The 144,179-nt window shown below is 46.7% G+C and overlaps 1 protein-coding gene across 1 annotated transcript; it reads right to left on the bottom strand.

Moving 5' to 3' along the window:
* Positions 1-27,265: 27,265 nt before the first annotated feature.
* On the bottom strand, positions 27,266-96,754 carry LOC147660774 (T-box transcription factor T-A-like). Its single transcript, XM_086951472.1, has 8 exons — positions 96,320-96,754; positions 51,996-52,260; positions 45,706-45,840; positions 45,250-45,311; positions 44,508-44,563; positions 39,966-40,148; positions 30,188-30,311; positions 27,266-28,146 (listed from the first exon to the last, which is right to left on the bottom strand). The coding sequence occupies exons 1-8, from the start codon at positions 96,502-96,504 to the stop codon at positions 27,894-27,896; spliced, it is 1,263 nt and encodes a 420-aa protein (XP_086807598.1). The 5' UTR covers positions 96,505-96,754; the 3' UTR covers positions 27,266-27,893.
* Between the last annotated feature and the right edge of the window lie 47,425 nt (positions 96,755-144,179).

Here is a 144,179-nt window from a genome sequence, read left to right as displayed (position 1 = left end):
CCGGGGTGAGCTCCCGACGTCGCGTCCTCCGTCCCCTCCAAGACTCACACTTCAGGGGTGAGCTTTGAATTCTTTTTTTTCTTTTGGCGCGCAATCACGCTAGCTGCGTTCTTCACGGCACTCACTCGCAACCACTCATTAGGCAGCAGGATGACTTCAGCAGCGTTTCTCAGGCTTCTGGTCACTACACCTTTCCCGGTGGGCTCAGGGCAAGCTCCCGATTTCACTTCGTAGTGCGCCTGCGATGTCTCACGCATCGGGGGTGAGCTCTTCCTCCTTTTCGGCGCAAACAGCACTCTTGCTTCTGGGCACGTCCACGGGGCTTCCGCAGGGCCCCAGGCACATTCTGGTCACCAGCGTATCAGGCAGAATCGGGGTGGGCTCCCGATTTCTCCTCTTTACCGACGGGCCAACTTGCACACATCGGGGTTGAGTGTCATTTTGGCGCTAGCGAGTGCTCCGCTTCAAATGCTCTCAGCGTTCACCAATGCTCCTCTGCTGGGCTCTACACGTCTGAAGGATCACAGGGCAGGTGCGATCACTACTGGCCTCTCGATCTGGGCGCTGGGCTCATTTCCGACACTCGAGTCGCAGCAGCGGTATCTTCTTGCACGCTGGGGGGGACGGGACGCTTTCCTTAACGTTCTGTGGGTGGCAGGCTCCACCATCCCATCCTCGTCGCCAGTTGTCGTGTCTGGCTTGCAAATAATGACAGACACGTGGGTAGCTATTCACAAGCTTTATTTCACACTTCTTATCAGGTCCCTGTCCCTACTCTAACTGCCCCTTATCCTGTCTATACTCCTCCTCTTCCCCTCATTCCCAGCTAGCTCCACCCACCCAACTACTAGACAGCTGACTACATAACACCTATGTTTGGAGCTCACATTTCCAAGAAACTTAGCAGCCTTACTATAGTGTCGATAAATGGAAGATGAAAAAATGAAAGAGAGTATATAACCGAAATGAGTGCTATTTGCTAAGTTTGTACAAAATGGAGTTTCTACATTTACTCTGGCACATTAAATATAAAAGGCGGCTAGGTACAACATATAGAATAATCCTTGTCTTGGAATGAACCTGGGGGCATCAACACAGCTTCCCAGGGGTCTCATAAAAATGCATTGGCCAATTCACTGACTGACTGACTGACTGAAACACTGAGTCTACATATGTTGAAGGACATCCCTTGCTGGTCTAGACACAGGTCTGTCAACCCAGGGGTTGAAGGCGCCCGACATCTGTCTATTGTGATTGTCCATGTGTTTTTTATTCAGGAAAAAAGAAAAATAAATCGGATTGTGACCGAGGGCAATTAACCTAATCATCATTTCATCTATGAGTGACTGACTTTGGGTTTTTCATACATACACATCCTTCCCTTGGGTCCAAGCTACTTCCGAGATGTAAGTGTCTTTATAGAGAGCAGATGTGACTTGCAGGTGACATGTTCAAAATCTGATAGTACTGGCGCTGGCTTTCATCCCTTTGAGATCCACAGTAGAAGTGCTGTTGAGTTGGTTAAAAAAAAAAACATATTTTTAAAAGGACTATTTGTGATCTATGCTTTACTGTTGCATTGACCACCACGACTAATTGGGCACACACCATAGAAGATCCGTGTTTTATTTTTCAGCATCGTTCTGGCAGCCTGCAGTTTATTTTGGCCCTATTGAACGTGCATTTGTGTGTGCGGAGGGCATGGTAGGAGGCAATTGCAATGGTGGCCAAGGATAACCCCCTTGTGACAGAACCACTGTGCATCTGTGTTGGCCCCTTTTGGCCATATGAGGGGCTTATTTATCAGCCCTTACGTCACTTTTGCGCCGTCGGTGCGTCACTTTTTGTGATGCACCAGCGGCGTAAAATATGCCTTGTGGCACCATATTTACAAAGTGACGCATTTAGGTAGATGCGTCACTTTGTAAACCCCTGCGCCACATTATACCAGCGCCAGATATAATGTATGCTGGGGGGGACGTTCCAACGCAAGAAAGGGTCATAGAAGTGACGCAGTGAAATCTATAAGATTTCACTGCGCCACTTCTAGGTCGCAAATGCGTCCATATCTTACGCCTGCCTCATGGCAGGCATAAGACTTACACAGGCACATTCAACATGGGACTTGCCCATGTGTAATGACCCATTGCTGGAGTTGCGTCCCTTTTGGGACACACTCCAGCAATGCGTCATTTTTGCGCCTACAGATAAGTCAGAAATACTCCTTGCGACATGATGCATCATACTGTAAATATGACGCATCATTGGTGTCGCAAGGAGGGCGCAATGAAAAGTGACGTATCGCTGTTTTCTCGCAGCAGTGCGTCACTTTTCATAAATGAGGGTCTGAGTCCTTAGATCTTGGGAGCCTCCCCCTTAAGAGGCCGCAGTAGGTTCTTTGAAGCCCCTGCTGCTGCATCAGAAAATACGTAAACAGCCCATGTAACAACACCGGACAATGAGATCTGACGGACATCTTGCATGCCATGTTTACGCCCCCAACCAGCGAATCAGCCTGATTCACAAGGTGGGGCAGTTCTAAATGCTCATGTACATATCAGGATACATGGTGGGCAGGCCTATGACTCAGCCCTCTTCCTGGAAGAGGCTGTTCCCATTGCTCACTTGTGGGGGCTGGCAGACCTCACTGTACAGGGTGGTCCTTTCCCTGTTTGATGATCACGCACTAAATCGTTTTTTCCTTCGCACTGGTCTGTGTTTGCCTAATGAACAAATTCTGTTACTCAAGTGAGAAATACCTCTCCTCTAAGAAGACCTTGCTTCCAGACTGACCATGAGTACTCAAGCTCAGCTCCCTGCGAGCAGGTCCTAAAGCCCACCCGTTTACCAAGCAGGGTCTGCTCTTCAATAGTCCAGAGAAGCTACCTGATCACTATCACAGCCACTCACCATGTGTTCTAACCACAACTATCATGAAAACCTACTAACCATGCGTTCTAAGTACAACCTTCACCAACAAAACCTGATCATTGTAGATTCTAAATACAGCTGTCACAGACAAAACCTACTGACCATGGGTTCTAACCAAAACCATCACCAACAAAACCTGCTCACCTTGAGTTCTAACCAAAATCATCACCAGCTGAACCAACCACATCTTCATTGAAATCTGCTCACTATGAGGTCTAACTACAACCATCACCAACAAAACCTACTCACCACAAGCACGAGCCACAACTGGCACCAACTAAACATACTCACCACAAGCAGGAGCAGCAACTGTCACAAAAAACCTACTCACCACAAGCACGAGCAACAACTGTCAGCAACAAAACCTATTCACCAAAAGCACGAGCCACAACTGGCACCAACAAAACATACTCACCACAAGCACGAGCCACAACTGGCACTAACAAAACATACTCACCACAAGCACAAGCCACAAATATCAGCAACAAAACCTACTCACCACAAGCACGAACCACAACCATCACCAACAAAACCTACTCACTACTTGCACGAGCCACAACTGCCAGCAACAAAACCTACTCACCACAAGCACGAGTCACAACTGTCAGCAACAAAACCAACTCACCACAAGCCAGAACCACAACCATCACCAACAAAGCCTACTCACCACAACTGTCAGCAAAAAACTTACTCACCACAAGCCATACCGGTCACTAACAAAACAAACTCAGCACAAGCACGAGCCACAACTGTCACCAACAAAACTTACCACAAGCACGAGCCACAATTGTCACCAACAAAGCCTACATACCACAAGTACGAGCCACAAGCCACAACTGTCAGCAACAAAACCTACTCATCACAAGCACGAGCCACAACAATCATCCACAAAACATACTCACCACAAGCACAAGCCACAACAGTCACCAACAAAACATACTCACCACAACCATCAGCAACAAAACATACTCCTCACAAGCACGAACCTCAACCATCACCAACAAAACCTACTAACCACAAGCACGAACCACAACCATCACCAATTAACATACTCACCACAAGCACGAGCCACAGCTGTCACAAAAAACCTACTCACCACAAGCACAAACCACAACCATCACCAATAAAACCGGCTAGCCACAAGCACGAACCACAACCATCACCAATAAAACCTACTCACCACAAGCACGAACCGCAAATGTCACCAACAAAACCTGCTCACCACAAGCTCCAAACAAGAATTGGCGTTTTCTTTCATCTTTTCATGTGTGAGCATTCTGCCGCACACATACAATCAGGAAATTGCCTAAATCATTGCTTTGGCGCAGTAATACTGTGCTGAGCACAGCACAGATACCCATGCACTAAATCCCGTGGCTGCTGAAACTGCGCCACAGAAGGGAAAGAGCAGATATGCGCCACTCTTTCGTAGATATAGTACAGTTCTGGTCTTTCCATTTCACGTAATGAGGCGCTGCAACTTTGCTTGCAGCCCTGCGCTGTGTGAACTCTTTGTAAATCTGGAAACAAGTTCATAAAAGTACCATCAACAACAATGTATGCCGTGATTGGCCAGTACAAGCATCACCATTCCACCTCGATCTACACCTGTCTGCTGGGCGACCCGAACCTCTGACTTCAGAACAACTAGGGGTCTTATTAATGAGGCTGTGCGTCACTTTTACGCTGCCGGTACGTCACTTTTTGTGGCACACGTAAAAAAAGCGCCTTGTTGAGCCATATTTACAAAGTGACGCATCTAGGTAGATGCGTCACTTTGTAAAACCCTGCGCCACATTATAGCGCCAGGTATAATGTATTCAAGGGGGGCGTTTTGACACACGAAAGGGTCATGGAAGTGACGCAGTGAAATCTATAAGATTTTACTGCGCCATTTCTTGGCCGCTAATGCGTCAAAATCTTACGCCTGCTTCATGGCAGGCGTAAGACTGACGCAGGCAGTAGCAACATGGGACTTGCCCATGTGAAAGTACACATTGCTGGAGTTGCGTTACTTTTGTGGCACACTCCAGCAATGCGTCACTTTTAAACCTACAGATACTTCAGCAATACTGACGTATCTGTAACTCCTTGCGACATGATGCGTCATATTATAAATATAACACATCAATCATGTCGCAAGGAGTGCGCACTGAGAAGTGACGCATTTGCTGCTTTCACGCAGCGATGCATCATTTCTCATAAATGAGGCCCTAGATGTTTTTGGAAGGGAGGTCGACGTGGGCGGGATCTGAGGGGCAACACGTGCTCTTACTTCTTTAATTTGATAAAAATAGTTCCTCTGCTTTGTGTTCAACAGCAACCGTCCAGGGATGGTTGCTTCCTACATTGAAGATGCCCCAGCTGAAGTGGACTGGAGAGAATCTCCTGTGCTGTGAATCTGAGAGAGGGGCAGACCGCTGAATGACCAAGAAGCAAGCCGTCTTGCCAGTATATCTGCTGACGGAAAGAAATGTAAATGTGTGCATTAAGTTAACCTGCTTGGAAGCTGGTATTGGCTTTAATTGATGCAGTCTATTGAATAGTATTCTTTTTGGGAGGTATTGCAAGGTTACCTGAAGAGCTGTGGAGAGGGTGCATTTAATAGACAATTATAAAACATGTTTTTACTAGGTACAGCTTGCATGTTACTCAGATCTATATTCTATCTTAAACCAGAATCTTTTTGAGCACTTTGCAGTAGCCTTTCTTATACTGTGTACAATGCAAATTTAAAATAATAAAGTACATATTCACACAGATTTCTGTCACAGGCTGGGATCTTGTAATATTCAAAACTCACCAGTCACTATTCCCCACTGCATCAACCAGAATTTAATTCTGTGGCTCTCTGGTTACACACACAGATATCTGGAGTGATCGCCTTAACTAATAGAGGTTTCACAACATAAAATAGTACATCCCTCCCTGATTAGCTTAACTTGTATTTACTTTTCATTTAATGTGTCGTTATTACACATGCAGTTATTTGAAAGACCAACAAAATAGTTACAGAATATTTAGGGGCATATTATCAAGAATGGCGTTAAAATTATCGCTGCTTTAGCGGCAGAACACTGCAGCTAAAGCGGCGATAATGGGCTTGATAATATGCCCTTGAGAATTCCCATAGAAGCCCAGGGTCACACCAGAACCTGGGCTTCTATGGGAATTCACAAGGGCATATTATCAAGCCCATTATCGCCGCTTTAGCTGCAGTTTCCTGCCGCTAAAGCAGCAATAATTTTAACGCCGTTCATGATAATATGCCCCTTTGTTCTTTTTAGAGATACATTTGATCCCGCCCCAAGCTCACTGACACTGCCCCCATTGGATGCAGGATCACAGTTCCCATACTTTAATGCACTTCGACCACTGCTTTGGGCAAAGAATGGTTACAAACGTGGACAACTTGGGCTACACTTAACGTGCTGACAAATCGACCTGCACAAATGCAATCCACTGAGGCGTATTCCTCTTTCTATGTGTGCTGCATGATGCAGAACACAGAAAAATACAGTAAGGGGAAGAAATAAAGATTTTTCTCCTTGTTACATCTCCCCTGGGAAGGTGTATCTTTTTGGCGCTTTCACAGGTTTGCCGATTCTGGCAAATCTGGGAATGCATCAAAATCTATGGGAGTTGCATTGGAACCCCCACGCAACGCACATGGAACAGGGCAGAGTAAGGCAGCGCAGCAATGTGCGCTGCATTGCTTTACTCTGTAGCGCCCAGAGTAAGTCAGCATTCAAGTGCTGAGCCTGTAACTACACTGAACACCCACCCACCACTGAAGTCACTGGTCAGGTGACACAGCTTCAATAAAAGAGGCAGAGCCCACGTGCTCTGGGCCAGTTGCACCATACCTCCAGTGTGTCCTGTGTCTGCGTGTCACTGAGTGTGAGCATGAGGGCCTAGGGCCCATCCAGACTTTACATACTCCATATTTTTGAAGCCACGCAAAGTGACCTTGTGTGGCTTTATGAATCTCACTTAAGGTTTGAGTTGCGCATGTACCACGTTTCCTGGTGCAAACACGACGCAATCCGCATCACAAATATGTCTCAAAGTATTTGAATAAAATTTAAAAATACTTGTATTGGAGGCTTGGTTCCTGCCCTTTTCTTTGCCCAGCACTCCTGCTCATGCAGTTACACACCCACCTTTCCAAATTGTAGCGTTTGTTTTTCCAGAGATGGATATTTATCGAGAGATGAGTCAGGTCAATGGATCTTGACACCAGGGCATGAAATGACCTGTGCCCCTACAATTGAGTGAATGGAACATTCCTGCTAGCCCGACGCACGTTCCTGACCCAGCGCGGTGCGTCATTCCTCTGCTGCCACCCACAACCTGCTTCTAGTTTTAGCCAGGGGCGTATCTACCAATAGTGCAGTAGGTTCAGCAGCACCGGAGGCATGGGATGTTAGGGACACTCCACTCCGCCGTTATTATAGCGGTGTGTTTTTTTGCTACCAAACGAGAGAATATTTTGTTTTGCGTACACTAGGGCGCTTGGCATCCGTGTTATGCAACTGCTTTAATAGCTACGTGAAGAATGAAGCAAAGAATAAAAGAATGGACAGGAGGTATAATGGACATAAAGAAAGATTGAAAGTGGAAAAAAGGACATAAAAATGGAAATAAGCCATGAAAGACAGAATTAAAGATGGAAGGAAAGACGAAAACAAATGAGAAGCAAAGAAGGAACCAATGATTGAAACCAGAAATAAAAGATGGAAGTAAAGAGGGAGGAAAAATAAAACAAAGTTGGAGAAAGACATGGACAGAAGGACGAAAGAAATATGAGAGAAAGATGGAAAAAAGGAAATATGGATTGGGGGATTGCCTCCCCTCCCTTTCCAATTGGGCCCGGCTCCAGGAATTTTTATTTGGGTGGGCCACTGCGGGCTGGATTTATCGCATATATGTCTAGGCAGGCCTACTTCAGGGCCCTCCTTTATCTCTTCTTAGTCTTACAAGGCCCAGTAAAACGCGCTCTTTTCCAAATCTCTTTCTAAATGTTATCACTCTCAAAAAGTGTTTTTTCCATGTAATGTTCCTTTGATGGGAAGAGGAGGTTTCTGAGGTGGGGCTATCAGGCAAGTGACACTTCTCGGGCTCCCTGTGTGTGAGCCTTCAGGGAGAATCCCTCTTCATTACTACCTTCACCTAACCCCGGACTCCGCAACACACTACTGTACAGGTTTGATTATCCACTACTCCTCTCCAGTGCACCTTATCTCACACCTGACCTTGGGCCCCAGCCCCATATCAGGCACCATTGGGCTTCACTCTCATTTTTCCCGGTAAAAACATTAGTAAATTCACCCTCAAACTTAAACAAGTGAATATAGCAGTAAATATAATTAGCACACACTTTAAAGTATGTTCCACAGTTGCCCGTATTACCTGATTGCTAATTAAATAAACAAAAACAGAAAGGCCATGACAGGGCTGGCTTTAGTGCTGATGCGAAAGTCTTTTTTGGCGCCGCACCAATAACCTCTTTCTCCGTAAATACCTTTACTACCACCTTCCAGCAGTGCCCCTCATCCCTCCATGGCCCCCCCTATTGACCTCCTTCTCGGATTCCCTTACTGCCACACGCCACAAGTTTCCCTCATCTCCCCATAGCCCCTCCCTCTCATGACCTCTTCCTCAGATTCCCTCACTGCCACCCTCCACCAGTGCCCCTCATCTCTCTTTAGCCCCTCCCCCTCATGACCTCCTCCTCAGATTTCCTCACTACCACCCTCCTCCAGTGCCCCTCATCTCTTCCTAGCTCCCCCCTCCACCCCATGACCTCTTCCTCGGATTCACTCACTGCCACCCAGGGCTTTAAGTGGGATGAAAAAACTGGGGGGGTCTCTCAAAGGGGCGTGGACAGTGTAATTAGGGGTGTGGCTTTAAAACACTTACGCAAGAAATCTGTGTTTAGCATAGTGTGCCACCCGGATTGTATTTTGCGGTTTCTGTCAGTCCATCCAGATATGTGATACAACAAGTCACATCATACTTGCAACAAGTCAGGACTATTGGCTTTGTCAATGGTTATTAGTTGCATAAGATAAATAAGCTGCAACTATGACTTACATATAATATTGAAAAAGCTTCAACTTACAGCCCTGGTGACCCTACCATAATGTTGCTGCTCCTTCAAAAAGAGAAGGGAAAACCATAAAGAAAATTACTCTTTAAAAGATTTCCCTTCCCTTCCCAACTCTCACCTGGCATGACGTCATGCCGTAACTTCTCCACTGGTGAGGAGTAAGCAGTGTGAGCAGTGCACATGACGTGCCTGCTGTCTCGAAACTGATCTATAACAGGCTCTGTTTTGCACCCTGGCACTTTTTTTTCCGGACTGCTGTCACTGCAGTCCAGGAAAAAACACGGACCACCTGTGACAGGGCTCAAAACAGAGCCAGTTAAAGACCCGTTTCGAAGCCCCCTTTAAAAAACTGCCGGTGCTCAGACCCCTTGAGACCCGGCCCACTTAAAGCCCTGCTGCCACCCTCCAACAGTGCCCCTCATCACTCCTTAGCCCCTCCCCCTATTGACCTCCTCAAGGGATTCCCTCACTGGCACCCTCCAACAGTGCCCTTCATCTTTACGTAGCCCCTCTCGCATATGCATTTCATTTGTTGTACAGCGCTACTCATATCCGTGTGGTATGCGTCAGTACTTCACCACGCACACATTATACAGAGACAATGAATCATACAAGTATGTAACTCAGTCTACAGGGAATGTTACAGAAGCCAATGAGGATTACAAGGTGTAGGAATCACATGTCATCTACTGGTGGGCAGTATACTTTAAGATGGTTTGGTCTGGGGAAACACAACTTTAGGATTTAAAGAGTATTCCATGGGGTTCCGCTTTACAGACAAAAATGTATATCTGCCCAAACCTACTCATTTGAACAACATTAGAATAATGAAAGACTGAGGAAGTTCTAACTAGATCACAAAACAAAAAACTGAAGTTCTAATTATACCATTCATGTTTGTATGCAACTCTTTGATGACAGTTCATTGGTCACTGTCCTGTGTTAGGATTGTATTCTGAACTGCAAATAACACAAGGATCTTTGTGACAAAGGCAGTACCCCACTGAGCTTCCACATAACATACAGTTCATCTGCATAAACTACTAACAGACAAATGATTGCTCTCCAGCAGGATCATTAATCACCAGCATTATCTGGGCAGTTTATATTGTCTTTTGTTGTCCTGCATCAGCCATGCCACTGTTTCAATGAAGTACACACGGAGTATGTGTCCTGCTGGGCCTGCGCAGATTTGAAAAAGAAAAACGAATAGTAACACATTCTCTTACCCACTCCATTAGTCAAACGTTGTGTCACAGCCTGATGTGATAAGCAGCTGCCGGGGTCAGGATAGGTGAATAGGAATAAACAAACTTCTTTTCTCCTGCTCTGCATAGAAAAAGAAATATCCATGCAGCAGAACAGTAGGCAAAGGTTACCGTTGTCAAAGAAAGGATTTGTGGCGTTGTCAAAGAAAGGATTTGTTGCCTTTTGCATGTGTAGATAAAGGGGTTGAAAAAGTAAACAAAGCCTCGTTAACATGTAAATGATCTTTTAAAGACCTGTGAGGTACTCAGGTGCAGCTGCGATAATCTCAAAAACTGTCTGTGGTGTGCCCGGGAAGCTGTCTCAGCCCGGGTGGATACACACGACGAGGGGGGGGGGGGGGGGGGGGGGAGGGGGTTTGAAGCCCTTTGAGCCGAATGGCATTGCGCGCCTGCCGTCAAGCCCTCACTGAGAGGGCCAAGCAGGCCCGGTTCCAGGAATTTTTATTTGGGTGGGCCAAGGGTGCATTTGGGTGGGCCACTGCGAGCTCGATTTTTTTGCATATATGTCTAGGCAGGCCTGCTTCAGGGTGCTCCTTTATCTCTTCTTAGTCTTACAAGGCCAAGTAAAACACACTCTTTCCCAAATCCCTTTCTAAATGTGATCACTCTCAAAAAGTGTTTTTTCCATGTAATGTCCCTTTGATGGGAAGAGGAGGTCTCTGAGGTGGGAGTATCAGGCAAGTGACACTTTTCGGGCTCCCTCTGTGCGAGCCTTCAGGGAGAATCCTTCTTCATTACTACCTCCACCTGACCACGGACTCTACAACGCACTCCCTTACAGGCTTGATTGTCCACTTCTCCTCTCCAGTGCACCTTATCTCACAAATGACCTTGAGTCCCAGCCCCATATCAGGCACCATCGGGCTACACTTTCATTTTCCCGGTAAAAACATTAGGAAAATCACCTTCAAACTTAAAACATTGAATATAGCAGTGAATATATTTAGCACGCACTTTAAAGTATTTTCCACAGTAGCCCTTATGACCTGACTGCTAATTAAATAAACAAAAACAGAAAGGCCGGCTTCAGCGCTGATGTGAGTCTTTTTTGGCGCTGCACCAATAACCTCTTTCTCCGTATATACCTTTACTCTCACCTTCCAACAGTGCCCCTCATTTCCCAATGCCCCCCTCTATTGACCTCCTACTTGGATTCCCTCAAAGCCATGCCACATGCCACAAGTGCCCCTCATCTCCCCATAGCCCCTCCCCCTATTGACATCTTCCTCGGATTCCCTCAGTGCCACCCTCCACCCGTGCCCCTCATCGCTCCATAGCCCCTCACACTACCTCCTCCTCAGATTCCCTCACTGCCACCCTCCAACAGTGCCCCCTATCTTTACGTAGACCCTCTCTCATATGCATTTCATTTGTCGCATAGCGCTACCCATATCAGTGTAGTGTGTGTCAGTACTTTACACAACGCACACATTATACAGAGACAATGAATCATACAAGTATGTAAATCAGTCTATAGGGAATGTCACATAAGCCAATGAGGATTACAAGGTGTATGAATCACATGTCATCCATACTGGTGGGTGGGATATTTTAAGAGGGTTTGGTCTGGGGAAACACAACCTTAGGATTTAAAGAGTATTTCATGGGGGTCAGCATTACTGATAAAAATGTATATCTGCCCAAACATACTCATTTTAACAACATTAGAATAATGAAAGACTGGGGGAGTTCTAACTATATCACGAAACCAAAAAAGCGAAGTTCTAACTATATCATTCATGTTTGTATGCAGCTCTTTGATGACAGTTCATTGGTTACTGTCCTATGTTAGGATTGTACCTTCTGAACTGCAAGTAACACAAGGATCTCTGTGACAAAGGCAGTAACCCACTGAGCTATCCAAGGCTTTAAGTGGGCCGGGTCTCACTAGGTCTGAGCACCGGCAGTTTTTTTAAGGGGCCTCGAAACGGGTCTCTTTCTGGCTCTGTTTTGTGTGCTGGTCACAGGTAGTCCGTTTTTTCCCGAACTGCAATGACAGCAGTCTGCTGTCACTGCAGTCCGGAAAAAAAGTGCCAGGGCACAAAACAGAGCCCGATAGAGACCCGTTTCGAGACAGCAGGCACATCGGTGTACCCTGCTGACACTACTCACAAGTGGAATGTTACGGCATGACGTCATGCCAGGTGAGCGTTGTAGGGGGAAGGGAAATCCTTTAAAGGGAGTCATTTTCTCTCCGGATTTCCCTTCTCTTTTTGAAACTCAGGAGCAGCAACATTGTTTTGATGTCACTGGTGCTTTAAGTGGAAGCTTTTGCAATTATATACAAGCCATAGTTGCTGTTATTTATCTTATGCAACTAACAACCATTGATAAAGCCAATAGTCCTGACTTATAGGTAGGATGTTACTTGTTGTATCAAATACCTGGATGCAATGACAGAAACAGCAAAATACAAGTCGGGCCGCACACTGTTAAACACAGATTTTTAACGTACTGTTTTTAAGCCACGTCCTCAATTACATTGGCCACGCCCCTTTGAAAGACCCCCCCCAGTTTTTTCATCCCACTCAAAGCCCTGGAGCTATCCACATAAAATACAGTTCATATGCATTTGAAAACTACTAAGAGACAAATTATTGCTCTCCAGCAGGATTATTAATCACCAGCGTTATCTGGGCATTTTGTATTCTTATTGTTGTCCTGCATCAGCCATGATAATAATAAAAACTGTTTAAATGAAGCACACACGTGTGTGTCCTGCTGGGTCTGTGCAGATTTTAAAAAGAAAAATATATAGTAACACATTCTCTTACCTACTCCATTAGTCAAAGTTTGTGTCACAGTCTTTTGTGATAAGCCACTGCAGGGGTCAGGAAAGGTGAATAGGAATAACGTATTTTCTCCTGCGCTGCATATAAAAATAAATATCAACGCAGCGGGACAGTAAGCAAAGGTTACCAAAGGTTACCCTTGTCAAAGAAAGGGTTTGTCGCCTTTCGCCATGCAGAGATGAAGGGGTGACAAAATAAACAAAGCCTCGTTAACATATACATGGTCTTGTAAAGACTTGTGAAGTACTCTGGCGTTGCTCAGATCATCTCTAAAACTGTCTGTGTGTGCGCGCCCCTCGGCCCGGGTTGACACACGCGACGGGAAGGGTTAAAGCACTTAGATCCCAAAGACGCCTGCCTTCAGGCCCTCAGTGCAAGGGCCAAGGATCCTGTTTGGGTGGGCCAGGCTCATGTTTGGGTGGGCCTGGCCCACCCGGCCCACCCGCTAGAACCGGGCCTGGGGCCAAGGCTCCTGTTTGGGTGGGCCAGGCTCATGTTTGGGTATGCCTGTCCCACCCACTAGAACCGGGCCTGTTTCCAACATTCCTCCGATGGATAAGCCTTTTCTTCGACAATATAATAGGCAATTGTTTTGAAAACTGTTATTTAAAATTCACATTGTGGCCCCTTTTATATTTTTTTGAAAGCAGTGGCTCTTTCAACATCTCAGAGGAAGGCCAGTCTCAACTTGAAGTCACTGGTGAGTTTGTTTTGTGAGTTTCCCTACTGAAAATCTGTTAAACCCTATACCTTTTTACCAAATTCTTTCAAAACTGAGGTGTAAAATGCACAGTTGGTCACACTGGAACATATTTATGAGACATTTGTGTCACTCTTGCACCACGCAACGTAGTGCAAGAGTGACTCAAATAAAAAATTCGATTTATGAATCCACGCAAGCCCACCTTGCGTGGCCCTGAGTGGCTTCATAAATCTAGAGTAATGCAACACAGCGCAAATCGCTGAGTTGCATTAGTCTGCACCAGGGAGGGGTCTCCATGGATGTTGCATGGGCGTTCCCACACAGCGTCCATAGAGTTTTTGACATATTTCCATATTCAGAAGAGGTAGACCTGAGAATGTGCCAAAACCCTACACCTCCCCAGGTGAGGCGTAACTAGGAGAAACAAGTTTATTTCTCCTAGTTTTTTCCTCTTTCGATGTGTGCTGCATTCTGCAGCCCACGTAGAAAGAGGAAAAAGCTATAGGGCATTGTTTGTGAGCAGGAGTCTGCCCCTTCCTGCACAAAAACAATCCTCCTTCCAACGCCGGTACTCTTGCACCATGGTACGAGGGTACCTGCGTTGGTGCTGGGCTGCCAAAAGGGTGCCAGCACTAAAGAAAAGCCAGGAACATTCCATATTCTTTTTACTACAGCACATTCCTGCCCTGCCCTGTAGCGCAGTCCAGCGTAGCATGGTGACTTGCTGGGCTGCGTGACTTGGCCATAAATACGGCCCACTGTTTTTCAGATTTCCCATAAGTAAACAATCCCCGAAAGAGTGCCAGGTTTACTCGCCTCACTTGCTCACTCAGTGGTTACTCCCCAGCTACTGTAAAATCTGATGATTCTCCTAACCCCACCCTTAAAGGAGTCATGAAGGAGTAGGTCTGACTTGTGTGCGCATGCCCTGTACCCATATGCACAGTGTATACCAACTAATGGGTTCAAGTGGGCAGTGTGCAGCACATCCATGTGGTACATTCACACTGGGCTGGGGACCAAGATTTACATACAATTCACTCAACGCAGAACAACTAGTAAAGATGCTGAGTTGCGTTGTGTGAACGAGAGACAGCAGTACAGCACCATGTATACAAGCTGACTCAAACAAGTCAATCAAGAGCTACCAGTAGCTCGCAGGCACCTTCAGAATAGCTTGCAGCCTTGAGTTCATTTTTAAATAAGCACAGCGTCATAATTTCCTTTAAAAGCTAAGGCAATTCTGTGTTTATTTTACATTATCATCATTATGCTGCAGAAAGCAAGGCCTGATAATGAGCAATTGTCAGAATTATGACCCAGGATGGGGCACAGAAGAGAACTGAAGCACTGAGGTATTTAACTTTTAAATAAAAGTTCTTGTCAACGCAATATTGGAGCATGCAAACAAAATGATGTTTCTGAATGCTTTTAGAGGGGAGAAATTTAAAATGAAAAGTTACCTTATGATTATATTACCTCTTCATTTTAATTTTCTTCCATTTCAAAGTGTGGCATTTAGAAACAGCAGATCTCTTGCTCTCAGAGGCCAGTAGACAATGTGCCATATTTATAACTGAAAATGCAGTATTTTGTTTTATGGGAAAACTTTAAAGTGAAGAAAAATATTTCTATGAAACATTTAAGTCTTGTTTTCTCCACTTTCAATTAGGCCAATGACGTCATATTTTTTTAAGAAGCATGTTTCTTCACTTTCATTTCTTGCCATTTAAACAAATGGCTGTATTTTTCTCTTGTAAATATGGCACTGTGTCTACAGGCCCCTAGGGGCAAGATGCCTACTGTTTGTAAACGTGACACTTGAAAATGGAGAAAAAATTAAATGATGAGTTTCATGGAATCCTTATAGTTAACTTTTCAGTTTAATACTCTCCCAATTCAAAGTGTCGCCTTTACATACAGCAGGCATCTTGCTCCCAGTGGCTGGTAGACACAGTGCCACGTTTATAAATTATTTTGAGTGAAAGGAATTGAAAATGCAGGAAAATGGTCCATATTAGCAGCATTTTAGCAGAAATGTGTTTGCACTTCCAATTCCTCCCATTTAAAAAAATGGTTGTACATCTGAATCCTACATTTAACAGTGCCACATATGGAAAAATGTATTTCTTGTGTCACAACAGTACACACGACACAGGATCTCAGTCACCCATACACATATATCCCATTCATATGCACACATGTTTATACATCCCAAAGACCATGCCCGCATTGACACACATGGCAGCCCTCTGTAAGTGCCCCTAGTCAATGTATTTTGTTCAAACCATAGCATCTGACTCTGTGGACATTAGGCTTAAAGTCAATAAAGCTGGGCTTGGAGGTGTCTTGTATCATTGTGTGAGATGCTTAACCTTCAGTATCTCACAATGACTGTCAATGGTCAGATGTTGCTCTCACTGCAGAATAGGTTTGAGAACCCTGGCATAAACTGAGGAGTGGCAATGTTCATCTCTCCCTGCAGTGGCGCACTTTTGGCTACCTGTGCCATAGTGCAAGGGTGTCTCTATTGTGTAAAGCATTCTTTTTGTACTGGAAGTGGCCCCTTCCACAAAATCTATGCTTAAAGGTGTTTCCCATTTTGTAAGTGTGCTTTAGAATGTAGCACTCACGCAAAGAGGGAAAAACTAAGAGAAATGAGAACATTTCTCCTTTCTGCCCCTCCCACAAGGAGATGCAGAATTTTGGCTCAAATCCCTGTCTACAGTTCTTTGTGGATATGGTTTTACATCAAAACCCATTGGTGATTGCACGGGAATATCCATTGACCACCCATACAATGCCACCTTGATGCAAAGTAATGTTAGGCAGCGCATTGCTTTGTGGTTGTCTGGCTTACAATCCAACGCAAATTGCTGTTTGTGTTGGATTGCAAGTCCTGCACAACACTTTGCATTGGGTTTGTGTTAAAAAAGTACGTCAAAGCTGACGCAGAGTGTTTGTAAATCAGGGCCAGGGTGCAATAAAAGTGCATCTCATTTTACAGGAGGAAGTGACAGAAGGAGAGATAGGTTTGCAAGGGTGTCCAAAAACACTCAACCCTGGCAGCAAAGATCTCAACCCAGCGAACGTGATCCTGCGATTGTGGGCTAGGTAATGCAGTCACAAGCTGTGACTGTGCAGAGGTCACAACAGATTAGAAGGCGCCTTTTGGGAATCCTTGGTGGAGAGTACGAGGAGCTAGCAAGGGACAAAACCTTTTGCCTTGCCCTTGATCGAGCCCTGCTGCCAAGAGATCTGAAGAAGCTCTTTACAGATCTACGCTCTGGGATGAATTGCACCCAACATGCGACTGTTGCCACCCACATAAAAGGAAATATTCTTGACCAAGTCTGGACATCTAATCTGACAATCTCCAATCTATCCATCTCTCTGTGTACTCGGTCAGACCATTATTTTATAACATTCACCCTCGCCAATGTTCACCTCACCATGCCCTGTTTGAAGGGGAGCCGTAGGACAAGAAACTGGTGATGAGTCAATTTAGGCGATTTCTCTAGGCTGCTGGCTACTACAGCCCCTTCAGATCAGCAGTCACTTAACAGCCAAGCAGAAAGCATTAAATCTTGGCTTGAATCTGCTAGTGACAGTGTTGCCCCCACTAAGATAACCAAAATTATGAGACCTCATGATGCTCAACGTTGGTTCTCTGATGAATTAAAACTATAGAAACTCGCCCTGCGTCAAGCGAACGCAAGTGGAGGTGAAATTACTCCCCAGACAAAAAATATATATTTCTAACTCAGCTGAAGGAATACAAAAATGCCATTTTGCAAACTAAGGCAGAATACTTCTCCAACACGATCTTAGCAGGTCCAAAGAAATCTTTGCTATCGTGGATGAATTATCCAAACCAGACAGGGTCACAGTAAAACCCGCCCCCACTCAAACTCTATGTGACTCCCTAAAAACCTATTTCATCGAAAAGATTGACACCATCAAGTCCAGTATTCCTACCATTACTCCCCCTACATCCTTATTGCTCATAGGTAGAAACTATCTTCTGTTAGATCAGATCCCTTTTATCTCTAAGGGAGTATTTTTTAGCCTTTTAAGGAGGGTTGGATCCGGCTCTCCTAATGATTGCTGCCCCCCATAGATTTGAGGGAAGCTTTTCTCACCTGTCCGTATCCTCCTCTCTAGCTCCTGAATAACTCCCTTAAACAGGGCATTTTTCCAAATGCATTCAACGATACGGAAATTGTTCCTATTCTGAAGAAACCATGGCCAGATCCCTCAACCTTAACCAACTGGTGCCCAATCTCACTGCTCCCCTATCTAGCTAAGGTTCTGGAAGCTCATGTTGCTAGTTGACTCAGCTCCTTTATTGAAAGCTCCTATTATCTTGACCCTCAACAAGCAGGCTTCCGACCGGCGCAGTCAACAGAGACGGTCATCCTTACAGTCATGGATGAACTTAGAAGGGGCGCTGATAGGGGGAGCACCCAGGCCTTGGTACTTCTTGACCTCTCAGCGACTTTTTTACACGGTTGACCACAATGTTTTCATCAACCGTGTCGATAACACCAGGATTCAGGGTTCGGCTCTTGAATGCCGCTCATCCTTTCTTAGTAACTGCTCTCAAGCAGTCCGTCTTGCCAAATTATCTTCTGCCAAAATGAAATTGACCTGCGGAGTACCGCAGGGCTACTCCATTCCACCTTTTCTTTTTAATCTGTATCTTATATCCTTGATTCAATCTCTTGTAGAAAGGAAGGTCACCACTTTCAACTATGCTGATGACCTTCAACTTATATTTGATATCGATCAATCACCATCTTCTGTCCTCAGCTTTCAATCCACCATGCGATTCATCAGTGATGGGATTAATAGTAATCATCTAAAATTAAACCCTGATAAAACAGAGCTGATCCTAACATCTGGGCTAGCCAACCCAACCCATGGAATTTCTACTTCTGGCCACCCCAATTAGGAAACCCCCACTCCCAGCAGGCTCCACCAAAAGTCTGGGTATTGTTATCAGCAGTGATCTGTCTATAAAAGCCCAGATTGGGATAGTGGTTTCCTCCAGCTTCTTCCAGCTGTGACAAATCTAGAAGATTAGTAGATTTCGGACTACAAAAGCCCTAATCCAGGTCATCTTGGCATTGGTAATCTCCCGCATTGACTAAGCCAACTCACTTTATGCAGGTATTCCAGTTTATCACCTAAATCGCCTGCAGGTGGTGTAAAATCAAGCGGGCAGATTAATTTACCATCTGCCCAAAGGCACCATGTTAAGCCATTATTGGAAAGTCTACACTGGCTCCCAGTTGCCAAACGCTGTGCATTCAAGCTAGGGTGTATCACATTTAAAGCTCTATACAGCAACAGCCCAGCATTTTTATCCACTCAGATTCAGCGCTAAGTTCCCTCCCGGGACTTTAGGTCTTCGGATTTGAATTTATTGTCATTCCATCCTCTAAACGTAAGAAACATGGAGGACTAAGGTTTGCGGTCCTGGCCTCTCTTTCATGGAATTCTCTCCCTATAGAGATCAGGTCACTGACCTCTTACGCACAGTTTAGAAAACAGCTAAAGACCTGGCTGTTCCACCGGGCGTATGTCTAATGCCCTCACAACAGCTTCACTCCCTGGACTCTGGCGCCATGAAACCGTTTGGTGTACGTGCGCTTTATAAGCTCTTTTAACATAACATTACATCCAATCCGTCAGGACAATTCAATTTGACTACAGTTCACAGTCAAGCTAACGTTTCCAGCAAGTTTGACATGGTCATTGGCCTCTTACACTATATCAATGAATTGAAGTTCAAAGGTCAAACCACATTCAATATGGTGCCTAGGGACTATGCAGAATTCCAGCCTCGGACACAGATAGGTTGACCAATAGGAGGGCTGCGGGCGTGAGATTACCAGGATTTGCTCCAACACACCCCTCCCTTATCTTCACCCCAGGGCCTGTTGCAATGTTGCTACTGGTGGGGGTCGCAATGGGCTGCAGGTGTAAGAAGTTATATCAAGTAGTTGGAAAGCTGTGTTGAATTCTCATTCCTGAATGTTGCGGCTGGAAATGTGCAGTTTTATTGGCAGCCTGCTGGGAGGCCAGGAGTTGTGGGAACCCAGGGTCCACTACTTCCAAGCATGGTACTGCTTCTGTTAAGTGAGTACAAACAGCACCTACGAAATCTGACAAAAGGAAGGGCACCAGGGGTGATTTTCAGAACATGCCAGTCTGTTACTAACAGTCCAGCTTTGAAAACCTGACCCTTTCACATTTAGTATCTGAAATATTCTTTAATGAAAATCCCTCCAGTGGAATAAATCAAGTTTATGGCAGTGGTTCTGAAGGCACCGCAGTGTCTAAATACCAGGCGTGCTTTAAAAACCATCTACATGCGTTTATTCCAAAAGACATAGTGCATATGTAAATGTCACATGCCTGTACTCTTGTGAAAAACACCCAACAAGCCCTAAAGGATAAAGACACGTAACCCTATGATTAACCAGCATCCTATCAGTGAAATGCTCTGTAATCCTATGATAGCTAAACTCCCCCTGAGGTAAAAGACCTCAAACAGCCACGTACTTGTAAGCTTGTGGTGATACTCGAGTGGTTCGACTGAAAAATACATCTTGTTTCTTTAAAACCAGTGTTGCACAGTTCCTCACTTTTTAACACCACCTTCAAAGTTAGTGTCTTAATTGTGTCACTCTAGATCGCCCCATAAATGTTGTGTGCAGTAGCTGCCTCCGTTTGCAGTGTGAATCTGTAATGGATTCACATGCTTCGCCTGGAGTGGTGCACATTTGTGTGTGCTGTATGGTAGCTTTTGTACAGCAATTCGTAGGTATGATGGGATTCCGAAGAGCTCCGATTTACATCGGGATCCTGGGCACCGTTTCAGACCACACGACTGAGACAGTGTGCCCGAGACAGCATACCCTCCGTGGGCCATGCTGAGTGAGATGCGTGAAGTCTGGAGATGTGCTGTTAACATGGCGTGGTGGCATCACTGTGTGTGTGCATGGAGAGCTCAGGAAAGGTGTGACAGAATGTGCCTTGGGACTTTGAGAAGCAGGGTACTGAATAAATAATTTAGCACTGCCAGTCCCTACCAATGGACCCTGTGTACAGTACTATCCATATCAACAGAGTAATGTTTAGCGGGTATATGCACCGAACAACAAGGCGTTGCCCTCGGGTTATCCTGGAGATCTATGAATGCAGTTGTTGCCACAGGAGCTCATGTGCAGTATGCTCTGCACCTCATATGAAAAGTATGCCTTATATTGTTAGAACAATTTTGTATGTAACCGATAAGTCGGCTTTTTTCGCTAGTATTCCCTTGGTTTTATGTCCATTCGAATTAAAACGTGGCTTTAGATTTGTATATTTTTTGGTGGTTCCTAGGTAGTTGATCACAGCCTGTGTTCTTTTAGTGCACCTAAATGACCATTGATTTTAGTCTGGGGATCTTTGCGGAGCATCAGTCCCTCAACAGTCTGGAAAGATGGCATTGACTCTGGGATGTATCTTATGTGAGGTAGAACAAAATGCTCATCTTTTACCAGCTCTTTTACATCTCCTAAGTGCAATGACTGCCACTAGTAAGACCCCATTGTGTGACATCTCTATAAAAGTGCATCTCTGCACTGTTTTGAACTATTGTCTAATTACGAAGGACAGTACTGTGTTTGTGCCCTGTGTTGTTATAGGGTTTCTGATAGGTTGTCTCAGTCTTTTTACACCTTTCAAAGATGAACATTTTAAACAAAGATCCATATCTTTTCTGATTCATGCTTTAACAGAGTCATGTGCACACCTCGTTTTGGTCAGATAAAGTAGATACATCAATATATCCTGCATTGTGTACTCTGCGAGCCAGACACCACTTCTTATTGTCCACGTTAAACAATAAATCCATTTCAGGAAGTAGCAGTGCCTTGTTGCAGTTTCTTGCTTCTTTAGCATGTCCTTATACCCATCTGATAGACTTAGGTGCACAAATTATGTGATCCTGAGAGTAACCACACTAAGGTATTGGATTCTGTCTTCACGTGTGTGATGGTCCATTAGCAGCCTAGCATGTGGCCTTAATTCCTGTGTGATTTGATTAACATCACGTCCAACTGTGAGGAACATTGAGGCTTATTTACAAGGCCATTGCGCCACGCGCGGTGTGTCACTTTTTTAGAAGCACAGGTGGAGCAGTTCGCCAGCCCATATTTACATGGTCACTCAAAGCCACCCTGCGTGACTTTTCATGGACTTGTAAATATGGTCCCTTTTCTCGCATTACTTTGTGTCAAAGGTGTGGGCAGTGGGTGTTTCTGAGGATGCCATGCAACACCCATGGATTCTGTCGTATTCCCAGATTTACATCCTGGGAATTTGTCAGAATCCTACGCCTCCTCAGGGGAGGCGTAGGAGTGGCGCAACGAGGACAAATACATTTTTATTTCTCCCTGTTATTTCCTCTTTTTCTTTGCATTCTGCAGCACACATATAAAGAGGAAGGAAAACGCCATCAATGATTGTTTTTGTGCAGGAAGGTGTCCCTTCTTGTACAACAACAATCATGCCTGCAACCCAGGCACCTTGTGCAAGGGTGCCTGCATTGGCTCACGGTTGATGTTTTAGCACTGGTGCAGGGAAGAGAACAGGGATGCACGTATTGCTGTAATATGGCGCATCTCTGTGTTTTTAAAATGATACAGGATGGCGCAGCACAATGGCTTGTGTCGTGGCATCATTTCCTCGTATATGGGGCCCATTGTTTTTTGTGTCCACATCAGTGCTTCAATATCTTGTAATCTTGGGTGTTGTCGCCCTTAGAAGGTACAGTTGTAGCAGTGGGATTGGTGGAAAACTAAAATGCACTCCACTATAACTCTATTTCCCAAGTGTTTGCGGCTTGAATCGTTTACTATTTCGGGGATGGTTGTCAGTGAATTTGATTACTATGGGCAATGCGTAGTGCCAAATCTTGGGCCTCCTGTGATAAATGGTGTGAACGTGCCCCTACCTATCACGATGTAGCCCTTCAGGGTGGTATCGTTTGTCCTTGTGGGTTGTTCTATGAAAGAACTCTAGCACTAGCTCTACACGCATTAGTTTCAATGTATCCATGGGTGGCTCTGCCTAAGCTGCCATCTATCTACCTTCCGTGCACCTACCTGCTTTGCAATTGTTCTTCCTATCCTATAAAGGATGCATGTGTTGAGATGGACACATGGGGATCTGGATTAGTGACCGACCTTCTTACCAGGAGATTGTGTATCTTACCCTCTAGATCACAGCATTTTGTCAGCAGTGACAATTCAGTTTACATAGCCACAACTCCAGCTAACAATAAAGTCAGTCAAGGTGTGTTATTCCCTTTAGTTCACTGTGCTCACCAAGTGGTGTGTGTTTTGTTTTTTACGGTCTAAGTATCATCAGCATTTTTGAAGAAAGTTCACCCTGAGCAGCCAGTCATCTAGGTAAGGATCCACATACATGTTATTTCTTCTCCGATGAACCACCACAGACAAATGCTGGGAGTTTGTGCTGAGCTGGAGTGTCTCTAACCTGCTGTGTATCATAGACATTTAGGGCCTCATTTATGACGTTTTGCGGCAGGGCAGCATCGCAAGGAATCTTGCTGCGCTGCCCTGCATCAAAAGAAAAGGGCAGGAATGCGCTGTATCTATGAGATATAGCGCATTCCTGCCCTTTTCCCCTTCCTGCACAAAACAATCACAAGAGGTGTTTTCCTCTTTCGGTGTGTGCTGCAGAAAACATTCAGAAGAGAAATAAGAATATTTCTCCTCGTTGGCCGCTCCCTAACACCACTCCTGGGGTGATGTTAGAATCTGACGCATTCCCAGGTTTACGGTTCCGAATAAACCTGGGAGTGCTTCAGATTCCATGGGTGTTGTGTAGGAACAACCACAGCAACACCCATGGATCACTCCTTTTAGCAGTGTTCTGCATGAAAGGCCATGAAAAGGCAAGTAAAGTGGTTGTGCGTGGGCGGGTAAATATGCTGCAGCACATTGCGCCACCAGAGCGTAAAAAAAAGTGATGCTACTGCAGCGCGAACGTGCTTTATAAATGAGGCTCCTATTGTGCCTGTGATGTGTCACTATGTTGATATGAACTTCCTCAAGGGCTTTCCTTGTCATAAAGTCATGTTTAGCAACTGACGGTCTGAGGGTTTGAAGGGGTGGCATCTGGAGTTTTTGAGTCTACATTGATGTGTTCAGCGGTCTGAGGTTAACTACAGGTCTTTCCACCCCCTTCTTGAAACTCTACTTCTTGTGCCATCTTTTTTTGCACTTCTACAAAGGTGGGATGTGTTCGGTTTTGCCCACTTGTATTTTACTAGTGCATTCTTTGGTTTCGCTCTAGATCTCTGCAGAATTCCTGTGTTACTATCCCTGCCACCCATCTGACAATAGTGAACACTTCAATTTAAAAAAAAATAAAAAAAACTTGAGACTTCCCCAACCATGGCCCTGCTGTTGGGAAGGCAGTAGTTTGTGGTTGGGAAAGTGGTACAATTGCGAGTCCTTGTGCTGTGATGTGCAACCTCTTTTGATTCGCCTCTCCCTCTGCCCTTTCTCTCTCTGCCTTTCTTGTTATGCCTCCGAGTACTCCTTTCTAGCAAGGTGGAGTTCTAGACCACTGATGTAAGGGCTGCTTACAGGAATTTGTCTTGGCTATGTCCCGCTTTGGAGTGTGTATGGTGGTCTTCTTATGGATGGACACATCTGTGATGGCTTTCTTAGTTTTAGTGTCAATGCCCTAAAGAGTGTGATGTGTCTGTTCCTTCTTGCATATTTTCTAGGGCATCATTCACTTGCGTTCAAAGAGAGTGTATACTTCAGTTAGACCACAGGCCTGCATTACATTTTATTAGTCCATGGATTACATCTTTCACAGACATTTCTACCTGGTGTAATCAAATTACAATGATGCTGTTCAAGACATTTTATTACTGTTGACTATTCTCTGTGTTTTTGAAAGCTGAAGCAGGGACTAGTGTTTGTCGTTCACATTTGCCCTGCTGTATATGGTTAGTGAAGCTGTGGGGTTTGCTCACATGTTGTACAAAGTTGTAGCCGCCATTTTCCAGCAGGAACTTTCATGTTCTTGTTTTCTGTATCTGGAGGTGAGCATGCAAATGTTGGCCATTCTAGTTCTCCCATGTAATGTTCATAATTTGAACCTTCTGCTTAGATTAATAGAGTAATCCACAAGTGTCTGCCAGATGAAAACTGTCTTTTGTTTGTACTGTGGGTGTAGTATAATCCATTAAAAGTCTCACTGTCCCTGGGCATTTAGTTGGTAGCATTTGATTTTATAAAGGCAATTACAGTTCCATTTTGCAAAGGGTTGGGTGCGTTTAATAGTGACTCTTCCTTTCATTTGCTATTTTTAGGTCGAACCTAGGTAACGCGCATGCGCTGTCTGCAAGACCTGTTGTTATCTCCTCTATCGTCTTTTGGCAAGCCCATGAATTGCCATTTGTTTTTTGTGCCATTTAGAAAAACTGGATTTTATTGGTGCATTGGGTCTGATTCTCCCACCTTTGGGTGCTTGGATCACGCCCAGGCGATTTCAACCATTGTTTGCTTGATTTGGTCATCCCAATATGTCCCCGGTTCCTCCTGGTCATCCTGACCTACCTTTTAATTTTGTAGGCTATCAACATAGTTTTAGGCTTTCAGGCCATTTCACGGAGCAATACTCTGTTCAGCACCTGCAAAGTGGCAATTTCTGTCCGGTAGCTGTTGAGCTAAAAATGCAAGCCCTATTACATTTCTAATGCTTGTTTACTTTAAATAGTTGATTTTCTTTCTTCTGCTGGACACATACACACATGTCAGTATCCAGAAACACATAGACCACAGTAAGATGTAAGGGAAACCATTAACAACTGGAACATTAAACTTTCCATGGAGGGCCAAGTTTGTGTATCCACACCAAACCGTACACAAACTTTGTCCATCAACATGCATGGGAAGGGTCTAAGTTGGGGATCAACTTCTGGGGAGATGGGATTTATAAAGAAAACTCATAAAAAGCATCAGCAAATTCCCCAATATCAGTGACAATAAGCCTAATCTACAGTCAAAATCAATGTAGCCTTATAAAAAAGAAAAAGAAAGTCTAAAAAATATATATATCATGGTAGCCTTATGAAATGAATAAGAAAGTATAAAAAATATATTTATCATGGTAGCCTTCGCCACCCAATCCGGAAGGAAAAACGCATGCTCCAACAGCACGCCACCTTCTTAAAATTGAGTGACAGTCAAATTATTTCTCAGCAACAACAAAAGTCTTTTTTTCTTAATTTAATGGACAGTGACAGAGATGACTCGTTCCGCGATGGCTACAGCTCATTGTATTCAAACTGCACTTAGGTGACTTTGAAAACATCCTTAAATATAAATAAGATTCAGACACAGTGCTGCTTGGTGTGAATGTGCATTAGTTACATTATATACCGGTTTCACTTTTCAAACATGTGGGGCACAGGATATATACAAATGAGGCAGATGCATGCTATACTCCGTGAGTCAAATGGAGAGCGAGCTAGGGGCCTCTAACAAAGGATTCTGGGTATTGTCCTCACTGCTTATTCAAGGACAGTGTACCAAAGTCTATACATTGAGGGAATTGTGAACCTACAACAGCAAACAGTGTTAAGTCATTATGTGCAAGGCGATTTATCAGTTTGTGGTCACACTATGTGTAACGTGATACATGAATTTATAAAGATATTGTACTAAACTCCAGGCACATAGTGACCCCAATTGCATTACTGGATGGGTAATAACAAGTTCATGGCAGTAAAGTATGTGGATTAAGCAATTAGTAAGTTCACAATAATATGTTTAAGGCACTTAGTGAGTTCATAAGGATAATGTACCACAACACTACATGTAAGGCATTTAGAAATCTCACAGTGGCAATGTACTAATGCTCTAAGGCTAAGACAACAAATTAGTTTCAAAGGACACTATGTCAAGGCACTATATGAAAAGCAACTAGTGAGTGAGTTTATGGAAACATTGGACCAAAGGACCATGGAAAGGTCCCTATGAGAGCTCATAGGCAGTCTATGTACAGTCATTAGTGAGCTCAAAAGAACACACTATCAGAGCACTAGGTGTTTAGCAAAATTTTTACAGGACACTGTAGCAGGTCTTCGTGTACAAGTTTTAAGTTCTGAAAGTAAGTGAGTTCACATACACCACACCAAGGCGCAATGAGTGAGGCCACTAGTGTGTTCACGAGGAAGAGTTGTGGCACACTGGTAAGGTGAATACAGAAAGACAACATTTCTCGACATTATAGTGAAGGCATTCATGGAGTTCAGTAGTGTAGCAACACGCTGTGGGTAGGTTCAGGGCTCACGAGGGCACTGCACCAAGTAGAAACAAGGCACTTTCACTGAGATCGTGGTTGAGTTCACTGCACAGTGGGTAATCCTTCCTGGGTGTGAGGATAATTACCCAAATGACCAACGTATGTTCCCTGTTTGAGAGCAAAATCTACACCCACATAGCAATGACTGTAAATTGGATTAACCGCTTGGGTCTGAACTGTTCTGCAGGTGAGAAAAGGCTCAAAATAGGTAGATGTCCATTATGGGGGATCATTTTGTGCTTCCAGTCGAGTTCAGCGTCTCTCAAAATGACCACTTCAGATTCATCTGGAACGTTTTAAAACAGAACCTAAGAAGAAATCTACATCCCTGCGGGAACCATGATTGTTGAACGTTTTTTGAAGGTTCCATGTTGAGGCGCAAGGAATCCGCAGGAGAACCATGCTGAAAGGGTCTTTGAAGAGGGGCTAACCAGGAGCTTTGGTCCAATTTGATTGCAGCAGAAGCTCTTTTCAACAACTCTTGAGGGGTCCGGGATGTCCGTTATTTTCAGAGCTCACAACTTTCAGGGAAATTGGTTTCGACATAGCATTTCAAGGTAGGCAAGGGATTCCTCAGAGTCGGTCTCTTGTTTTAGAGTTCGTTTTTCAAGTCAGGGAGTGTTACTCTTTCTTCTTCCTGGCATCTTGCTGTGAATGGTGTCTCTCCCTGCTGGGCACCATCAGTAAGTTTGAGTGACAGTCGCCCAACTTGATGCCAGCCTGGCAATGGTGGAGTCGTACTGGCTATCACCGGAGGGCACCTCTGTTAGACTACCATCATAGGTTGGAGAGGCTGAAGGTGTTTGGATGGTGGAGGCTAGGCTGCTGTAAGACGAGGTGGGTCCTCGAAGGAACTGGGAGCCAGGTGGACTCTGTGACGGTGCAGGGCTGGGTGAGTTATTGCCACCGAGTGACCACAGACCTGTGTACTGACTGAAAGAGACAAGAAATACTGTTGATACCACTAAAAAGCACAATCACATCTTTCAAGAGACTGAGTAGCTAGTGGATGCTAAAGCGCATATTTATGAGTGGGGTGTCTTTGCACTTGCATCATGCAACGTGGTGCATGCGTGGCACAAGCCCAAAACGCGATTTATGAGGCACACAAGGCCACCTTGCATGGCCCTGAGTAACGAAATTAACAAATGAAACTTGAGGGGGCCCCCTTGCAGGGTATGTGGAGTGGCCCCCTCCAAACTCAATCTGGAGCTCTCCAGCCAAAGTGCAATGCTGAGGGGGCCCCTGGAGGTTGGGCAGGGGCTGTGGGGGCCTGTGTTACGCCCCTAAGTGTTGCGTGGGTGTTCCCATGCAACACCCATGGATTTTGACACGATCCCAGATTGCACCAAAATGCTATGCCTTCCCAGGTGAGGCGTAATGAGGCCAAATATCTTAATTCCTACTCGTTACTTCCTATTTCTATGTGTGATGCATTCTGTAGCACACAGAGAAAGAGGAAAATTCCTCAGGGGACTGTTTTTGTGCAAGAAGGTGGCCCTTCCTGCACAAAAAATTGCTCCTTACAATGTAGGCACCCTTGCACCATGGTGCAAGAGTGCCTGTGCTGGTGCTAGGCAGCCAAAACAGCGCAGGCGCAGGGTCAAAGGCAGGAATGCACCACATTCTTTTAAATATTGCACTTTCCTTCCCTTTCCCTGTCACGCAGCTCAGCAAGGTGACTTTCTGTACTACGTAGTGTGACTTTGCCATGGATATGGCCTGATACTCTTCCTACGCAGACTGAGGCCCTTATTGACGGGGATTTGGTGCAGGGCAGCACAGCAAGTCATCTTGCTGCGCTACCCAATACAAAATTGAAAGGGCAGGAATGCACTGTATTTATGCAACACAGTGCATTCCTGTCCTTTCCCCCTGCATTAGCGCTGTTTCAGCCGCCCAGCACCAACGCAGGCCCCCTTGCACCATGGTGCAAGGATCACTGCATTGTTGGCAGGATTGTTTCCGTGCAGGAAAGGAAACCTACCTGTACAAAAGCAATCCTAAGAGGTGTTTTCCTCTTTCTATGTGTGCTTCAGAATGCAGCACACATAGAACGAGGAAAAAATTAGGAGAAATAAATACATTTTTCCTTGTCACACTTCACCTCAGGAGACGTGAGGATTTGGAGCTTCCCCAGGTTTACATGATCTTGGCAATCTGGGGCAGCATCAAAATCCATGGGTGTTGCATGGGAAAACCCACTTCAATGCCCATGGAACGTCGCCCGAGCGCAGAATAAGACAACGCAGCGCTTTGCACTGCCTTTCATTAATCCATATCTATGAGGCCACCCAAAAACACGCGTAGTGGCTTTGCGAGGCCCCATAAATACAATTTAGTAATCTACGCCACCGGAGCATCACAAAAATGGTGCTCCGGCAGCACAAGGAGGCTTGTAAACAAGCCCTTGAGTTCACACAGTATGGTCTAAAAATCACCACTAGAAATGAGGAAGCCTCTGCAGAAAATGGATCATTTCCAGGCAGGCCAGAGACGCTGAAAGTGCCAGAGTGGCTGGCTACAGTCTCCCTTCCAGGTCTAACCTTTAGAAGCTACAGACCTCTGGCAAATGTCCCTAGATGCCACCGACACAGGCACCATTACATACACTCACACGCTAAGAGCTAGGTATGTATTTCACACCTATCCATGTTCTCTAAATGTTTGCGGACAGTTTGAATAATTTGCTGAATCATTCAAACCAATGTCTGTGGGATTCTATGCAGAATGCAGTTAATTATAGGAATGTAGTGATTATTCAACAGAAACGTAAATTTGTGAATACATTTTCTATATACCTAGATTAAAGGGTACTAATTTTATGCTAAAGTCACTGGATTCCACACCATGATTGTGTTTCATGTCTGTGACATATGTTGCCAAAAGAATTTGAATAAGTCTCTTAAGTGTGAACACAGGGGCGTCATGCATGTTTTCTGGGGCATGAAGCAATTGTAAAGACAGCACCAACCTCGAGGAAGGGGCTGCGCCCGATGAAAGGGGCAACACGCCAGTCGATGCAGAGAGTCCCAGGCTGGACCAGCCGTCGGGTGCCGGCAGCATTGAGAAGGCAGCTGAGGTATCCATGTAAGGATCTGTGGGAACACGACAAGTCAGCAAGCATTAGAAACACTAAACAGAGATGGGTTTGTGTTCAGGGCTGTGGGGAAACGTGTGCATGGCAGCGCAGGCATAAAGTATACATGGAGCCACAAAATTGCCAAAAACAGCCCTAGCACATTGAGAAATACTTAATACAATACACAAATAAAAACAATTGTGATTAGGGCTCCCAGTTTTATGGTATTTCTTTTTTGACATTTCCGTCTGTATTTATCCATATTTCTTTTTTGCTAATTTTATCTGTATTTATACATATTTGTTTTGGGTTTTGGAAAATTGAAGCTGACAATTAGTATATTCCACATTTATTTAACCGGTACACATGCACTCATGCTTGAATGTCTACTAGGTTTCAATGCTTTTAAGAAAATATGCGAATTTCAGTTTCAACCTTGTAAATATATCTCGGGCTGATAAAATCTCTTTACCAAACTTCCTTTCGTTTTTAGCCCCTTACCTATCAATCCACAAAGCTATTGGCCTGGCAGTCATAGCAGACCGAATTCTGAATTACTCAAAAAGTTAATCAATTTCAGTTTTTATCCACATTTAAAAATAAACACAGACAAGAAAATAAATGTTTTCTGTCTGTATTTATCTAGAAAAATCTGTAAAAACGGAAGACAGGGAGCCTTAATTTTGATTAACATTTTAGATATGGGGTTGGCAGAGATTAGTACTCGTGTGAGGTGCCCCCCTCCCCCTTTCATTCTCAATCCTTTCTAAATTTATAAAAAGCCTGGTCAGTTTTGGGAGGGACACTGTGAGCAGACTGAATGTTGCTTAGGGCAATGCAGTGCAGTAATCAGAGTTGCTGTGCAGCATTCCGCAAGGGAAAGAAAGCAGAGCAGTGCTGTATTTATTAAAATGGTCTGCTGCTGCAGTCACCCCCTGCGCTGGTGCATTATAAAGGATGCCTAGCCCCACACACAACCTTTACACCATGATGCAGGGCTGTAGGCGTGCCTTCGAGCATAGGATTTGCACTGGAAGCATACCCGTTCCGTACAAACTCAGATGCCTAGGAAAACTCGGTAACATTCCCCATATTGGGACATATTTATGAAGCTTTCGTGCAGCGCTGCAAGCCGCCTTTCTGCGCTACGTGAAAGGGAAAGGGTGAGAATGAGCCGTATTTTATATAATAAAACAGATTCCTGTCCTTTCCTTGAGCTGGGGCCCTTTTGGCTGCTTAGGGCCAACGAAGGCACCCTAGCGCAGTGGTGCAACGGTACCTGCGTTACAGACAGCATTGTTTTTGTGCAGGAAGGGACACCTTCCTGCACAAAAATAATCCTCTGAGGCTTTTTACTTTTTCTATGGGTGCTGCATAATACACCACACAAAGAAAGAAGAAAAACAAGGAGAAATAAAATATATTTCCCCTCGTTACCCCTCAGCTGGGAAGACGTAGCAATTTGATGTATTCCCAGGTTTGCAAACAAGAAAGAGTTTGACGAGTGCGCTGCAGTTTTTTCTTTTCACAAAGTCGTATTCCTCCTTTGAATCGGATTGTGTGCAAGCCCGGAAGTGTCGCCCCATCTCAACAGGTTGTATTCCTAGGGTTACCAGTAATGGTCAGTCTGGGGAGGCACCAAAATCCATGAGTGAATGAGTGGGAACACCCACGCTCCACTCATGGAATGCCTCCCTGGGGCAAGGTTCCGCAATGCAGGGATTTGGGCTGCCTTGTGTTACTTTTGATTTATCAAGCCATTTATGGGCACGGAAGGTGGCTTTGCGTGGCTTGACTGATCTGACTTAGGTTTGGCATCACCCATGAGCCCCCTTGTATGGACAAGGGCGACCAAAACCTCCATAAATATGCTCCATTGTATGTATACTCTGCAGTGCAGCACACATGCAATGTGTAGAATGTTTGGAGAAATGTTACCTGTTATCCATGTTAACATCTGCTTCAACAAGGATTTCGTTTTAGACGCACAGCCAAGTCAGGCGATCTTTGTAGATCAAGTTTTATATCAGACACTATGGGTGCTTGCGCAGATCTGCCCAAGTAACACCCAAGTATCGCACCCTTAAAGCAAAAGTGAACAAACAACGCAGAGCAATTTTTGCACTGAGAAAGCGGCACTTTTTTCAGCACAATATACCAAATATGTTGAGATATAAATACCCTTACAAGATTTGCGTCACTCTATGTGCAAAGTCTTTGCAAATCCTGGGTGATGCATACTGGGGAGAGTTCACATATACACTCAGCTGTCATCAGAGCAGGCGACATTAGTTCAGGACACTGCTCTAAAAAGGCAGATAGACAGAATTTTAAAATAGTCGAGATAGCCTTGCAGGTTGGTGAGCATGGTACATACGCAATAAAAAGAGCTATTCCTGTGGCAGCAGTCTTCATGGATCCACACCATTGAAGTTTCAGTTTCAGTTCATTGACCGTTTGATATCATGCGTAAAATGGCAATACAAACAATTCATGTACACACCATTTAATATATACCCTGCCCCACAGCGTCCTCACACCTGGACCTCTAAAGAGTACATTAGAGTAAAAAAGCACAGTGTGCATGGACACTCAGGCATATGCGGCATGAATGGTGGCAGTTTACCTTAGGGGAGTATGGTCCAGCCTGCCCCACCGCCCAGGGTGAAGTGGGAGAACATTACATGAGAAAGGTGGTGGGGGAGAATATTGCATGAGGAGAACAGTCACTGTGGGGCAGGAGGTAAGCAATATGACTCTGTCCCTTGTGGGGTGCCACTTTTTACAAGCCATTAATTCATCTTTTTAGATTATGAAAGGGACTAAAACAGGAACCTAAATCTTATTTTGTATGAAACCCGGTGCATTCTTTCCTAAACTGGAAATTCTGCATATTTGCTTTAATAATCATTTAAAAGTAATTGAAACAGCTCTAAAGTAATTTTGTTTGCTTTTTAAATGTGTTTTTTAAAGTGGCAGAAATACTTTTTCTGATTTTACAGACTTTTTTATTGATCCATACGCTTGACTAATATAATACGCAGTACAGGGTAAAGGTAGCGACAAGCGAAAGACTTGTAAGTCACTGAGTTGGTGCAGTGAAAATTGTAGAAAGTGCAAAGAGCCAATGCCGCTTCTCTGCAGATCTCCACTATCAGCATTCTGTTAAAAATACAGATGCTGACTGGTCCCAGACAGCTAACGCCCTGGTCACCATTATTATACACTGGAACACCTTTTGTAAGCATTCATTGACTTTGGATTGAACAGACTTTCTATCCCTTGATATGTTTTATATAAACTTTGTAATACGTTGAACTTTTTTTCAAATTGGGGTAAAGGTACTTGGGGGCATATTACCAAGCAATAGCGATAATTATCGCTATTGCTTGGTTAGAGACAAAAATTTACCGCTGAGCTGCGGCGATTTTTACCGCAAATAAACCTTGGTATTACCAAGGTTTATCGCAAATGCGATAAAAATCGCCGCAATGCATGAATATCGCTGAAAAGTCCGCGATATTCATGCATTACCGAGCTAATGCTCTTAGCCATGTTATCCACCTCCCATTGGATAACATGGCTAAGAACTGCTCAGGGCAGGTGTTAGCTTTTGGAGATATTCGCGCTTAGCGCGAATATCTCCAAAAGTTGGTAATAGGAGATAGCGATGTTAGCAACTGTTTTCAGTCGCTAACATCTTGGCACGCCCACTTTGCATGTCATTAGTGATAAATATCCCTGACATGCAAAGTGGGGCCCAAGATGGTCGCTATCTCCTACTAGCTGTCGCTAACGGGTGTTAGCGACAGCTAGGTAATAGGGAGATAATTTTATCTCCGCTTTCTTGGCTTTTAAAGCCAAAAAAGCAGAGGTAAACCCCCTTGATAATATGCCCCTGCGTATCTTACATTCAGTGTGCATCCATTAGTTGCCTGGTCTACAAAATTGATGAATTAGCTCCCATTGAATTCCGAAGGTACCATTGGGGCATATTTACTAGGGCATTGTGCCACCAGGTCGTCACCTTTTGTGGCTTAATGCAGCTTTGTAAATATGGTATACTTTCATGCAGGTATCTGCGTGAAAGGGGCATGCAATGCGTGTTACCGTGGCCGTCCACCGCATCACCCAGATATACAAGGATGTGTATGTAAATCTGAGGCAGCGCCCAAATAATAACTCCATGCAAGAGCAGGCATTTGAATGGTGATAGAAGGAGAAATATTTCATTTCTCTACGTTTTTACTTTTTCTATGCGTGCTGCAGTAGAAAGAGCAAAATACCCTGAATTTTTGTTTATGTGCAGGAAGGTGTCACTTTCTGCACATAAACAATATAATTTTCTGCAACGCAGGCCTGCGTTGGCACTAGGCAGCTAATTTTAGCACCAGCACTAGGGAACACACACGGGTGCGCCGTATTGTTGTAAATATGGCTCATCCCTGTGTTTTGGAAATGTTGGAGTGCGGCGTTACCAAATTTGGTACAGCTCCACGGTCCGGAATTCCATGTACATATGTCCCATTGTTTATTGTACTATATTACTGGGTGGCTCCTGGTTTACTTTGTACGACACATACTAGCTATAACAGAGGCGTGGCTCCCAACAGTGCAGGAGCTGTAGAGGCACTGGGCCCCAGAGCAGGGAGGAGCCCACTGCATCTCCAATTGTAGCTGTTTTTCACTGCCAAACAGTGGAATAGCGGCCCGTATTCCTTCTTGGGGCCCACTGCACCATTGCCACCCGCTAGAATGATGAGCTTGTGGCACCTGGTGGGAGGGCAGAGGCCTAACCAGAATACATACTGTGAGCACAGGACCTACTAGATACACCAAGGATGATCCCAGTTGAAAAGATGCCAGAGCCCCTCACTTCAGTGACAGTGTCTCTCTCCGTGATCTGGCCTGCTGGATCCTGCCTGCCATGGCGAAGCCCCTGGGATTCTATGGGGAAAGTGGCTGCCGGGGTGCCTAAAGCGGGGAGTGAGAAGGACCAGCCGTGAAAGCGGTCCCTCTGAATACAGAACTGGTGGTGGTACCATCGATATAGGGGGCAGGGAGTAGTAAATTTGGAGAAACTAGGGAAACTTCCAGAATAAAGAAATTATTGTGTCATTACTCAGCCATCACTGGTGCCATAGTGGTCGGCACAAAAGCTATAGGAACACTGCAGCCGCTGCAAGACAGGATGAAAACAATAGTTACCTAAGCAGCAACTGGTATACCCCCCCCCCTCCACACACACACACCTACCACCACAGCCAGAATGGGGTGGTTTCTCCTCTGCAGAGACGTGAATATGGATCTGGTCAAGGAAGCTGGTACAAGCAGGGTTGACCTTCTGCTCACTCCAAATGTGCACTTTTCCATAAGGTCAGCAGCGTTGCCACCATGAATGAGTTCCACCAGCCACTGCAACGTGCATTAGGCAAGTGAGGCACGCCTTTAATATGGAGGTATTGGACGGGAAGCATGGAAATAAAATAGTGCACCCAGAGTGCCGCAGGAATGCACTACGAAGCCCGGAGAAAGGATAATTGGGTTATTGCCACCTGTGGAAACTTTTATTCACAACCTGAGAGTCCCGACTCAAATCCCACCTAGCCTTGCTCAAATTTTCGCCTTTGAAAGGTCAATTAAATGAGCATGAGTGTGGTTTAGACGGGTAATAACACCGGTACATTAAAGTTATTATCTGAAGGAAGACCTTTTATTATAGAAAATTCTATTCCCCATGACTATGGAAGTGCCTTCCCAGTGTGTTCTTGTGGTTTGAGAGTCTGCCATTATTGCAGTATTACCCTTTTACCTGTGTTTGGTACTCTTTTGTAACATGCACACGTTACTTTTCTCTTGTAACACACTGTTTGCTACCTCTTACATTTTGTTTGCTTTTGATACTTGCACAAGTACCACCATTGCCTACGTAACGTTTGTTCTTGAGTGTCTGCCGTGTATTGCAGTATTTTACCTCTACTTTGACTTTGTACGCTTTTGTAACCTGCACACATGTCACTTTTTTCTCCTGTAATGCGCCGTTTGCTATCTCTTGTATTTGTTTGCTCACGATTGTCACTTTTGCCTCATGTAACTTAGCGTTTGCTTTTGTAATTTGTTCACTTGTAATGTTCTCATGTATCAGTTCTGTTCCTATTGTGAAGCGCTCTGACACCTTCGGATAAAGTCTGCGCTATATAAAAACGCATAAATAAATAAATAAATAAATGGGTCAGACGGTCCAGCGTGTTATATGCTCACGACAGGTTTAGAGCCTTGCTTGAGTTAACATTATTGTTGTTATGGACACTGCCCACAAGCCCTGGTCCCAAATTAACGATCGAGAGTTGTTAGCTGCAGAAAAACAGCATCTCCGCCCGCACTAGCAGGGAAACTGGCGAGTAAGAGAAGCACGCGGCACGTCGCAGACGCACTTGCGTGGCAGTGGCGTCACTACGGGGGTGCGGGGGGTGCGGACCGCACCGGGTGACACCCTCACATGGGGGTGACACCATCTGGTTGCGCCCCCCGCCCCCCCAGCAGGCCTCTGTACATGGCACCCCCTGCACCGCACCCGAAGGCCTCGGAGAGACTCGATCCGCTTTAAAAACAAAAGCGAACCGAGATATTTTCTCACCTATTCGAATTAAAATGTTCTCATTAGATAACGTTTGAAAAGTGTAGTAATGAGGGGCCCCCGCCATTTATATGGAAAAAGACACAGTGCTAAAGAGGGGGGGGGGGTATTAACCGCTTGGAAATTAGCTTTTACTTTAGCTGTTACATATCGTAACATTCTCACGTCTACAAACTCGCTGGTGCCTTGTACACAGATTTCTTTTTGCATCTTGAAAAGCTTTAAAAGAGAAACCACATGAAAGCGGCAGAGAGTGGGTTTAATGTGCGAGAGAGAGGGAGCTAGAGGGGGTAAGAAGACAGAGAGAGAGAGAGAGAGTTAGAGTGAGAAAGACAGAGAGAGAGGGAGCTAGAGTGAGAAAGACAGAGAGAGAGGGAGCTAGAGGGAGTAAGACAGAGAGAGGGAGACAGAGGTAGCTAGAGGAAGTAAGACAGAGAGAGAGAGAGAGAGAGGGAGCTAGACAGAGAGAGGGAGCTAGAGGGAGTATGATAGAGAGAGAGGGAGCTAGAGGGAGCAAGATAGAGAGAGAGGGAGCAAGACAGAGAGAGAGGGAGCTAGAGGGAATAAGAGAGATGGAGGTAGAGGGAGCAAGACAGAGAGAGAGTGCGCTAGAGGGAGTAAGACAGAGAGAGAGGGAGCTAGAGGGAGTAAGACAGAGAGAGAGGGAGACAGAGGGAGCTAGAGGGAGTAAGACAGAGAGAGAGAGGGAGCTAGACAGAGACAGAGGGAGCTAGAGGGAGTAAGACAAAGAGAGAGGGAGCTCGAGGGAGCTAGACAGAGAGAGGGAGCTAGAGGGAGTAAGACAGAGAGAGAGGGAGCTAGAGGGAGCTAGACAGAGAGAGGGAGCTAGAGGGAGTAAGACAGAGAGAGAGGGAGTCAGAGGGGGCTAGAGGGAGCAAGACAGAGAGAGGGAGCTAGACAGAGAGAGGGAGCTAGAGGGAGTAAGAGCGAGAGAGAGAGGGAGCGAAAGGGAGTAAGACAGAGAGAGAGGGAGCTAGAGGGAGTAAGAGAGAGAGAGGGAGCTAGAGGGTGGAAGACAGAGCGAGGAGCTAGAGGGAGTACGACAGAGAGAGAGGGGGCTAGAGGGAGTAAGACAGAGAGAGAGGGAGCTAGAGGGAGTAAGACCGAGAGAGAGGGAGACAGAGGGAGCTAGAGGGAGCAAGAGAGAGGGAGCTAGAGGGAGCTATACAGAGAGAGGGAGCTAGAGGGAGTAAGACAGAGAGAGAGAGGGAGCTAGAGAGAATAAGACAGCGAGAGAGGGAGCTAGACAGAGAGAGGGAGCTAGAGGGAGTAAGATAGAGAGAGAGGGAGCTACAGGGAGCTAGAGCAAGCAAGAGAGAGAGGGAGTAAGAGAGAGAGAGGGAGCAAGACAGAGAGAGGGAGCTAGAGGGACCAAACCGGAGAGAGAGGGAGCTAGAGGGAGTAAGACAGAGAGAGAGGGAGCTAGGCGGAGCAAGACAGATAGAGAGGGAGCTAGAGGGAGCAAGACAGAGAGGGAGCTAGAGGGAGTAAGAGAGAGGGAGCTAGAGGGAATAAGACAGAGAGAGAGGGAGCTATAGGGAGCAAGACAGAGAGAGGGGGGGCTAGAGGGAGTAAGAGAGCGAGAGAGGGAGCTAGAGGGAGTAAGAAAGAGGGGGCTAGAGGGAGTAAGACAGAGAGAGAGGAAGCTAGAGGGAGTAAGGCAGAGAGAGGGAGCTAGAGGGAGCAAGACAGAGAGAGAGGGAGCTAGAGGGAGTAAGAGAGAGAGAGGGAGCTAGAGGGAGTAAGAGAGAGAGCGGGAGCTAGAGGGAGTAAGAGAGAGAGTGGGAGCTAGAGAGAGTAAGACAGAGAGAGGGAGCTAGAGGGAGTAAGACAGAGAGAGAGGGAGCAAGAGGGAGTAAGACAGAGAGAGAGGGAGCTAGAAGGAGTAAGAGAGGGAGAGAGGGAGCTAGAGGGAGCAAGACAGAGAGAGGGAGCTAGAGGGACCAAACCGGAGAGAGAGGGAGCTAGAGGGAGTAAGACAGAGAGAGAGGGAGCTAGGCGGAGCAAGACAGATAGAGAGGGAGCTAGAGGGAGCAAGACAGAGAGGGAGCTAGAGGGAATAAGACAGAGGGAGCTAGAGGGAATAAGACAGAGAGAGAGGGAGCTATAGGGAGCAAGACAGAGAGAGGGGGGGCTAGAGGGAGTAAGAGAGAGAGAGAGGGAGCTAGAGGGAGTAAGAAAGAGGGGGCTAGAGGGAGTAAGACAGAGAGAGAGGAAGCTAGAGGGAGTAAGGCAGAGAGAGGGAGCTAGAGGGAGCAAGACAGAGAGAGAGGGAGCTAGAGGGAGTAAGAGAGAGAGAGGGAGCTAGAGGGAGTAAGAGAGAGAGCGGGAGCTAGAGGGAGTAAGAGAGAGAGTGGGAGCTAGAGAGAGTAAGACAGAGAGAGGGAGCAAGAGGGAGTAAGACAGAGAGAGAGGGAGCTAGAAGGAGTAAGAGAGGGAGAGAGGGAGCTAGAGGGAGCAAGACAGAGAGAGGGAGCTAGAGGGAGCAAGACAGAGAGAGGGAGCTAGAGGGAGTAAGACAGAGAGAGAGGGAGCTAGAGGGCGTAAGGCAGAGAGGGAGGGAGCTAGAGAGAGTAAGACAGAGAGAGAGGGAGCTAGAGGGAGTAAGACAGAGAGAGGGAACTATACAGAAAGAGGGAGCTAGAGGGAGTAAGACAGTACCTAGCACCGTACATTTCCGACAGAGGTAGTCCATGCGGTAAGTCGTGAGGGGGTGACACCATGAGTTACCCGCACCGGGTGACACCAACCCCAGTGACGCCACTGTTGCGTGGTGATGGTTGCGTGGCGCCATTCTCTGGCTCCTTTACCTATCTCGCTTTATTCTGAGGTCCTGCCAGCAGAGGGCACCCCAACCCCAGCATATATCTTTCAATGCACCATGTTAGCGTCAGGGGGCGCAGCGGAGGGGGGCTCCCTCCTCAGAGCCTCCTCTCCCTCTTACCCTGGCCACTGAATAACACCGCAGCATCCTGCGGCCACAATAACAGTCCTTTGGAAATTAGTACATACTTGGAGAGACGTTCCTCTGTCCGTACGGGGAGGGGTAGGGAGCTGCCCGGTGGCTTCGCAGGCCCGAGTACCTCTCGCAGTAGGAGCCGTGCCCTGCAGCCATGGCGGGACTTCCTGTGAAGGAGGCGCCGGCGCCGGAGGGGCAGAAGGCTCCGGAACCTGCCGGCAGAAACCAGCCACCAACTGCGGAAGAGAAGACAGACATCTCAGAACATGAGCAGGAGGCGTTCAGCATTTAATAAATAACATGACATATATGAAAGATCTTCTACAACTGATGCATGCTTGGCTACTTTCTCTTCAAACTTAAACTTACACTCCATTACCCCGGGCAGTGTGATGACTTTTTTTAATCAATGTACGTCAACAGCTCCTTGTAGTGGCACGGACTAGGAAGAGGCGCGTGCGAAACTGAAGGACACCTCCTATTAGAAGACAAAGCCATTGTTTTTTTGATAAACTCTACCAGACAGAGAAGTGTCTGGTTGCGAAACTCATAGGGGCATATTTATCAAGTAGTTGAGTCACCCTTGCGCCGGGCAAAAGTGGTGCAACTACTAAGATTTAGCTTTGCATGGCCCTGCATGACTCGATAGATCTAGAATAACGCAACTCAACGCAAATCTCTGCCTTACTCTACCCCAGGGGGGGTATTCCATGGGTGGCCATCAGTGTTCCCACTCTTCCACCCATGGATTTTTGCGCAAATCCAGATTTACCAACACTGGCATACCCAGGAATGCGTCAAAATGGTACCCCTCCCCAGGTGAGGCTTAGCAAGGAGAAATGTCTTTATTTCTCCTTGTTTCTTCTCTTTCTATGTGTTCTGCATTCTGCGGCACAGATAGTAAGAGGAAAATGCCTCACAGGATTGTTTTTGTGCAGGAAGGCGTTCCTTCCTGCACAAAACAATCCTGCTCACAACACAGGCACCCTTTCACCATGGTGCAAGGGTGCCTGCATTTACGTGAGGCAGCACGTTGTGCGACAGCGCGAGAAAAGGCAACTATGAGCCTTACAATGTTAAGTATGGTGCATTCCTGCCCTTTCCCTATCAACTGTGCAGCAAGGTGGCTTGCTGTGCTACACGGTTTGTTGCTAAATGACCCCATATTATGGGTTTACCAGGAATGTAAAAGGGCTCTCAGCCTACTCATTGGTTAACATTGGTTGGCTTTACTATCACTCTCATTTACTTTCTGCTTATTCGCTTATCCTTATTATGCTTGCCTTGTCCGACTTCTAACTGTCTCTCCCTGGAGCACGTTGATGACTGAAGCCTACACCTCCGGTTTGAAGCCTGTGACTCGGAGACAGACAAGTCTCCTGAGTGTGGAAGGTGCTGAATCAGGCCTTTGATCTGGTCCCACTGTTGGAGCCCATATCGATTAAGGAGCGCGTTGGAGTTGGCTAGCATCCACTGTGTGGCTGCCTCTCTCTCTCAATTTTTCTGTCCACTAGGTCCAATCTTTTGCTCTCCTTCTCTAGTGATTGCCTGTTGATGTGGGGGCATTATTTCTCTTCCTTCAGGTTGTCACAATGATGGAATCCACTGGGACATTTCCCTTGATGTATTTGGGTTTTTGTGTGGAATGTTTGTACTTCTCCTTCTCACGAGGAGTTATTGCACTTGCTGTGGCTGGCTTTCTGAAAGCCTCTTTCCCCTGGTCCAGGATGCTAGGGAGCATGGGCAGGTAGAGGTTAGCTTTCTGGGAAGGCATAGGGTTTCAAGTAGGAAGCATGGATCCTCCTTTTCTTCCTCTAATTGTACCCCATATGTGTCCACTGCCCTGTAAATGTGGCTATTGTACATGGATAGGTAGGCTGGTGGTGAAGCTCTTGAGGGGCAATTGTCTATCCTTTCCTCGGGGGACTCAGTGTCGAGGTCGAGCCATGTATCGTCAAACTGGGTTTGTTCCTCAAACATTGTCGCCTCTTCATCCTTGAGTTCTTCACTCATCTTGTTCTTCTTTGTTTGGCTCCAGGGTTGCCGGGCCTCCATATCTGCTGCTCATTCTCCACCTCTGTGGTTCCCAATAGTCTCACTGGTTTACAAAACTCTATTAGGGCGTCGTCAAACTCCTTTCTCCCGGCAAGGACCACCATTTCAGGCCTTGAGCCTCTGTGTTTTCTCGCTCCACCTCTAGCGCTCCTTCTCCGACATCCATTGTAAATTGGCATCTTCCTTTTCAGTGTCAGTGGCTCCCCTGCCCCATGTCTTTGCACTTTTCCTTTGCTCCCTCTTGAGCACTTGTTTGCATCAAGTGTTTCGTCGAAGGTTTGCCACCATCCATATCTTTTGGTTGGGATCCGTGCAGCTCCTTATGTTTGTGCTGTCCTTCAGTCATCAAGTGTTTCCAAGCTGAGGCTGCTTTTGAGGACCTTGAGTCCAAGGCCTTGGCATCTGCGCCTTTGAGCACTTTTGTTACCTTCTGCCGTCTTCTTTCAGTGTCTTTCACTGCCTTCTTTAACGCTGTCCTCCTTTCGACTATGGTGTCTTCAACGTTAGGTTCCCATCAATGCACTGGTTCGGCCTCCTTAACATTCTCTTTCAGGAATTCCTGAGTCTTGTGGGTACTACCTATGGTACGGTGTTAATCACTGTCGGACCTTGAAGGTTTTCGGCACAAACTCTGCTCGGGCTTCGCAATCTTCATCCCTGTGGTCTTTTGGCAGGCACAGATTGCAGACCTCATGTGGTCTCCACTGCACAAACCTGTGGGGGAAGTTGGGGCAGAACTTAAATAGGGTATTTTCCATGAACCTCTGCTGCCTCTCTCCTCTTCATTCTCCAACCATGTAAGCGTTACTGGCGTTGTCCTGCATCGGGGGTCGAGAAGTCTCTCACTGGGATTCTTTGGAGGTCTTCCGTTGTGTTTTCAGACCCAACGGCGGAGAAAAGAAATCTGAAGATGGTGACCGCGCATAGGATCTTCTAGGGCAGGCACCATGTGGTTATCACACAAGGGATGGACTTACCACCAAATGGTGGTCGATGACGTCACAAAAAAAGAAAAGAAGAAGAACAAACATGTTTCCAGACCCAATCTAGATGGCGGATTAGAAGCACATGTGAATCCAGAAAAGGATTCATGACGCAAATCTTCACCTTCTATTTTAAGTTCTTCTGAACACTTCACCCGAAACTCACTCCAATTGCAGACCTTGTCCATTATACGTGTGAGACTCCAATACTGGCAATGTACTTCCTACACATGAATTAAGTGGTTAGGAAATTTATAGGTGATGTACGTAAGAGCTCTGCAAGAAGCCTGGCATGGCAGATGAGAGGATATTTTATGCATCTCTGTTATTTGGCTCCTAGTCGGCTGCCAACTTGTTCTTTTCTTTTTTTCAAAGATTTTGTCTGAAGAGATTTACTCTCTTCTTGATCAACTTTTATTTTATCTCGTTGTTTTTGTTTGTTATCGAAAATCTGTCAGACAGTCAAGAAATAAATAATTTTCTTTTGTTGCTTCTGATTTGAGCTTAGCTAAGCTTTTTTTTCAATAATTATATTTCATTCTTTAGTTTTATAGACTACTTCTTTCCATTTTCTATCAATTGTCTTTTATAATATTATATAATAATTCTTGCAGATTGTTTGACTCTTTGCTCGCAGATTTTTCATCAATATCAACCCCATAAAATCTCGTTATTTATCATGTAAGATACATTTGTCTTTAGCATCCTTAGCATTTCAGCTTGCATTTGAACTGTTCTCTGTGTGGGGCTGATTCTACAAGTTGTGCACGGAGTTGGCAGATGCACCTATCCTGTTCTGCTTGACAGTCATTTCCTTGGAAGCCTACGTATGCTGCTCCTTTTGATTGGAAATAGTGCTCGCTTATGCAGGTAGTTTGTGAAAGGACCGAAAATCCAACTGTGCTGCAGCTCTATGACTAAAGATGGAGCCCACCTTATGTTGGTAGCGGACTGCTCTATAAATTGGGTGCGCCTACATGTGCAGATGTACTGTGACTGATTGGAGAGCCGTTCTATATAATGGTCTCTGATTTGATGGCGAGCCAATTTTGCAGCTGCTATTGGATAATATGTGGGGCCCAGACCCAGCAGCAAGCTAGATGTCTTGCAACTGGTAACACATTGTCTGTGATTGGCCAGATGGCCTCAGTCATGTTATTAGATAATTGCTCTTCAAAAGAGACCACCTGTGCAGCTTTAATGTGATTGGGCACATATCAGAGTCTCTGCTATTTGCTGGGCAGAGATCTGACCTCTGTTGCTGGCCTCTGATTCGGCAAAGAGCTCTTCCTCTTCTGCTAGCTAGTTGATTTACAATTGGGCAGGCACGTGCTCATTAATGTGGCACAGGGCAGGACTTGGGCTTCCATTGCCTGGTAGCTTCTCTTCGTTTGGGTGGACAGCTCACCTACGCATCAGGGCTGTTACTGGCATGAAACTGGGAGAAAACAGAGCCGTATATGGAGCGTTCAACCCGGATGTAGCCATCAGATTACCTAAGGAACAGTATTATCCCCTCTCAGAATTAGTATGCACAGTCTCAAAAACATTTCTTACTTTGTGAATACCCTGACTGCGGATCACCATTGTCCAAGACGTCACGTGAGTCACTTCTGTAAAAAGACAAAATGGAGAGTTGCCAATTATCAGCATATACAAGGTTTGACACTGCCCTGCAGTTGTAGATTTGTAAAAAGAATAAGCACATGAGCCTAAAGCTTCTCCAAGAAGCCCGCCACTATCTCTACATATTATCAGGGTTGCCAAATGCCTGGTTTGCTGAATACCATAGCGTTCTACTTTTGATGACTCTTTGCACCCTACACTTCTTTTCTCTTTATCTCACACTTGCAACTTCTTTTTCATCTCGGATTTCTCTATTTTTCCCTGCATAACAATCTTTCTCTTCCTCCTTGCCTTTCTAGGTCTCTCTCGCCTGATCATCTGATGATGAAAAATAAGTTCTTGTCCCCAAAAATGAGTGTCAGTGCCCACAACCAACTGTACAAAATAAGCACCAGTCCTCCTGCTTGTGCATGATGCATCATGTGCTCATATGTACATTTTGGGAAAAATATCATGAAGCACTTCCTTCTGGTTCTAAACAGGTAGCTTACACACTCACATAGCCTTACCTTAACCCCCCATGATGCTTCTCCCACCACCAGCAATACCACCACCACCTTCCTAGTCACATTCTGACACCAGAAGGGTGCCCCGCTGGTAGAAGGCGCTCTTCGCTTCCATAAGAGACTCCACGCCCAAGGAGAGTTTTTTTTAGCCCCACAACAGCACTAACCTTTCCTTGGCGTCCAGGAAAGCCTTAGCAAACGGGTTGTGCTTGATCTTCAGGGCTGTGATCTGCAAGGAGAGTAGACAGGTGTTCAGAGTGGAGATCGCACATAGGGCCGACTTTAGTGCTGTGGCACCAAGTGCAGCAATTATTTTTGGCACCTGCACGCACTATGACCATCTCCTCGGATTCTCTCACTTCCATCGGACAAAAGTGCCCCTCATCTATCCAATCATAAGTTATTGCTAAACACAGCGCCCACTCTGAGGTCAGCGCCCCCTCCACAAACCAGCACACAGTGCGGCCGCAGCGTTCGCACTGCCCTAGAGCCGGCCCTTATCACACACCCCTGGGCTAGGGTCAGAGTGGGAATAGAGTAAAGTTGCAGCTTCAGCACCAACAAAGCAATGATGAATTCTACGTCAGGGACAGCAGCACAGGAAGCCAGGTATCTGCACTCACCTCTTCGTTCTGATATGCCGTTACCGCAATGAACTGGGTCTCTGGGAAAGCAAAGCTGTTAATCATTTTCTGAGGTCCACCGACCTTCATGACGTGGATGCGAGGTTCGTACTTGTGAAGGGAGTTTAGCATGATCTGTGCCATGGAAAGATAAAAGGTCTACATTAAATACAGGGATTGCAGTCCAAAGCCCTCCAGAGACATCCCTCCACCCAAACACTTTTCACTGACACCTAGGTTTCGACTGATGTGTTTCGGCTGCCCGTGACACATCACAGGTACTCTCATAGCTGATGGTACATTCTTTGGTAGCCACACAGGCATACAGATGTTTGGTACAGTGAATCCTTACCACCATTCCTTCATCATTTATGAATAAAGGATGCATCGGCCCATGACCGACTGCGCTGGTGATATAGTGCCAGCCCTGCTCAGGCTGTATGAGAGGCTGCTGCAGAGGAAGCACAAGTATGTAAATGTTCTCCTTTCATATACCATTTATCGGGTCTTAGTTTAGAAACCTCCAGGGCGCCAAGTTGGACTTATTCAGTTTTTTTGTACACATACATGCCTTTCTCATTTCCTGTATTCAGTCTCTGGTGCTGTTGAGTGACTTTCACCTTTGGTTTCTGTTGTCAACATTTCTCTTTCACCCTTAATTCCCAGCCCTACTTTTTGGCTCTGTTATACTTAGGCTTTCCTGTTTTCAGTTTCTATTTTTGGTAAATTCTGGTGTTTCGTTTTTACTGTTTTCAAGTAATTTCAATATCTTAAAAACCAGTTGTTATCAGTGGTTACACATTTTCGCGCCACTAAAAACAACAGAAAAAGTGTTTTACCAGTTTTTATGGAACATTGTGCTTTTAATATTGTTTGCTTTCTGCACTGATAACACATGGTATATAGACAGTATACATATAGCGCATACGAGGTCCAAATAGATTTTTGTAAATTAAACTTATTGTAGTAGACCATACAATACTTCTTCAGTGAGTCTTTGGTCATGTGCCCTAGCTCTTTCTTTCCCATGTAAACTTCTGTGAAAAGGCCCTCTCAACATTGGCACTTGGGACAGGCAACGCCAGAACAGCCAGTACACAATTGCTGGGCGCTTATGCCCTCAGAGCTAATGAGGCGGTCAAAAATGAAGCAGCACTTTTGAAACTACGGAGGAAATTTCCCTTTACTGAAGGGATCTAGAACTTCTACAGAGTACCACAGTGAGGTTTCATTGACTTCAAATGCCATTGGTGGTGAAGGGACATTTCTATGCATCATTGCAAGCCATTTCTCATACATTGTAAAATAAATGTCCCTGAATTGCTCTTCAATATTGCTTTGCTTACCAAGTGGCAAGCACTCTAACATGGAGCATGTTGCAGTGCCAAAGCCACTAAAGGTTTTGCCCAGCGTACTCTCAAGGAGATGTTTCACATCTACACCAATTATGCTGAACACTTGGCAGAAAAGGGTTTTTTCAGACTCTAGCTTTTTTATTATGCCCACTACAGCAGTTATGTATTCCTGTAAAAATCTAATAATGCAGTAGAGTGTACTTTTTTCACATCACTATAAATATGCGAATAAAGATCCTCACATTTCTTGCCTTTGGCATCAACACTCAGAAAAAATTCTGTAATTGGTTGCCACATGGATAATATAGCATTCATAGCCCGTTGGGCTGAGTACCTTCAGCTAAGGAGGGAAACAGCCATCACAACGCGGTTTTTACCACGCGTTGCTATTACATCGCATGCGTTACAACGCATGCGGTGTTACAGCGTGTGGTAAAAACCATGCATATCATTACATCGCATGCGCTGTAATGTGCAATGGTGTGCTCAGCGGCTATCCAAGTCGTTGTGAGGAAACTTAGGCTGTTTCCTCACAACGACGTGCACCAAGCAGGAAGGAGGAAGCAGGAACCGGGAGCAGAGACGGCGACGCTGGAGAGGAGAGAGGTAAGGGGGGTTGAGCTTTGGGTGGGGGGTTCTGTTGTAGGGTTTAGGGTAGTGTTATAACGTTTGTGTGTTTTTTAAACACGTTTTAGTGTGTTTGTTTAGTGTAGGGTATTAGGGCTTAGGGTACTGTTGTAGTGATTTAGGTTTTAGGGTAGTGTAGTAGTGATTGTGTAGTGATTTAGGGAGTAGTATGTTGTGTAGGTGTAGGGGTAGGGTTGTCACTTACCTTGCAAACTTTAACCACCAGTATAGCTTTACCAAGCATGCCTTTGCGTTGTAATGGCATGCGTGGTAAAGGCATACTCGTGGTAAAAGTATGCAATGTAATGGCATGTCGGTGAAATCGACATCGCGTAGTATTACTATGCGATGTAACGTCATACAGCCGCTAAGGAACACAGTTGGGATGACTCTTTCTTTGATGCCACAGCAAGCATAAAATGATAAATATTTGCATTTTAGTTCCTGTGCATAAGAAAACAGTGCACTAGAATGGACTAAAAAGACAATACCTTCCCTCATTAACTCTGAATATTGTAAAGATGCTTTCAGCATACCATCTAACAAGTGGCAAGGATCTCTTACAGGGAATCACTTCAGCTCAGGTATCAATTTTGTCAGGTCATCACACAACTTTTTCATATACATAGCTGGATCATTGTAAATACAAACAATATCACTCCAATCTTTGTTGAACTTGGAAAGAACCTTTTTTGCAGAGCATTCCAAGTGACACTGCATTCCATGTTTTCCAAAAGTCTGGTGTCATGTTTTCACCACTATCCCAGATGCTTGGTGATAGCGCTCTTTTTACATATACTTGTCACTATACCTTGCATTGAATGTTTAAAGCCTGAGGCACTGGCAATTCATCTTATATCAATACTGACCCACTAGAAACTGGGGGCCTTATTTATGAAGGCCTTGCGTCAGTTTTGCGCCGCCGGTGCGTCACTTTTTGAGACGCACCAGCGGTGTAAAAAATGCGCCTTGTTGCGCCATATTTAAAAAGTGACACATCTAGGTAGATGCGTCACTTTTTAAACCCCTGCGCCACATTATACCTGCGTCAGGTATAATGTATGCAGAGGGGGCGTTCCACCGCAAAAAGCCTCGTAATAGTGACGCAGTGAAATCTATGAGATTTCACTGCGTCACTTTTAGGACGCTGTTGCGTCAAAATCTTGCGCCTGCCTCACAGCAGGCGTAAGACTGACGCAAGCCCTTTCACATGGGGCTTTCCCCATGTGAAAGGACGCATTGCTGGAGTTGCGTCACTTTTGTGACACACTCCAGCAATGCGTCACTTTTGCGCTTACAGATACGTCAGAAATACTGACGTATCTGTAACTCCTTGCGACATGATGCGTCATACATTAAATATGACGAATCAGGAATGTCGTAAGGAGTGCGCAGTGAAAAGTGACGCATCGCTGTTTTCACGCAGCGATGCGTCACTTTTCATAAATGAGGCCCTGGGGGCTGATGTATTGTGGATTTTTACCCACTCTCTGTGGGTAAATGTGATGACACATATTAGGAAAGATTCTTATGAAATCAGCCATTTTACCTATCAGTGTAAGAATCAAACGCAGCCAAAATATCAAATATGATTTTGATATTTCCTGATTCTCTACAGTTTACAAAATAATCAAACAAGACCTAAAACATGCTTCTAAACTCTACATCTTTAGACCAAAGACCACAAAACTGAAAAAAGCATAAGGAAGAAAAAACAATATTTTAGTGGCATCCCTAAACATCAAAAGTCAAGCAGGCAAATGTTAGTCCAGTCTTTCTTACTGCTAGCTTGTATAACAATGTTAAACTGTATTGGCCCCTTCAGGAAGATTAAAAATGACTCTTTCACTCTCTTTTTCCTTTCTTTGAATTTGTGGTTGTGCAGGTATTTTTTCAGTGTTTATATGTTTTTACTGGTGAGCACTATTTCTGTTTCAGAGGGGTTTTATCAGTTATTATAGGTTTAAACCTAAAACCTCAGCCTAGTTATACTCTAGCTGTGGGTATCCAGTGGAGATTCAGGAGTTCGGGATCAGGTCCATTTTCAGGAGAAATTCTTATTGTGTGAATGAGTGTGAAGCAATTCCAAAACGTCTGAAGTAGTACGAAATGTCTTTATATCCAAGTAAGATAACACATCCACGCAGATGAGGGAGTTTTTAAACTGACTCAAAAGATTCTTCCACAGGGTTAAACAGACACAAGAGAATTTTGGAACAGAGGCATTCCACAAAGGAAAGAACCTACGATACAACACAGTGCAAATCAAATTTATTGTATATTACTATGTTTTGTCTGGATATTCTGAAAATATGGAATGGATCTGGCCAGCTTGGACCTACATTTAAAATACAGGTTAGTTATTCATGTAAGTCCTTTGCCATAATGTGAGAGTATGAGTATGTTGACCTTGACACCCCCCTATTTTCTACTGAGAGGCTTGAGGAAGGCCAAGAAGTGGAATGTTTAGAAATTAAATATAGCTCTTACAGCCCTGTTTACTTTCTGTACCTTTACTAATTTCATGACCTCTGAGACCAGGGTACAAATTGGAATCAGATGCAACTCCTACCTAGCCCCAATTGATGACCTTGTATTCAGTGTAAATGCACTCAATACTACATTTCCCACCAGAAATACACACTATCTACATTTCTCAATGAGTAGATTTTTAAGCGTGCAAGTACTTCTGGAAAAGCTGTAGCAAACACAGCTCTCCAGGATTACTAATAGAAGTCTTTGTTAATTCCAATAAAGTAAAAAATCTGCTCCAAATGTAGGAAGAAAGAGCGGAGAGCAACTTTCTGACTTTCTTTTTGAACGATGCCCAGTTTTGACTAGGCAGGGAAGATCCCTGCATGTCCAAGACGGCGCTATATTTACAAAATATGGAAGTTCACAATATTTGATTTGGTTTCTCAAAAGGACATTATTTTAATAGTTATAGTCAATACTCGGCCTAGGAGGTACTATGGCGTGTATGTTATAGAAAACGTCAATGATCTTTATGCCTTAAATTTTATTCCTCTTTGTAATAAAATAAAAGATAAATTGATAAAATGGAAAGATCTTCCAAAAGTAATAATAGGCCGAGTAGCCATAATTTGCATGATGATTGTAACATTTATGTAACTTTCTTTTCTTAGCTATTCCAAATGCGGTTCAAATGACATTTTATAAAGAAGTTCAAGGTCTGTTCTCCACATTCATATGGACAAAAAAGGTTTCTAGGCTTTCAATAGATGCACTTTTTAGACCTGTGACAGGATGGGGACTAGCTCTCCCTGACCTGAAAGAATACTACTATGCTAACTTTGCACATACCATATACAGAACAACGAAGGTACTAATTATTAATAGATACGCCAATTTTTTACTAGATTTAATTCACAAAGAATATCTAATCCAAGACTTCATGCGTTTAATAAAAACACCCAAAAAAGTTAGATACAAAACTCTAAACTGGAGTATTAAGCAAAAAAAGCAGCTTTCTGGGTATTAGATGATCCCCAATATAAATGGAGGAACACTCCTTGCTGACTTACAAATCGGTCAAGATCCATTGTTAGATCCAGTAATCATAGCTAACTGGAGAAGTCAGGGCTTTCGTAAATAGGAGACTTTCTAATGGGCGGGGGGGGGCTAAAAATCTGGCCCGAAATAGAACCGTGTATTAAAGATAGCAAAATAATCTTACAATGGTCCTACCCCAGGATTAGAGGCATTTTGTTAGAGCTACAACTTATACATATTACTGAAGCCAGTGAGTTAGCAGGGCAACTATTAGATCACAAACACCATATATCGATAAGTGGTTGGGCCTCCCTTTTTCGAGCTCGAGTGGCAGGTAAATTATATCAGAAAGCACAGAGAAAATGGGAAACCCAGGATGGGCTGCAAATTTCTACCACAGCTTGGAGCCAGATAAATAGGTTCAACAGCTCCTTGTTGAAAGCGGCCAATTTAAAACAATTGCAATATTAATCCAAGTGGCTGCTTTATTGAACACCAGATTTTCTGCATAAAAGAAACCCTCAAAGTTCGGCAAACAGCTTTGGCTGTAATATGGAGAAAGGAGGGGTGAGGGAATTGGACTCACATCATCTGCTGGTGTTTGAAGCAAAATAGATTTTGGGAAATGATTAACAAGAACTGCCTCAGTATATGCGTTACTTTTAACATGGGAAGCCCCTACGTTTGTATTTGTATATGATAATATATCATTAGAATGTGAGCAATAACAATTTCATTCAAGTTCAATTCTGCCACAGACCCTCACAACCTTTCTAATCTGTGCCTTGCAGTTACCTGGCCCCCACCGTTCATCTTGTTAGAAAGCTTCACTTTGCAAAAGGTGATATCTGCCTTCATCCAGTGGGCTCCAAAGTTGGGCGAATCAGGGTGGATGTAGACACAGCTTGGACTCTGGGGCTCTGGCTTCCCACCTGGAATCCACTCTCCGTTCACATACTTCCAGCGATTCCCATCTGCTGCCACGAAGTCGAGGAGAACGGAATACATGGCACTGGGGTCTAAGCCCGATATCCTCACCTTCAGCACAGGGAACATTCTCCTGCAAGACAGAAGTGTAAAATATTAGGTTGGAATCACCACTAGAAATCTACACACTTAGGGGCAGATTCATAATCATATCATGCAGCACTGCAAGCCACCTTGCTACGCTGCATGACGGGAAGGAATGCAGCATATTTCACATCATACATTGCATTCTTACAGAATGCTCACACATAGAAAGAGGAAAAAACAAGCAGAAATAAAGATATTTCTCCTCATTACGCTTCCCTGGGGCAGAGTAACACAGTGCAGCGATTTGCACTGCCTTGCATAACTCCAGATTTATCAAGCCATGCAGAACCACGCAAGGCGGCCTTGAGTGACGTAATAAATCTAACTTGAGAGTTACGAAGCCTTTGCACCCCCCTTGCATGGCATAAGGGCGACACAACACAATGATAAATATGCCCCATAACATTAAGTGGCGAACTCCGTTTGAGTAAATGTTCTGAGGGATCCACCCCTAACTAGCTATGGTAGAGACAAATCACTTTTTCAGGTGTCATAAATCCTGTGATTTCTGAGTTACTGAATGGTAGAAAATGTAGATTTTCCGCAGACTTGGTGGGCTAAAAATCTGGATTTTAATAAAGACACAGAGTGTGATATTATGCAGTAAATACTTTATTGCCATCACTCTGTAGCACCTTTAAAGCCAATAGAATTTAGAATTCAAAACATTCCAAAGTTAATAAAACCCCCAGCAACCAGTCCTCTTCCTTCTTTTATAAATCTGTGAACTCAAAACTTAAAAATATTCTAAAAATAACATTGTAAAACGTGCTGCAACTTCTTCTTTAATGAACACTACTTCCTCCACCAGAATCCAATGAACATCTTAAAGATCCTAAACTTGACCTGTATAAAAATATAATAAATAATCAAAACATTAGGGAAGGGATCAATCTGGAAGGGATAATATTAGCCTCTGTGTCTTTAATAAAATCCAGATTTTCAGCCCACTAAGGCTGTGGAAAATCTACATTCTGTGTCAAGACCCAGAGGCCAATATTATGCAAGTTTAAAGCTTAGCAATCAAACAATCTGCTGCACTCTCTACCAGCTTAAAGTAAAATCGCCTGAACATGGAACAAGATGACCAATCAGAACAACGCAAAATGTCCTGCCGACTGCCACCCATTATACAAGCCGCTCCCCTCACAGAATGAGTACTAAGCAAACTTACACCCACACCAGATCTTTGCATTATCTCTTTCACCCATCTAGCTAAAGTTGGAAAAGACACAGCCTAATGGGAATGCCTGAATGAAATAAGAAAATGTGGGTGGGTCTGCACACCTGTGGTACGCAAAATTTTAACCAATAGTGAAAACTAATGTTAACAATGTCTGTGCGTGTGAAGCAACGGGAAGGGGTACCACCCCCCTAAGTATGAATGAATAAAATGAGCCCCTGTGGGCCAAGGGCTATGCTGCGCACAACTCTCAGGCCAAGGGCCTATTGATTTTCTACTTCTGCTTCTGCTTTAAACAAATGTTTACTCAAGTCTTTTGTATGTATTCTTTACCATACTAAAACATCATAAATTCTCAAAACATCAAAAGTAAAACAATTTCTTTCTCCTTAAAGCATAGATATCAAAGTATAACATGACATTTCTTATGCGAAAAATTCAATCATGAAAATTAAACAATAAAAACCCAATGCATTTCGGGTTCACACTGAACCCTTCATCAGGGGTTATAATGACTCTTGATAAGATTGAAGTTCCTCGGGATAGTTCATTTTCCGTGTCTACAACAAAAAGATTAATTTTTTACATTGTAAAAAAACATATATGGTTTACATGTTATCCCCTTCACCAATAGTCTCAGGGTTTGCATTCCTTCTAATATCACAAAAGATTCTTATAAAAGATCAAGTGAGGTTAGTTAAACAAGTGAAGAAAATCTGGGGAAAAGAACTAGTGCTGGGTGCTCACGAGAACATGAATTCTTCCAATAAATACCAAAAAAAACGTGATTCCTATAATGTAAGGTTAATTGAAAGTTAGGTGCGCAAAGACCTCCTCCTGAGTAAATTCCTTAATGGCCATAATCAAAGATAAGTAAAAAGTACCTCTAACTTTCAAGAAGTCTATCAAATCATGTGCGTTCAAAGACCTCGAGTTTTTCTTGTTCTGTAAAGTAACATCACTAATTTAACATTCGCCTCTCCCGTAATTAACACCATGTGTTCACCAAGGTCCAAAATAAATGAACCTACCTGTCAAACCCACAGTACACGGCGAAAAACCAAGCTGTTTTCAACGAAAGTTCCATCGATTATAAGCATCCATAGTCTGTATGAGAAGTGTAAATACTGAGTAAGTTCCCAGTCTAAAAGTATACTGACTCATGCATTAATTGCCATATAAAACGCGGAGAAGATCTCCATCTTACCCATAGGAAAGGCGTTCTTTACTCCTACATGTGTTTTTGCAACGAAAGTCTCCAAAACTCCTCCTCCTACAAGTGAACAAAATCACACTAAGTCCTGAATCACAAGTCAGGCTCACAAATTGTATTCTTACATGAATTTCAATGTGTTGTAAAATGTTACCTTCAAAGTGATTGTGTCACCACCGGATAGGAACCCCTGTGCGCTGCTAATCTCCACGAGTCCGTAAACTGTCCCAGCGGCTCCAATCAGATTTAAGTTTACGCGCGTCGCGTCGTGATAATCATAAAGAAAGGACTGTCTATATCAAATAACCAGATCTAAGATGGCGCTCAAAAAACGAACGCGGCCCTGTCCAATAACCCGAGTTCGAGACTACACATGGACTCTGAATGAAAGACTACAATAGAGGCATAGTTCAGAAATGTATAAGAAAACGAGACTTAAAAAGGAAAGAAAAGAAAAATATAACTAATGTAAAATAGATCAATTATTCATGAGTTGCGTATTATGAAGAATGCAATATACCCCTTCCATTCTAAAGGCTCAGATAATTCACAAGAAGCATAACAGTTCATAATGGTCATTAAGACCCCCCGGGATTACGGTTCCAAGTCTTTTAATCCATTCAGTTTCCTTACGAGCAAGTGTGATGTTTATATCCATGTTTGAAAAAGGTGTGACATGTTCTAAAATAGTGAATATTAGTTGTGGAATGGTATGGGCGGCATTTACCCTATGTGCTGCCAATGAAGAGTTCATGTTTTTATTCCTGATATGACTCTTGTGTTCCACTATTCTAGTTTTGATTTTCTGCTGGTTCTCCCCACATAAACCAATGCACATGGACTTTTTATTGCGTAGATGATATTTTCTGTTGTGCAATCTGAGGTGTGTTTTAAAGGTATAGGTTTACCAGTCTTTGGGTGTTGAGATACTTTACTCGCAATCACATTATTAACTTTCAATTAACCTCACATTATAGGAATCACATTTTTTTGGGTATTTATTGGAAGAATTCATGTTCTCGTGAGCACCCAGCACTAGTTCTTTTCCCCGAGTTTTCTTCACTTGTTTAACTAACCTCACTTGGGGCCAGATGTAGGTAAGTAACATTTACCGAATCTTAATTACCGAAAATTACCGAATTTTACCGATTCGGTAATTAAGATTCGGTAAATGTGAGGGGTTGGTATGTAGGGAATCCAGATGTTCCCTTTTACCGAATCGGTAAAATTCGGTATTTACCGATTCGGTAAATACCGAATCGGTAAAGCCTATTGATTCCTATGGGCTTCAAAGCCCATAGGAATCAATAGGCTTTACCGATTCGGTATTTACCGAATCGGTAAATACCGAATTTCACAAGGGTGCAGGGGGTGTCATTTTGACACCCCCTGGCACCCCCTAAACAGGCGTGGGTGCCATGTGGCAGGCATACATGCCCTAAGGGCAGGTCTGCCTGTCACATGGCATAGGTGTGCATGCACACATGTGCATGCACACCGGAATCGGTATTTTACCATGAGGTTTTATTTCATGGTAAAATACCGATTCTGTAAGGCCTCTGGGACTCAGAAGAGTCCCACCTACATATGTAAAATACCGAATCGGTATGAATACTGATTCGGTATTTTACAGATTCGGTAACTTTACCGATTCGGTAAATATACCGAATCGGTAAACAAGGTCCCCCTACATCTCATTGACCCATTTACCGGTCGGTAACGGCTGAAATCGGCCGTTACCGACCGGTAAAGGCCACCTACATCGGGCCCTTGATCTTTTATAAGAATCTTTTGTGATATTAGAAGGAATGCAAACCCTGAGACTATTGGTGTAGGGGATAACATGTAAACCATAACATGTAAACCATATATGTTTTTTTACAATGTAAAAAATGAATCTTTTTGTTGTAGTCACGGAAACTGAACTATCCCGAGGAACTTCAATCTTATCAAGAGTCATTATGAAGGGTTCAGTGTGAACCCGAAATGCATTGGGTTTTTATTGTTTAATTTTCATGATTGAATTTTTGGCAAAAGAAATGTCATGTTATACTTTGATATCTATGCTTTAAGGAGAAAGAAATTGTTTTACTTTTGATGTTTTGAGAATTAGAATGTTCTAGTATGGTAAAGAAGACATACAAAAGACTTGAATAAACATTTGTTTAAAGCAGAAGTAGAAAATCAATAGGCCCTTGGCCTGAGAGTTGTGCGCAGCGTAGCCCTTGGTCCACAGGGGCTCATTTTATTCATTCATACTTAGGGGGGGGGAGGGGTACCCCTTTCCATTGCTTCACACGCACACACATTGTTAACATTAGTTTTCACTATTGGATAAAATTTAGTGTACCACAGGTGTGCAGACCCACCCACATTCACATTTTCTTACCTTGGGTACCATTTTGTGGATCTAGCACCCTTTAAATATGTGGCAAGATATTTCAAGCATCACCACCAATCAAGCAGAAACAAAAGCATATTCCAATGAAGAAGCAGATACCATTTATGCTTTGGTTAAAGAGGGTAGGGAATTTGGTTCAGCAACCGGGTCTACTGCAAACCAACTAAGACAACTGGAATACCTTATGAAAAAGGAAATAAATCAGCGCTTACACGCCACCACGCTTATTGAATATCATAAGGTTAAGAGGATTCCCCGAGGATTCCGTATCGCCTTCGCCCGATGCTATTTAAATTTGGCAAAGCTTTCATGTTGCGCTGGTACGCGATCTTGAAGAAGTGCTCGCTGGATTTAATACTACTATTGATTGAAGAGATTTCTAGCGTTTTGAGAGAACTTACTCTGGACTTAGACAAATTAAAAGATGAGCTATCCAATAGAATTGAACAGGAGGTTTGGACCAAGATTTTAGAAAACATCAATAAAACCCTGGATACACATGCTCGTGAAGTGCATGAACGAAAAACACGCAAGTTTAGGAGGGACACAATAGATTATAAACTGGTTGAGGTTTATACGTGGGCCGAAAACTATGCCCAAAAAAGAGCTTTTAAAAAACCAGGGACAGCCTCTTCAGAAGAAAGTGTTGCCACGGATCAAGGCCTGTCAATGCAGAGACCAAGTGCCGCATCAATGTCACAAACCTTAGGGAGAACAAGGGAGGAGACACCCGCGAGTTCATCATCAGGACAGCCTTTTTTAGAGGCAGGCCAGGCAGAAAAACAACCGCCCGACAAAACAACCACAGGAAACGGAGGACCTGCAGGGGACAAAACAAAAAAAACTGCACCATCAGACACGGGCAGACCGAGAAGAGAAGTGAAGAACAAATAATTGAGAAAGAATCCTTAATAATCAATATCTCTCAGAGAACTTTGAGTGTGGTTTAAAGGATACTAAGTCCCTTGGTGTCAGTAGGGGATACCTTGGACCGATGGGTGTGGTGGCAAGTTGGTTTGCATAGGCTCTGTGTGTGATATAGAGCCAACATCTCAAACTTGATTTTTTAGTTATAAAAGTACTTAGGGCTATTGGTCCCAACACTGCTTGCACCTGAAAAAAAGCAAGAGGTGATCTCTGTTTTCTCTCCACTTGGACCACTGGGCAGTAGGTAGCGATACACACAACCCCTGGGTGCAATATAGGGTGTAATTCGGCAGTTAGGGAAAAGATTCAGACCTGGGTGACTAGGGTATATCTTGTGTCTGGCCGCGGAGGGCAGATAGTTATCAGGTTATTCCTGTTCCTCCATTTAAATTGTTGCTCATTTTTGTCCGCGGATCCTGCAGTGACAAGACTATCCAGCTCCACGTACTGCACAGAGCATCCCCTGTCCTTGGGCTATAGGCACTAGGAGGGGGCTCTGTTTTTTCGACAAAATAAAAAGAAATTCTGTAAACCTTTTTAGTCTCTATTACATCTGTTCCATTTTTATACATTTATTGATATTGTGGTGCTGGTGAAACTTTGTAAATCATGCTGCATGTTTAAATGTTCTGTCTCGTTAATAAGTCTGTGCTTGTTAGAGATAACTTTCTTTTCAACTCAGAAGTTCATGATTGCTAGTTTTCTGCTGCAAAACAATCCGAATTGCACTGAATGACAATTGGACTTTTGTTACAAGTTGTTATTGCTTCATTGCATTATTGTCTCTGTTACTATGTTAACCAATTTTTGTCGATGCATCAGGTTGTTTTTTGAGATCATAACCAGTAGATTGAGTTTTTGGTGGCGCCCCCGTGCACACAGTTCCCCCAAACAAGAGTTGAATTGGGAATCATTTTGAAAGCAAATCTCGAGATAACCAAAAGTTAGCAAACCTTTAAAACAGACACATTTCCCAATTCTTCATAGAGACTCCATCAGACCACATGCAAGCGAAGTTCCCCAACAAGGGTTGGAGACTAGAAAGACACTGCTGTGAGTGGCACGCCCATACTAAGATACACACATTTCCCTAGCATAAAGGGGGTACATTCAACACCAATACCATAGATTGTACCAAAACTTTAATTCAGACCAGACACAAAGGTCAAAAGAGAGACCTGCAAATGACCCTGCTAAGAATGTAGACCAACAGAGTGATTACCCCAACACGCACCATACACAACCACAGAACAAGCCGCAGCGAAGAGGAAGGGCCCAGCTCCTCCGAGTCCGAAAGAGAAGGCAAAAGTCTAGATTGGGGCCTACCCAGCCAGGGAGTAGATAGGGAGTGCTCAGCAAAGACCACCAGGCACATGAGAATATGCTCAACCTCCTGACAGCCCCGGAAAGCCTTGAGGGGGGGCCTGTGGTCACAATGCTCAAAAGCAAAACACAGTACCATTTTCTAGTGGATACTGGGGTGACTAGGTCATGCCTACGGGAAGGAGCAGACACTCTATCAAAGACCACTGCCATGATACAGGGGATTTCGGGATTCATGGCCAAAGTCCCTCTCACTGAACTCCTCGAGCTAGAAATAGGAGGTAGTAAGATCAGGTAACAGTTGTTGTGCTATCCCTCCTCACTGATCAGTATATTGGGATGGAACCTATTGTCCAAATTGAGAATAGTCATTGAGTTAACTGAGAACGAAACTATAGCCTGCTCCTCCCCTGGACTCCCCCACCTCGATTGCGGACCAACAACATCCGCCCACTCCTCTGGGATGCTAGCCAGAGCAACCCTGGACCATTGAGCGCTTCTCAGAGGAGCAGTCCGGAGTTATATGGAAATTCTACTAAAATTGTATAGCCTAGCATGATAGTAGACCGGCCGGACACACCATTGCTTCGTAGAAACGGCAAAAGCAGTAGCATGTAGGGAACAAAGGGAATCGGGTACCCCGGATCACGACATGCACCAGACCATCACATCCCCAGAGGCTAGGGGGAAGGCTGGCTCAGGGGTACCCAATTCAGCCTCCTCAAAGGAGGAAGCAGCCCAGATGAAGCGGAACCCAGCCAAGGGTTGTATTTTCTGCACTAGGAGCCTCCTTCTTGTTACCCAATACTGGGCCAGGACGCATAACTTGTCCGACCATCAGGGCACCTCCTCAGGCAATTGTCCCTGCCATTCACATGGGAGATATCCCTGGGCCAGGAGTGGATAGACTATTGCCAACACTCCCCTCCCCATGGTTCTGGTGGAGGGAGCAAGAAACGGGCAAAAGCACACCCAAAGGGGTCGGGTGACCACAAACGTACAGGTGGCACCTGATGGGTAAAGAACTCAGCCATGAGATCCCATAGTAATCCAAGTAAATGCTACACCAGAAAGCCAAAAGGCGGGTGGCCTCAAAACATCATAGAGTGCCATTTCTGCATCTGAAGAAACCACAAGGCCGCCCATTGTCATCTCAAAGTATACCACAAATGGAATAGACTGTTATCAGGGATACCCCCGCAGAATCTCTACACACAGAATAAACCCCGAACCCCCAAACATGCAGTGAATCCTGAGCCTCAGCATCAGCACCCACATCACACTCACTTTCAGAAAACACCACAAACGTAAAAAGGCAACATCACAACAGTAGGGATAACTCAAAACCTATAATTTAACCACAACAGTAAGAATAACTCAAAGCCTTTTATTTAACAGCAATAGTAGGGATAACTTCAAACCTTTAACACTAAACAGTAGAGCTAATGTAAAATCTTTAACTGCACACAGGAAAACCGTAGAGCAGCATTACTATGTTGACTGGGAATCCACACTACAGTTCTTCATCTGGATGCCCACAGGAGGCCCGGGCCCCCCGAGGCGGGTTAGCTGACTGTGCCCTGGGGGGGAAGACAGTCTGACAATGGAGCAGAACAGCCCCCACCAGTGCATGAAAGCAGGCGCCCAGATCCTTGTGTCCATACCACCAGGGCGCACCAATGTCTCTGATGTCTTTCAGGCCTCCTCCAAATGGAGGCCTACCTATAGTTCTAAAACTTGGTGAACTGCTCCGGTGGTGGAAGCCAGACCTTTCAGGTGTCTTGGGGAAGGCGGGTCGAAAAGACAACTAGAGCTCCACAGGTCTCACACTGCTCTTGCACCGAGTCAGAAGATAAATCCACCAGTGAACAGCCGTTACAGTTCGCTTACTCACCATGCAATAAGCCCTTAGCTACACACCTGACTCCTCTCTTGTGGCTAAGCATTCTGCTCCATCCTACTCGCCCCCAAAACACCTCCAAAACCTTCTGAGGTCGACCCATTGGATCACAAATCACCAAAAGCGAAAGATCCGAAACTTCCAAGATCTGGGGAAGAGGGGAGCAGTAGGAGGCAGAGGGTCTCCAGAGTTGACCTTCTTGCCCCACATCAGGGGTACGGGGATGGGCATGCCAGCCATGCTTAGCTGGTCAAAATGACACTGGCAGAGCCCCACCAGGTAGCATCTTAAGAAGTGGAAGGCCCGATCCCAGCCATGGTTGTATTTAAGCCACATGGTCCACAGAACAGCGTCCCAGTGACTGACCCTCAAAATCCAGTTCATGGGCCCCAATCCATTTGAAAGTCCCACCAAGTTTGTTTATGCAAAGTCTATCAGGCCAGACCCATCAAGTTCCAACGGGACCCTTGACTCTCTCCAAGAAAACACTGCATGCAAACATAGTCCCAGACATTTTTTCCACTGCTGGTCCCCAACATGGGGTCCACACATGAACTTCCAACCACCTCCAGTATTCTTTGTTGGAAGCGCCAATGCCCAAGAACTGTTAAACAGCCCACCGGGAACCCTCACAATAAAATTTTCAATCATTCCAGAAGAAGGGCAGGCCTGAAAATGCAGCCCAATTAGAAAAACCTCATTCCACAACACGTACAATACCCAAGGGGCATGCACGTGTTTACGGAAACTTAACAATAAAAGTTAAACATCCGCCTCTTCTCACAATTGAACGCAGCCCAGCTGGGTCAATAGGACACCTCAGCACCTGCTAAAACATTACGCTCCGGATAGAATAGCTTGCGAAGAAAATACCGCTCCCACTGTAGCAAGGAAAAGCAGAAGAACCCCATAATATGAACCACATTAAAATTAGTTTAAAAATCTCTAGTGGTGCCAAAAATTCTAACACTCACTGAAATTAGTATAAAAACCTTAAAAAACTCACCAATTCTGTTAAAAGGTCAATCATCTCCGTCCAATACTGATAGGAAAATTCTCTACCCAGTAAAACCATATGCAGGATCATTATAAAGGTGACGCATAATGTTCCAAAAAATTGCCTAACGGATGTGTTTTTCCCAGTTACTCTACAATCCACAGATCTTACGCCACAAGTCCGTGATTGAACTGTAAGTGCACCAACGATGCTGTAACTTGCCTTACCTCTGATCCGGACTCTCAAATTACGTGCAAAAGACTAGTTGCTCAAGTACTTCCGAATTCAATTTACTTTCGTGACTTCATTTTTAAGAGACATTATTTCTGCACCACGACGAAACCACCCCTGGGCGCCCAGACAACAAACATCAGACACCAAAACACAGCCAACAGCCACCCGACACTGAACCACAGACAACGAACAACAAAAGACAGACCCATATGAGAGACATCTCTCCCGGAGACGATTCTTCCTTCTACAAGTGCTTTTGTAGTTATGTACTCTTATATTTTTGTACATACTCTCTTCAGCCAGAATGCTTTTGAGTCCCTGCAGAACCAAAAATGTACATGATTTTGTAAGCTCTACTTCTACATTGTTGCAACGAATGTGCAGAGACCTCTCTCACCTAACCTACACTGAACCAAATGCTAGTGTTCCTCACGCACTACACAGTGAACTCCTACACATTCCTGGTATCAACATATGAGCAGTAAAGGTACCCCAACTACAAACAGATTATTTTACGTCTGACCACTAATACCTCATGCGTACAAGGCAAAAATCCTACCCAACTGAGTAGAACCCAGTAGAATGCTAGTAAACATCAACAGGTATGAGATCAATTCCACTGCACTATATCTTTTCACCAAGCCAAGTGATATCCAATCTGAGGTAGACAAGATACGCATGAAGGTCACCATAGGTGAGGACACTCTTTGGTCCCAGGACTTTATAGATAAGAGATTCCTTGAGGTAGCAAAACCACCTCACCAGTGCACAAACAAGTCCGCTCCCACCTCTGTCTGTAGCACCAGGGTAGCCCTTACCATTATTGGGGCCACCTTCGTTAACAATAAATGGACCCTGGACATGGAATTCCAATGCAGGGTCACTCATCTCAATCATGCCGGGTGGGGGGGCATGCCTTGGAGATTAGTTTCATGGGAGGGTGTCAAACGCCAGCATAGACACTCCATGCCAAGAAACTTGGGATAGCTAGATCAATAGGCAAACGTGGTTGAAGGGGAAGGGGCAACCCATAATTGTACGGAAAATAATGCTGTACTCTTTATGTTTCAAAGGGAAAGGAACCATACCTTTGGGAAGCAATGAGAATTACGGTCCAATAATGCATATACCTGACCTGCAATGGGGCACCTCTACGTTGATGGAGCTATATTGGCAATATGAGGACTTCAACCAGTTCGTCCCATTGGTGGCATGGCCTCTGCACCCTTGTGACCATACACACCCCAACCCTGGTTATCCATGGATAATATCTATCTGAGTTGTCTCAACATCTGTTACAGAAGAAAACAACTCTGTTGCATCAGGCTTGAAGAAGAAGAACTGCTGAGTATTTTGGATGGGCTCATTACAAGGACCTTTCAAAGGAATTCAGACTGTTCACAGACGCTCAAGTAAACACCGGAGAATCAATACCTTTTTTCACCATGCAAACAAAAGACAACACCTGCTGGTTACAAATTGCCAGATGAGAAATGATGAAACTAATAAACAGTACTGAACTTGGCTATAACACTATCAAAGAGGAATTGAGAGCCATCCACCTTATGGTAATGCAACATCGGTATGTGTTGGTCTTGATGAACGCTATGGACGATGAGGTGTGTGCCAAGATTGGTGCTTTCTGTTGTACTTTTATCCCCGGGAATGACCTGGATAATGGGTCATTAGTCCATGCTATCCAAGAACTGCATCGTCTGAAAACCAACATGAAGAAGGAGGGAGGTGCCCCAGAGAAGGACTGGTTGCATATTATTTTTTCATGGATCCCCTTATGAGTATACAAACTATTTATGTCATTTGCACCTATTCTTATTGCTGCTCTTCTGTTATGTGGTTTCCTACAAGTAGGGGTTTCTTGCTGTAAAAACAAAGTCTACACATTCGGAAGTATGCACTCAGCTAGGGAAAAAGCAACCAACACTACACATACACACTTTCAAATAACATATGTGTCATGACATACGAGGAGGATAAAGTAGTTGATAAATCATATAGAGGGAGAAAGTTCGAAATGAGTGAATACAATGTCAATGAATGTCATGATATGTGCAGGCTTGACAACTGCAATATCACTAAATGTAATGTGAACATGTGCCACTGCTTGTACCAGCACAATGCCCATCAATGCAATGCATCTCCAACATCCGCAATAATGATACCAATGTATTCTTGCGAATAAGAACAATGTCAACGTACGTTCAAACCAGAGCAAACATAACCTTGTTAATACCAGTACAACTTATTTTTAAAGGGGGTAATGAGTGTGTTTAGCAAGAGTTCTTGATATCCTTAGGCTGAATCCTTACTCATGTAGTCAGAGTCAGAAGTCCATATTGTGTAGAAAAATTGCTCTTTATTAATTTAGATAAAAACATGAACAGCCGACACGTGTTTCGCCCCCTGAAGAAACAGTCCTGGGCACACACACACAGTGGCGCCGGAGTACTTCACAGGTCTTTAAAAGACCATTTATTTGCTAACGAGGGTGAGAACACACAACAAAGCCTCGTTAGCAAATAAATGGTCTTTTAAAGACCTGAGGCCACAGAAATACATGCCTAATTCAAAACAAGGGCTGGGGCAGCAACAAAAGGACCAGGAGGGTCGCAACTCTGGGCTGAAGTCAAATACTTGTACTGATACTCATTACAGCGCTGCGTCCTACCGAGAAGCGTTGTGCTAGCTTTCAAATCTCCGAGCAATATGCAGAATCGCCCCCACCCAGAAATTTGGCTCTTGTTGCGCCTCTGTGGTGTCAGGTAGTATGTGTCCGCGCAGCTTAGTTTTGAAAGCTATTCAGAAAAGTGGGTGGTGATGAACAGAGTGTCTGAATTAAGCAGACCACTCTTACCCAGTCCAAAGATCAGGGCTTGATCCATCACCGTTATTTATCTCACTGCACCATCCCAGCTCAGAACCTGGCTATATGCAAATCAGTCTGTCCCTGGCCCAGTGCTTCATGGGAACAGGGCAGACTGAACTACCAAGCCAATTCTTTACCAGAAAGGAGACAAGCTACCGGGGACCGGTTTCTGGCATTTCAGCCGTCTTCGGCCCGGCTTGCTTGAATCCTGATGGTACAGTGAGAAAGGGACTCATGTCTGAGTATACCCTGCCACACCTATAGTGGCCAAAAACGATTCAGAAAAGGGGGTGGTGATGAACAGAGTGTCTGAATTAAGCAGACCACTCTTACCCAGTCCAAAGATCAGGGCTTGATCCATCACCGTTATTTATCTCACTGCACCATCCCAGCTCAGAACCTGGCTATATGCAAATCAGTCTGTCCCTGGCCCAGTGCATCATGGGAACAGGGCAGACTGAACTACTAAGCCAATTCTTCATCAGAAAGGAGACAAGCTACCGAGCACCGGTTTCTGGCATCAGGATCAGACTAATTTGCATATAGCCAGGTTCTGAGCTGGGATGGTGCAGTGAGCTAAAAAACGGTGATGGATCAAGCCCTGATCTTTGGACTGGGTAAGAGTGGTCTGCTTAATTCAGACACTCTGTTCATCACCACCCCCTTTTCTGAATTAGTTTTGAAAGCTAGCACATCGCTTCTCGGCAGGACACAGTGCTGTAATGAGTAGCATTCCTTCCCAAAAGTAAACGCCTCTGCATCTGATGCCGAGGCTGCACAACGTAGAAGAAAAATACTCATAGGATCAGATGCGTCGTCTTCAGAGAGCAATGATGAGTCACTATCACAGCTAAGTGAAACCAAAAAGGATGAAATTGATGAACTTGCAGAACTACTGGATACAAAACTTCTTAATGAGAGATTAAAAAAAGCATGTGCTCAACCTGGAAAGCACAACGTTTTGAAGCGAGTGCAGAGGCAAAAGCTTGCTCCCCAAAATAAAAAACGTAAAATTTAAAAGTTGGAAGACTGCCACACTTACCCAATTACGTACTGTGAAAACCTTACACAATTTGCAAATCCTTCTCAACTTCAGTGTATTGGAACTGTACTGTTTGTTTTAGATGGGAGAATGAACAATTGCATTGAACTGGCATTCGAGCAGCTTCGAGAAATGAGACCTACTGCTGTTCTTAAAAAGGTTGACATGCATTGCGATGATGAAATATTAACAAGTGAACAAAGTTGTTACATTGAGAGAAATTGAGGAATTAAATCATTCATAATAATTGTAATGTATACGAAGAAACCTGTGTTTAATGTTCATGTCCATGCCTATGTCCTGGTATTTTAATTTGTGTTTTTGGTGTCCCGCAGCGCTCTGAGTTTGTTCACTGCTTGCTGTAAACTACGCCCTCGGCCTCCGCTCTATAAAATGGGCAAATTAGCTCAGTCAGCTATGTACGTTGTGCATTCGGTTTTAGGAGCACATTTTCTTGGTCTTTGTTTACTGTGAATAATGCTGCTCTGCTCACGGGCCTCCAATCATGTTACCGAGTAGGATTGTAAGGCCATTGCCATTTTAAATGTCACCTTACGATACATGGTCATAAAACAGTTACAACGAACAGGTAACAGCATTGTAATTTATGAGCATAATCTATACAGGTACACATTTCACTAGCAGTTGGACGCTGGCTCTTGCTGGCAATTTCAATGTTCCGGGTCTGCAACAACTAGTCCTAGATCCAACTCTAGTAGCTGGACACACACTTAACCCCATGTCCGTCTGCGGCCTGGTGGTTTGTGGTGTCCCTTTTGCATTGTGATCGGTGGGTGTCGATTTCTTTGCCATTTAGTTTCTTGTTTCCTCGGCTGTTGTGTACGTGTGCAAGCAGTTGCACATGTGTTTTTGGGGACTAAAATAAATGTGGAAAAATACTAGTTGTAGCGTCGTCTTTTGCTTGTGGCAAAAATAAATGCGGATAAATACAGAAAAAATGCCCCAAAAATAAATATGGATAAATACAGACGGAAATGGCAAAAAAATAAATACCATAAAACCGGGAGCCCTATTTACAATATATAGTTTGTTCTTTACAGTTGTTCATAATTTGTGCTCCTTTCCAAACCAAAGTCCGGTTTTTTCAAGATATGAATTTGTAAGGGTAAAATCCCTAAGTTGCATCGTCGATTGCCTGCTGGATATATCTTCCGCTTTTGAAAAAAACTGATTTAGGTTTGGAAAGGAGCACAAATTATGAACAACTGTAAAGAACAAACTATATATTGTAAATAGCCTTGAAAAAGCCCCGGCGCAAATCGCCACAGGGGGCGAAACACGTGTCGGCTGTTCATGTTTTTATCTAAATTAATAAAGAGCAATTTTTCTACACAATATGGACTTCTGACTCTGACTACATGAGTAAGGATTAAGCCTAAGGATATCAAGAACTCTTGCTAAACACACTCATTACCCCCTTTAAAAACTTTATCTCTCAAAAACTCAAGAGGTCCAGAGTTTTTTTGAGTGTGTTTTCTTTACAAAAAATACGTGAAAACTGATATGGACTTGGATTTTCCTGTGGACCACTCTCTCCCCCTAGAAACTACCAGTACAACTTATATCAATGTACAAAATGACTACTGTATGCGTAATGATGATAATGTTCATTAAAATTATACCAGTGGCTGCCATATTTTTAGATGTTTCAATTAACTCACATCATTGCTGTCAGATTCACCCAAGGTGACCTCTCCATCAAACAAGAGTCAGAGATATGTGGTCAGGCAGGTTCGGCGACCCATGCCCACGCCTATCGAGTAGCAGGTCACAGGTGGGGTGCCCCATAAACCAAAGACAAACACACACCCAGGAAAAAAACCTGATTAATTCGACAGATAGATAGTTGCACCACAAACAAGTCAGAGATTATTGGCCCTAATAAATCTTGTTTGGCCAAAGGCTTGCGTTACCCAGAAATACCACAGAGCTAGATACCACATGTAGATAAGCACACTCAACCTATCAGGATATGACAGGTACACCACATGTAGTGATCACACGCTCCTTATGCCGGACATCTGGACACGTACACACTGGCCCACAGTAGCTCTTCCCGAGGTCGAGAGTCATCTGTGTCCGCATTTGTTGATTTACAACTGAGATGCTTTTTTTGGAATGTAGGACATTGTTTTATTGTACCTCATAAACTGTATAAATTGACAGTCAAAACTTTGTACATCAAGAGATTTTGAGCAGGCACTTTCTGTCGAGGCTCTCCTGGCCCCGGCGTTTAATGTAACCAACTTGTTCCTGTTTTGCAAACGGCTCTTATCTTTTCATTAATTTAAGGTAAATTCATATCCGTGCAACTTAATTCTAGTAAAAAGAAAAGATCTTGTTTAATGCTAGGCCTTAAAAAGGTGCAAATAGAAAAGATAAGTAGTCTAGCACAGGTCACGTGTTTCAGCAATGGTGGAACAGGATTTTCATACTATGACACTTATGACAAAGAAGCATGATGGGTAAGGCAATCAGTAACAGCCATTGGTGGCCAGTAATTCGAGCAGGGAGGGGATGAGCAGGCCACACATACTCTCACCCATGTATATGCATACTTACTCACGCCCCATGCAGTCACAAGCGTGCACACATACACTCACCATTCACAAACACACACACCCATTAACAACACACTCACAAATACACACACATTCACGGGCACACATCAAATGTTAAACAAATAACTTACTAGCTGCAGTAGTGATTTCGGCCCTGAGTTTCCTGGATGTTTGGAGTGATGCCTCATTGCCTGTCTTTAGGCTAGCCAATAAGAGGAGGCAGCAGTCCCTAGTTTTTCACAGAGTTAGATGGGGTCAGTGAGACTTGCTGATCCCACCCCACTCTCTGAGGAAGCGTGATAGAAAATCGGCCCTGGACACTTCTTGGCTTAGAACTGAAGCACCGGACCCCACCTCGTCTTGAGGGGGAAGTCCTCCAAGCAATTTGCCAGGCTGAAAAGGCTGCTCCCACAGGGCTGTGACATCTTCAGTCTGGCAAAGTTCAGCTCAAGCACCCGAGAGCCTGCATATTTAGAGCATGTATAGTGCCTGGCTGTCAGACCTGAACGTAAAGAGTGTCTGTCAGCCAGAGGCCAGGGAAGAAGGGGGCCTTGCTAGGGGCCCCCAAAGTCATTTTCCAACAGGCTTTCTATGTCAGAAAGACCAACATGGAAAGCATGTCATAATCCTGGTGGCGAAAACAGCGTCCATAAGGGAAGTTCTGTCTGGCCGACAGGCTCCTGGACCAGCCTGTTTATATCCAACCACCATCATTGTAATACGGCCCTCGGATTGGAAACCTTGGATGTCAGTCAGAAAGCCTCTGACCTGTGATATGAGGCTTTCCGACCAACATCCAAATTAGGGCCTTAAATGTGGTTATCAATAATTTTTAAATCCTACAGCGGCTCAGTCCTTAATGGAACAGTCTTCACATCCATTAGCAATGTGCACCGAGTGGGGCATTGTAATAGCTCAATGTTGCTAACATGTAAATGAAGGAAATACGTTCTAATCAAGATTGGCCTCCTGCTCCAACCAATGAATGCTTAGTTTAAGCCGGTGGTGTCTGGTGCTCGGCATAGCACTTAATTATCAACATCGGCACTTGTGACAGTCTGCCACAACGAGGTGCTGTCTGGCTAACTTAGAGATGACCCCAACAACAGCTAATTGTTAATTTAATACATTAAAAATTACTATTACCTGCCGCCCAAGCCATTCTTATATCTTGGGAGCCTGAAATAGTCAGACTCGCCACATTTGTAGTTGTGTGATGGTTAATAGTTGTGTTTTTAGTATCCTTGGCAGCATGGAATGGGCAATGTGTGATATTCCACACTCTCTCCCCTTGCTTCCCCCTCTGTCCTTCTAGCTTATCACTTTGCCCTATGTTATTATTTTCTTTGGGGGGTTGGGAGAGGGTTATATAGCGCGTAGGTATCAGAGAGCTTTCCTTGAGCACCAGTTGCGTTACATGAGGACACATTCATTTTGTTAGGTGGGGAAGATTCCGAATGCAGGACCAGGACTAGGGCACTCCGCAGAGTATGGCAGTTGTGCCGGTCCCGTGAATGCAGGTGGGAGGCGGGGTCGCCGCGCACAGGAAGTGACGCAGCCAGCTCTTGCCCTAGGCCTGCAGTGATTGGATTCTGGGGCCGTGACCCAGAAGCGCAAGAAGCGGTTCAGGGTCAATGGAGGCAAAATGAGGTGGGGAAGGCGGTTCCAACCTGCTCCCTGGCCATTTGGCAATAAAAAGGCTGTTGAGCGGCAGATCGGCCTCTTTCTTTGCTGCTCCACAGCCTGAACAGGACTCAAAGGTCTCCAGGACAGAGACCTCTTGGAAGGAGCTTTATTCGTTTTTTAGGGCTCGCCTGCTGTGTGCATGCGCATAGCTGGCGAAGCTCTAATGTGACTTATCCAGAGGTTAACCACCACTGGCGATTCCACTGGAGTGCAGTGCATGTGCTTTTTAGGTGATTGCGCAAGCGCAAGCCCTAAAAAGCACGTGCACAATGCTACCAGCCGCCTGCCTGCCTGCCTCGCATTACCACATCAAGGGCAGCCCAGCCTCCCTCCCACAGCTTCTCTAATTATTCACGGCCGGCCGTACTTTACATCACGCCTGTTAGACCATGAAGTTCCGTCCTGTGTGATTTTATAATAAACTGATCTGTAAACTTTGTTACATAAACAGCTACGCATTTGAATTAAGTTACATACTAGGAATTTAACGACAATATTTAAGTTTTCCAATATTTTCATTGAACAATAAATGCTAGTGAATTTTTAAAAAAAGCACCTTTACAAGCGTGGTCTCGAAGGCACGGACCTTCATAATGGCTGTCACGGATGCAGCTGCTAGTGACTTTTTCCATTTAAACTGGTCAAAATAACGTGGCATCTGCGCTACTAGTGCATGGCCATTGGCCACGGTTCTAGAAAAATAAATAACAAATGTATTGTGTCTGCGGAACAGTCGTTCTTTCCAGTTGCGATGTATAATGTGCGCAAACAGTTGTATTTCCCGCCACACCGCCCTCTGCACTTGCACTGCAGCGGAAAAGAACTAGTTAAGTCCCGAGTTCTGAATGGCTGCCTGACCAAATCGAAAAGACTTTGATCTAATCAGAGCAAGGGACAAAATATACAAAGTGACGTCACTACTCTTTGCCAAAGAGAGCAGTGGCTGTTAAAGTTGTTGTGACTTTTATTGCCTGTACATTCGGTGAGTTCCTTAAGTGACCCCTTCATACACCTCAGTATTTGACTCTTCACTACTTAATGTGAAAGAGCTATAATTTTTCCAGCTTATTCAACCTTTGTAGCGTGCACACTACCGACCACATACCATAGCGCATATGCACTGGTCTAGTACTCCGCCCCGCCATTTCCAGATAGCAGTGGGCCAGTAGCGCAATGGATAACGCGTCTGCCTACGGAGCAGAAGATTCCAGGTTCGACGCTGCAAAGTGCTCTTTTCATCCCTTTGTTAAGAAGTGCAATTATTAAGGACAACATGAAATTAGACGAGTGTTAAAGAGTAACTCTACTATACTTTGCCAAAATCGCGGCATTTTAATTAAAACATATAGAGGGGAAATGAACAAAAATATATTTTTTTTATTTAATAGCGTAAAACAAAAGATGCATTCCCGGATGCTCTGTTTTAATTGTAAAGAAAAGAAAGGTTACAGTTGTCTTGACAAAGAACTTATTTTTTATGGTAAAAGAAATTATTGTGACATACACATATAGCGCACTATTATAGTTGAACCAAATCTAACCGTCTCTTAGAGGAACACCAGGTGATCGGGGGGGGTGAGGGAGGAGTGTGTGCTTTTCTTTTTTTCTTGAAACATGACTAAGAAAGCTGTGTGTCAACGCATGCCCGACGGCTGCTCCTTGATGCAATACATCGTGTGGTTTTATTTTACAAAATACTTTTATGCCAATAATGCCAGATTTGATGAATTAATTGTATTTTAAACCCATCTCCATATGCATTGGACTAGGCCTCTACTTGTTTATAGAAATACTTTTCTCTGCTTGATGCCACTCAGATGTATTAACATCAGTTTCCTAAAAGAGATCAAGGTCGTGTTTAATGGACAATGTACTCTTCGGGAACAGTCGAATTAGCACATCTAACATCAAAAACATCATTAGCGGCGCATGTGAAAATGGCTTAAGGTATCTTGCGAACTGGGAAAGTACTGTAATTGCAAAATTTCAGGTTTCATGGACGTAGCGCTTACTTAAAATGGAGCCAGCTTTTGCTCCTTTTGCAGGCATTACTTTCAACCTTCAGACCTCGGTTTTAAAAAACATACCTAGCTTGGAATGGACCTTAGACTTTTTCTATTGGGTCTCAGGTGTTTTGCGTTCAGTGAAATTCATCAATACCCAGAATGCACCGATGCACCGACCACAGAGCTCAACAGATGCCCCCACCACACAGCTCCACCGTTGCACCCACCACACAGCTCCACCTATGCACCCACCACACAGCTCCACCGAGGCACCCCCACACAGCTCTACAGATGCACCCACCACACAGCTCCACCGATGCATTCACCGCACAGCTTAACCGATGCACCCAGCACACAGCTCCACCGATGCACCAACCACACAGCTCCACCGATGCACCAACCACACAGCTCCACCGATGCTCCAACTAAGCTCCACCAATGCACCCACCACACAGCTCCACCGATGCACCCACCACACAGCTTTTCCGATGTACCCACCACACAGCTACACCCATGCAGCCACCACACAGCTCCACCGACACAGCTTCACCGATGCACCCACCACACAGCTCCACCAGTGCACCCACCACACAGCTCCACCAATGCACCCACCACACAGCTCCACCAATGCACCCACCACACAGCTCCACAGATGCACCCACCACACAGCTCCAACAATGCACCCACCACACAGCTCCACAGATGCACCCAGCTCCACCGATGCACCCACCACACAGCTCTACCGAGGCACCCACCACACAGCTCCACCGATGCACCCACCACACAGTTCCACCGATGCTCCAACTAGGCTCCACCAATGCACCCACCACACAGCTCCACCAATTCACCCACTAAGCTCCATCGATGCACACACCACTCAGCGAAACCACAGCATCGCTCAGCGCAACAACAGCATCACTCAGCGCAACAAAAGCATCACTCAGCGCAACAAAAGCATCACTCAGCGCAACCACAGCATCACTCAGCCCAACCACAGCATCACTGGTTCAAATATGTTCTTTCAATGTTTCAAGCTGTTTTCAAGCTTTCATGCTTTATTACAAATCACAAAAAGATGTTAATATTTCACTTCTGTTCTTGGATTTTCGTCACAATATAAAACACTGAACATAATCTTGACAAAAGTTATTTACAAAAGTTTAAGCTATTGCCATTACAAAATAAATAACTTATTTAAGTATTAATTATTTAAAAAAAAATAAAAGCCATTGTTATTTGTAATATCAATACATCTAAGTCACGTAAATACAAAACATGTTGCATTACAAATGCTATAGGTGTTTGCGAAAGTTATAACTATTGGCATTGTAAATGACAAAGCTATTAATTTAGCTAGTTTAAAAAATAACACATAAATAAAAAAAAATTCATTTATAAGACCAATAGCTCAAACTTTCCTAATGCGAGCCCTATTGCATTTCCATTGCTTGTCTTCTTTTTTACTCCCCCCACCTTCTTTGTTCCCTGGAGGTATACCAAGCTGATTCCCAGTCTGCAGCACCAACAAATAGCACAACAACACCAGGAGGATTTTGTGGAGCTGCAGCCTTCCCCTACTAGTGTGCCACCTGTTTACAGCTGGGAGACACGCTGGCCGAGTGAATACTCGCCGGCCTCGCACGATTGGTGCTGCTGTGGTGGCTCCAGCTGGTCTGTTTAAGGCACACTGGTAATCTTGGGCGGTCCCTGCTGGAGAAATCCTCAAATTTAAGGTGAAGGGGCTAGGGGGCTTGTGTTGTGCTGCACTACAGAGGCTTTGGGGGAGCGGTGCTTTTGTTTATTGGTTAAAAAGGTTATTGTTGTGTGGCATTTACTAGAGGTTAGGACAAGGGGGTAATTCCCTTGTAAAAGGATAGCAGCTGTAATTTTAAAAGGTGCTTTAATAATAATAATAATCCACATTTGTAAAGCGCACAATCACCCGTAAGGGTCTCTAGGCGCTGGGGGCCGTCTGGAAGATAAAGCAAGCTATTGCCCAGAGTCACATGGTGCTGGGCTAATCTGCCGCCGGTGCCAGGGATCGAACCCTGATCCCCAGATTCCGGAGTCAGTCGCCCCAGCTGTGGCGCCACACCTGGGGGCTGATTTACAAGCCCCTTGCTCCACTTTTGCGTCACTTTTCCCATGTTAAAAGTGACGCAAAATTGGCGCAGGGGGCTTGTAAATCTGCCCCCTGGTGTTTAGTGAGCTATACTGTTTGCTGGGGTGTCATTTTTAAGGAGCACCGTCATGTAGCTGAAGCGCAGTGGGCGACAGGTTGTAATTGTATGGCGGTGGTGACTTACTTTTGGTTTAATGGCGCCAAAGGCAAAGAGGAGCGAGCAGCGCTCACACATGGAGATTTATATGGAGTCCATAATGCAAAAGATGGAGGACATGGGGCAATCTTTAGCTGAGCTGGGTAGCAGAGTGGATGGGGCAGATGAAAGGCCCAGACGAACGGGAGTGGTCCCTAAGGCGGCATTCCCTCCGGTGCCCAAGAGGTCTAGGGCTAGGAGAGGGGGGAGCCATGCCCCGTCGCCCCCTAGAGCGGGGGATCAGAAGGGGCAGCACTGGCGGTTCCAGTAGCGGCAAGTAGTGTGCCAGTAGCACCAGCTGTGATTTCACCTGGAACAGAGGGGGGTAATCCACCAGGTACCCGTGATACCAATCCCCTGCCCCAGGTCTCAAACATCTCAGCAGGAGAGGGTCCATCCGGGGTTGCACCTGATTTAGTGGCTGGTTTGGCAGCAGTTTTACCATGGCTGACTACGGCAGATACCTGGACCCCAGCTGCAGGCGCGGGACATTGATTAGTGAGGACAGCACGCTGGAGAGGGCTAAGAAATTGGTGGCGCAGTTTGAGGGGGCTAAGACAAGAGAAAGGCTGACGGTCAGGGCCGTTTCTACCGTTAGGCCAGACTAGGCGGCCGCCTAGGGCTGCAAAAAGGGGAGGGCGGCAAAAAACATGAGTCCGAAAACTGTAAAAGTTGAGCATAAGGTTAATCTTGAATGCGTTGAATTGAATGTTTAAAATAATTATGTTGCTTTTCAGTTTCGGGAAATAAAGCCAAACTACACAATGAAAGTAGATTGAAATAACCAATTACGGTGCAGCATAGTTTAGGTTAATCCCGACCCTTGGCGCAATGAAAAACAGGCAGCTGGAACATCAGTCAATAGGAAAGTACGGTGCGCCATCAAGCGTACCTCTGTCTCCCTGACAGGCCTCTGCTCAACACATTGCTGTATTAGAAACAATGAAACCGCAGTATGGCGCAGAAAAATGGGCTGCTTGGTGCCTTTATAAAACAGCGTTTTCCTTTCAAGTATGCTCTAATTTCCTTATAGTAGTGGTTATCAGCGTTAACGGTGCTTTACATTGGATCCTACCTCATGGCACTAAATGTACATATAGTTGCATGTGGGAGGCTCACACGTAACGACATCGATTACCCCTGTGTCAACATGTATTACTGTTTGTGATTATAGGTTTTGATGAAAGCGTGCTCTTCTCACAGTTTCTTTAGGTTCTCAGTCTCCTGCTCGCCTTGCCCCACCACACTTTCAAAGTGCCTTGTTGAATTAAATCCTCTTCCTAGTCACTATCTAATGGAGGTAGGGGATGTTCCAATGGGTGCCTTTAGAGTGACGCAGAAAGGGAACTCTGCTCAAAGTTTGGAGAGAGCATTTTTACTAGCTTCATTCTTTCTGTGACTGTCAGATGAAATGCGTTCAACAACGCTTCTCTTTCACCTAAGGCCACTTAACATCTGTGTTTGGTATGTGTTCCCTAAAATCTGTATATTGTACTTTTTCTATCCTCAATAACATAAAGGTGAATTTATCTGCATGGTGGGGTAATGGAACTAAACTAACGTGTTATCTTTACGTCCGTAGCCCTCATCTCATTCATTACTAATGAGGTGAATCCCACCTTGAGGCTGGAAAATCTAGAAGCATGGTGAACAAGCATTTACAATGCAACGGTTTTGCCTTTGGAAAAGTTTGAGCTATTGGCATTGTAAATGACAACATTTGTATTTATGTGTTGGTTTTGAAAACAGATAAATAAATGGCATTGTCATTTACATTGCCAATAGCTTTAAGTTTTCCAAAGGCAAAACCGTTGCATTGTAAATGCTTGTTTTTCATGCGGCTGACAAAGTACATTTGCCATTAATTCGGGGGATTGGAAAGATCGAAAATTATCCTCAGCAGCAAATATCACCTAATTCCAATAGCATACACATTTACTGCACAGGCATTAAATAACCAAAGGACTGTTGGAAACGCCACACAGGAACATCTGAATATTTGCTCTTTACCAGCCTTCTACCCTTTATTTATTCTATCAAGGATGTACATATGCTGTCAATTAACTCACACCCCACCATACCCAAGCAAAATAATCGAATAATCGAATAATAATAATCGAATGATATGTTGTGCTGGAGTAGAGCCAAGTCAATAATGTGAGATAGAAAGAATTAATTAAGGGAGTTATCTTTTGAAAGTCAGGGTGCTAGCTTGGGGAGACTGCAGGGATAATATTTATTACATGGATTAAAGGCAAGGCTTGCTTATTCATAGACACAATATAACAAACAAGACAACGCTGGAATTTCCAAGCCATACTATTACACATTTCTTCAGGGTATGTTGTCAACGTAATCGAGTCCTACAACTATGAAGAAAGTAAAGTGATTTTTATAAGAAAGGGGCCAACACAGACTGAACATTAGGGCCTATAGCGAGTCTGGAAAGTTAGAAACAAGAACGAGATATAGGGGTTTTCCTTGGCCACCTGCTGGTGAGATGTGAATTCATTATTAAAACAGACAACTGATGTACGGTGGTGTTCAAGAGACAACAAAGGGTAGGTAGGTAGGTAGGTAGAGAAGAATAATCTCACCTTAAATATTGAGGCGTGCATTTAAAAAAAAGGACACGTCCACCTTGGAAGTTTGTGGGAGCACGCGAGTCCATGGAATCAAACATCTCTAAGTAGGTACCATGGGGGTGAAAGATGGAATTACGAAATGATCGGTGGGTTGTTAAGGGAGGTGTTAGAATATTGCAGATATAAGACCACACTTTTAAGAAAACAACTATTCAGTAACCGGTATATATCCCATCCGACGGCTAGTGGTAGTCTAGAAATTGTGACTTAACTAATTAGAAATACCATTACACACCACGTTTTCACAACACGTGTTAAGTGTTTAAGGAATGCGGACACATAAATATGACAAGCGGGAGATAATCACAAACAGGTCTTTGCTGAGCCATTCAGCAAATTCGTCCGGTGGCTTCCCTATGCGTTGGCCGGTTCACGAGACACGACCTTAAGTCTATTAGAAAACACAAGAAACATGTTCAGCAGGAAAAAGGGCGTGATGGAGTAGAAATTGACTTCATTACTGATCCGGATCCTAACTGCAACACGTATAAACTAAGATTAACCCCGATAGGCAGCAAGTGACCATCTCTAAACCCCGGGAACCTACCGTTGTGCGTCCCAATACACGCGAGGCACAGAAATACTACCATCTACAGGAAGTCGGATAATCTCCCTCAAGTTTTCCTGCGAGCACAGTTTACTAATGTAGCAGTTTTCAGTTAAATTACTAAAATTAGCGGAGCACCATCTCGCACCGCGTTACCTGGAAGATGGCGAATCCGGCGGAAAGGGAAAACTCGAGGACCCCACGGCTCTTACAGGGAAGTTCCGGAGTTGCCCTGCAGGTTGCCTGAATGCATGCCGAAAGAAAAATCAGATAATGTATCTTATAGCCTCTCTGGTGCTTGAGCTTGGGTCTTCTACAGCGAAACCGCCCATATTTCAAGGATAAACGAGCTCCAAAACTTTAAAGAAAGCGAAACAGGGTTGAGAAGTTCGACACCGTCATGTCAGAACTAGGTCTTGACATGGGCAACCTTGGACGGACGTAATGTAAGCGGCCATCTTAGAAAGGTTTACAATACAGTCGTTTCGGGGAAAATACCTGCTCTTATTCAGGCATAATTGCGAAATGCATGTAAATATAAAAGAATAGTGTAACCGATTCTAATAATAACTGAGTGCAAACAATATGTTTTGTATAAATATGTGTATTTTATTACTTATCATGAAGCTACGTCCGTTGAAATTAAAAGTTACATTTTACGTCACATGCTCTTTTTAACGCAGAAGTCACATTATTGCGTGCCCTCCTTGTTATATGAAATAGCCCGTCAGCGCTCAAAATTGCTTCTCTGCTTATGGAGAAATTGCTTCTCTGCTTATGGAGAATCTCGTAAGCAACAAGCACCTACGAGGACACGGGGGGGGCGGGAGAGGAACGGACGGCGGGAGGGGGGCGGGAGAGGACACAGGGGGCGGGAAGGGGGCGGGAGGGGGGCGGGAGAGGACACGAACGGCGGGAGGGAGGCGGGAAACGTGCCGGGGAAAAACACTCACGATGCCCAGGACAGCAGCAAGCACGGCCCGGCCGGACCAGATTCGGGGGCGTTCCCGGCTTTTGGCTGACGTATCATGACGTAGCCAAAAGCCAAAGATTCTCGGGAACGCCCCCGAATCTGGTCCGGCCATGACGGACGCCTCTCTGTTCCAATGGCTAGCCTCCATTTATGGAGCTAGCCAATGAAGCAGAGGGGCGTGTTCAAGTCACCCATACTAGAAACTACAGATTTCTCTGGAGGCGGAGCTTTACAGCTCCGTCCCCCAGCGAAACCTAAAAAGCAAGGTGCACCCATCAAACAGACATACATTTACAGGCATTACCAGTATCCTCTTGTTTTTTCATCCTGGTTGTCTGAGATGGGGAGTTTATAAACTAGACCTACTTGTCCTCACTCCATCACTCCTGCCCTCCGCTTGGATTTCCTGGCCTTCATTAGAGTTAGGTATGTCAGGAAAATACTGGGAATGGCTTCCTATTTATGGTGCTCAGAAGGGTGGACCTGACTTGCATTTTCAACGCTTCAGGATTTTCCCGTCTCGAGTTGGGACTCACCTCTCAAGTAATAACTGGGGCAAGGACGACTAAGATTAATCAAGATTATCAGTAAGCAATTTATACTCACTCACACACTAACCTATCCACTCAATCATTACCTCATGTGCTCATATACAGGACATCAGAAATATTGTTTTCAAAATCTTTGACAGGGAGGTAAATGATACAAATAATTATTGAACATGTTGACTTGTTATGTTATATTATGTGAATGTGTGATGAATTGAACACTGTAGTGCATGAGAAGATATGCAATTAACAACATATTCTCTTGTATAATGGTTATCTGTTAAATACCCTTAGGTAGAACACTGGTAGAACCTTCATAATTCCAACACGTTTTTAGGGGGAGGTGGTAGTAAAAGGGAGGGGTCGGCATTTTTCAATCCTCGCCTAGGGCGGCAAAACACCTAGAAACGGCCCTGCTGGCGGTGCCGGCGGGGAGCACTGTGGCTAGCAGAGCGGCACCTAAGGCAACAAGAGAGAACCCTTTCAAAGTAAACATGCCGTTGGATATGGAGAAAGCCATAACACCGGAAGCACCAGCAGCAGGTATGACACAGACATTGCCAAGTTCATGTTTGTGTGAACTGCGTTCTTCTAGGTATCAGTAGGGGAGGCATATCTCAGAAGAAGTGAAAGAAAACATTTCGAAGGGGGAGTATGTCAATATGTTTTCCCTGTTGGTTGACAATGCTGAGAAAGAGGAAACAAAAAATAATAAGGAGTGGGTGCACCCTAGGGAGTGGTCTAGTTGACTACAGAAGACGAAAGTGGATGAGACCCTGGTCCATTGGTTCAAGAGTTTCTCTAAATATATGGCAATTATGTCTGAACATTTCCCGGGTTTGGGCGCACAGATGGCATGCTACCAGAATAGGACAGTTTGTGTGCACAATGAAAATGGTGGTGTGGAATGGAAAGAATACGGTAAGTATTTTAGAACGGCAAAGGCAATCGACCCTGCCCTCACTTGGGACCAAATTGATGTGATTTTGTGGTTGAGGCACATGAAGTCCTTGCCCTACAACAGCTCATGGGGAGAGTCCTTTTGGTCAAGGCCTCCAGTTAGCGTGGGAGAGTGGCAAAGAATGGGGCATGTTGGGACTTTAACAGGCATTCATGCACCAAGGCGGGAGGCACATGCAAGTTCAAACATGCATGTTCTTTCTGTGGCCACACATCACAACCTGAGTCAAAGTGTGTCAAAAAAATCAAAGGACTGGGGAGGCAAAAAACAGGACTGAGGGCGTAGCCCTCACCAAGGCCTGATCTCCCATCATAACCAGTGCCCTGATCCTATGGTTAAATAAGTACAGCTATCTCAATTCAACAAGGATTTTATTGGAAGGTTTCAGGGATGGTTTCAGAATTCCTGCACCTGGCTATGTGGGGGTTTCACATTGTCAGAATCAACTATCTGAAAGATCCAATAATGGGGTGGCGGCAGCAAAAATAGAAAAATAATTGAGGTCAGGCAGAGTGGAGGGCCAATTTGACATAATACCAGTGGATGGGTTTGTGTTCTCTCCATTAGGTTTGGTGTCCAAGAAGGACCAGGGGGAGTTTCAATTAATTCACAATTTATCGGCTCCCAGGGGCCAATCACTGAATGATCCCATAGATGGGGAACTGTGCACGGTAAGATATGCATCATTTGATCAGGCAATTAAAATGTTTAGGAGGCTAGGGCCACGCGCATTGCTGACAAAATCAGACATTAAATCAGCTTTCCACCTATTGCCAGTGCACCCACTAGATTTTCACCTGCTGGGTTTCCAGTTCCAAGGGAAATATTACATAGAAGCCTATGGGGTTTTCCGTTTCCTGCTCTTACTTTGAAAAGTTCCGTTCATTTCTAGAATGGGTTTTCAGGCAGGTGACGGGCCACCGGTCAGTCCTACACTACCTAGATGATTTCCTTTTCTTAGGAGTGCCATGCTCTCAAGAGTGTGGCTGGGCGTTGCAGAGGTTTTGTGTGCTCATGCATGTCTTTGGAGTTCCTTTGGCACAAGGTAAGACGGTTGGGCCAACCACAGAGATTGAATTCCATGGGACAGAATTGGATTCAGTAAATGGGGGGGTCACGACTGCCAAAAGAAAAAAATCACAGCGTTCAGGTCAGCATTGAAAGAATGTTTGAGGAAGGAGAAGGTTACGCTCCACCAGCTCCAACAAACGGCGGGCAGTTAAATCTTGCACTAACAATAATTCCTATGGCGTGGCCATTCTCACGCACCATTTCCCAGGTTATGTCAGGTCTCAAAGAAAAGTATCACCACACCAGGTTATCCAATGAGGTCAGGCAGGACATGCGGATTTGGATGGTATTCCTACATGATTTCATCGGCAAGGTAATGTGGCCAGGCTCACCCAGATCCAGCCCGGAGATGGGTCGGATGACCGACTCTGCAGGTATCGAAGGATTTGGCGCTATTCTAGGCCCAGCATGGGCGGCACAGTGCTGGCAAGCATGGTGGGTGGATTCCGAGCTCACCGGTAACATTGGTTTCTTGGAATTATTTCCCATCCTAGTGGCATTGGCCATCTGGCTAGAACAGCTGAGGAACCAATCTGTGGTCTTTTGGTCTGACAACATTTCTGTGGTAGAATGCATCAACCACCAATCGGTTAAGTGTAAAATGATTCTGCGACTGTTAAAAGAAGTAAAACTTATGTGCATGAGGTTAAATATTCTGTTTAGGGCAAAACATGTCCATGGTATATTACATCATGATGCTGACGAGTTCTCTCACTTTAAGATACAGATGTTCAAGTACCAGCACCCAGAAGCAGCAGAAAACCCAACGCCTTTCCTAGACCTGCTTTGGCCGCTTGGTGCCCCCAGTTATCTGACCTCGTGGCAGCTAGCCTAGCACCCAGGACCAGGTGGGCATATGAAGGGGCATTTGGGCCCTACTGCAACTTTTTGGGAGAGGGATGGGAGGATACGTGGAATGACACAGAGACAGTGGGTGCTTTCTTGAGAGTAATGAGGAATGGGGACGCTCAGTGGCATCAGCACGGCGCCATATAGCGTAAATTTCCTTTTTTTGCAAGAATGTCGGGCAGGTGCGACCCCACAAACACATTTATAGTGAGAAAGGCGATAAAAGGGTGACAACCCCTGCAAGGTCCCCGGCCAGATGTGAGGGGCCCGATAGGTATCGACACTTTGTCAGCATTGCTGGGTGGGCTGAGTCAGGTTTGTAAGTCACCAGGGGAAGCACTCCTCTTCAAAGCAGCTTTTGTGCTGGAGTTCTATGGCGCTTTCAGGGTTGGGGAGCTGATGGCAAAAAATAATAAAAAGGACAGCCACGGGGAACTGCAATTCAGCCACGTGAGGGTTTAGCCCTATTCATATCTATTCCCAAGTCTAAAACCGATCAGTATGGTAGAGGGGACGGAGTGGTGTTGCAGAGGGCACGGGGGTGTTTGCTGCCCCATTGCCATCGGGGGTCCGTTACTAATGCATGATGATGGAACCCGTTCACTATATTTCAATTCAGGTGGATCATGGGTGCGGCCATCAAGGCGGCCGGTTTGGACCCAGTCAGTTTTGGGACCGACTCGTTCAGGATAGGGGCCGCCACTGCGGCAACGGCCAGGGGCCTTTCCAGGAACGTGGTGCAGAGGATTGGTAGGTGGTTCTCAGAGTGTTACAAGCGCTATGTGCAGCTACATATGCTCTAAAATGCGGTTTCGTGTTACTCAGTGTTTTTCTCTTTCTGCTTTGACTTGCAGTTTGCACATCCTGTCCAGCAGGGGGGCAGCTTGCAGCAGTTCATAGTCTTAAGACGCTGAGGGGAGGGGGTGCCGCTACTGCTCGAAAAGCCAGAGTTTGAGGAGTCTTCTGAAGGCGAGTAGGTCTTGGGTCTGCCGTAGGTGGGTAGGGAGGGTGTTCCAGGTCTTGGCGGCGAGGTAGGAGAAGGATCTGCCGCCGGAGGTTGTTCGTTGGATGCGGGGACAGCGGCGAGGGCATGGCTGGCAGAGCGGAGCTGGTGGGTGGGGCTGTAGAAGCTGAGTCTGCTGTTCAGGTAGGCTGGTCCAGCGTTGTGGAGTGCTTTGTGTGCGTGGGTGAGGAGCTTGAAGGTGATTCTCTTGTCGACGGGGAGCCAGTGTAGTTCTCTCAGGTGAGGAGTAATGTGGTTGCGGCGGGGGACATTGACGATCAGTCGGGCGGAGGCGTTTTGGATGCTTTGTAGTCGTCGTGGGTGTTTGGCTGGGATTCCTGCATAGAGTGTGTTGCTGTAGTCCAGTCTGCTGCTGACGAGGGCCTGTGTCACTGTTCTTCTTGTTTCAGTTGGGATCCACTTGTAGATCCTGCGGAGGGTGGTGTAGCAGGGGGAGGAGACGGCGTTGACCTGTTTAGATATAGAGAGGGAGGAGTCGAGGATGAATCCTAGGATGCGTGCATGGTCGGTGGGTGTCGGTGCTGTTCCCAGTGTGGTCGGCCACCAGGGGTCGTCCCAGGCCGAGGGGGTGGGTCCGAGGATGAGTACCTCCGTCTTGTCCGAATTCAGCTTCAGACAGCTGTTCTTCATCCAGTCGGCGACGGCCTTCATTCCCTCGTGGAGGTTGATTTTGGCGGTATGTGGGTCCTTGGTGAGCGAGAGGATGAGATGGGTGTCGTTGGCGTAGGAGATGATGTTGAGGTCGTGTTGATGGGCCTCTTGTGCGAGGTGAGCCATGTAGACGTTGAACAGCGTCGGGCTGAGGGATGAGCCCTGGGGGACACCGCAGATGATGTCGGTGGCCTCGGATCGGAAGGGCGGGAGGCGGACGCTCTGGGTTCTGCCGGAAAGGAAGGATGTGGTCCAGTCAAGGGACTTCTCTTGGATTCCGGCTTCTAGGAGGCGTGTCTTTAGAGTGCGATGGCAGACCGCGTCGAAGGCGGCTGACAGGTCCAGGAGGATGAGGGCTGATGTTTCGCCGTTGGCGAGTTGGCGCCTGATGTCATCTGTGGCGGCGATGAGGGCTGTCTCGGTGCTATGGTTTTGTCTGAACCCGGACTGGGACGGGTCCAAGATGTTGTTGTCTTCCAGGTGGCGGGCCAGTTGCATGTTGACGATTTTCTCGATGACCTTCGCCGGGAACGGGAGCAGGGAGATGGGCCGGAAGTTCTTGAGGTCCTTGGGGTCCGCCTTAGGCTTCTTGAGGAGGGCGTTGATTTTGGCGTGTTTCCAGCTTTCCAGCAATGTCGCTGTTTTTCGAAGGAGATGTTGACGACCTTCCGTAGTTGGGGTGCAATGGCAGCATCTGCTTTGTTGAATACGTGGTGTGGGCATGGGTCTGACGGAGATCCTGAGTGGATGGAGTTCATGACCTTGCGTGTCTCATCATCGTTGACGTAGGACCAGGAGGTCAGGCGGTTGGCGCTGGTGGTGTTCACAGGGGAGGTGGGGTCTGGCGTAGTCAGGGCGGTCATGGTGTTGAAGCTGTCAAGGATGTCAGCGATCTTGTGGTGGAAGAAGATGGCTAGTGAGTTGCACAGTTTTCGTGAGGGTGGTATGTCGTTGGCGTTGGCGCTGGGGTTGGAGAGTTCCTTTACGATGCTGAAGAGCTCCTTGCTGTCGTGTGCTTTGTTATCCAGGCGGTCTTTGAAGGAGGATCTCTTGGCTAATCTGATGATGAGGTGGTGATATCTGCGGATGGCGTCCTTGTGGGCTGTGTGGTTGTCCGGAGTGCGTTCGTGGAGCCATATCTTCTCAAGTTTCCGGAATGCGCGTTTGGAGGTCTGCAGCTCTTCGGTGTACCAGGTAGCTCTCTTGCTGGCGTGGTTGTTGGAGGGTTTCTTGAGTGGGGCGAGGGTGTTGGAGCAGTCATCAATCCACTGTCTGAGGTTGCGGGCTGCGGTGTCTGAGTTGGTGAGGTCGGTGGGTGGGTTTTGGGCGAGTGTGGTGATCAGCTGGTCTTCGTTGACTTTGCTCCAGCAGCGGTGAGGTAGCTGTTGGGTGCGGTGGTGGGTGGTTGGTTTATTATAGGTGAAATGGATGCGGCGGTGGTCAGTCCAGTGGAGTTCGGTGGTGTGGTCGAAGGTGACGTGGGTGCCTGTGGAGAAGACGGAGTCCAGCGTGTGGCCAGCGGCGTGGGTGCGGTGACGAGTTGTCTGAGGCCAAAGTTGGCGAGGTTGGCGATCAGGGTGCCGGAGTTGGTGTTGTTGTTGTTCTCGAGGTGGAAATTCAGGTCCCCGAGGAGGATGTAGTCCGTGGAGGCGAGTGCGAGTCGGCGATGGAGTCGCTAAATTGAGCTCAGGGTCCGGGGGGTCTGTAGATGAGTGTTCCTCTCAGGGTGGTGTTGGGGTCGGTGTGGATCCGGAAGTGCAGGTGTTCGGCGGTGTTGAGGGTGTCGTCTGCGTGGGCGGCGACCTTGAGGGTGGACTTGTGGACGATGGCTATTCCTCCTCCGATACCGTTGGCGCGATCCCTGCGGGTGATTTTGTAGCCATCCGGGATGGCTATAGCGATGTTGGGCACCGAGGAGTCGTTCCACCAGGTCTCGGTCAGGAAGGCCACCTCTGGGGCAGAGGTTTTGAGCAGATCCCAGAGCTCGATGCTGTGTTTGCGTGCGGAGCGGGTGTTGAGGAGTATGCAGCAGAGGTGGTTGGGTCCAGTCCTTGGAGGTTTGGTGGTTCTGTCGCAGGTGAAGCTGCAGGTGTGGCAGGAGAAAGGTCTGTGAGTCCGTTTCGGGGCGGCTTGGAAGCAGGTGTGGTTTCGGCCGGCGTTGAGTGCGTAGAGGGTGCTGGCGTCGCAGAGGAGTCTGGTGTTGTGGCGTTCGCGGGGTCCAGGGGTTCTGGCGCTGGTCACAGTCCAGGCGCAGACGGGCTGGCCTCATCGTCCTCCATAAGAGGGGGATAGGGAGGGAGGAGCAGCTGGGAGGCGGGAGCAGGGTGTCCAATGGGGTGTGGGAGGCAGGGCCTCAGGGATGCAGCGGCAGGAGGGAGCGGGGAACGGCAGCAAAACAGGCATGCGGCAGGGAGCAGGCAGGAGGCAGTAGAGGAGGGGGGTAGGAGCAGAGGAGTGGGATGCGGGAGCGGGGCTGAACGGGGGTGGGGTCGCAGCGGCGGGAAATGGAAGAGATTACAGGGACAGAGGCAAAGTACAGGGTCAGTGAATGATGCACAATACGGTTATAATACAGGCAACAGTCACGCAGCAATAGGTGTCGGTAGGGGGGGAGAAGTGGCAAACACCGGGAAGGAGACGAGCAGCCTCGAACCTAGGGGAGAGAGGCACAAGGTTCGGGCAACAAGTGGCGCTGCTGGGAAGAGGGCTACTTTTGACCAAAGGTCAAGGAATCACCTTATTACTCATATGTGAGCAGGTTGAGACAATTTTTCTTTTCAGGCAACTATGCACACTAAGCATGTCAGACCGGTTTCAATGTCTCTTTCCATGGTTGGGGAGGGCTACGCTTTGACCAGCTTAGGGATATGTTGGTAAGCTTGCTGGATGAGACTTGTGTACCCCCTGCAGCCTTTATCTTGCATCTAGGGGTTAATGACCTGGTGCAATTAGGTAGGAAAGGCGTAATAGAGGCCCTGATTACAGAGGTGGGTTGACTGGTAAGGAGATGCCCGCAAGCAGTGCTGGCCTGGTCACACATGGTCCCCAGATTTCAGTGGAGGGGTGAGTCTGTGTGGGCTCTAAACCATTCAGTTAAAAGGATCAAAAACTGTGTTGACAAGTTTTTCTGATCCCCGAAGCTTCAGACAATTGCGCATGGTTGCATCCGGGGGTAGCTGTTTTTCCTACAGGATGGCGTGCATCTCTCCAAGCAAGGTAATGAGCATTTACTTGCCTCGGTAGTAGGGCTAGGGAGCAGAGCATGACCTTCTGGAGGCAGGGGGGGCCAGATAGTTGGGCAACTATGCTGGCCTGTGGCGATAAGGTCATGATTGGTAGGCATCATTTACGGTCCATAGCAGGCCTCACCATTGTCAAATAGGGACGGCTGAGGGGGGGACAGATGGTCTCTCATGGAACTCCAGGGGCAGTTGAAGCTGGTAGGCTGGAAGGGTGTGGGGGAGGGGAAGTTCCACTTCCGGTAGGCTTTTTGGCCAAGCCCCGCACATGCGCAAGAGCACAAGGAAACTGGGCATACCTGCACAGCCCTTATGGAGATAATGTTGAGGGTGTAGGGGGTGCCCAGGGTGCGATAGCCTTCCGGCTGCCAGCCGTAGCACTCTGCCTTCAAAAACCAACCTCCAGTGGCACCAGCCGACTAGGAAAGTGCCCTGCGGAATAAATGGGCAGTGAGGGACAGATGAGGAGAGCTGCAGGCACAGTACAGCCTGTCGATCTGAGGCCTTGGAACATCGGAATAGCATAGGCATACATGCCAACCTTTCCGATTCAGATGTGAGACTACCGATTTCAAGGCTGGTCTCCCGTCTCCCGATTTTTGCATGCAGGTAGAAGCGGGGTGGGTAAAACCGCCGCCCCCAAAAACATGTGGCGCCTGGGGTGGCCGCCCCCGCCCTCAATAGAAGTCAAAGGGGGAAATACATTGTCCAGATAATGTTTTTAAATCTCCCACTTTCCTCTTCTAAAATGTTGGCATGTAGTCATAGGGCAGGCACTGTGACGAGAATCAGGCAAACCAGCATTTAAGAAATACCAACCTCCTCAGTCGCTACCCTGCCTAGGACACCCCCACGCCGCACGGCCCTTGCCCTACGCCTCAGGCTTGCCCCTGACCTTGGTGCCCCCTTGCTTCCGCTCGTTTTCCCCCATCGTAGTTCTCCGCTTTTTCGCCAGCTTGCCTCACACTGTACTGTACTGTTCTTCTGTTTCGCCAGTCTCTTAACCTGTAATTTCTTTTTATTTTATTTCATTTTGTGCCTTTTTGTTGGAATTGTACCCTCTGTTGTGTGTCCCCCCCGCTCCCCGCCGCTGCTCCCTCGTGGCCCCGCCCCCTTTCCTTTGTGTAAACCCCGTTGGCCCCCGCTCCCGCCTCCCAGCTGCTCCTCCCTCCCACTTCGCCTCATATGAAGACCGTGTGGACGCGCAGCGGTCACGCGCAGGGGGAGCGCCGATTGTGCCCCAAAGGTAAGCCCGTCGGCGTTGGACCGGGCCCAGTGCCAGGACCCCTGGCCCCCAGCGACGCCAGACTTCACGACGGACCTACGACGCCGCCACCCTCAACGCACTCAACGCCGGCCGAACCCCCACCTGCCATCGAGCCACCCCGAAACGCACCCACGGACCCTTCACCTGCCAAGCCTGCAAGTTCACCTGCCTCCGGACCTGCACCGCACCCGACAAGCCGAGCACCAGCAGCAACCACCTCAAGTGCATCCTGCTCAACGCCCGCTCCGTCCACAGGCACGCCGTCGAACTCTGGAACCTGCTCAACACAACATCACCGGACGTCGCCTTCCTTACAGAAACCTGGTTGAACGCCTCCTCAGCGCCTGACATCGCCATAGCCATCCCGGACGGATACAAGATCACCCGGAAGGACCGCGTCAACCAGACCAGAGGAGGCATCGCCATCGTACATAAGAACACCATCCACATCACGACCAACCCCAACGACACCTTCACCGCCGCCGTATAACTCCACTTCCAGATACACACCGATCCCAAGACCACCCTCAGAGGCACCCTCATCTACAGACCCCCGGGACCACGCACACAATTCAGCGAAGACATCGCAGACTTCATCAGCCCGCACACCCTCCCCTCCACTGACTACATCCTCCTAGGGGACCTCAACGTCCACCTGGAGAACAACAAGGACAGCAACACCACTACCCTGCTGGACAACCTCGCCAACCTCGGACTCAAGCAACTGGTGAACACCCCCACCCACTACGCCGGCCACACGCTTGACCCAGTCTTCTCCTCCAGCAAGCACATCTCCTTCAGCCACTCTACCGGACTCCAGTGGACTGACCACAGCTGCATCCACTGCATCTTCAGAAGAACAACGACCCACCACCACCCGCAACAGATTCCTCGCAGGAGCTGGAGCAAGATTACCACCAAGCAGCTCACCACCTCCCTCCGCCAGAACCCTCCCGCCAGCAGAACGGACCCCAACGGAGCAGCCAACAACCTCACACAGTGGCTCACCAACTGCGCAAATGACCTCGCACCACTGAAGAACCCTCCCAACAGACCCGGCAGCAAGAAAGCCTCCTGGTTCACCGACGAACCCAAGAACTCCAAGAAGAACTGCCGCACCCTCAAGAAAGCCTGGCGTCACAACCAGACCATGGACAACATGACTGCCCTCAAGCACGCCACCCACAAACACCACCAGCTGATCTGCACCACCAAGAAGACTGCATTCACAGAACGTCCACAACAGCAAGGAACTCTTCAGCATCGTCAAAGAGCTCTCCAACCCCAGCGCCGGAAACAACGACATCACCCCCTCGCAAGACCTCTGCGACTCAATCGCCTCGTTCTTCCACCGCAAGATTGCCGATATACACAACAGCTTCGGCTGACCTACCACGCACCCAACCACTGTACCAACGCCCCCCACTACCATCCTCTACGCCTGGACCCCGATCAGCACCGAAGACACCACCCGCACGATGAACACCATCCACTCCGGATCACCAACCGACCCCTGCCCCCACCACGTCTTCAACAAGGCTGTCTCCATCATTGCACCCCAACTCCGGGACATCATCAACACCTCCTTCGACACCGCCACCTTCCCGGAGATCTGGAAGCACGCCGAGCTCAGCGCCCTCCTGAAGAAACCAACAGCATACCCCACCGACCTCAAGAACTACCGCCCCATCTCGCTCCTCCCTTTTCCTGCCAAAGTCATCGAGAAGACCATCAAAAGACAGCTTGCCGCCTTCCTCGAGACGAATGGATCCCTCGACCCCTCGCAGTCCGGTTTCCGAGCCAACCACAGCACCGAGACCGCCCTCATCCCAGCCACTGACAACATCAGATCCCTGCTTGACAACGGGGAAACAGCGGCCCTCATCCTCCTGGACCACTCTGCAGCGTTCGACACTGTCTGCCACTGCACCCTAGTGCAGCGCCTCAGCAACATCGGAGTCCAAGAGAAGGCACTGGAGTGGATCATCTCGTTCCTCGCCGGAAGAACCCAGAGTCCGGCTCCCCCGTTCACATCCGAGGCCACCGAAGTCATCTGCGGCGTACCACAAGGATCATCCCTCCTGAGACCCCTGTATCACACTGAGGGTTGAAACGCCGCCAGTAACGGCATAACAAACAACTCCATTGTACCATTGCACTGTCATTCCACTATGAATGTTGTTTGTTATAAACACACGTCTGCATCTGTCACTTCCTTTTGCCCTCTCTTGGATGTGGCTTTTCCTCTTTCACTGGGGACACATCGCACTTATGTTGTTACTTCCATGTTTGGAAATGTACTATTTAAATGATCTTTTTTGGTAAAAATAAGTGTGATGGCTGTATGGTTTACTAATTTACATGGCATTCATTGCATACAGTATTTTTGTTTTTATTGAATATTGAAACTGTAGAACTGATACCAATGAGGACCACTGTTCATGATAAATGACTAATTGCCCAGGGTTCCATGGGTTTAAGGGCTGCTCTTGTTTTGTGAATGCAGAAATAAATACGGTCTGGACATTTTTATTCTCAAATCCAACAAGTGGTGGGTCTCAGGCTGGTGTTTTGGAGATCCAATAAAATGTAATTGTTGTGCAGGAGGAAGTGCAAGAGAAACGGCTAGAGCGGTCGAACTCGACGTATCGGCAAATCACTTATGTGGCCAGGTACTGCCAAGTCCCCCTCCCGTGGTCCGACAACCCCTCCCTTTTACTTCAACCTTTGGGGCTCCCATAGGGCAGACAGATCCTCCTCCATTTTCACCCAAGGCAACAATGGAGACAACACACCAAAGCTTGAAGCTTCAGTGAAGTGTCGTAAAACCCTGGCCGTATTTTATTCATAACCATAACAAAACATTAATTTGAATATTTACACCATTTTACACAATATGCAGAAGTCTGGTCCCTTACATTGATATGTACAGTACGTAATTTAGCTGTTCTTAACATGTTCCTAATACATAGCCATTCCTATAATAAGCAAAAAGATCAGCAAAATGATCTTCCTGTGTATCCCTGTCTCAGCCTATGGCAAGGTCAATGACTGGTCCATGATCAATATCATACTAGGTCTCACCCTCCTACCAGAGTGACCTTGCGCAGGGGTACCACAGTCCCTGGCCCCATTTAGGTGTCAAGAATTTAATCAAAAATCAAACATAAAAATCCATCAATGTTTTGGCTTTTTAGAAAATGTAAACGAGCAAAATGCAGCACACATAGAAAGAGGAAAAACTGAGGAGAAATAAAGATACTTCTCGTGGTTGTGCTTCCCCTGGGGATGCGTGGCATTTGATGCATTCCCAGGTCTAACACTAATGGTAAATCTGGAAATTAGTCAAAATCAAAGCGTTTTGCAGTGGGAACAACCATGCACCACCCATGGAACGCCTCCCTGGGGCAGAGTAACGCAAAGCAATGATTTGCGCTGTGTTGCGTTACTCTAGATTTATCCTGCCACTCAGGGACACTCAACGTGGCCGTGAGAGTAGGTGCAGCCAGCACAGGTAACTGCGGTGTGGCGGGGAGTCGACAGACGACGGAATAGCGAAAATAAAAATAACATAATAAATCCTATCCTGTCGACTTACTCCCCATCCCCGCACCACCTCGGTTACCTGTGCCGGCCGCGCCTGCTTGAGAGGCTTGATAAATCTAACCTAACAGTTGCGTCTCTCTGCCGCCCCCTTCCGCGGTGCAAGGGCAATGCTATCCTTTGATAAAGTTGGCCATGAATCTTTTTGATTACAAGATCCTGGCGCAAAACTAAGCCTATCAGGCCCTCCAAAAATTCTATCAAGAATTACTACAGTGCAAATCTTCTACCTCTAGGGCGTGAAAAGGTGGCAATCTACCAAAAACGATGCCTAAAAAGATAATCGATGAGACTACAAGTAACAAGATACACGTCTGCAGACTTTAGCATGGTACAGTAACAAACCGCTCTTAAAGTCCTTATGCCATTAACACATGCTTTGCACAATACGTACATTAGGCATTATTGCTTTGTCATAACGTTTTGTAACAAACAGATCACACCTATGAGATCTGGCTAAACTATTTTTTCATGAACCAATAAGACCTATAAACGGTATCATTAGTTTGTCACCCACCGATGGCTTGACACCATACACAACCCAGACCTTCAGAAGTGCACATTAACTGGCAAACATTATGCATTCAGTTCTAAAATTACAAACATGGACAAAAGTGCACAGTTGGCCAAACAATATACAAACTCTTTAGATCTTTTTTAAAGAACCTGACAAGCGTTAGGAGAGTGAACATCCTCCACCCCCAGGGTTTGTCAGATAGACTGACCAACACCAAAGCTCTGGTCTCACCCAGTAATCTGTGAGATTTTATGTAAAATACCTGTTTACAACTTGTAACAGACTAGTGGGACAACAATCTGCCATTACAGGTCTATTAGCTTTAACAACTGCTTTTCACAATGCAAAGCAAATTATTGTCTCTATCAAGAGGGCCTTGCAAGAATTATTACTGTGCAAATCTTGTATCCCCAAGGTTTGTCAGAAGGGGTATTTACCACCTATACCCTTGCGTACTACAGTAATCTGTGTGATTCCACATATCAAACGCCGCGCTGCAGGCTTGAATAAAGAGTACTAACAATCCACCCTTAAATTCCTGACTTTTACATATGCAGTTCACAATAAGTACCTCAGGCCGACTGTCTTTATCGTAACTTTTCATAAAAAGCAGTTGAAGCCAAAAGCCCTGATCATGGGATTGCCACCATAACAATCTCAGTCCTGTAGTATTGAGCATAAGCTTCTCCACTTGGAAAACAGTGCAATAAAAAAGTATTTTTTCAGAGGAAGCACACATTTTTTTGCCCAATCAATAGCTATACTTAAATTCACCAATAGAAGATTGTGAATATGGAATTCAATTTCCTCAAAATACTATCGTTCTGTAAACTCTATTGGGACTGAAATTTAGTGCAGATCTTAATGAAGTTGCAAACCATCGCAAAACAGTTTTAATGAAATGTACACTGTATGGTCTTCCTATTGTGCCAAATTAAGAGATCGAATAAAATACGTTTGCAGAGTAGATTGTAAAAAATGTTGTATAGTTAATACGATTAACTGATGTTGATTTAATAGTTCAAATAGCTCCTTTAAGAAAGGATATTTAAATCCCTATTAGATCGGGCTTCTGGGCTAAGCTGTGAAATTAAAATATGTGGCGCAAATATTCGTATACACAACTTATCCAAGCCAGACCTTTGCAAATTTTAGAACATCTCCTTGAGAGAAATGTCTTGAAAAAGTAAAGATTAAGTCGGAGTTTTATATGTGAACTACAAAACAATTCAGAAAATGTTATCCCTGTGCCTTCAAAGCTTTTAAAATATAAAGACAGTTCCTGAAACTCTGAGCGGGGGTTTGGTCCATATTCGGATGTTGGGGCGTCATGTACTAGGGTGTGATGGGGGAGAGGCTGCGTGTTCCGCTGGGGTACAGAATATGCCCTATTTTTGCTTCCCATTACAGATAGATTTTTGGTCCGAAGAATATTTTACAAAAATCTCCATTTTGCTAGGCCATGAGGTTCAATAGTGGTGCCTTAATGTAACTAGTCTGTGGGCATCGACGTGTCCCATTCACACCGGTCACGTGTCAGGCTAACCTCTGACGGTCCAGTACTGATGGACAAAACTGAGCCACGTGGCAGATTTGTGTCTAAGATATTGGGGTGATTGAGAAAGGGATTTTTATGTGTCTTGTTCGTCAGCCACCTGTCAGGGGTGCCTCGAAACTAAGCTCCGGCAGTGCTCGAAAACAGTCGGGCCCATTCCATGCAACCTTAGCTGACAGCTCGCCTCGTGTCATATGTGACAGCTTTGGCCAGTGGCACTCTGCCTGCTGAGAATTTATACCCATGCTTCTAATGAGAACTACAAATCCCAGAATGCACGATGGGGGAGATCAGTGTGTTTGAGGGGCCGCTCCCGGGTGCTAGGGGTTTAGCGTGTGTGAGGACCCCTCTTTGGTACTAGAGGGGAGTATGTGTGTTTTAAGGTCCCACCCTGGTACTAGCGGGATCCCTGTGTTTGAGAAGCCTCTCTGCTGGGGCGTACATTGCTCAATAAGATTAGGGGGGGGGGGGGGGGGGCTCTTTAGATTTCCCTACAGTCAGGCGCCAGATAATGATAAAATACATTAAACTACAAGCAGGGCACATGAGAGGGTCTTGAAGCGCAGTGGAAATGGAGAGGAATGTGGTTTAGTAGGGGTACTATGTGACAGAAAACACAACATTTGGCAAACTAACAAACATTTTTGAAGTGAGTTTCTGTCTGTCTGCAAAAATCCGACAGACATCTCGGCAAACCCGACTGAAATCACGTGTACCCAACTATTTACCAGAAAATAAATGTATTAAGGGTTGAAATCATTTCCTCTCCCTTGTACTGGGAGGGATGGGGGAGTGTGTGAGGGGCCTCAACCGTGAGCTACAGGCTCTGTGAGTTTGAGTGTACCCTAACCCTTCCTGGTACTAGGGGGTCAGTGTATTGAGGGTCTCTCTGATGCTAGGACGCTCGGGGTGCTTGAGGGACCTCCCAAATAGAATGCCAGGCTCGCCCTCGGACTAGGGGTACCAGTGCATTGGAGGGGGGTTCCCTTCGACTTGCGGCTCCCAGTGTGCCCGAGGGGGTTCCCTCCTATCAGAGGGGATCTTACTTGTAGCTGAAACACTCTCGGGCCTCTCCCTTGTGTATGGGGTGGGGTCTCTCTTGCACATGAGAAGCCTCTCTAATGGTTCGTCCTTGAGTGATAGCTCTCTTCTTTTTAGGTCTGGCTGAAAATGCAGCTGTCTGCAGGTGTATTGTTACCAACTTTCAAATACACAGTCTGGACGTTGGCTCCACCCAGAGTACCCTCCCCTTCACTGCTTGCCATTAGCTTTTCGTGTATCATTCCACGTTCTAGGAATCGCTTCCTTTGAAATGCATGAGGAACTATCTTACAAAGGTGAAAGGCACTCAGTCATAACCAGTACGCCCACCCCTTTAATATGATAAACCGTGCTTGTGCATGCAACACATATAAATAGCAGTTATGCATCCAATACACGCAAGCAGCATTTATGAAGGTCTGTGTGTACATGCATTGGCACATTAAAGCCAGACCTACAGGCTTTGCCATGCTGCTTTTATTCGGTGTTTTCTGTTATTTGTAGGAGATGCCAATGCATGCTCGTGTGGTGAGACCGCTCAGTTGCACACGAGGAAGCCCCGCTGTAGGGACCGTCCTTGTACACGGGCCCTCTCCCCTGGAGGGGGCCTGGCCCTTGTATTAGGGCTCTCCCGGGCACAGGGAGGGCCTCTGGTGCGGGGGGACTCATGTTGTGGAGGGGACTTGGCACGTGTTTCGTGACAGTGTAGGGGGGGCGGCGTGGGTATTAGGGGGTCCCCATCAGTGGCTTCCATTCAATCGGGAAAGTGCTCCTAGTATTAGAAAGGAAGATGTGGGAATCTACTCGATGTTACAAGTCTCCCCTTACTTCGGATACTCGCGCCGCGCGCGCTCTCACCTGCCGGTCTTGGTGACGATCATCTCGTTGGTGCGCTGCTGGAAGTCTTCCCACAGCTCCTTGTCCTGGAGGCCGACGCTCACCTCCCGCTCCTGGGGGGCGCCGGGATCCGACGCCTTCATCTCCCCCTCGGCTGCGCTGAACACGTGCTCCAGGCGCTCGGGGCCCCCCGTTGGGACGCTCATCCTCCCGGCTCGGCTGGGGCTCCTCTGCACCTCTCCCAGGCCGCAGGCGCCTCGTCCCCTCTGTGCACTGCTCCTGGCTGCACCCCAGGCCAGCACCTCTTATTCACAGGGTCACCTTCTCTGCGCAGCCTCCTCTTGTGCTCGGCTCCACAGGGAACCTCTGCTATGCACCTCTTCTCCAAAAGCAATAGCTCCGACTAAACACATATAAGGTCCCAAACGGCCAGACCTATTGGCTTTGCCAATGCTTGTTTACATTGGCGCCTTGCGGTGCACCTCTCCTCGTTACCTCTTCACCTCCTCTGATACCTTCTCTTGTGCACGTCTACCCCTCCTCAGGGCACCTCTTTTCTGCCACCGGTTCCCCTCCTCAGTGCAACTCTTCCCTCTCCACCTCTCCACGGACTCTAGGCGCTCCCTTGGTCCTCACTGGTCCTGCGGTTCAACACCCCTCCATTTCTCTCTTTGCCTCCCCCACCCGCGGACCCACACGCTCGCACCCTCGGACCCTTCCCCTCTCCACACACAAGGCTCCTCTCTCCAGCGCTTCCTTCTTCACACCTCTCCAAGCATCTCCGGGGGCTTTAAACGCCGCCGCCCCGCCCTCGCCCCCTTCTGCGAGAGGCTGCTATTGGTCAGTATAGCATGAGGATGGGGGAGGCCAGGGGGGGCAGGGACCTGTCCTCCAGCCCGACAGACACACAGGACTCTCAGACAGGGCCCCCAGCAGCCAACACGCTGTGGACCGGCCTATACCACGCAGGAGGCCCACTGTGTGACGTGGGCACTATTGACCAGTCTCTAAGACATGCAAGCTAACTATTTCCCCGTGGTGGGTAATACGGATTTCATCCAATGGGAGGCCTAGTCACAGCCTGAATATATTTCCCTCAGCCAATGAATCCCTAAGCACCACCGTGTATTTAGACAAGGACAGGCCCAAACTTCCTCACAAAGTTTCACTATTTCCTGTTGTCTAATTCCCTCTTCATAAAAGATGATCAAACCCGAACACTACACCTGTAAACAGGACACACTGGGGTAACTGAACCATGTTGGCTGCAGGTTCAAAAACCTGACTACTTTAAATAGTTTTTTTAAACAAAATATTATGTTTTTTCCCTAAAACCTCACCTTCTTAACCTACACACTGAAATAGTTTTATTTTATTTTATCTGCAGCAACCAAAGAGTATAGTGCAGTGTAGTGTTTCATTACTATTTTGAATACACGTTTCCCTCTTTAAAAATAAATATTTTATGCTAATTGCACCGAAATAATTATGTAATTAAAAAAAGTAACTCCTAACATACACTCTATATATCATCTTGGAGATCAGATGACATTTTGAAGTTCCTCGGCATTCGACCTTTTCGTGTATGATGTCACCAGAACCCTTGATGGCAAAAAAGGAGCATATTACCCAGTTACCCATTGTATCCTCTCTATGCGCTTGTGCTCACGGCTGTGTGTGTGTACAAGAGCCCAGTCGCACTGAGTGATAAACAAAGATCACTGTGACTGTACACATATGTATCAGTTTATAAATGACCCAATAGTTCAACCCAATACGTGTGTACCTTGCCAGTGCTTTAAATTACCATGCATGCGCATCATGAAACTGAATGTCTCGTAAACTCACCTAAGAAGTTTAACTTTTCAGTGCAATAATGAATTCACTCTTCATACCCTTTAAACTGCTACCCCACCATGATTGACAATGTCAAATCGCTGGGAGTTATGCCAAACAAAACACTCAAGACCAGACTTATCAAGGTTTTGCACCACAGAAGGGGCGCAAGGGTGACGCAAAATCTAAGTAGATTTACCAAGCCACGCACGGCCACCTGGATAAAGAGAGTGACGCGTAGCAGCGCAAGTCAATGCCTTGAGTCATCCTGAGGGAGGCGTTCCATGGGTGGAGGGTGGGCGTTCCCACGCGTCCACCCATGGATTTTGGCGCATTTCCAGTGATAGAGCTGGGAATGCGTCAAAATGCCACGCGTCCCCAAGTGAGGCGAAACAAGAAGAAATATCTTTATTTCTCCTCATTTTTATCTCTTCTACGTGTGCTGTATTCTGTAGCACACAACAAAAGATGAAAATGTCTCTCAAGAGGGTTCTTGTGCAGGAAGGTTTCCCTTCATGCCCAAAAACAATCCTGCCTCCAACGCAGGAACCCTTGCACCACGGCGCAAGGGTACATACGTTGGCGCTAGGCAGCCAAATGTGCACCTAAGACGGCCAGCCAAACACACATGCGTACTTAAAGAAGTGCACCAACCAGTCCTCCTCCCCCTCTCATGGCCACGCCTCCCCCTCCTTGCGCATGTTGGTTCAGCCAGCAGGTGAAAAATAAAGGCTGATAGAACATTGTTTTACTTTTCACCTGCCGGCTCTGAGCCAGTGGGGCGATGCTCCTCCTCCTCCGTTCTGCACACCATCTCCTGCCTATCTACATTAAACAAGCATTTGCAATGCAATCGGCCTCACATAAGTGAAAGTTAGAGCTATTGGTGTTGTAAATGACAATATTTTTCAGGTTTTTTTGTTTGTTTGCAGTGCAGTGATTATTTGACCAATGCAAAGAGATCAGAAAGAAAGAAGATGGAGAGGAAAGAGTGGAAAGAAGCTGTGGTACGAGTAGTGCTTTGAAAGAAAGAGGAAAGACACACCTCCGGGTCTGGCGCACGCAAATGACTACGCCACACACGGAGCTCTGTAATACACGTCTTTATTCTTCGGCATTCAACCATTACCTGAATGTACTGCTTCATAGACTTTATTGACCACACCCAGACTCACCCAAATACCCTCCAACTGATTACAGAACTTTTTAGAGAGTCCACCAAGGACCACAAGAGTCCTACTGCACATGATCCCATGACACTACAACCTCCATGTGGTGGCCATACGCCTCAAAGTACTGTTTTTGGGCAGGGAGGTGTCCCTTCCTGCACAAAAACAGTCCTGCCCAGAATGCAGACACCCTTGTACTATGGACAGGGCACAGAAATTATGTGGCAGGGGAGGACCAAATTATCCTGCAAATTATGCTGCAAGATTGACTGCATTATGTGGTTAGAATAGGCAAATGATGTGGCGTCATGCAGCACAATGTCTGATAGTATTACTCTATTATTCTGGTATTTTTACACTTGTTTGGGCACAGGTTGCACCCAATTAGTACCAGTTTAACACCCGCACCTAGCAGTAAGCAATAGAAATGGGACTAGTCAACATTTGCCGCGGGGCTTCCACTGCATGGCAACACCAGTCATTGCGTTTTAGTAACTTTTGAACCACTTGAGCTGCAAACAAAATGAAATGTAAATTAAAATATGCGGAGTATGCAGCAGACGATGGATTGCGTGGCAAATGTGGCAGATCTTTATGCAGAAAACGTCCCGGCCACATTATGGCATCATTCCAGCGGCCCTGACTATGGTGCAGATGCCTGTGGTGGCGCTAGGCAGCACACAGGGCACCAGCGCGAGGAGAGCGCAGAAATGCTTCATAGCCTTGTAAATATGGAACACTTCTGCTTTCTCCCCTCATGCAAAGTGGCGCAGCAAGTTACCCTGTGTGTTGCGTTGCCTCAAATAATAGTAAATGTGCCCCTAAATATCAGAGAATGAAAAGCAAACACCAATCTCCACATTAAAGGAATAAGCAGGAATCTGGCCAACTACATAGTCTGACTTTCACCCCTGTCTCTGAACCCATAGCAAATGCGACAGGATAAAGACACATTTTAAAGGCATCTATATTACTTATTCACCTTGCTTCTGAGGGTGCTGCTGCCCACGCGCACCCATACTTCTAGCGCCTAGGCGCCTAGCCGAAACCTGAGCACTCGCTGTTTGATGCGGGCTCCTGGGCTCGAGGGGGGCGGGGCGGAAGAGGTGCGTATGTTTTATGACAGCCCCGCCCTCCTCGCTTTACAGCCAAGGGAGCATAAAATATTCTAGTGACTACCCCGTTCACACCAGGACTACCAAGGCACTAGAGTTACTTAAAAGATGTGATTCAAGCAGTAATCCTCAAAGGGAAGCAGACGAACTCCGGAAAGAAATAATATTTCCGGGTAGAAGCGCGCGTTTTAGTCTGGGGTCGGTGGAGTGCTGCGGCACCTAATTTTGGAGCGGTTTGACACACCCGGAGTATATTTTTAGCATTCCAAACACAGTTTAATTTCAGCTATTCGTGATAAACGGTGGGATTTCAGTGAGGCATGAAAGGTGCACCCGTTGTTATTACTCCGACAGGTATACGTATAGAACTGCCAGATACATGGAAAGTCTGACCTTGTAGTGTGGTCCCAACAGGGCTCGCCTACGATGAAAAGTAGTGTTAGTGTGCCCGGCCTTTTACTGAATTTGTCACCTGTACACAAATGCAGTATTCGCCCTCCTAGTCCCCCAACCCGAAATAAGAACCATTTTATGTATAGTGTTTAACACTTGAACTTTTGCTGCTTCTAAGCGCTGTAACCTAACAGCCACTACGGGTATTCTTTTTGAATTAATTGCCTTTTAATACAAGGTAGTGGCATGCTATCTTGTATTCCAATAGTGCTTTTTAGTTTTAAAAAAACCTTGCAGTCCTGTAGTTTAGCGGCAAACACGTATTTCACCCTGTAGTTGGTGTGCAGGCCGCAGGTGTTTTTTTTTTCAAGGCTTAGCTGATTTGTGAGTTGTACCAAGTCTGAAGGTCACTTTATTTCTGATCAAGGTCATTTGGGGTGGGGGGGAAGAGGGGGGGGCGGCTCGCCGGACAGTAAAATGTCGCTAAGGATTGTTTTAGTGCAGAAAGTTGTACCTTTATGTCCAGCAACAGTCCTGAATGCAACACAGGCACCCTTGCATCGTGGTGCAAGTGTGGCTGCACTGGCTTTAGGCTGCACATTGTGCGCCAGCACAAGGAAAGGGCAGGAATGTGCAGTATGATGTTAAATATGGTGTGTTCCTGTACTTTCCCTTTAACGCAGCGCAGAAAGGTGACTTGCTGCGCTGCGCTTTTTGAAATAATGATAACTCTGCCTCGTCTTGGTACTAGGATCTGGTAACAGAGAGGGATGTATGTCGTTACAACGCAATGTTTTACATCGCAGTACTTTACGACGCATGTTTTACAACGCAAGTCGTTGCCACGACTTGCATTGTTGGGGGCTGGATAGTGAATAGTTTAATTTACTATTCCAACTCCAGTCCCGTGGATAGTAGGAAAGGAGTTGGATAGTAAATTATACAATTTACTATCCTGGAGCGCCCCCAGCGCAATTCGTTGTTACAACTTGCATTGTAAAAGTTGCGTCGTAAGGGAACTGCGGTGTAACATCCGCGTTGTAAAGGATGTTCCCTAACAGAGAGTGGAGTAAGACTCTCCGCAAATATAAAGTACTGCGATACGTGCTGTGTCGAGGAAGGCGGAGCAGCGTTCGGTTCAGCTGCTTAGCTTGTGAGTCCTGATGGGTTCCAAATCTCCAGCAATACTATAAAGGGGATTAAATGTCCCTACTGGCCCTCCCAGACTTACTCTAAAGGCACCGCTGCATATTCAAGACTCCACCTCCACAAAGGGCCCAGATATAAAATGAGGTGACCTTTAGACTTGCTACAGTTCACTAATCAGCTCAGCCTTGAAAAAGCCCCATGCCTGTGCGCCAAGTATGGAGCGAAACGTGTTGAATGCAAAACCTGGGAACTGCAACTTTTTTAAACTTAAAAAAACTGTTGTAATATACGAACACATGTCCCTATCTTGGATTAGAAAGCAATTTATTCCTAAGTATAACTGTCTTCTATTTTTGACAAGTGATCCTCAAATTCGACCCTTTCAATTAAATTCTCTAGAACATGTAACCACCCTTGCAACTAATATAATCATTATTAGCCATTGATGGTTCCATCCAAATTATGTATGCTATGAATTTGCTTGGAATGAAGGCTTCACCCAGATGGGATTCACATGCACCCCAACCATAGACCAGATTAAGTCTTTTAATTGGACGAATTGAAGGTGGGGTCCTTTCGAAATTGTACCTGGACGAAATATAAGAATATAATTACGAGAATATGTTATAGACAGGGCCACTGAAATTTTGTAGCAAAAGAGTTATGAATAAGGCTCCCAGTTTTATTTTTTTACTGAGTTTTACAGATAAATACAGAGAGAAAACCATCTATTTTCCTGTCTGTATGTATTTTTAGGTGTGGATAAATATGGAAAATACATGTTACTTTGGATGATTCTTCCTACTGTCAATCATGAGTGCTAGGTCAATAGATTTGTAGATTGACAGGTGGGGGAGTTAAAACAATTAAAAAATATTTCCTAATGAAGCTTAAATAACTGCAGCATACCAGCTGTTTAACCTGGTCTATAATGCAAATGGAAACATGACAGGGTGAGAAATACCTAAGTACTATTGACCTACACTTCACCACCACAGATTGTTACATATAACCAAATTCTCACAATTCACAGCCCGCCCTGAGTATAGGTAGGGTATCTATTAGTTTTTGGTCCTGAAAAAACGACCTGGATCCCTCATGGACCAACAAGGCACGAAACGTGTCGACCTGAAGTTATAAACATCACATTTCAGATCGTCGCTCTTCGTAACCTTGCGTTGACCATCTACATTTCATTGCTTTTAACTCTATCAAAGGGACCCTTGAGTAAACATATCCCTGGGTACCCTCTAGGTAGTTTTAGATCACTTTCACATTTCACCACAATTTTCCACTATCTCTACACACCCGCATGCATCATCACAGCTGAATTAAAAAGATCCTTGCTAAAGAGTCTCTTGCAAGCCATTGGGACATTGCCGCGCCAGCCCCATGTTGAGCAAAAGCCTGATGATGAAGCATGACATCCATATGGGTGTGTAAGGGCAACACTTCCCCACAATAAGGCCCCCCTCAAAGTAGCATACTCCAACCTTTGACTATCCCTTTCTCCTTATAGGAACAGACACCCCTTTCTGTTGATGTGCATGGGTGCAGGGCCTTAATACTGTTCCTTGTCCCGCTTCTTTTGTGATAAATGATTGGTCGAAATAATAAACATTTGAACCTATAGCAATCCAGATGTTTCTGAATAGTAATTTTTGCAAAAGTTGTTTTGGAAAACGATGTCTGCCACTATCTTCCATTCTTGACCCTATTTCAGGTCACCCTCCCTGTATTTTAGTGAGTGTTTTCCTGTTGGTGGGATGCCAGACCTAACTTTGTCTGCCTGAGTCTGGCCTCAGCTCGATGGCCCGGCATTTTGGTCACTGTTCACTTTGTTATCCAAGGTGGGCCTCTATTTGTCTTTTTGCAGGTCGAATCTGTGGTCAATCTACCTGTATCTGGTTATTATTGGTCTATGTATAGTATCTTCAGGGCTGTCTGTGTTGACTGTCGTCATCATCATCTAGTAGTTGCTCGCTCTTGTAGTTGGCCATTGTTTGCTGTAGAGACTCTACAAGGCCTGCTCCCTGGTGGCTAATATTTATCTTGTGCAGTGCTGGTGTTTTGACTTCTAGGGCGTTACCCAGAGTTACAGATGTACATTTTTCAGGCCGAGCCTGGGCAGCGCATGAGCTTCTGCTGTGAGGCATGCAGTAGTGGAGTATGGCTTTGAAGCCCCACCCACTCTTCACCCATATTTTTAATTGGCTTGTATCATTGTCCTTCGCAAATGTTGGCTTCTGATGCATAAATAGGCTTGTTAGTCCCTCCTTGGTACCGCCTTGTCTGCATTTGTTACCTCCCATAACGACTAGGCCTTTTACTTGGCTTGTTACACGGTCTCCTTATAAGTTGGTGAGCACTATTTCGTTTATTGACTAATGAGGACAACGGCCGCTGCTTTTTGTATTTTCAGCGCGGCCACTCAGGACAATGGCGGCCGCTTTTTGTGGGAGTGCTATGCCGCTCTAACTTTAAAATTGGCTGCCCCACACTACCCACAGAGCAATAGCGACGCTTTAAAAAAAAATCTTTTTAGAAGAACCTGGTGTCCGTTTCAGTAACGACGCACTTTTTTTCAGCTTTTTTTTTTTAACTTTAATGGTGAGCGCAGCGCCTGCTTCAGGGACAAATCGCTCTGTTTCTTTTTTTTTTACTTTAATGGTGAGAGTGCGGCCGCTTCATGGACAACTTGCTCTGCAATACAATAGGTCTCCCCTTTGCTAAAGTTTGACCTATTGGTATTATAAATAACAATGCCTTTTAATATTATAAAAAGGCATTGTCATTTACTATGCCAATAGGTCAAGCTTTGGCAAAAGCGAGATGATAATATTATAAAAGGCAGTGTCATTTACAATGCAACAGCTCAAAATCTCGCAATTGCGAGACCTATTGCAGTGTAAATGCTTGTTCGATATCTGCAGGGGCGCAGCTTCCAATGATGAAGCAGGTGCAGTGGCAGCGAGGACCAGAGACCTTAGGTGCCCACGGACCCCGGATTATTGCTGTATTTCACTGTTCAACCGTCACCAAAGGCCCCATTTCCTTCCAATAGGGGCAGTTCTAATGTTCGGCAAGCAGTGACGTGGAGTAGACTTGTGGTGACGTCTCAGGGCGGGGGCGGCTGTTCCTTAAATAAATGGGCGGTCCTCCGCGGGGTCGTTTGGGAGGTTCTGCCCACCTGTGGCAGGTTCTGCTCTGCACCACGTCAAAGGTCTGTCGAATCAAGCGCCTGTTTACAGGTGTAAGGTGCATCTGTCCGCTTTGGGAGTTGCTGCTGAGCATGTCCCACTTCACTGGCCGGCGGGACACCAGTGCCCTTCACTGTGCCCTCGCAGGGCCTGTCCAGGCCACCATCCTCTGTCACTGCCCTTGACGACTGTCGAACCTGCTCTGTTGTGAGGCGCTTTAAGGCCCATGGGCCAAGTTCGCGCTATATACAAATGAAACTGCTGCCAGCGGGCAGTGGGCCTGGGAGTCTCCTCGCTGAGTGAGGCACAGCTGGGGCGGGCACCAGGAAGCCCCCTCCCCGGGCCGCTCTGCAGGCCTCCGGTTTGTGCCAGAGCCCCTGGGGCCCGAGACATCAATACTGTCTGCGAGAGCCCGCAGCCCAGGGGCAGTCACTGCTCACCTGGGTGTGAAATGTGGCAGCTCCCTGCAGTCTGGGCGGGAGGGGGCAGGGCCGCCAGGCCCTGGATTCACACAGATTCTGGCAAACACCTGGCGGGGGTGCAGGGGCTCAGCACACAGGAGCAGAGGGGGGGCTCCCTGTCACAGCCAGCGCGGCGTGGGCAGAGAAGGCCTGCGGACTGAGGGGGTCTTACAGATATATATCGCACTGACCGATCACTAAAACGTCCCCCCTCCCTCCCAGTCCATATCCGTTTTGGATAAAAACAGGTCGGTGGGATTTTGCCCCACAGCAGAGGACATCTGTGCGCACAAATTCAACCTACCTTCATTGTCATTCCAAGTTATAACAGCCCCAAATGATTCCATCTTATTACCAATAACAGGTAGAGCAAAAGACAGACAGGAACAGGACGACATTACTCTCGACGCAGTCGCTTTGTGCGATCTGTAAAGGGCCTATTCAGTGAAATGGTATAGAGGGGCAGATTGCCACAAGGCAGGTTTTAGCCTTGCCAGCGCCTGGTACGACAGTCTCCCGCCTCCCAGGATCTCTTTCACAGATTCCCTCACCTTCCAGTGATGTCCTCCATCTCTCCGTAGCCCTTTCCCCACATTTAATCATTATATAGCACCACGTATCACATTGTAGAGTGTCAGAGAGCTTTACACCACACACATATCATAGAGAGACAAGGGGTCATAGACACCTGTTCATCAATGTGTTGGAAATGTTACTTAAGACCAGGGCCACTACAACTATGCAATTGTGCATCCCTGGCGTTTTTCGCACAATTGCCGTGTCGGCTACATAACCCATCATCTGCTGCATAACCTGCACATTTTAGCAAAAAAACATGTATTTCTAGCTCAAATGGTTAAAGAATGACTAAAAACGCAGAGAAGCGAGCTGCTGAGAAGTGGAAGGCCCTTTGCAAAGGTTGACTGGTCACCTTTCTCTTTGCTTTCTATCTTTTGGCGTTAAACTGATACTAATGAGGTTCAACCAATGTCCAAGTGCAAAACAATGACAAAACAATAAAGTAATATTGTCACCAAATGTGCAGCATTATGCCGCATAATTTAATTTGCCTTTTCTTGCAGCATAATTTACTCAACCCTACCGCACGATTCCAGTGACCCTGCTTAAGACAATGAGGACTGCAAGGTGTTGGAGTCACATGTCATCTACACTGGCAGGCATTATATGGTAAGAGTGCTTCGCCTGGAGAAATTTGGGGCAGATTTACTAATATTTCTAGCAGAGCAGTAACCAATCTCTTGCACCATGGTGCAAGGGAGTGTGCGTGATTTCAAGCATAGGGGTTTTTTTTGTCCTGGAAGGGTACCCTTTCAGAATAAAATTCTATGCTTTGGTAAAGTTTAACACTTTGCCACTTTATATGTTTGTTGTATGGTATAACACACATTATTAATATTATTATTATTATTATTATTATTATTATTATTATTATTATTATTATTATTATTGTTGCATTTATTACGCGCCACAGCTACCCACAAAGGGTTTCCCGGCTCGAATTTGTAAAGAAACCATGATTCTGATGGTAAAGAGGACTAGATGTTAAATAGCCAGGTTTTTAGGCTTTTGCGAAATCTGCCGTAATTGTCTTCCCTACGGACTGCACTGGGCATTGAATTCCACAGCATGGGGCCTTGATACCGAAAGGACTTGCCTCCCACACGGGATAGTTTAACTTTAGGGATAACAAATTTCCTTTGTGTTGCGGAACGCAATGAGCGAGATGGATGATAAGGGAGGGCCAGTGACAGCAGGTATTTCGGGGCCTTGGCAGAGTTGATTTTATACATAAAGCAAATTTGCTTAAATCTAATCCGATTTTCCACCTTCAACCAGTGCAAATCACGAAGATATTGAGTAGTGGGGGTATATCTTGGGATACTATTTATTAGCCTAGCTGTTGAATTTTGGACTACCTTGAGCTTGCGAATTATTGCTTTGTTTGACCCTAGATACAAAACATTTCCGTAATCTATGCGTGAGGTGATCAAAGCATTCACCACCGTCTTCCTAACTTGCTCTGGTAACATCCAACATATCTTTTTTTAACCATTTTAAAATGGTAAAGCACGTTCCTGCGTTTTTTTCCACCTGTTTGTGCATCTTAAGTGCATCATCTATGATGACCCCTAGATTGTGTGCTTGCGATACTGGGACCGGGAGTCTACCCATCTCTGTGGGCCAATGGTGGGGGCAGGTTGCGAAGTTGGGAAGGTTTGGAGAAAATAAATCTTTCCTCCAAATTAATGTCTGCCTTGAGAAGGCATACTTTTTTAATCAAAAAGAGGGATTAGTTTCAAAATTAATGGGTGGGTGCCACCCATGTTACACCACCTTTATTTTTGCAGTCTCATGTAGCGTGAACCAGACTGAGAAGGGTATCAGAGCGCTTAACACATGTCGGCAAACATAAACATTAGTACAGAAAGTGAAAGAATTAGAGAAAAAGGGAATGTCCCAAAACAATAGCATTCCAGAGAGAGCATACTCTAACCGCTTAACCGCGGTGGCAGTTCAGTGGAGTGGCTGGGGCCGTGTCAGCCAACGGACGTGCGCGGCACTACGAAGGTAGTGCGCGTGACAGCCGTTGGCCGACAGAAGCATGCAAGGGGTTAAATACAAATTATGCCTTACTCTTATACAAAACAGAGCAGCTCCTGAAGGTGGAGTTGAATTGAGTTTGTGGCGCTTGCTCCATGAAGCTGTCGTACTGACACGAGGGAAGAGCTTACTGCAGCACCTTTCTGTTCTCAAGGGGGCTACCTGGATGTGGGGGCACAGGGTGGGTCTTGGTGCCTGCAATACTGCGGATCACCCTCCTCATTGCCTTTGTTTTGGCCCAGGGGTGCCCTATCTCTATTGGCTCTTCAGCTACTATGTCTTAAACAGAGGTTCGTGCCCCATGATAACGCGCCTCCATTTGAACCTCTAGGCAAGTGTTTGGGGGTATCACTGGCTCCTCTCATCGACGGGCAATTGCGCAGGAATTGTCCTGGACTCCTGGATTTTTGGTGGCTGGGTCCCTTTCGGGGAGGTCCTGGTGAGGCGGAACTCTTGCCCTGCTTTGACGCCACAGTGATTTGGCCCGGCTGATCACACTTGTACACTCGATGGCCTGCATTGTGAGGTTTACTGTTCTGTAAATGGTTAATTGCGCCCTACTGGCTCACCACAACATCAGATAGCCAGCCAATGGGGGCTGTGTCATCGCCTGGGGTGAATCTTATTGGACTTGCAGATGGATAGTGGTGTGTGGCGGCCCTGATACTGAAACTCTTGGCGTGATCATAGGGTGCCCTCAATGCACTAAGGATGATGTGACTGTGAACTCCCCCAAGCAGTGGTCAATCAGGGCGTTGGGGACATGTCATACAGGAATGGCTAGTTCGAAAAACGTTTAGCCGCCATTGATGCTTCTGGGGAACGCTTGAAGGGCAAGATTGACTCCCTGTCCATGTAGTTGGGCCTTATTCAATAGGACTCACGAAAGAACTCAGAGAGGGTGGCTACCCTGGGGAACACAGTGCGAACCCTGACGCCAACTTTTCAGTCAGCGGACCAACACATCACGGCTCTTGAGGTACAGACTTTATGTCTGGCTGTGCACATGGATGATCAGGAGGGGTGGGCCCGTCACAATAACATTCGCATTGTTGGGATGCCCAAGCATGTTGAGTTTGACTCTCTGTTGGCTTACCTGGAGACTTGGTCTCAGGAGGCGGTGGCTCCAGAGGGCCTCTCCAGATTTGATGCTTTGGAGCGTGCGCACAGGATGCAGCACAGATGCCTTGCCCCCGGGCTTGCCGCGTCCGGTGGTGGCCCGTGTCCTACATTTCTGAAACCGGGATCATCTCCTGCACAGGCCTACGTCCATGGCCCATTTGTGGTAGACTACAGCAAGGTATCTCTGTGCCCTGACCTTACCCTCCAGGTTCAAACACAAAGGGCGTCATTTCTGGCGGTGAAGAATAAACTATGCAACTCGGGTCTGCTTTACTCTTTGCTTTTTCATGCTTGACTGCGTGTCCAGACTTTGGAAAAGGTACATTTCTTCATGGATCCATCAGAAGCATGGGACAGAATTGAACTCTTTGACAAGAGCACTGTGCATCCTGAGATGCCTGAGCAGAAATCTCCTTTGCACCCCAGGTATGACAATCTCGAAAAAGGCAGCAGAGCAGTTGAGGGTGGTTGTAACTGCTGCCTCTCTGGGACGAGGACTCCTTTCGTCACCCATCCCTGGAATGCCACACCTCCTCTTCAGACTCGGAAGATTCTATTACCCCAGGTCTCAAAAACACTCTGCTGGGGGTCATTCCGGTGTTCGTGGACGGCTTGGTCTGAAGTGTCTACACTGGCATTTCATGGGTGTTCTGTATTGTTCCTCTACTGTATTATGTTGGCCGGTTGGTTATATGGCTGATTACCCATCTGTGATTTCTTTACTCCTGTTTAGGTGGTCCAAAGGGTAAGGGCGGGGGGACTTGAGGGAAATGTCCTATTGAACTGTTAAATTTCTTGACTGTTGGTCTTCCGCCTCTTGCTGGCAGCTCCTTCCCCACCAACAGGACAAGCCCAGGTGGAAGGAATTGATAGCACACCCATATCTACTTCCAGATGCATTGGTGTGCAAACCTAATTTGTCAGGAGACCCAATAGTGGACACCCAGCTTTTTGGGCAGTGGATACACACTTTGAGGGATTGTTTGGTACCCCTAGTCCCACATCACGGCCGCACAATCAGGAAGCCCTCTGCCCCGTGGTACTCGCAATCCTTGAAAGAATTGCAAAGCCACATCAGGTCCCTAGAACGCAGAGGGCATCAAAATTAAGAGGAGACTGAGTTAAGTATCTTCAAAGCAGCCCTCAGAAAATATCATGCACTGATTAAAACTACCAAAAAAGCCCAATATACCGAGGCAATTAAAACCTCTAACATTAACCATAAAGCGATCTTGAAAATCGTCAATCTATTTACGAATCCTAAAATCTTAAAACAAGAGATTCCCCCCTCTCAACGTCTTTGTAAGAACAAAACAGAATTTTTTTAACAGAAAGTCTGGACATTACAAAAAAACTTCCCCCTCCCATTCTCCCGTTCATTAATAATGATATTTCTGCAGACACAGATTGAGCTTGTATGCAAATTTTCAAGCCAATCACTTTGGAAGAATCGTGTCAGCTGATCTTGACTATTAAATCAGGCTCCCCTTTTGATCCCTGTCCCCCCATGCTTTTACATGCTCTCTCCGATATCGCTAACCCCTTTATAAATAATATAATACATTTTCTCTATCAACTACCAAGATTCCGGCAGACGGGAAACTTGCAGCTGTTAAACCACTTCAAAGGAAACAACTTGTGGATCCTGCTACCCTTTCCAATCTGTGTCATATTTCCCTCTTACCCTGTCTGAGTAAGATGACAGAAACATTTGTCAATATTCAACTCACAATATATTTGGAGGAAGCAAACCTGCTCCACTCCAACCAATCTGGTTTCATGTCTACTGAGCCGTTATTCCCACTCTGTGTGGGATACAGTTGCGCTGGTGCTGCCTCAATGTCCGGAGGAGGCCCAGACCGTACTCTCCCAGGCTGTTTCCGCTGGGAGGGACGCAACAAAGTTTACCATCCGTTGTGGGCTAGATACCGCCAACTTTCTAGCAGGACGATTTGCACATCGGTAGCCCTTAGGCGCTATGCCTGGAAGAGATTGACTGGCTTTTCTGGGGATGTCCAGAGCACCCCTATGGAGATGCCCTTTGATGGCCTTCGCCTTTTTGGCGACAAAACAGACAACGCTCTAGAGCGTTTCAAGGACTCACAGGCTACGACCAAGTCCTTGGGCCTCTCCAACCGTCCTGCGCAGTCTGCTTTTCACCCCTTTTGTGGCTATGGAAGGGATGCCTCACCAAGTCCTGCCCAGGCCACAGGCCGACACAAGCTCCACATTTTTCGCGCAGCAAGGGACGTGGGAACCTCCGCTGTGGTTCTGGGGGCCAGGGAGCGGGCAAGTCCACCAACCCCCCTCTGATTCCGCCTCCAAACCTTCCTAGTCTGACAATTCAGGCCCATCAATCGCCAGTGGATGGCAGGATCCGCCATCACCTCCACCATTGGCTCACCATTACGTCGGACTGGTGGGCTTTGCAGATAGTCCGAAGGGGCTACTCCCTTCCCTTTGGGGCTACCCCTCCAGCCATGCCACCTCAGTACCATTGCATGTTGGAGGATCATCTGGGCCTTGTCCAACAGAATATCACAGCTCTCTTGGCCAAGGGAGCCATCAAGCGCGTTTGTGCCCCAGAAGTAGGTTGTGGTTGCTAGTCCCACTTCTTTCTGGTACCCATGAAGGACAAGGGCCTGTGTCCTATCTTGGACCTCAGGAACGTCAACCACTTCCTCAGGAAGGAGAAGTTCAAGATGTTGACGGTAGCTCAGGTCGTCTGCCCTAGACCCTGGAGACTGGATGGTAGCGTTGGACTTGCAGGATGCTTACTTTCACATCCCCGCCCTGCCGGCCCACCGGCGATACCTGCGGTTCACAGTAGACTACAAGCACTTTCAGTTTGCCGTGCTCCCCTTTGGCCTTACCAGCGCCCCTCTGGTGTTCACAAAAGTGATGCAGCTCCTCTGCGCAGATCAGGGGTTCCAGCCTTCCCCTATCTTAACAACTGAGGTTTTCCAACAACGTGGCACAGTCACACCTGACCCCCTCTCAGAATCTCCTCTTCTTTGGAGCGATTCTGGACATGACGCAGTTTCGGGTTTATCCTCCCAAACAGCGAGTCCAAGATATTCGGGCTATGAGTCCGATCTTTCAGCCACTATCCTAGGTTTCAGTCAGGATGACACTGAGGCTGCTGGGCCTCATGGCCTCCTGCATCCTGCTGGTCGATCATGCCTGGTGGCATATGCGAGCTCTGTAGTGGGACCTGAAGTTCCAGTGGGCACATCATCAGGGGAATCTGTCTGATAGATGTGGCGGCCACATGGGAGAGGGGAAGATCAGAGGCCTCTGGTCTCCGGTGGAGTCCGGGCTCCACATCAACCTGCTGGAGCTTCGGGTGATCCTTCTTGCACTCACAGCATTTGTTTCCTCTGTCTGGGGAAGAGTAGTGCAGGTGTTCACGGACAACACCACCACCATGTGGTACTGCAACAAACAAGGCGAGGTGGGGTCGTGGACCCTATGTCAGGAGGCACCCGCCTCTGGACATGGCTGGAATATCAGGGCATATCCCTGGTGGCTCAACACCTGGCAGGTTCTCTGAACGCCAGGGCAGACGAACTCAGTCGCAGGTGCATGATGGATCACGAATGGCATCTTCACTTGGAGGTGGTGCAAGGTCTCTTTCAGCAGTGGGTAGAGCCTTGGTTAGATCTATTCGCCACCGGAGAGAACGTGCAATGTCAGCAATTCTGCGCGTTAGAATTTCCAAAGCGGCCCTCGTTAGGCGACGCTTTTTGTTGCGAGTGGAGTTGCGGTCTTCTATATGCCTTTCCACCTATACACTTTCTGCCTAGAATGATGAAGAAGATCAAGCGCGACCGGGCCCAAGTCATTCTTGTGGCTCCGGATTGGGCATGAAGAGTCTGGTATCCCAAGCTGCTCAACATGGCCATTGATCCTCCGATCAGACTACCTCTTTGGGAGGATCTTCTGTCGCAGCAGCAGGGGATGGTCCTCCACTCGAACCTGTCCAGCCTCCACCTCCTTCCGTGCAGTTTGAGCGGCGGCAGCTGAAGTCGTTTGACCTGTCTCCCGAAGTCTGTGATGTAATCTTGGCAGCCGGGCGTTCCCCCACTAAGAAGGTATACGCCTGCCGATGTAACAAATTTGTGGCATGGTGGCAGCAAAGGCTGTGGACCCCCTTTCTGAGGCTCTCATGTTCCTCCTTTCTTTGTCCCAGCAGGGCTCTGCTCTGGGAACTATCAATGGCTATCTCTCGGCCATTTCTGCCTTTCTTAGGCTTCCTGATCAGCCTTCTCTCTTCAAGTCGCCAGTTGTAAATCGTTTCTTGAAAGGCATTACTCATCTCTTTCCTCTTATCCCCTTTATAATGCCTCAGTGAGACTTGAATTTGCTCTTAACCTATTTGATATTGATATGTGCTCCCTTTGAGCCGCTTCACAACTGTCCTCTCAGACGCTTAGATCTTAAAACTGCATTCCTGGCAGCCATCATATCTGCCAGAAGAGTGAGTGAGCTCCAGGCTCTTTCATCCAAGCCTCCTTTTCTGGCTGTACATCCGGACAAGGTTGTCATCCTATGAACTCGTCTATCCTTTCTTTCCAAGGTGGTCACCTCCTTTCACATTGGGCAAACCATCACTTTGCGCACCTTCTTTCTGCCTCTGCATCCTTCGAAAGAGGAAGAGACTAGAGGCACCACCGTCTGGACCCAAAATGTGCACTTTCCTTCTATCTGGATTGCCCTCAACAGTTCCGGGTGGATAACCAGCTCATTGTTGAGTACCTGGGCGCCAAGAAAGGTCGGGCCATACACAAGCGGATCATCTCCAGATGGGTCATTTTCTGTGTATTAAAGCCTGCTATTCTCCAGCAAAAAAGGAGCCTCCAATGGGGCTGCTCGCCCACTCTGCCAGGGCGACGGCAGCCACTAATGCTTTGGGACGAGGAGTCCCTCTAAATGACATCTGTCAGGCAGCTATGTGGGCATCGCTGCACACGTTTACGAAACACTACTGCCTGGACAGCCAGGTTCGGAGAGACAGCTTCTTTGGCTGTTCTGTTCTCCAGGACTTTCTGGTGTGAACTCGGTTCGCAGACCCACCTCCAGGGTTGGTATTGCAGGGGTATCTATTCTAAGGTAAGGAATCTAGAACTAACTGTTTCTTTCAGATGAACAAGTTACTTACCAGTGATAACGACATATTTGTAAGAAACATGGGTTAGTTATATAATCCTTACTGCCCCACCCATCCTCCCCATTCTGCGAACTGATTTCTAGGGTTAAGGTAATCCTTTCAGGGCCCTAATTTTGTGCACCACTGGTCAGTGTCTTGCATGGCTCTGCGTTTTTGGTGCGAAAATCATGTACAGAACTGACTTCAGCGCACAAGAGTGGCGTCTAAGTAGCTACCGCGACATCATCCCGGCGACCACGACGCCAACGACGGATGCGGAGTCGACCGACGCCACCTTCTGACACACAGAGGTACTGCTGACGAAAAAACTTTCCCGATCCAGTTTGACGCCTGGGGGTAATTCTAAGGTAAGGAATCGATGACTAACCTATGTTTCTTACAGATATATTGTAACCGTAGGTAAGTAACTTGTTCATCATTAAGTTGGGCAACAATTGTTATTCTGTGGCAATATACCTCTCGGGTGAACATGAGAACATGCCATATTGTAGGTTGAATATGCAAAGATAATAGGGATGGAGGTCAGAGGAAAAGGCCATGGGCCAGATTTATCAAAGTTTTGCGTCACCCTTGCGCCACGCAAAGGGGGTGCAAGGGCTACTCAAAACCTAGATGAAATTTACCGAGCCATGCAAGGTGCATTGGTAAATCTGGAGTAACGCAAGGCAGTTCAAATTGCTGCCTTACGTTACTCTATATGGTAGGGGTGTTCCATGGATGTAAGGTGGGCTTTCCTACATATCTACTTGTATTCTAAGGCATTCCCAGATTTACTAACTCTGGTACACCTATGACTGCATCAGAACCGTACGCCTTCCCACCAGAGGCCCAACGAGGAGAAATATCTGCATTTATCCTCATTGTTCCCTCTTTCTAAGTGTGCGGCATTCTGCAGCACACTTAGAAAGAGGAAAATGTCTCTAAGGATTGTTTTTGTGCTGGAAAGTGTCCCTTATTGCACAAAAACAATCATTGCACTGTGGCGCAACAAGGAGAAATAAAGATATTTATTCTCATTGCGCCTCCCCTGAGAAGGCTTAACTTTTTGGCGCATTCCCTAATCTACCACTTATGTAAATCTGGGAATGTGTCAGAATCCATGGGAGCTGCATGGGAAAGCCCACTTAATGCCCATGAAACGCCTTCCCAGGGCAGAGTAATGCAAAGCAGTGATTTGCGTTGCGTTGTGTTACTCTAGTTTTATGAAGCCACTCAGGGCCAGGACTGCGGGCCTCCACCATGAGTGCAGCGGCCCTTTGGGATCAGGCCCATGGAGTTGAAGATTTGCAATGATCTCCTTGTTGATCACTTTTCAAAAGGTTGTATAGTGGTTTGCCAATTATACTTTTGTATATATTTATAGTTTCATGACTCTGTGCCTGATGGTTGCCAGTGTATGTGCAATACAGGAAGTCTCAGTTTGTTATGACAACAAACCTTTTTAAAAAATGGCTGTATATTGTTTTGACACCTGTCATTTTAAATATATTTGTATTGTATGAGAAACCTTATGCTTAATATAGTAGGCCTCAGTTGGTGATGGTGACACGCCAAGGATAAAGGTTGTCACCCAGATGCCTCAAAGTTATGCTTTGTGAGTCCTTGATAGCGAATTTTAAGGAATCGCTATTAAAGACTCGCAAAATGGGATGCATGTAGGAATCGCAATGTTATTTGCGATTCCTACTGATTCCTTATTTGCGATTCGCTAATTGCTGATCGCAAATAATGAATGGCTTTCCTATTCATTCCTATGGGCCTAATGGGAAAGCCATTATTTACGATTAGCAATTAGCGAATCGCAAATGTGCCGCAATTTCAAGGGTGCCAGGGTGTCCGAAGGACAACCTGTTGCACCTCTGAAATGGTAATTTTTTGCTGGTGTTGCGCACACACACACATGTCCCAAGGACATGTGTGTGTGTAATATAAAACTTAGAAAAATGCACTAAAGTGCATATTTCTAAGTTGTTACTTTTTACCACGTAGTTTGGATTCGCGGTAAATAGCGACCCCAGATTGCGAATTCGCAATCTTGGAATGATTCATGCATTGCATTTAAGGAATCGCAAATTACGATTGCTTGAATACAATCGCAATTTGAGAACTCGCAATTATTTGCAAATTCTTAAATTGCGAGTGCATGAACCCTTGATGCATCTCAAATGCCATTTTTGCGGGCGCAAACGGCCGAATTTTGCGATTCGCACCGTTTGCGCTCGCAAAAATGCTTGATGCATCTACCTGTAAATGCCTGATTGGTTCATTCATGAGCGTTATGTTAGAAATCATAGGTTTGATCTGTTTAGTATGAAAGTTATGACAAAGACAGTAGGTATGCCTTATTTATTGTGGAAAGCATTAGTTACAATCAATGGGCATTTACGGGTTAATTATCATTAATTTGATTTAAATACTTTAGACACAGATTTTGTTACAGATAGTTTCACACGCTACAACAGAAGGCCAGGCTTTTGGATTTGGTTACCCCCTGTGACAAGCACAAAAACTGGGTGTAGATTCGCGGTTGAGAATCCTTGTTATTCTGTTTTAGAAGAGATTGTATATTATTTTACTATCTGTAATTTTGTACATGTTTTGGGCATTTTATGACTGTATGCTGATGGTTGCTCTGCTGTAAAGCTTATGCTCAATATAGTAATCTTACATTTTTTATGTTGACAAGTCAATGATAAGGAGTGCGGATCTGATTTGTTCATTAGCTAAAGTTATATCAGGAACAGTAGGTTAATCTGTTTATTATGAAAAATTCTTTCAATGGCAGAAGGCCATACTTATTTATTGCTAAAATCACATTATAAAGCCAGTAGATATTTCAGTTTATTTGATATTATTATGTGTTAATGCTTGTAGAGATGGGTTTTATTACATGGAATTTTACACATTAGTGTAGCAAGCAAGGAATTTGGCGTTGGTTACTTCATTTGACAAACCGTGGTGGTAGAAGATTTACAATGTGTCCTTCTTACACCACCTCAGGAGTGCCTGGCATGTGTGATTGTCTGCCATACACTTACATTTAAAAAAACATAACTCTGTTACCCATGCGTACATACAGGATCATTGGGCCAGCCCTCTTCTGTCTGTTCAAGTGTCATTCACATTTTTCTTCTCCCCATGACAGCATACTGCATTCAGCAATTTATACAGTTGGCTCTAGTTCCCTGTGGGTCAAGGCAGTTTGCCTGATCACACATGCACATCCACCTGATAATGAGTGTGCTTCACTGTCCTTTTCACTTTTTAAAATTATTTTTATTTTTTAGGAGCAACCTGCATATCCTCTGACAGTAGTGTAATGTTCTCGTTTTCCCCCCAATGATGACGCTGCAATCTTGGTTCTGGTTCAACCGTGCTTTAATAGATACGTCTATTCCTAAAGAGCGCCGAGCCTCTACTGCCCGTACCGGCTCTTCGTGCCAATGATTTACGCAGCGCGCGCAGCCTTGCGCGGGCGTGGCACGTCGCGTGGCTTACGTGACGTGCATACACTAGAGCGCGCTACTACATATCTCCTCTTTTTTCCAACGCACAACTATAACCATTTCATAGTCTCTGAATTTGGCTGGTTTGACCACCACCCTACCACTGCGGGTCAGTCTTACCGGGGTGTTGGTGGTCTCACATTCGTTGCTTCCTTCACTCGCCTGCGCGACCGCGCCCCCTTCTCTCTCATTACGACATCCTCCTGCCCTCTGCTCCTGATCATGTATCACTGTCTCTAGTTCTTGTGGGCCTTCTCCGCCCTCCCCGGCCGTGGTCTCCGGGGGCTCCTGCTCAGTCGATTCAGTCTCTTCATCACCAAAGCCTGTGGCGCTTTGGTCCCAGTTCAAGATTTTATTGCATCTTGCCATGCGGTCCTGCGACCACACGTTTCCGTCGCTCAGCAAAGCTGCCCTGCCCAGGACTTCTTTCACTTGCAAGGGCTTGCTATATTTGCTCTCCCCTTTCCTCTGAGCGGTGGCCAACCTTACTCGTACCCATTCTCCTCTCTCCAGGCCAGTACTCCGTACATTTCTTCTGTTGTCGTAATGTTTGGTGTAGACTGCCTGAGCCTTCTCAAGGTTGGCTCGCACCACGGCGGGGGACCATTCGCTTGTGACTGTTTTCTCTTTCCACACTCTGTTGTCTTGTGTAAATGGTTCACGTCCTCTCAATATCTGAAACGGGCTGTAGCCCGTGCTTGTGGGAGTGATCCTATAGGCCCACACCATGTGCCAGATTTCCACTTCCCAGTCCTTGTCATCCGATATGGCAGCTTGGATCGACCCCATCACCACCCTGTTGAACCGCTCCACTAAACCGTTCCCGGCGGGGTGGTATATGGCTGTGTGTTTGGCTACAATGCCATTCCTGCTCATGAAGTTATTCCATCTCTCTGACCTGAACTGGGGTCCGTTGTCACTAAGCACCGCCTTAGGGATACCTTCCCTCACAAACGTATCTGCCAGGAACTTGATGATGGTCTCTGCGTCCATGGTCTCTCCTATCATTATTTCAGGCCATTTCGAGTACCGGTCCACCATGACGCACACGTACTTTTGGATTCCTCGTATGTCCAGAATTGGGCCCAGGATGTCCACACTCAATTCCTCCCAAGGGTTCCTTGGCAATTCAAACTTCCCCAGTTCGGGGCGGAGTGGCTTAAGGGTTTTATCGGCCCCTTGGCATCTACTGCAGTTTCTTACATGCCTTTCCGCTCTCAAGTCCATTCCCGGCCACCAGTAGTCTTGTCTGGCCCTCAATCTTAGTTTGCAGATTCCAAGATCCCCTTCGTGGAGTGCGTCTAACAGCTTGTTGATGATGTTCGCGGGTGGTATCACTTTCTCACCCCTGTGCACAAACACTCCCTTGTCGTCCATCGACAGTTCTTCTCTGATTTCATAGTAGGGTTTAAGCTCCACTCCGAGTAGCCTCTTCTCAGGCCATCCTTGGGTGACGAATTTCTTTACTTCCTTCAACGCCAAATCCTCCTCATATGCTTGCTTCCATTCTTGGAGGCTGATGGAGGCCTCCTGATCTTCGGTGAGTGCCACCCATTCTTCCATTCCTGCATTGTTCTCTTCGCTTGGTTCCATGGCGGCTGCCCTGCTTAAATAATACGCCACTCTGTTCTTGTTTCCTGGTATGTGCTCTACGTCGTACCTGAACTCTAGTAATTTCAATGACATTTTGGAGATCCTAGGTGTTGCCTCGGCGTGCCCACTCGACGTTAGCACCTTCAGCAGGGGTTTATGGTCCGTTCTAAGTAGAAACCGTGTGCCCCACAGGAATTGTCTGAACCTCGATGTAGCCCACACCACTGCCAACATCTCCTTCTCTATTACGCTGTACCTCTTCTCGGTGTCCGACAGCGTGCGTGATGCGAAGCTTATGGTGTCTATTTGTCCTTGTCCCCTGTCCTGCATGAGGACCGCCCCCAGTCCTTTATCGCTGGCGTCCGTGGTCAGGACTGTTCTTCCTTGGGGGTCGTACTCTTGGAGTGGAATGGCCTCAGTGATTGCCTTCTTGACCGCCTCAAATTCACCTTGTGCTTCTTCTGACCATTGAAACTCTGTGTTCTCTCGTGTCAGTTGTCTCATGTGGTGAGTCTTCGAGGCGAAATGTTGCACAAACTTTCCGTAATATTCTGCCATGCCGATAAAAGACCTGACTTCGTCTTTGTTGGTAGGTGGGGGTGCCTCGCAGATTGCCTTGACATTTTCAGCCTTTGGGGTCACTCCCTCCACCCCTATTTCATGGCCCAGGTACGTCACTGATTCCATTCCTATGCGGCACTTGGACCATTCCTCCGTGAGGCCCTTCCCTTCCAAGATCTGTAGCAGCTTCTCATTCCGCGCACGTGATGGGTTCGATGATCCCTTTCCTTTCCAGGTCCTGGAGTTCTACTTGGACTGCCTCCCGTACCGCAATGGGGATATTCCTGGCCTTGTGAGCCACTGGTACCGCCTTGTCCTTCAAGATTATTTTGTGCGAGAATTTCTCTAGTTTCCCCACCGTGCCTCCAAACACCTTGGCGAATGCATTTCTCCATTTGTCCCGGTCTGGCCCTGTTCCTTGTTCCGTTAACAAGATCTGTTCCTTGCCTCCAGGATCTAGCTTGATGCCTAGGTCGCCCTGGTCCAGCCACCCCAGCACGGAGGGACCTTTCTCTGACACATAGAGTTTGCAGTAGGCAGATCGGCCCGGAACTCAAATTTCAACGGTCGGAAGCCCGCCATTGGAATGCGGTCCCCGTTGTATGTGACCGGGCGGATGTCCAGTCTTTCCAGTTCCGGGCCTAACCGTGGTGCAAACTTCTCCTCCCACACTGCTCTCTGGACGATGGTGTACGGTGAGCCAGTATCGGCCACCACGCTGATCGTGATTCCTCCTATGGCCATCTCCAAGACAGGTTTCATAGTTCTTTTGCCATCTATGCTCATAATTTGTCCATCCACTCCCAGTATCTGATCATATATGCATAATACCGTGACAACATCTTCCTCCGTTGCCTCTTCCTGGGTGTCGCTGTCGTGGCCAACTAATCTCACCATGCTTTTGGAGGCCTTTTTCCTGCACACCTTCTCATAGTGTCCGATTATTCCACAGTACATGCATTTGGCGCGAAACGCCGGACATTTCTTATCGTGCGCTTCGTGTGCCCAGTTTCCGCACCTGTAGCATGGCTTCCGGTTGGTTCCTGCTTGCTTTCCTGGCGGACCCCCATTGCTACTCCACCTAGTGTTACCTCTGTCCACTGCCTTCTTGATCTGGTGGTCCTTACGGGGCTCCTCCTCGTCCACCTTGTTTACCATGGCGCTGGACGCTGTCTCTTTCTTTGTTGCGTCCGCACACCTCCTTGCCAGTTCTGCCCTCTTAACAATGACCATTACGTCTTTCAGGGTGGTGTCTCCGCTGGCCCACAGCTTGTCTTGCACGGATGTGCATGTGGTGTGCATCACCACTTGGTCTTTTATGAACTCTTCCTCCCAATTGTCATACTTGCACATTTTAATGCTGCCACATACTCTTCTACTGTCTCCCCTGGGCGTTGCTTTCTTTTTTGGAAGTTAAATCTGTCCACCGACACACACACAGCCGGTCTGAAATGTTCGTTAAGGTCATCGATCGCATGGGCGTACACGTCGTCGTCTGTGCTGGTTCTTTGCTTCGGCACCAAGCTTTTGTAGACCCTCAACCCCTCGGGCCTAAGTTCAATAGCAAGATGCGTTTCTTCCTCGATGGTTTAAATGTCTCTTCATTCTCATCTTCCAGGACCCCGATGAAGTTGTCAATATACTCTCTCCAGTCCTCCCACTTCATCAGCGGTTCTCCCGGTCTGGGTAGAAACTGCACCGGCGCCATCGCATATCCAGTTTGCACACTCATCCTTTCGCTCTTGACCGTGGGCTGGTGGCTCGTTTGGCCCCTGGGGCTTCCCGGCGCGCTGTTTTGTTCTTCCTTATCTGCGTGGTCCAGGGGACTACCTGCGTCAGCCCCCTCGCTCTTTACTAGGGTATCCAGCTCGTTCCTTTGACTCGGTGGACGCTGGCCCTATATGGCGCACTTTTTTGCGGTGTCTTCCTCGGTTCTATCCCTTTTCCAGGCCGTCATTCGACTCCTAGGGATCTCAGGGTTGCTTGGCTCTGCCGCGCTTTTTAGGGTACCTGTTTGGTAGTTGCCGTCCTGCTTGCGTCTCTAGCCGCCGGTGTTCGCTGTGTCCCTCGGCGTGGTTGGTTTGCTGTGAGGGTTGGGGATCGGCTATCCCACCCTCGTCGCCATTGTAATGTTCTCGTTTTCCCCCCAATGATGACGCTGCAATCTTGGTTCTGGTTCAACCGTGCTTTAATAGATACATCTATTCCTAAAGAGCGCCGAGCCTCTACTGCCCGTACCGGCTCTTCGCGCCAATGATTTACGCAGCGCGCGCAGCCTTGCGCGGGCGTGGCTCGTTGCGTTGTTTACGTGACGTGCATACACTAGAGCGCGCTACTACAAGTAGTACAAGGCAGCTCACCTGCCGTTCATTTCATCTGCAGTATTCTGCATCCTATAAGCCACTATTTCTAAAATGAGTAGCAATTTTGGAATGGTATTGACCACAGTGTATCATTATTTAACCATTCCAAGATGGCCACCATGTTTAAAAGGCTTATGTTGGCTACTTTGGATCAGTACAACAGTAATATGCTATACACTTTAACATTCAAACACATCTGCCCAGTATGATGTTTACAGAGTGGCCATCTTGAAATGGTATTATGCCTAGAAAGCCATTGTTTTTACCACTCAAAAATACACAACACATTCATTTTAAATTAGACAGCTATACTGGAAATTAAAAATAATTATACACTATGTACTAAACCAACTCAAGACAGCTGCCTGCTGCTCTGTATAATTATATTTTTATATTGCAAGCTTATTCCTGACACATTTAGGGGCCAGCATCTTTTCTCTTTTTTATTTTAATTTATCTTCAATATGTTTGTTGGGGGGCGTGGCTTGGGCGCCGATGAAGCAGGCGGCGTGAGCTGATAGCTCCGCGCCCGATCCCCTGATTAATCCTGCAAAACGGAGTCGTAGTTGGCCTGGGACCGAGGGATCAGTGTCGGAACGAAGGCGGCACAGTTCGCGACCAACATCCTGGCTGGAGGAGGTCGAGCACCGGAGTTATCCTGGTTGAATCGGAGCCGGGACAGTCCGAGACGGAGCACCCAAAATGGCGACGGTCCCTTCCTTGTGACCTTGTGAGGAGCGGACCGGCTGTGAGATCTGCGGCCACCTGAGCGGAGGTGAAGCTGAGGAGGGTCGGCGACTGCCCGGCGCGGAGTTCTGTGCCCTACAGAGGGTCGCTGTGGGGGACAACCGGTGCCGCCTGGTGGCTGGGGAGATCGGACCGGCGCACCGAGATGGCGGACACCGGGCTGACGATTGAGGAGCAGCAGTGATCCCTGGTTGGAGATCGGAGCTCGGTAGAGGCTCGGGGCAGGCTCTGGCTGGCGGCGGCCACTGCCCATGGACAGACCGGAGCCGAGCTGCACTGGCCGCTATTGCGGCGAAGGGCGGACTGTGCCTGCTTCTGGTGGCCCGGGAGTGGACACGTCCCATCACGAACGAGCATGGGCGACCCCCCGGTGATAGCGTGCACTGAGGAGCTGAGAGGGGCCGCTGGATGTGAGGGGTGCCCCTGGTGCGACTGCGGATTACCCGGTGCTCATCCGGGTTGGACAGAGCCGCCACTGGACGATTGGGCTTGCCTGACGGAGCCCGCTCGCGCAGGAGGAGACGGAAAGCCCCGGAGGAACGTCGAGGAACTGAGCGGTGCCCACCCGCGCGTCTGGTATGACTGACCGGCCGGAGGGCGGGCCGCAGTGCGGGACGCCCTGGACGAGAGCCCTCCTGATAGCTCCTGATAGCTGGGGACTGGAAGTGAGGCCTGGGGCGAGGAGCGCAGGAGGGACACCTTCACGCTGCACGGAGCCTAGGACGGACACGGGCTGCCCGACACTCGCCTCCGAGTACAAGCGGTGTTCAAGCCTACCTTCACTGCGCGGCTGTTGAGTGGTGTATCATTGGGGCAGCGAGTGTATCTGGTGCTCTGTGGTGTGGAGGACTGAGAGGCCCTGGAAGCGGGCGGTGCTGCCCGAGGCAATCAGGGGATACTGGACCGTGGAGAGGACAACGGGGCCTTGGAAGGTGAGGCGACATTAGTGGGGTGCCCGGCCTGATCGGGGAGACCCTGGGCGAAGAGCTGCCAGCTGATGGTGGGGAGGGCCCCCGGAAGGGTGTGAGGTGCGGGACCTGGACTGGCTGAGGCGGAGGGGGCCTCCCTTTGGAGCCTCGATTATCGGCTGAGATAGAGTGTGGAGACTTTGGGGCCCAACAGGCGCAGGTGCTTGGGGACCCGGGGCGGACCGGTGGACCAGGACCCAAGTGCGTGCAGGATACTGTTGGTCAAGTGGGTGCCCGTGCGTATGCCTGGCATGCTGGGGGGTCTGGGACTGTAGTGCACGCAGGAGGCTGCTTGGATTATCCTGGGTTCAGCGGAGGTGTTTGTGGAGGACCCAACTGCGCAGCTACAGGCGAGCACGGCCGAACTATAGCGGAGCCCTGCAGACCTCTGAAGCGGAGAGTCGCTCCCAAAGGCGCTAACCAGCGGGACGGTGAGGAGTGCGGCCGGAGCGATGAAACCTGGAACGGCGGAGGGAAGCGTGGCACCCGAGACTGTCGTTTCAAAAGGTGCAGAGGCGATGGAGGGCTCAGAAGTGGAAATAAGACTGGGCAAGCGCCTAGATCAGATTCTGGATGCCATAACTGCAACCAAAGACTCCCTCCATAATGACATTGCACAGGTTGCGACGGGGTTGGGCCTCCTGAAGGCAGATCACTCGAAGCTGGTGGACAGGGTGAAGGACGCTGAATCAACGGTGCAAGAACTGAAACCGGCGGTAGTCATGGTGGAACGGAAGCTGGAAGGAGCGCTGCAAAGACTGTCAGCTCTTGAGAAAAGGGCAGAGGATGCAGAAAGTAGGAACAGATGCAATAATGTGCGTGTGGTCGGCCTGCCAGAAAAAATTGAAGGGGCGGACATGATCGCATACCTGGAGAACTGGCTGCGGACACAGGTGGCCCCGGAGGGCCTCTCCCCCTTCTTCACGCTGGAGAGGGCACACAGGGTCCCGGCCAGGCCGCCGACACTGGGGGGTCCTCCTAGGCCGGTGGTGGCTCGCTTACTCCACTATAAGGACAGGGACCTGCTGATCCAGAATGCGCGAACGTTGGGCCCATTTAAAGTGGAGAACAGTTCGGTGACTATCTTCCCAGATTATACCCAAGAGATCCAGAGGGCTAGGGCTTCTTTTCTAGCGATCAAGAAGGAACTCAGGAACGAGGGGATCCAATATTCTTTACTGTTCCCAGCCAAATTGCGGATTATCCTAGATGGCATGACTCAGTTTTTTATGACGCCCGACGAGGCCTGGACCTGGCTGGAGACCTATAGAGCGGGTACTGACCGCAGGCATAAATCTGAGACTGACCGGCCGAAGCCGACTAGGGTGCGGCAATCTCAACGGCTCCGGAAACGGCATAAGACCCAGCAGGCCCAGCTGCTTGCGCAGTTGGCGGCGGATAGACAAGGGGCCCGGGAGGCGACGGCGACCATCACGGGATCGAGAAAGGAGTTGCTAACGGAAGGTTCTGCATCTGAGGACGACAAGAGACAGTCGGGGGCTGAGATTTCGGATGTTGATAGCAACTTGGGGCCGGAGGTGACTCCCCGATCGGCGGACGATTTGTGACTTGGTCGGCCCCCAGAAGGCGATGCGGGGCAAGACCGCCTATGGCAGGCAACAGACGTCATGGTATCCTTCCAGTGCACAGTACACGGCCCCAGGCCAATGGGGAGGGGATCATGGGGCGGAGGGAAGGGGCGAAGGCTGCTGCTTGTCGGGTCATAACCACCCTCCTATTGCCCCTAGGGCAACCTGCAGTGGCTACTGCGGGGTAGAATTGTTCATTAGATGTGGGAGGTTTGGATGGGGCAATTGCGCTGTTGCTGGTTCCTGTCCTGGGGGTCGGGGGGTTGGGGGTTTTGAGGGGTGTTTGGAGGGGGGGCATTTTTGTTGCTGGTGTGTGCTGCGGAGCTGGGGTTGAAACACGGGGATTGAAGGGTAGCAATGGGGACGGTGCCTGAGCTGAAGTGCGTCACGTGGAATGTGCGGGGCCTACACACCATGTCCAGACATCATAAAGTGCATGCATACCTGGTACGCCGGGGAGTCCACATTGCGATGCTCCAAGAGACTCATCTCACTAAGCTGGAATGCGCGGCGCTCCAGAGGCGATGGAGGGGGCAAGTGTTTGGCACAGCGTACTCAGCCTTTGCAAGGGGGGTATTGATTTGGGTACGGGCGGGGGTTCCCTTCCAGGTGACGAGCCAGACGATTGACCCGGAGGGCAGATATGTGGGGGTGGCGGGGAGACTCTATGGTAGGGAAGTGGCGTTCTGCAGTATCTACACCCCGAACACTGATCAATCCCGCTTTTTTGACTCCATTTCGGGCCTACTGGCTCAATATCTGGCAGGGCAGGTCGTATTGGGAGGTGATTTCAATTCTGTCACTGATGTCACCCTGGACAGGTCACACCCCCCACTGGTCACATCCCCGGTGCGCAGAATGGCGAAGCATAGGAGCGAATAGCAGGCTGAATGGGGGCTGATTGATGTGTGGCAGGGACACCACCCTAGGGACAGGGATTACTCCTTCTTTTCGGCTCTTCACGAGTTACATGTCAGGATTGATACGATCCTCTGCGACCCCACCACTGCCTCGTTAGCAAAGCACACTGAGTACCTGGCTAGGACGATTTCTGACCACAACCCCCAGCTGCTCTCTCTCCAATGGCAGAGGGTGAGGACGGCGATTCCCAACTGGCGACTGAACCCGGATGCATTGGAAGATCAGGTCTTCAAATCTACGGTCCGTGAGGGGGCAGAATCATACTTTGAGACCAATAAGGGCACGGCCTCTACTCGGGGGTTGGAATGGGATGCATTCAAGGTGGTCATGAGAGGCCTCTGTATTGGGAAGCATTCTGGAGAAAGGAAGGTGGTGCTGGAAGAGGTCAGGAAAGCGGAGGATGCATTGAGGAAGGTGGAGAGGCAGAGACCAGAGAGGGGAGCATTGCAGGCACGACTACTGGAGGCTAAAGAATTAGTGGCCTCGGTGACCGAGAGGCTCAGGTGTTATGACTATAAGCAATACATAGCAAGGGTCCACGCAGAGGGCGACAAGGTGGGCACGCTACTGGCGAGGCTAGCGAACCCAGAGCCACGGGGATGTGCAATACTGAGCGTGCGGTTGGAGTCGGGGGACACTGTCCACTCCCAGGGGGCGATACTCTCTCGTTTTACTGAATATTATGGGGCCCTGTACCAGAGCCGATTGGAGTTGGAGGGTGCCGAGCTATCCGATTACCTAGCAGAGGTCACTTTTCCACTGCTTGAGGATGAGGAGGCTAAGACCCTGGGCGATGTGATCACGCTAGCGGAGGTTAGGGGGGCTATCAAGCACATGGCGCGGAGGAAGACTCCAGGGGTAGATGGCCTCCCGGTTGAATTCTATGCCCAATTTGTGGACATCCTGGCACCACAGTTATTGGAGGTCTACAATGAGGCGCTGGATCGATGAGGGAAGCGCTGGTTGTGCCTCTGTTGAAACCGGGTAAGGATGGTACGGACGTGACCTCTTATAGGCCACTGTTTATGCTGACGGTTGATTATAAAATCTTGAGCCGTATCCTGGCCACCCGACTGCAGCCGCACATGACATCCTTGGTGCACGGCGACCAGGCTGGTTTCATCCCCACTCGGAACACCTCGGCTAATATCCGCCGGCTTGTACGAGTACTGGGTAGTGAGATGGATCCGGGCGACGAGCCTGCGGTACTATCGGTGGATATAGAAAAAGCGTTCGACAGTCTGGAATGGGGCTACTTGGACGAGGTGCTGGGGAGGTTTGGTCTCGGGACGGGGTTCCGGCGCTGGTCGAGGGTGTTGTACTCATCGGCCACTGCCAGGGTGCGACTGGGTTCGGTGATCTCCTCTGCGTACCCGGTCCAAAGAGGCACACGGCAGGGATGCTCGCTGTCGCCCCTATTGTTTGCCCTAGCAATAGAGCCATTAGCGATTCGAGCGCGGTCGGGGCTGATACAGGAAGGGATCGTGTGTCGAGGTGAACGACATCATATCTCGCTTTACGCGGACGATCTCTTGCTGTTCCTGGAGGACGCGGAGGGGGCACTGAAGAGAGCAGTAGATGCGCTTACGGGGTTTGGAGTCCTATCAGGTCTTAGAGTGAATTGGCGTAAAACTTGCCTTTTCCCGGTGAGAGCGGGGACGCCGCAACCGCAGCTGCCGGCGGAAGTGATCTGGGAAGACTCCTGTTTCACCTATCTGGGAGTTAGGATCTATCACACGGCTGAGGGGTTGCTGGAAGGGAACTTGAGTCGATGCATGAGAGCCCTGCGGGGCTCGATGGCGTTCTGGGCCACGCTTCCGCTGGCGGCAGTGGGGAGAGTGGCACTGCTTAAAATGGTGGCACTGCCTCGACTATTGTATTATTTCAGGACTCTGCCTATCTGGGTCCCACCTCGGTTCTTCAAGGACCTGCGGACCCTCACCACTGGCTTCATTTGGGGGACTGGGAGAAGGCGAGTAGCGCTGGACACTTTGCAGAGGCTGAAACTCGACGGAGGGATGGCTGTCCCTGATTTCAAACTTTATTATCTGGCGGCACAGCTACAATTCCTTATGCAACAAGTTGCGAGGGAATTTCGGGGTCCTGATCAACACAGAGGCATGGGGGTCCCGAGACATGTCCTCTCTTATATTATAATGGACCAGCGGCTGGACGTTCGGGATCTGACGCTAGAGGAGAAAACGTTGAGGTTATGCTGGAACAGAAGTCGGAAACGGGCGGGGGTGGTACACCCATATGCCCCGGAGATACCCCTGGGCATGCTAACGGCACTACCGCATGGAGGGGATTGGACCCCCCTTTCGGACTGGGAAGAGTTAGGACTCCAGGTGATAGGCGACTTGTACGCTGAAGGGGAACTACTGCCTTTCCAGGTGGTGCAGGACCAGTTCGGGGTGCCAGCGGGGCATTTCCTCTTACACATGGCTGTTACGGCAGCGATTAGGAGGCACTGGGGCGAAGGGCAGGGAGAACCAGCAACCGCACTGGCTTGCCAGTATGTTGTGATGGCTGCGGGGACGGTCAAGGTGATCACGTGTCTCCAGTCGCGCATGCTCCGGGAAGGACAGTCGAACCTTCCTGCTCTGAAGCAGAAATGGGAGGAAAGTATAGGAAAGCCAATACCGGATGCAACATGGGGCCATCTCCTGCAGAGAGCAGGGAAGGGCTGCAGGAATGCGCGCTTTCAGCAGGTGCATTTCTTTGTGGTCCACAGGGCCTATCTCACTCCGGGTAGGATACGGAGGCATTTCAAAGTGGAAGGGGCGACTTGCCCCAGGTGTCATCTACTGGGGGCAGAACTGGATCATATGTTCTGGGATTGTCCGAAATTGGGGTCGTACTGGATAGATGTGGGTGAGCTCCTGAACGAAGTGACAGAGAGACAGGTGACCTTTGATAAAGCCGCCTGCCTACTGCTATGGTTTCCCCACACGAGGAAGACGAAGGTTACCAATAAGTTTATTGACCTGGGGCTCATACTAGCTTAGAGAGAACTGACATGGCGCTGGAAATCAGTTGAGGGCCCCTCTAGTAGGCGGTGGGTGGTGGAACTGAGTAAATGGGCCAAGACTGAGAGTATGATCCGGCTCCGACAGGCAACGCGCACGGCGGATGAGAGGGAACTGGAAGTGGCGCGAGCGTGGGAATGTCTGGTGCAAGCGTTGGAGGACTACAGGTCACAGGAGGAGACTGAGGAAGAGTGAAGCGGCAGATGCATTCCGAGATGGCGCACAGGTGCCTGAGTGTTGTTCCCTTAGCTCCTGCACCAAGATTTACTATTCCGGCAGTAGGCACACACCAGCGGGGGGTTTAGGTTTTGTATTTTTTTTTATTTTTATTTTTTTATTTTTTTTAGAGATTGGGTGGGAGAGGGTGGGCACAGGGGGGGGGCTCCTAGGGAAATTAGAAGAGGATCATGGGGCGTGCTGACCATGAGCTGAAGTTAGGCAGGCTGACTCCACCCTGTTTCTTAGGAGGGGGGGAGGGGGCTACCCTGCATCGTTATACCTTGTGGCTTCACCAGAGGGGGCGTTTTCGGTTTGGGGTTGGGGGGGCGGGGGGGGAATAGTTATTGGAAAAGCAGCGACATATGATGGGCCAGTCATGAGGGACATTGAATGGATGTGCGTATAATTGTTTTGTCACTCAGCGCCTCCCAGGCCGAAAACTTTTGCCGCCCAGCCTCCGGGTTGTGGGCTGAATGGCTGTGTGATGCAGGCGGGACGATAGAGGGGTGGGCGGAGTGTGCAAACTGACTGGGAAATACGTAAGCTGTGTAACTTTGATGCTGCAACAAGAATAAAATTAAAAAAAAAAAAATAAATTCTATATGTTTGTTGGGTTTATGTGTCTGTTTTATTTCTGATACATAAATGGGTGAATGCAAGTTAGGGGTGAACCACCTCACTCATTGTGATCACAGACACAATTTCCAGTTCTGAGCTTCTCATTCACAAATCATTGGTGTCAAGTGAATTACCGTAATTACTTCCGTTGAAGTAAACCAAGACCATGACAACCAGAATGTATTAATTTGTTAAATTAAAACTCAGTATTGGAAACAGTGTCTATGATGACCTGGGGGGAGGCAGCCACCCTAATGCAAGAATTAATCAGTGAGAGTGCAAAAATGAGTGACACTGTGCATGTATGATTACTTACTGAGTGCCTAAACTCATTTTTCACTCACTGTACATGCCTACACAGGGATTTCTAATACCCCTTTAATGTGCATGTAGTGCTGTCTGCACAGTGACACACGGAGTGTCTTTGAAGCAGCTGCTCCTTATTTCACTTGACTGATCTGCCCCCAGATCAGCAGGAGTTTGTGGTTGCCCTTGGGGAAGCGGGTGCATCTATTTAAAGGTGCACCATGGCGCAAACACATAAAGTGTATCCCTAAGAGTAACAGGGTCCCTGGACTCTGTTTCTATTGCACTCTTCCACCCTTTTTCACTTGGGCCTAGTTCCCACTCCATGAAACCTCAAATAAATAGATGTTATGGCCCAGAGCATGGAAAACCTATAGGTGAAAGGCTGGAGGTTAATTACCCCAAGGTTAATGTCTTAGAGGCTAAAGGTTTTGAGGTATACTCCCATGCTTCTTGAATTTCTCCTGCATTTCCCCGTAGTAGTGCCCAGGTCAATATTAAGTGACCTAGGCTAATTGTTGCCCGGCCTGACCTGAAATGATGGTTAGACGTAGGATGAGTGGAGACTCTGCCACTCCCAAAAATCAAGGGAGGCCTTGGCATACCCACCAACTAAGGGCCTGAGTATAAATGTCTTAGCGGCATAGATGAAATGTATCACACCAATAAAATCCGATTGCCTTCGGTCGGTAATAGCGGTAGCGATAGCGGAGAACATGTGCATTGCGCTTATGCTACGTGCCAAAATTAACAACAACAAGCAACAACAAATGAACAAAAAACCGGCATGATGCCGGACAATGCCCACAAAGACACATAAGACTCAACAGGATTAAGGATGGTCAAAGCCTGATGGGGGAAGGCATAGCACTTAGTTGCTTGCGTTTCTGCGAACAAGAGAAATGATTGCATATTAGCAACATCTTACGGTCTTACCGTGATGGAAGAGGTTACTTCCGGGTTTGAGTCTTTTACAGGGGCCATGGAATTCCACAATCAGGAGCTAGCGAGTAACTAGTGGTGGCCATATTGGGTGAGTGGTCTTTTAACCAAAGTCCGCAATATTTGAATAGGATGAGTTGGGACCTTCATTAAAGTAAAGCCCGTTGTCTGTCTACTATAGAAAAGGGACTAGATTATTAGGAGGTGTCCCTTGTAACCGAAAATGATAAAGAGACGGGGTATTGCGCGGAGTGAGCCAATCAAAACTGAGTGTCTGCACGATTGCTGGGGACCAACGGTATTATATGTTCCCATGTTATCACATCTGGGGGTCACTTGTAAGAGATTGTACGTCTCATGTGCCCTAGAGGGATAAGTACAAGGGCAGTTCGGTTGTACGTTGTGCACTGAGTCTGTTACTGCTTATTGTCTCTGACGCGTAATGTTGGTCCCTAATGGGGTCTAAGTCAAGGTGGTGTGGAATCTAGTGAGACAACTAGTCAGAAGTATATAAATGGTCAGGTTTGAAAAGTATTGCAGGTTAATCAGGTGCGGTTGAGTTCAGCCCATGGAATGTCATCATTAAGACCTCGTGTGTGCGAAGACAATTTGAAAACCCAGTTTTGCTCTTTTCTCAAGAGAGCCTCCTTGGACAGCTGTGGGAATGCTTCCAGGCTAGTCCACGACAGATCATTGGTAGTATGATAGTGTTCTGCAAAGTGTGTGTACAGTTTTGTGCTGTTTTTATACACCTGATGTTGCTTCTATGTTCTGTCATTCTGATTTTTACTAGGCGGTGGTCATGCCTACGTATTGTAGCTGACAGGGACAGGTGATGAGGTAGATGCAGTTACGTGTTTTGCAATTGGTATGCCTGTTTTGGTGCCATATTAGAGTGTCGGTAAGCATAATGTTTTTGGAAGCTTTTGTCAAGGGGCAGACAGTACAATACCCGCATGGGAAGTGGCCTGTCACTGGCAGTAAGTTCCATAGGGAAGTGGCGTTGCTGGAGTTCTTCTTTTTGGTCTGGTGCTAATAAGTAAATCTTTGAGGTTTTCGATTCGTTTAAAGGCAAATCTGGGTTTGTCTAATGAATTTGGTTACTGCCAGAATGGGTGGATGTGCCTGACACATATAGGATGTGTGTAGCAGCCCAAAGAATTAGTTGAACCACGGGGAAGATAGGTTGGTTGAAGCTGTGGTGCAGGATGGTGGCTGAGGAGAGGCTTTGCAAGGGAATTGTTGAAATTGGTTCATATCTTACTAATTTCTGCTCAGTCAGGCCATCAGCACAGGTCATACCAGCACAGGCCGAAAGTCAATCCAATGGATCAGATAGGTCGCAGGTTCTTTATTCGGCATGTGGGGGCAAGAGTTCACAGGGGTACCACACAGTATTGCAGCGACCTTTATATTGTAACTAATATGGATATGGCTTATAGGAGTGTTGTGATCGTATTCATGTATATTTTATATCTTATCCTACTGTGTACGTATAACGTAACAAGGCAATAACATTTGTTGAAAAAATGCCTAGCAGTGAACATGACAACGGTGAAAGGATTGAAGGTGGCAAAGCTGAAAGCAACATTCTTGGAAGTCAAGGGACAAAAGGTTACAGCAGATGCGCTGGAGAAAGGCCTGGAGGTGACAAGAATGGAGGAAAATGAACTGGAGGGCACAGGTGGCCCTCTGGGTGGCAGGCTGAAGGTGACTGACTGACAGCAAAAACATTAAGGTGAAAGGTCTGAAGGTAAAAGGCTTTGAAGTGAAAGGTCAGAAGGGTCCAGAGAAAATAGGGTAAGAGTGCACCTTCGCCTAGCACCAGGAACCTTCGATCTCCTGTCACCTGCAACTACACTGGTGCTGAGCTCACAGCCTTGGACACCAGACTCTGCACCAACAACTGCTGACGCACCTCTCCGTGCTCACAGTGGGTCCTTCTTCATGCCGCCACTGTCTCTTCTGATGCAACACTGGAGCACCTGCACATGCAACCACCACACCAACCATAAGTGCCCCTGGATAACTCAACTGCCTCCTGCTCAACACCCGATCACTCTGCAAACACACCACTAAGATCTGGGACACCATCACCTCCCTTACCACCGATGTCGTCTTCCCCAACAAGACCTACTTGCACCCGACATCACCACAGTCACGTCTGTGAAAGCTGGCATGTACACCGGGTTATGTGTGTGTTTCCTATATTCTATCACACATTGTTGCTTTAATAGATTGACTAACACCGTGATAAGTGAATTTTATAAAACTTCTTTTTAATTATCTTTTTTTTCTCACAATTGTTATATAGCTTTTTATCCTTTTTTTAAGTAACAGTTTGTACACTATTTTTACAATGATTCATAAAAATTCTAAACATAAATATACACCTAATCACAATAGTTTATGATACATGCGCTAGTACATATGTCAACAGTTGATTTTCATCGCCAAATACAAAACCGAATTCGGACAGACCACTCAATCGTTCACTTCACCATCACAGCAGCCCCCGGCACCACCACCAAGCCACCCATCACCTCACACTGCAGCTGGAACAAAGTATCCGAAAGCCAATGGGCTGACGCCCTCAACGCCTCATATCCTGATACCAGAACCAACCTTGAACTGGCTGTCCAGAACTTCACCACTTGGATTACCGACAGCGCTAACAGATTTCCCCCATCCAACACCCCAAACTCAAGAGATCCATCAAACATGCCAGTTGGTACACCTCCGAACTGAGAACCACAAAACACAACTGCAAGGAACTAGAAAGGAAGTGGGACACCAGCAAGGAACCCACAGACTGCACCACCTTCAAAACATGGCTCAATGACTAACAACAACTCCAGAAAGAGGCAAAGAAGAATGTCCTAGCTGACTACATCAAATCCAGTTCGAAGCACAGCAAAGAATTCTTCAACATTGTCAAAGAGATCTCCAACCCCTCAGAATTCGAAAATATCATCACCCCTTCTCAAGAACTCTGGGATGCACTTGATGGGCATCTTCCACGACAAGATCTCCACCATCTACAAATACTTTGAACCCCAACCCTCTGCCTCTGACATCCTCAGCCTTCTCGCTCCTACAGACACAAACTCCAACCACCGGATCTCCATATGGGACTAGCTCACCACAAGAGTGCGACAGCCATCGTGCACTCCGTCCACCCAGGAGCACCCATGGATCCCTGTCCCTACCACATGTATAACCTCGGAGACAGGACCGTCAGCAACATACTTACCGCCATCTTCAACACATCCATCAACTCAGCCATCTTCCCAAAAGAAAAGAAACATGATGAAGTCAAACCCCTCCTCAAGAAACCGTCCTCCGACCCATCTCTCTGCTCTACTGTCCTCAAGAAGGGCATCAACCTCCAACCCACGGAATACCTGAAGAACAATGATCTTCTGGACTCATCCCAATCTGGATTCTGTATGAACCACAGCACCGAAACCACCCTGATCGCAGCTACCGATTACATCGGAACCCTCCTGCAACTGGGAGAAATGTCCACCCTGATCCACCTCGACCTCTCAGCAGCCTTCAACACCGTGCCCCACCAAACCCTGATCAGTAGGCTTCAGCAGGTCAGAATCTGAGAGGATGCCCTCAAATGGATCGCATTCTTCCTCACCGGCAGAACCTAGATAATCCACCTTACACCTTTTACCTCAGAACCCAAGAGCATCAGCTACAGCGTCCCTCAAAGCTCGTCCCTCAGCCCTATGCTGTTTAACGCCTGCATGACCTCTCTGGCCAACATCGTCAGAGCCCATGAACTGAAAATTACATGCTACGCAAATGATACCCAGCTCATTCATGCACTGTCAGAAGACCCATCCACCACAAGGAACAACTTATGTCTGTGCATGACGAGCGTCGCCAACTGTATGAAAAACAACCACCCCAAACTTAACACAAACAAAACAGAAACACTGATCTTTGGGAACAACACCTCCTTATGGAACAACTACTGGTGACATGCTGAAATAAGACCCTCACCCACTCCCATTGACCCCGCCCGGAACCTCAGCATCATCCTGAAGAACAAACTCACCATGAAAAGCAGATCAATGCAGTCTCCTCCGCCTACTTCTTTTCTCTTTGTGTGCTCCAAAAGATTTTCATATGGCCCTCCATCAACACCAGACATACCAACACTCAATCCCTTGTCACTAGCCGCTTGGACTACGACAATGCACACTATGTTGGAATCACCACTCACCGCCTGAAGGGACTGCATACCAAGCAGAACTCAGCAGCCAGACTTATCCTTGAGCTCCCCAAACAGACCCACATCACCCCACACTTAAAGAAGCGGCTGCACTGACTCCCTGTCCACAAGAGATATCAATTCAAGATGCTGACCCATGCCTACAAAGCCCTGTACAATCAAGGACCACCACTCTGCCTCCCTCTCCCTCGCTCACATGATCTGTATTCGCTGATGCAACGGTGGAGGAAGCACCTTCTCCCAACTCACTGCGAAGTCCTGAAAAAGCCTCACCCTTCCCCTCCAACTCCAGTCCTCACCCTCTTTTCAGCAATTCAGAATGCGACTCAAGACCTGGTTGTTCAACTGATTCCACCCGAGCAGCATGACTCTCAGCACCTGGAAACCCTCGCAGGTATAGCAGTGCTTTACAAATCCAGTTTGATTGATTGATTGATTGATTGATTGATTGAGATGAGGGCGGGAGGTGACAAACCTAAGATTGAGAGATTTTGGGCCAAGGCTGGGAGGCAAAGGGCCCAGAATTGAATGGTGTGGAGGTGAAAGGTCTACAGCTGACAAATCTGGAAATATTATGCCAAATAGTGAAACCACAGGGGGGAATGCCAGGTGTTAACAGGCATGCCCACCCTGCTAAGAGCTGAGTGTTTATTGTCATGGGATGTGGCGTAGTGGTTGCGTTGTGCGCCATGTAGTCTAGTTGTAGTCATTCGATATTTGCCTTGCTGTGTAAGTTGGTAGAGAAGTGCGCCATGGACGTCATTTAGGGGTTGCCAGCTGTGACACCTGGCATGCCGCTTGTGACCCCTGGTACTGCCTTTGCGACCCCTGGAATCAGCAGTGACAGGAACAGAAGCAGCTCGTCCTAATGGACGTTTTTGTGGGCTTCACTCACCTGGTTTTTTGTCCATTTTTATTCTACTAATAGTGAATAATACTACATTATTTGCTATTAGTTTAATAAAAAATGGAGTACAAATAGCTGGAACATGGCTTTTCCAGACGGTTGACGTAAGTAAAAAAATGCTTTTAAATGTAAGTATGTTGTGTGCATGCTTGCAGTTATGAGTGTGTTCATGTAAGAGAGAGTGTGTGTATGTGTGAATGTGTGAATGTATAAGCATATTTATGTGTGAGTGAAAGTGAAGGTCAAGGGGCATGTGAAGTCACTTCCGCTATCCCAGGCATTTTGGTGAACTGGCGTCCTTCAAGTGGCTAGCGATTAAGTTGCCAGCGGCACCATGAAGAGACAGGAATATAGGGGCATATTATCAAGATAGGAGATAAAATTATCGCCGCTTTATCTGCAGAAAACTGCTGATAAAGCGGCGATAATGGGCTTGATAATATGCTCTATGGAATTCCAATCGAAGCCCATGTTAATGTCTTCACATCTAACATGGGCTTCAATTGGAATTCCATAGAGCATATTATCAAGCCCATTATCGCCGCTTTATCGACAGCTTTCTGCCGATAAAGTGACGATAATTATATCTCCTTTCTTGATAATATGCCCCATAGTTCTGGCTTCCCACTTGGGAAAAGTGTGTGATCCTGGAAAAATCGCTTTCAGCTTTCGCCTGAATTACCTGCTGAAACACGGGAGTCTGAACCTGACTGAACCGCATACAACCTGCATCAAATTCCTGGATGCATGATTTAATCCACAGGCAACATAGCACGTGCAGCGTTACCCTGCCAAAAAGTGTGGTTTAGGGGCAGACGCTGCCCCTCTGTGTTGCTGCGTCTCCTGTAGGATATGCAGGTGTGAAGGGGGTATTCAGTAGGCCTCCCCAGGGGGTCTGTGGATGTGCCCGTAGGTGTGTGACTCCCTGGCACCAGGGACGGAGGGGAAGCTTGGAGATCAAACACCCCCCTCTTTATTGTGCAAATGGCGCTCGACTGAAGGGGACAATAGCCGCCCGGGCAGGTGGGCCCGCCGGGAGGAGGGATATCAGAGCCCACTTCCTGCTTGGAGCATTTAATGTGGTCATTAACCCAAGCACTAGACACCTTCAAAGCTCCCCCGCCCCAGAGCCGGGCACCTTTCCCAGGCCGAAGCCGGCCCGCAGGATGGCATTTATAAAACTGCAGATTTTCACATCAAAAGTTTATTTGTCTACTGGGGGCGGGAGCGGGTTCACGACATGCAACAGCTGACTTCGACACCACTTTAATTTAACGGTGACACCTGGGGGAGGGGGTGGATGTGTGTGTCAACATCCTCCCCGCGTGCACAGTGCAGCCGCCCCTCAGCTTCTCTGTGCTGGGCCCCCTTTCCTCCGCATTTCACTCCGATTTCATCATTTCAGAATGAGTGCCCGTGGAAAGAACCCAAGCCGGCGTCTGAACAGTCCTTGTTCCTTAGTAAATACCAGTGGAAGCCTGCACGTGTGAAGATCCCCACCACCACTGCAGAAAAGGGAAAGTCCACTTTGTACAAAACTTGCTATTGATGTAAAAAAAAAAAAAAAAAGAGTACATGGTCTCCAACCTCGGGCCATAATCTTAAAAGGCTGCACCGCTTTGGAAACAGAGAACACTTTTTGCCATCTGTGTAATAGAACACAAAGCTGGTTTGCCCCACTTTAAAAAAAATGCGAAAGAGAGGATTATGATTGGTCCATTTTGGCCCTGTGAACAAGGGACACATTGAACACGAGTCAGTAAGCCAAATTAATTGCTTGTTACTTTAAAACATGTTTGCCTACCGATACTGCTTAAGGATCAGGGTTTCAAACACCAATCATGACATTCTCGAGACATTATCACTAGATGCAATCCCAAAAATATTTGTACACGTAATCTGAAGAATATGGGTAGTGGTAAAGTTACTCGCTAGATTTTTTTCCTCTCAAGATTCAAAACAATGAACTTTATTTGGTTAGGTTAAGAAACGAGGATCTCTGCCTGATGAAGACCACCCTCAGAATGAACGCCCTCCATTCTTTTTAAATTTCCACCACTTTTATCTTGCACCTAAAATACCTGCGATAAATTGCGGCCCTTGCAGGATGTTGCTTCCCATTATAAACACAGTTATTCCGTCTAGCAGGTGGGCGATAGCTCTTTTCAGTCTCGATCTGTCCCTACAGAGCTCTTGTTGGCCATAATTTGACTAAAGGCCTACATTAGTAGCCAGTACCCAAGCACATTTCAGGGGCCTTATTCATGAGGCCTTGCAACACTTTTATGTTGCCGTAGCATCACTATTTGTGACGCACTGGCAGCGTAAAAAATGCGCCATGTTGCACCCTATTTACAAAGTGGTGCATCTAAGCACATACGTCACTTTGTAAAGCCCTGCACTACTTTATACCTGCATCAGGTATAATGTATGCAGGGTGGGGCAGTGAAATATATCAGATTTCACTGCATCACTTTTAAGACGCTACTGCGTCAAAACCTTACACCTGCCTCACAGCAGGCGTAAGACTGACGCAGCCCTTTCGCACGGGGCTTGACTCATGTGAAAGGACACATTGCTGGGGTTGCGTCTGTTTACAGACACACACCCCAGCAATGCACCACTTTTGTGCCTACAGATACGTCAGTAATACTGACCTACCTGTAACTTCTTGCGTCATGGAGCACTGTACTTTAAATACGGCTCATCCATCACGTCACAAGTAGGGCCCAGTGAAAACTGTAGCATCGCTGTTTTGTTGCAGCGATGCAACAGTTTTGATAAATAAGACCATAGGTTAATTTCACCACTGCCTTATCCAACCCAGCTGCCCGGACGAGCCGCCACTCTACAACTTCAGGTTCTTGTGTAGGAAACCGGACTCATCAGGGTGACTCGGCCTGGAAGGGCACCTAAGTGATGCTAACCCGCAGTGGTCTGATTTGATTGGATCTGTCTCCAGTGTTCAACAAGGTCACCCACCTACTTCTCGCGAGGCGGCTCAGAGAGGCTCAATTCAGGGCTTAGCTTTGCGCTGGCTTGGATCTTTTCTATCTCTCTATGACCAACCCGTGCGAGTAAAGCCTTGGACAGCTCAGTCTAAACCAGCCTTCTACAGTGGACACTAGAGCACTTAATCACATCCACCTTTTTAGTCTGGCCTTTGAAACCTTTAGCGGCCTTACCAGACTATTATTTTTCCAAACAAATCAAAGAATAATATTCATATAAAGTGGAGCTTTTGGTCACAGGGCTTAATTTTTTTGTATGTTAAATTGCCATTCACGTTTTTCTTCTGGCCATCTTAGCATACCACATGGGGCAATGTATTAGCCCACTTTACCCATTAACTTCCTTTACAGTGAGTAACTGTACATTGTTCGCATACGCTTACAATTAGGTTCTTTATCTCTGGTGACAAATCTGGTTCAAAGAGAAATTCATTGTATTTATTTATTTGTATCAACTTTAAATACCCACTATCTGTTTAGCCTGCACCTCAAGTCCTCAGCGAGATGGTGATTTATATTCTGTGTCATTTTTGAAGTTGCTCGTATGAAAGTATTTATATGAAATTGTACCATTGTAGCTGCCCGAAATTCGAGTGCTTGGTTAGGTGGTGTTTTTTTCTCCTTCACAAATCTTAATATCAACAGTAACCAACAAAACATAATAACAATAACAATAATAATAATAATAATAATAATAATATTTAAAAACTTTGCACAAATAAAAAACCTGTTACTTAAAAAAACCCTTAATAGAATGGTAACATCAGCAAATGTTTTTTCTTATTAAAGATTTTTATAGCTAGCATAGGGACACCATTTTTAGGTGGGTGCATGTTTTATTTTTACCTTTGATTGTTGTGGCATAAGCTTGCAATAACATTTTTTTTAAGTAACTGCATCTGCTTGCCAAGACAAGACATATCGGTTTTGTCAATATTGGTTTAATTTGTACATGCCTCCTTTAACATATTTACTTACAGCATTTGGCTGACTTGTTTAGCTTTACGCCAACACACAGATCTTTATGAACAACCTGGATCCAAGCCATTCTGAAGCTGAATCATGATCCTGATTGCTGCACTGTGCCCGCACTGACGTTATCTGTCTCTTTCCTTTTAGGTGTCTGGGGTGCATACATTAATTCGAAATATCTCGGAGTTAGTGCATGTTTTGCAGATAGCAGAGCATGGGGAGTTAAAAAACAGTATGAGATTTCCTTAATACAGGCTTATGTTAACATCTAATGCAGTATAATGCTAATATGTACCTGTGGGTGTAGTGTTTTGTTATAGGGGGCTGCTTCATTTGCTAAAACTCAACAGGCATCCACATATGGGTACATGTCTAAGAGTTAAATACGTTTGGAAATATACCATTTTATTACTCAATTTATTCTCAAAACACAAAATAGATATGGATGAATACCAATAAGATGGGCAAAAAATAAATATGGATAAATACAGACAGACGTTAAAAAAATAAATACCATCAAACCGGGAACCCTAGTTATATGCAATTGAGAAATGGGTTGCCCCTCACTTCAACATTATTCTTCCTTGGTGGATTTGCACAAACATGGATTACAATTAGAAAACCAGTCCTTCCAACCATCTGCCAAATGTTGTGCAGATTCATTTTACAGTGCAGGGGGTGGAGGAATAGGTGTGAGAGATTGACACACACACACGTAGTAGTTTTCAGTGAGCTGACAGCTTTGAGCAGCTCTGCAGGTCCCTTTAGTTTGTGGTATTTCTTACAATTTTAGTCTACGTCTGTTTACTGCACTGGATTAGTGCCCTCTGCTTGGCCAGCATTATGTGGCAGATTGTTTCAGTTATTCAATGCCTGTTTATTAGGTAGTGCAAAAAGAACATTTGATGGACGGAATGCTGAAACAATGTCATGCATTCACCCCAGTACAGAGATCTAGGTCTAAATCCATAGTTGTTTTGCACACCATATAATTCCACTTTAGACCCAGCCATATGCAAATCAGTCTTGACTCTGATCCCCATGGGAACAGCCCACCCGAACTGCCAGGCCAAGTCCTCCCTGGACCGGAAACAAGCATCCTGGGACCGGTTTCAGGGGGGAACAACCTTTACAACAAAGGTTTTACAACGCGGTACTGTAACCACGCAACTTTTACAACGCAAGTCGTTAGAACGACTTGCGCTGGGGGGCGCTCCAGGATAGTAAATAGTTTAATTTACTATCCAACTCCTTCCCTACTATCCACGGGGACTGGAGTTGGAATAGTAAATTAAAATATTTACTATCCAGCACTATGTACTAAAAGTTGCATAGTAATTGTGAGAAGGTGGCCTGATATGCAGTGCTCACTATTCTAGTGAACACTATATATCAGTCCAACAACCCTTATTGATGATTGGTTGTAAGTCAACCTTATAGACCAGCTATCCTAGTAGCGTGGATACGAGCAGTCTAAGGCTAAAGACTCGAGAGGGCGTGTTAAGCCGGCTGTTATACCACACATATACCCCTTGAACACCAAGTGAAAGGACACCACACAAGTGTTATGAAAATAACCAGTGTATTTATTAAAATCACAACAGCCCTGTACTCTTTATGAGGACAGGGTACTAAGCACAACACAAAACTCTTACGAAAATACTTAAGTTAGCACAGTATATACAAATGCCCGAGGGGCACGGAAAACCATATACTCTGAAAGTGGAATGCGAAATTACTAGCAGGGAAGTACAATACTAATAGGCTTTGGAATCGCCAAGACTGCACGACTTCTTTACAGCACGCCCGCCGAGTGTTCCACTGGTGAGTGCTTTGGGGTCCGAGAAGCCCCGACCCTGAGCAGCTCCAGCACCGAAGATCAGCCTCCCAGCATCTCCACGATCTGCGTGGGGCCCTTCTGCTTTTTGCTGCTCACCGCGTTGTTTGGCTACTAGCCGGCTGGCTTGTGGCCTTCTTAACGACGTTCGACGACATCACTGCTGCTGGTCTGGTTGCTCCAGACTGGCACTTGCTTCCTTCCAAAAGAGAAGCACCCCGGACCCTCCTGGTCCACTCCAGACGCCATTTTAGGTCCACCGCGTGGGCTTGAATTTGCCAAGGCTTTGTTACCCAATCCTGGGTCCACCGACGCCGACAGCTTCATCCATCGTGGGACAGCTCGCTCCTCCATCCTGGTCGCCGACAACGCCTCCTGGTCCGTGAGATCTGCAGAGCACAGCGTCACCCACTCACCTAGTCGAGGTGACTACCATCCGGTGCCCTCCTGGTGCCACCTGACTACTGGCTAGTAGTCACGAACTTGGTCCCCTCTGCTTTCAGGTGTCATCTCTCTTCAAGATCCAGGCTTGGATCACTTCGAACTCTCTTCACTGGTCGCCTGCCAGAATCTTTCTTCCAGGCTCCTGGTCCGTCTACGAGGATTCCCGACGTCTTTTGAGACCTATGCAGCTGCAGCCCCTGGGCTAGGTAACTTCGGCATTTCGGTGCCCCAGCATAGCCTCACTATCCAAGGGTCAGAATCCACTTTCGTTTTCCTCCTACCAGGTCGGGTTCGCCCGAGAACACTAACTTTGTCTTTACTAGCTACCATAGACTTTGTCCCGCATCACGCGTGAGAGTGCACACTCTGCACCCGAGTCCCCTGGGTCTCCTAGAAGTAATCTAACGATTCTATAGTCAAGTCCTAGCGATTCCAAAGCCTATTAGTATTGTACTTCCCTGCTAGTAATTTCGCATTCCACTTTCAGAGTATATGGTTTTCCGTGCCCCTCGGGCATTTGTATATACTGTGCTAACTTAAGTATTTTCGTAAGAGTTTTGTGTTGTGCTTAGTACCCTGTCCTCATAAAGAGTACAGGGCTGTTGTGATTTTAATAAATACACTGGTTATTTTCATAACACTTGTGTGGTGTCCTTTCACTTGGTGTTCAAGGGGTATATGTGTGGTATAACAGCCGGCTTAACACGCCCTCTCGAGTCTTTAGCCTTAGACTGCTCGTATCCACGCTACTAGGATAGCTGGTCTATAAGGTTGACTTACAACCAATCATCAATAAGGGTTGTTGGACTGATACATAGTGTTCACTAGAATAGTGATCACTGCATATCAGGCCACCTTCTCA

The sequence above is a fragment of the Lissotriton vulgaris genome, unplaced genomic scaffold, assembly GCF_964263255.1.
Source record: "Lissotriton vulgaris unplaced genomic scaffold, aLisVul1.2 SCAFFOLD_1014, whole genome shotgun sequence".
NCBI lineage: Eukaryota > Metazoa > Chordata > Amphibia > Caudata > Salamandridae > Lissotriton > Lissotriton vulgaris.
This window is presented reverse-complemented; position numbering and strand designations above follow the sequence as displayed.

Bases quoted from the DNA above. Each gene is read 5' to 3' on its own strand.
- LOC147660774 (XM_086951472.1), bottom strand. From the start codon at position 96,504: ATGAGCGTCCCAACGGGGGGCCCCGAGCGCCTGGAGCACGTGTTCAGC. The intron at 52,261-96,319 runs GTGAGAGCGCGC...TCTGTCTTGCAG, and splicing joins ATCGTCACCAAGACCGGCAG to GAGAATGTTCCCTGTGCTGA. The intron at 45,312-45,705 runs GTGAGTGCAGAT...CTCTCCTTGCAG, and splicing joins CGGCATATCAGAACGAAGAG to ATCACAGCCCTGAAGATCAA.